The sequence below is a fragment of the Macrobrachium nipponense genome, chromosome 45 (assembly GCF_015104395.2).
Source record: "Macrobrachium nipponense isolate FS-2020 chromosome 45, ASM1510439v2, whole genome shotgun sequence".
In the NCBI taxonomy this organism is placed as follows: Eukaryota; Metazoa; Arthropoda; class Malacostraca; order Decapoda; family Palaemonidae; genus Macrobrachium; species Macrobrachium nipponense.
The window spans coordinates 36,685,949-36,830,127 of NC_061105.1; the positions used below are offsets into that span (position 1 = coordinate 36,685,949).

At 42.1% G+C, this 144,179-nt stretch overlaps 2 protein-coding genes and 1 long non-coding RNA gene across 27 annotated transcripts in view; 1 reads left to right on the forward strand and 2 right to left on the reverse strand.

The window, feature by feature from the left end:
• Positions 1-2,193: 2,193 nt before the first annotated feature.
• Positions 2,194-84,237, forward strand: LOC135214481 (G patch domain-containing protein 4-like). The gene is made up of 4 exons (XM_064248831.1): positions 2,194-2,427; positions 2,633-2,725; positions 55,648-55,745; positions 83,007-84,237. Exons 1-4 carry the CDS (start codon positions 2,209-2,211, stop codon positions 84,130-84,132), a joined length of 1,536 nt encoding a protein of 511 aa, XP_064104901.1. The 5' UTR covers positions 2,194-2,208; the 3' UTR covers positions 84,133-84,237.
• A 27,564-nt stretch (positions 84,238-111,801) lies between these two features.
• On the reverse strand, positions 111,802-135,446 carry LOC135214480 (uncharacterized). Of its 24 annotated transcripts, none has more exons than XR_010314360.1 (28): positions 135,313-135,446; positions 130,114-130,183; positions 129,859-129,904; positions 129,462-129,508; positions 129,152-129,267; positions 128,820-128,962; positions 127,962-128,003; positions 127,723-127,795; positions 124,564-124,620; positions 124,312-124,355; positions 123,210-123,254; positions 122,868-122,922; positions 122,220-122,274; positions 121,697-121,741; positions 121,445-121,520; positions 121,230-121,284; positions 119,487-119,580; positions 119,086-119,229; positions 118,812-118,860; positions 117,290-117,361; positions 117,032-117,090; positions 115,613-115,678; positions 115,298-115,390; positions 114,706-114,790; positions 114,323-114,431; positions 113,943-114,056; positions 113,560-113,673; positions 111,802-111,950 (listed from the first exon to the last, which is right to left on the reverse strand). It is a non-coding gene; the product is annotated as an uncharacterized LOC135214480 (long non-coding RNA). The 24 variants fall into 24 exon arrangements; XR_010314370.1 differs by lacking the exons at positions 119,086-119,229; positions 119,487-119,580 and adding exons at positions 123,906-123,935; positions 125,622-125,669; XR_010314374.1 differs by lacking the exons at positions 119,086-119,229; positions 119,487-119,580 and adding an exon at positions 123,906-123,935 and having other exon boundaries at positions 127,754-127,795.
• A 7,606-nt stretch (positions 135,447-143,052) lies between these two features.
• Positions 143,053-144,179, reverse strand: part of LOC135214482 (U-scoloptoxin(01)-Er1a-like) — a 43,484-nt gene continuing 42,357 nt past the window's right edge. For both annotated transcript variants that reach the window (XM_064248833.1, XM_064248832.1), the window contains exon 5: positions 143,053-144,179. This exon is cut by the window's right edge and continues 1,236 nt beyond it. The gene's annotated coding sequence lies outside the window, so the exon portion shown is untranslated.

Consider the following 144,179-nt stretch of genomic DNA (forward strand, 5'->3'; position numbering starts at 1 on the left):
TTTATTCTACATGAAATTGCGCACATTTTCATATATAAAACTATGAAATGCCTAATATGAAACAGAGCAAATATTCCAAGAATGGGACGTACACATTTCGGAGATTTGTGGCGGAGAATCCGCGCGCGGAGGGAAGGAAAGATTTTTTTTTTAATTCACCATAAATCTAAATATTTTGCTAGACTTCGAATTTGTTTCAAGATGAAGATAAATGACTGAATATTACTAGACTGTAAGAGTTTTAGCTTACAATTGCGTTTTTCGACCATTTCGGTAGAGTCAAAGTTGACCGAACGTGGTTTTTTCTATTTATCGTGATTTATATGCAAATATTTCAAAAATGAGAAAAGCTACAACTTCAATTTTTTTTTTATTTTTTTGTTGTATTCTACATGAAATTGGGCACATTTTCATATATAAAACTTTATGTAACGGCTAATTTAAAAGGGTGCAAACATTACCACAATCGCACGTATGATTTTTTCGGAAGAGTTACCGCGCGGATGTAAAGAAAATGTTTTTTTTTTTCATAAATTCACCATAAATCGAAATATTGTGCTAGAGACTTCCAATTTGTTGCAAAAGTAAGGTAAATGCTTGAATATTACTAGAATATAAGCGTTTTAGCTTACAATTGCGTTTTTCGACCATTTCGGTAGAGTCAAAGTTGACCGAAGGTTGAAATTTTGGCAATTATCGTTATTTATATGAAAATATCTCAAAACTGATAAAAGCTACAACCGTGGGTTGTTTTTAGTTGTATTGTGCATGAAATTGCGCACATTTCCATGTATAAAACTTTATATAACGGCTAATTTTAAAATGGTGCAAACATTACCACAATCGCATGTATGATTTTTTTCGGAAGAGTTACCGCGCGGACATAAGGAAAAAGTTTTTTCATAAATTCACCATAAATCGAAATATTGTGCTAGAGACTTCCAATTAGTTGCAAAATTAAGGTAAATGATTGAATATTACTAAAATATAAGAGTTTTAGCTTAGAATTGCGTTTTTCGACCATTTCGGTAGAGTCAAAGTTGACCGAAGGTTGATAGTTTGGCAATTATCGTTATTTATATGAAAATATCTCAAAACTGATAAAAGCTACAATCATGAGTATTTTATTGTTGTATTCTACATAAAAAATGTGCACATTTTCATATATAATACTTCATGTAACGGCTAATTTACAATGGTACAAAAATGATGTCAAAGTGACGAAATAATTTCAGAGATGTGTCAGATACTTTTTAGTGCGGCAAGAAAGAAATTCGCGCTTGCGCGCCTGCGTAACGATTGTAAACAAAACAACACCTTGATCCGTGAACTCCCAGCATCCCCCAAGGCGCGAGATTCAAAAGTTTTAGGCTGGTAGGCCTATAAGTATTTTTCCGCGAATTTTAAAAAAATCTTTTGTAAGTCGACGTAAAATACGTCCAGTCGGCACACGGGAGACAAAAAATGTCGACGTAAAATACGTCCAGTCGGCGTAAGAGGGTTAAGACCTGCCATGTATGTCCAGCAGTGACCAGAGTTGACCCACAGATGACCCATGCTCGGAGAGCACCGAGACTCTTGAGTGTGTTTGACCTAAAAGCAACAGAAAGGTAAAATATGTAAAATAAACAGTACAAACTTCATCATGAAAATAACAAAAATAACACCAACAAATAACTCTTGAGTGGTTAATAGGCACAGGCACAGTTGACTGATGCAAACATCGGCAACACAGCCATTCACAAATTGATTATACGATTCCAGTGACTTGCAGGCTTTGAACTGTTCACTTGTATAAAAGCTTCTAGCTGGCACAAGGTAGTGGTATACATCATAATACTGCACTGCTGGCAAGGATGACACTTCATTTTGAGCTGGTCCTTTGGTAAAGTGTATGGATCCATGCCTATCACCTCAATTTTTTCATTGTATCTCTTTCTGTCCACTGTACTTTTGAATGTACATAGGCTTTGTCCTTTTACCTTTTCATGATTTTGGTGAAACTGAATAAAGTAGCAGAACAATTTTAAATTTGCCAACAAAGTTGAAAACAGATCCCTATTACAGCTTGACAACAAACATGGTGTGGCTGAGGAGGTCATGTGACACAAATTGGCCTGTGGAAACTATGTAGTAGTATAAAGAAATGCACCTTGTCTTAAAATGGTTTTATGTATTGCCATGGTTAGGCTTGTGCAGTTTTATTAAATGGCAGCAGCATATCTTGACAACCTGAACCATGTTTACTATTTCATTTCAGGAAAAGGGCTTGGTCGAGAGGAGGATGGAGTGGCCAACCCCATTAAAGTGAATGGGAATTTTAGTGGTTATGGTCTAGGTCATGATGTTGGCAAAGAATTCAAAAACCAATGGTGGGATCATGTTTACAACAAAACTGCAAGTAACATGATGGTTGCAAAATCTGAGGTAATAGTTTTATTTAATGAAATAGCTAACAATTATTTATTTAGTGTTTTTTTACTGTGAAGTATGTATAGAATTAAACAGTTCTTTTATTGAAGCTGCTTGTCATAGGGAATTTTTATTTTTGTGTTATACTAAATTGTGGACATGACTATTTTCTATAGGTCTGGGTATACAACCTGTATTAATCACTGAAAAATTTCTGCAGGATGGGTCTGTGAAAGTTGAGAGAAAAGGAGTGCAAGACAGTAAGAAAGTGGTACCATATGCAAAATCAAGCCAGTATTCAAGTTTTGTCAAGGTAAGTTTTGTTTCATATTCAGGTTTGTTCCTACACGATATACAAACCCTCGGTCCTTTACATAAGGAATTACTTTCGGCGTAGCTGGAATTACGGCCATTAAATTCTTAAACAAGGTGGGTAGGCAGTAACTACTGTGTGGCAGGCGGGTAGGCCAGCCTGCCCTGTTGTAAACTCCACTTTTCTTTCGGCCGTCATCCGATGAAGACGTGTTGTTGTGAGCTCTTGCTGATTGGCCGTTGATAATTTTCCAAGTGGAATCTTTCAGTTTTTTTTTTTTAATGTGTATATACTGTTTGATATTAATAATTGAGTAAATTTATTATTAATATGCAAACTCACTTTTTGTAATAGCCTTGATAGCTGCCTTTCTACTTAGTGTTAAGGGTCAGTTGCAAAGGTATGCCAACATCTTTATTATTACATACTTTCGTCCTTTAATGGAGGACGAGACATGTATTTAACTCGATGAGAACAAGACATGTATTCATCCAAAATCTACACTTTAGCTTTGGGAATTACTGAGGGGAACTTCAGAGGTTTGTCCTTTGTTTTGTTTTTCTGATAATTCCTCTTCTCCTTCATCCTTTCACTAGTTATCGGACAAAGGTAGAGGAGGGAGCGTGTGGTGTTGGTGTTTGGGGGATCTCTCATTTCGGAGGGCGGTGACCTTGGATGCAAGAGGATTATCCTTATTACTTTAAATATTTTCTTTATTTTACAGACTAACAGTGGTGATTGTGATTACAGCAGTAACTCTTTGTGTTGGTTATCCTAACCTTGGAAACATGCTGTGATACTGATCCTTGAGTGTATGTACTGATCCCCTGCTGGAAATCATATTAATTTACCACTACTATCCTGGAGTTGCGTCACTGGACAAAGCCTTCGCTGCTGCCCCTGTGACAATTAACTAATTCCGGATGGTAGAAGTCTCGCAGAATGTGGAGGAATCGAAGAGCAAGAGAGTTTGTCAAGTGTCGTCATCCTCCTCTTCAAGATCAACATATTTTCATGTCTCCACCTCTTCGACTCCTAGGCTCCTTGCTGTAGAAGGAGAAGGTAGTCTCCCCCCTAAGAAGTCTTATCACGGGACTTCTAAGGGTCTGCCTCCACAACTGAGGAGGTGGTTGGGTCTTCCGCTGGCTCTCCCGTTCCTTCAGGAATGGGAACAGTCACGCTGTCCCCAAGGCCTAGCGTGTTGGGAGCCGTGGAAGCACAAACTTCGGTTCACACTTCTGCTACTAGTCGTAGAGGTTCTGCCCCTAAGACTTCGTGTCGGGCGCTCGTTCGCGAGTCCCAGAGTGCACGTAAATCTTCGGATTCGCGTGCATCCAGAGTCGGTGACGCTGAGTCTGCTCACCATCATGACTCAGGCATGTGGTGGAAGAAAGGAGCGAGTCGCTCTGGTGATTCACACCTAGCCGGTGATCGCTCTCGCGGTGATTGCTCGGTTCCCAGGGTTGACATGACGGTCCCACGGGACCGTCCATGCAGAGATTGGTGGAGGCTCCCCAACCTGCCCTTGATTGGTTTCGGCCTGGACGAGGATTTGGAAGAGTCGGAGGACGGTATCGGCTCTCTCCAATCAGGTGCACACTCGGCCCCACCACCGACAGACGCTTCACCTGCCATACAAGAGTTTCGTAACCCTCCTCGGGGAAGCGTTCTCTCCACTGCTGTTCCGCCAGGTCCTCCTTCCCAGGTCGCACTGGGGCCTGCTGCGTCAGCAACCGCAGCCCTGTCCTGGATGGGAGAACTTTCTGCCATCCTGAGGAAGTTGGCAGAGAAAAAGAGGAAGGTGTCGTCGTCGTCTTCTGCCGCCTTCTCCACTTTTCCGTCCAAGGCTCCCCAACCGAGGAAGAAGGTGGTCTCGCCCCCACTAAGAAGTCTCGCAGAGACTTCTTAGTGAGACAGGTGGGCCTTCCACTGGTCCTCCCATTCCTCCGGGAACGGGCCCGAGTGTACGGTCACCTGCTGGTGACCATGCAGCCAGGGTCCAGGCCGCTGAGTACTCTCACCACCAGGACCCAGGCACGGGGCAGAAGGATGGTAAGAGTCGCCCAGGTGACTCTCACCAGACCAGCGATCGCTAGCATATCGATCACCCGGTACCCAGGGTAGAAGTGACGGTCCCATGTGACTGTTCACAAGGCGAGACTGGGAGGAGGTCCCACAGGTCCCCGGGAACAGCTTTGGCTGCTTCTGGGGCCATGACGTGTTGTGAGGACGGTGCTCGGTCTCACCGCGTTGGTGGATGCTACCAGTCACCCGATCCGTTGATCACACCAGCATGATCAGACGGTCTGCGCCACTGGTAGCAGCTCCCCTGAGACGAGACAGACGCTACCATCCTCGGTCCAGCGCTTTCTGCAGGGATATCGCTGGTCCAGACCTGCAGACCAGTCATCACCGCGGGTTGGTGATTACCTGCAGCCCTCTTCGTCCACCGGTTCTGCTGGTAGAAAAAGCGGAAGCGTCGGATCTGCTTCACTGGGAGGAGCAAGGCAACCAGGGGGTATCATGAGGAGTGCGCTTCTCTCTGTCCAGCCACGAGAGCCTTGTGCCCAGTTCGGTCTTAGGACTGGACAGGTCGTATGCTCAAGTGATTAGAAGAGGTCTTGGGGGGGGCTGGCGAGGACGATGACGCTTTCCTGGACTCTCACAAGGTTTGGTTTGTGGTATCGGTGATGTCAAAACATACAGCTTCTTGAAGTTCAATATCACTTGCTGGTCCATGGGCTGGAGGAGAGGGGTGGTGTTAGGCAGAAGATAAAGAACCTTGATAAACTAATACTCAGCTAGGATATCTTCCTCGAGGCCAGGAGGGTGAGCAGGGGCATTGTCCAACAGCAGCAGACATTTCAGAGGGAGGCGCTTCTCTTCCAAGAATTTCTTCACTGTCGGGCCGAAACACAGATTTACCCACTCGGTGAACAAAAGTCTCGTTACCCAGGCTTTCGCATTAGCCCTCCACATCACTGGAAGCTTCTCCTTTAGCACTTTGTGGACCTTGAAGGCTCGAGGAGTCTCGGAATGATACACAAGTAGGGGCTTCACCTTGCAATCTCCACTGACGTTCGAACAAAGGTCGAGCGTAAGCCTGTCTTTCATAGGCATATGCCCGGGTAGCTTCTTCTCTTCCTCTGTGATGTACGTCCAATGAGGATTTTTCTCCAAGAAAGGCCAGTCTCATCATAGTTGAAGACTTGCTGAGAACTGTAGCCTTCGTTGATAGTCATCTCGTCGAACGTCTTAATAAAGGCTTCGGCCGCTTTCGTGTCCGAGCTGGCAGCCTCCCCATGCCGCACCACCGAATGGATGCCAGTCCGTTTCCGGAATTTTTCAAACCACCCACGAGAAGCCTTGAAGTCTGGGGTTGGTGTGGATGTCCCTTCTCCTCCGTCGTCTTCGGCCTGGGCAATCAAATGGCCGAAAATAGCACTGGCCTTGTGACAGATTGCCGTTTCGGTTATTGTATTGCCAGCGATTTCTTTCTTTTATCCATACAAGAAGCAGCCTCTCCATCTCATCCTGCACGTGGCTCCTCTTGTTGGACAAAATAGTCACGCTCTTGGAAGGTGTAGCTGCTTTGATGGCTTCCTTCTGCTTAAGTATGGTGCCTATCGTCGACGGATTTCGGCCTTATTCCATAGTGATCACACTCAACCGCATGCCAGCCTCATACTTCTTGATAATCTCCATCTCTGTCTCCGTAGAAAGCATCCACTTCTTTCCGTGAACTTCAGCAACTTTCTTGGGGCCCATGACTATACGTACGTAATTAAGTTACTAAAGTTCTCACACAACACGATTAAGTACAAAGCGAAATCACTAACATGAATTTACGTTAACAAACTAAATTGTATATGAACGAACTAATTCCGTGTGCTTACGATAACTATGCTGCTACCGAGTGGCCGAAGAACGCCTTTACGTAGAGCATGATGGGCTAGATGCTGACCAATAGGATAGCAGGATCTTACGGCAGTGACTAGCATCAGGAACCAATGGGAGAGTGGGAGGATGGTGGCGAGTCTACTCAGTTGGCAGCACGCGAGTTTTAATATTGTGCTCAGTGGTCCAGGCGAATCTGGTGACTTTACAGCAACAACCTTTCGTAACCTGAATTATTTTTGTATGCAGAGGCAAAAAAATCTTCGTATTTGCTTTCGTGACTTGAATTTTTCATAATTTGGGACTTTCGTATGTCGAGGTTCCACTGTACTGTATTCTAATCGTTCTTTTTCAGCCCCCGGCCTGTTCCAGAACCAGCCCTAATGGGTGCCAGGGGTCATGGAGAACCACAAGCCTCCAAGTGGGTAGGTTCTGCCGGCCCCCCCGGAGCGGAGCAGGCGATGTTGGCAGCAGACTTCCCCTTCCCTCAATGTGCAAGTTCTGAGGATGATGAAAATTTAGGTCAGATACAGATGAGTAGGGATAATAGACTACATAGTGTTCAGGAAGAGAAGTGCAGGCTTCTTCGGGTTGGTTTCTATTATAGTAGTTTATAGAGGGACAGTTTCTTTAGAGCCTCTGGGTTTTCCTGCTTCGAGTTCCTTGCATCAGAGCTTTCTAGGTCCATGGTTGATCATTCAGGTCTGGTTTCGGGTCTGTCGGGTTCTTAAGTGTTGAATAATGCTCCTATGTCTTACAGGTTCTTTTCCTTCTGAGGATAAATTTCGTTCATCTTGCGATGGTGGTAAACTTGATCAGGTTTTCAATTTGACTATATATATGGTATGGTAATTGTTAATATCAACTAATTCTCGGTTCACTGCCTATTAACTTAGGATAATTCAGTATGTAGACAAATTGAATAACTATTAACTACGGCTAGCCTAGTGTTCACGATATATGCATTTACAGTAGCCTAGCCTAAAGTATTCGCCGTACTACATATCGGTATAGTAATTTTTTATAGTGGCTAATGCTGTAGGTTCAAGGCATTCTGACTTCGGATAATTCAGTACAGGTGTAAATTGAACACAAAACGAGAATCCAATCTTAGGATAATTCGGTATGAAATGTAATCAGACAGGAATGAAGATCGGATTCTGTCTGACTTCAGCATTATAAGTGTATTATATGTATCATCATATTAGCATAGTATAGATACTAGCTCAGCAGTCAGTTTCTCGCTCTGGAATCAGCTGATGGCGAATAAGAGTTTGTGTCGCCATATTTAACTCATTCTTGTCCTGATTGGCTAGCATGACTAACGTAACAACTCTTCCTCACTTATGCCATGTTTTTCGTCTTGAGGGAAGACGTGTTTTGAACCATGTTGGCATTTAACATAGCCAATAGTAATGGTATCTTGTGCCATATATATAATCAGATATCATAAGGAATATGTACATTTCATTGCTTTCCAAGAAATTCCCTCCGGCGATGGAATTAGTTTGTATGACTTCTTCTTCCGTTTAACAGACAAATTGCCGTCAGTAATTACATTATGCTTGTCAATTACAGTTACAAATATAATTACGAGTCATATTATCAAATTACAGTGACAACTGAAATTAATATTAGTGTAAAGAGTTACCTTTAAATATGTAATTGATTACTTTTCAATTAAATTACAATTGCACAAGCTTGTCGTCAACACACAACACTGTTGTAAGGCTTAGACAGACAATGATGCTGATTAGTCGATTTCCTTCGCTCCAGATTCAACCATATCACTTGGTCTCGGCTAATGTTTTTGTTCCTAGTTAGCATAAATGAATATCTGGATACTTAACTTATATGGAACAGTCATATTGTTCGTCTTCCAACGTAATTTAATTCCAAAATTTGACTAATAAGTCTCATTGGAAGCTAGTTTTTCCCTCCATTTAGATTGCATAAAATTTAGTGATTCCGTTAGTTTTCACTCGTTTCATAGGTATTACGAGCCTTACGTTATTAATCCTTTGTCGGTGTGAAAACAACAGTAAATAAGCTCTTTCATGCTATTAGTTTTCTTTTACCACGGCTGCGTTTGAATTCATACAAAAGCTTGGGAGTTATCCATGTTGCTGATGCACGTAGTATTGCATTATCAGCTTCAGCTACATTTATAACATGAATACAGTAATTACTGTCGCACGCAGATGAATTCAATAAATGGATGTTGCTATCGGATTCAATCGTATTAGCAACAAAGTAGTTCTCTTTCTGTTGTTCATAGCTGTACGCAGTTATACGAGTATATATCATTAAGATATGTAATACTTTTTAACTTAATGTGCAAAGTTATGGAGGTGGAGATGTTAGACAATTGTAATTCTGCCTCTCTCTCTGTCTCCAGTCTTTTACTTTCCTGATTTCATATTCTCTCTATTCATCTTACTTTCCACCCTCTCCTTGATTCATTGTGCAACAGAGAGGCTTTTTATTGTAGTGTCTTACCGAACAATTATAGAGCCGTGATTTCCACGAGCGGCAGGATACTAAATTCAAATTTAGCGCGTCGGCGTCGCCAACACTGGTGGTGATGACGTCATCTCCCTCCACTCGCGGGAGAACCAGGTACAACTGCCCAGGTGAATCCAATTCTTTTCCTGCCGGCGTCCGGTGAACATCGGTGGTCGGTGCGGTTGGATGACTTTGCTTCGCTTTTTTTCTGGTGGAATTGATCTTCGGAATTGGTGAGTACTCTTTTTTGGCGTTGTTGTTATTTTGCTTTTTATTTAGGCGTTGCCATGTCGGATTCTAGTCCGTCGGAGTTAGGTTTTGCATCTCAGGATGTAAAACTAGATATCCAAGTTAGAATATGATTCTCACACTAAATGTGTTAAGTGTAGGGGACAGGTTTGTTCAGCAGATCGAACATGTAACGAGTGTAGTGATTGGACTGATTCTCAATGGAAGTTTTTTAGTTCATACTCGGAGAAATTAGCTAAAGACAGAATTAGAAAAGCAGCGCTTAGGGAAAGTAGACTTAGCTCTGCTTCGTCTTGCGATGCATCTGTTCCTTCTGTTTCTCCTCAAATTGTTATGTCTCCTTTAACTACACCTCCTATTCCTCCTACTAATCCCACTTCTCCGGCTTCCCGTGTAGTTTCTTCCGACACCATTGCCAGTCTGGAATCGAGGTTAGATCAGAAATTTTCGGTACTAGCGAATACGGTTTTGCAACTTGGTAATTCAGTTAAGACGTTTTTGGAGAAAGCGACCTCAGGTAAGAGTGTAGTGAGTGCGTCTGTCTGTCCTGACACGTCTCCTAGACAAAGGTCACTGTCCAGCTCCCCCGCACCGGGGAGAAGACATACCGGAAGTCCAAGGGAGTCGAGCGGGATTTGCCCACAGACAGGCGCCTCTCTTGTTGAGCCTGTTGCGCCTCAACAGGGCTCGGTTAAGCGTTGGAAAGGTGTTGGCGGTCAGACGCCTTTCGAATGATTCAAGCGATTCGTCTCCGGTCGCGCGGCGCTCTTGGCGAGATTCGCCCGTTTCGCGTCCCTTAAAGAGGCGTTCAGGCGCCGATTCTTCGCCTCCTCCAGTCAAGCGGTATAAGGAGCCTGAGAGTAGGGTTGCGCCGCGGCCGTTAGCGGCTCGTTCGCGCCTCAATCTGTGCCTTTTTCGGCTCCATCTACTAGTAGAGATTGTGTTTTAGCGCTGTAGCTAGCAGTTCTAAGGGTGTTTCTTTAGGCGCTTTTTTCGTCTGTTACGCCTGATGCGCCTGTTTCGCCTCGAATTTCGGCGGCTCCGAGCGAGGCGCAGTAGTTTTTCCGCCTCCTGCTGAACATTTAGGCTCTTCCAAGCCTACGTTAACTGTTTTTGATTCGTCTCTGGCGCCTTTGCGCAAGCAGTTAGAGATGTTAACCAACTGGATGAATGAGTCCCAAGGGTGGTTCGAAACCTTCAGATCGGTTGTAGTTCCGTCTACTTCTTCGGCGGTATCGGAGAATGAAGAAGAAGTAGAGGAGGAGGATTCACATCACCTCTCGTGTTATTCACGTCTCCTTAGATTTCTTCTGGTATCTATCCAGATTATTTTGAGAAAGCGGCTCCGCGCTCCCCACTTCGACTTTTTTGATGAGGAGGAAAAACTTCAGACCCTCTCCTCCCAAAACTGGTCTATCTAAAGCGGTTAGCCATTCGTTGAAAGAGACGGAGAAATGGATGTCTATGAAAAGAGACTTAGGGAAGCTCTTTTTGCTTACCTCCCTCTAAGTTGCTTCGTAGAGGTATAGGTTTTATGTAACTGGGGAAGCTCCTTCTCTGGGAGTTTCTGCCTCCTCCCAGGGAGACTTCTCCAGTTTAATCGACTCCTCTAGAAGATCTGCTTTCGCCGCAGCGAAAGTTTTTCTTTGACAACGACTGAGTTGGACCACGTTGTAAAGAATCAATTTAAACTTTTGGAAGTCTTTAGCTCCTTGATTGGACTATTGGCGCTTTAGCGGCCAAGATCGAAGACTGTCCTTCTCTTTCCCAGGAGTTAGCGGAGGATTGGATTGGTGTTCTGTCCTGTGCGGACAAATCCATTAGGGATGGATGTGATGAGTTAGCTTCGCTCATCGCCTTTTGGTACCCTTAAAGAAAAAGGCACTTTGTGCTCCTTTGCTTCTAAAAGGGTTACGTCCCAACAGAAGTCTGCTCTTCTTTGCTCCTTTTGTGAAAGATAACCTCTTTCCAGACGATGTAGTGTTGTCAAATTGCGTCTGCGCTAGATAAGAAATCTACTTCGGATTACAGGCACAGTCTACTAAGAGACCTAAAGCTCCTGTGGAGACTGTTCCTCGGTTTCTCCTCTGGCCCAAGCGCCTTTTCGAGGGAGAAAACCCAAGCGCTTCTTTCGGCCGAAATCTAATTTGCGACCTCAGTCTAAGGCCTCGGCCAAGGTTAACAAACCTTCCAAATGAAAGCTCGGTTCTTCATGCACCAGTGGGAGCCAGGCTGGCTCTGTTTTGGGAGGAATGGGAAAAACAGAGGAGCAGAAGCCTGGGTATGGCAAGTACTCAAGTTCGGCTATCGTATTCCTCTCGTTTCACCTCCTCGCTCTCACCTGTGCCAATTCCCATTCAGGGCATACTCTCCGGGCTCAGACAAATTTCTTGCGCTAGCCGCAGAAGTGGAAGCGCTTGTTCTCAAAGAAGCGATAGAACAGATAGAAGGGGATTTTCCTCCAGGCTTTACAATTGCCTTTTTGTAGTTCCCAAGTCATCAGGGGGCTGGAGGCCGGTTTTGGATGTGAGCGCCCTTGAACTTGCATGTCCAGAAAACAAAATTTCATATGGAGACCACTCGGTCGGTTCTGGAGTCCATCAGACAGGGGGATTGGATGGTCTCTCTGGACATGCAAGACGCTTATTTTCACATTCCGATACATCGCGAATCTCGGAAGTACCTGAGGTTCATGTTCGAAGGCAAGGTGTTTCAGTTTCGGGCGCTTGCTTCGGACTAGCGACCGCTCCTCAAGTTTTCACCAGGGTTCTATCCCGATAGGAAGCTGGATCACATATTAGGGAGTAGATCTCCCTCTATCTGGACGATTGGCTTCTCCGGTCGGAATCAGAGAGTCGGTGCATGAAGGACCTTGGAACAACTCTGGATCTTGCCAGAAAGTTAGAATTCTGGTCAACAAACAGAAGTCCCAGTTGGTTCCATCTCAGAGCATCCTTTATTTGGGGATGATTCTGAATGCTCAAGTTTTTCGGGCTTTTCTGTCCCGAAAGAGGGTTTCAAGGCTGTCTGGGAAGACAGTTCAGGAGTTCTTGGACAAAAAGGTAAGTTCTGCCAATCAGTGGATGAGGCTCCTGGGCAAATTGACGTCAGTGGAGAAATTTGTGACGTTGGGAAGACTGCACATGAGACCTCTGCAGTTTTTCCTGAGAGCCTCTGGTGCAGGAAGACACAACCAGACTCGATTACCTTTCCTGTCACAGATCAAATAAAATAAAAGAGGACCTAAGGTGGTGGCTCTCTCGAGCAAGGTTGGAAGAAGGGTTAGATCTACGACCATCCTCCCGAACCTACAGTTCTTTTCCGACGCATCGGACACAGGTTGGGGAGCCCTACTGGGAAATCAACGGACTTCAGGAGCTTGGTCGGAGAAGGAGAAGAAGTTCCACATAAATGTAAAGGAACTGTTAGCAATTTTCTTAGGGCTCAGGACAGTTTGCGGAGCTTAGTAGAAGGCCGAGTAGTGGCAGTGGCATTCCGACAACTCCACGGCTCTCTCGTACGTGCGGAAACAGGGGGGGACTCAGTCTTTCTCTCTGTACGAAGTAGCCAAGGATCTCCTCCTGTGGTCAAACGAAGCGAAGGTTCAGCTAGTCCCGAGATTTGTTACGGGAAAGATGAACGTACCTGGCGGACGAGTTAAGTCGTCAACAGCAAGGGTTACCTCTGGAGTGGACTTTGGACAACAAGATTTGTCAGAAACTTTGGCGCCTTTGGGGACGACCGTCAATAGACCTGTTCGCGACATCGAGGAACAACCGTTCTTCCTCTCTTTGGTTCTCCAGTCCCAGATCCTCTAGCTTGGTCGTGTGGACGCAATGCTGTGGATTGGCGGGTCTGGAAGCTTATGCATTCCCTCCGTTCGGTCTAATAAGAGAGGTGCTGAACAAGTTCATGTGCACAGCAATGTAACGCTAACGTTAATCGCTCCCTTTTGGCCCAGGAAAGAGTGGTTCCCGGACCTTCTCCAGTTGTTAGTAGACTTCCCAGACTTCTTCCTCCAGAGAGTGGCTTCTCAAACAACCTCACTTCAAGAGGTTCCACCAAAAACTTGTCCGCTCTAGCTCTGACAGGGTTTCAGACTGTCCGGAATCTTGTCAGAGCGAAAGGATTTTCAAGAAGAGCTGCAGAAGCTATCGCTCGTTGTAGGAGAGAGTCTTCTAACAAACTCTATCAAGGGAAGTGGAGAATCTTCAGAGAGTGGTGTAGAAGTGCAAAGTCTCTACTTCTGCGACCTCTTTAACAGAAATAGCAGATTTTCTTCTATTTCTTAGGAACTCTAAGAAACTGGCTCCTTCGACGATCAGAGGATATAGAGCCATGCTCTCTTCGGTTTTTCGACATCGAGGTTTGGATATTTCCTCCAATTCAGATCTGTCGGACCTCATTAGGTCTTTCGAAACCACTAAGCTCCGCAAGATACAGTGGATTGGAACTTAGATGTGGTGCTTAAGTTCCTCATGGGGCCACCGTTTGAGCCTTGGAAGTCGGCTTCACTCAGGAACTTGACTAAGAAGGCACTCTTTCTTATTGCACTAGCTTCTGCTAAGCGTGTCAGCGAACTGCACGCTATAGACAAAAGAGTCGGTTTCTCTCAAGGCAATGCTGTATTTTCGGTATCTTTGACCTTTCTAGCCAAAAATGAGAATCCTTCTAATCCTGGCCGAGGAGTTTTGTGGTAAGGAAACTTATCTGATTTGGTTGGACATGAGGAGGAAGAAAGGCTCTTATGTCCAGTCAGGGGCTATTAAGCAGTATCTGTTTGACCACTAAGGGTATCAGAGGACAATCTTCTAAGCTCTGGACCTCGGTTCAAAATAACCCTCTCGTCCTCTTTCTAAGAATGCTATATCGTTCTTTATTAGAGAGCTTATCAGGGAAGCTCACTCGCAGTCCGAGAACGACAATCTTTCCGTTCTGAGAGTTAAAGCTCACGAGGTTAGAGCAGTGGCAACTTCTTTAGCATTCAGAAAGATTTATCTTTAGCTTCGATTCTTCAGAGGACGTTCTGGAGATCGAATTCGGTTTTTGCGACATTCATCTCCAAAGAGAGAGAAACGGTTTTCGAGAATTGTAAAACGTTAGGTCCGGTGGCGGTTTCTGCATGGTGTTGGGAGAAAGCGGCACAGGGGTCGTCACCTCTATGCAATAACTTTTCACCTGAATAGGTTGTCGAGTTCAAGGGAAGCTGGGGGTACTGAAGTACCTGGGATACTCACCAGTCTGTTAGGTCAGATTTTACAATGGTTGGGTATATAATGTTTTAAATCTGGTGGTTGGTGACAAATGTTTTGATGATTGAATTTCTGTCTTAGCCCAGGGCAAGGGCAATCTTTGTTGTTACTATCCTCCGTCAAGTCAGCCTTGGACTGCGCTTGAACTACGGAAGGATTCCACTCCTGTAGAGGCTAACTTTGGGCAAATTCCAATTCCTCTACAATAGTAAGAAGAGCAACCGACCAGAGGCAGTAACAGTCTGCTGTAGCTCTCTTACAAGGTAAGGTACAACAGACACCTTGATGGTTTTACTGGTATTGCAATAATGTAACATTTAAAAATACTAGTGGTCCACTGAATCCCACCTTCCCATAAATGTGTAATCAGCTCTATAATTGTTCGGTAAGGACACTACAATAAAAATGAAATTTTCATTATTAAAATGAAGTTTTATGTATACTTACCGAACAATTATGATTTATACCCACCCATCCTCCCCTTAGGTGGACGGACGGGCAGAAAGAATTGGATTCACCTGGGCAGTTGTTACCTGGTTCTCCGCGAGTGGAGGGAGATGACGTCATCACCACCAGTGTTGGCGACGCCGACGCGCTAAATTTTGAATTTAGTATCCTGCCGCTCGTGGAAATCACGGCTCTATAATTGTTCGGTAAGTATACAATAAAACTTCATTTTAATAATGAAAATTTCATTTTTCCTCATGTTACCTTTCAAACCCTTTTCTGTCAATTTCCTTTTCAGCGTTGAATGACCTCATAGGTCATTAATATAGAATTTAGGCCTTTGGCCTAAATTCTATATTAAACCCAACTATCTCCCTGTCTGACTGCACGCTGGTGCCTTCGCCAGCTGCGCAAGAGATATAGAAAGACTTATTTTAAAAATGTAGTGCCGATTTTAATTACTAACCCCATTATAAAATCGAATTAACGTAGCTTGAATACGGACTGTATTGAGGATCACGTCTTCAATAATTTTCCTGATTTTCTAATGTTTGTCAAGATTATCGTTGGTAACAGAGTCAGTCTAGTTTTTCTCTCTCCCATTTTTTCTGTTAAAACTTAGTGTCTTTACACAATCTTCTTTATCTGGTCATTCTTCGGAGGTCGCTTTGGAGTCTTCTCTCACTCATCCTTTTTCTTTGCCAATAACACAGCAGAGCAAGAGTTTTCATCGTTTCATCCTGAAATTTGGGGATTTCAACCTCTCTCTCTCTCTCTCTCTCTCTCTCTCTCTCTCTCTCTCTCTCTCTCTCTCTCTCTCTCTCTCTCTCTCTCTCTCTCTTTGGGGTTAAAGGAAGTAATTTTGGAGGGGCTTCCTTCTTAGCACCTTCCGCGGGTTCTGTAGTTCTCAGGCTGCCGGTGTTGATGCTTCAAAGGCGGTATCCGCAACACCACATTTTCATCCTTTGTTTGTTTTGGGACGTAATGTGTCCTCCGTAGTTCTTGCGGGGGGCTATGGCAGTTGGAGATTCATCTGCGCCATCATTGACTGTATCGGTACCAGTTGCGTCATCAGCCACTCCTTTCATAGGGTAGTTAGTAATCTTCCTTCTTCGGTTCCCATTTATATACCTTAGGTGTGTGAGATGTAACGTGCTTACCGCGGTAATTGCTGGGGGTGCTACGGCCGTTGGCAGTTCGTCTGCGCCATAGTTTAAACTTTTTGTGCCCTCGGCCCCCCTTCATAGGGTAGCTGGTAATTTCCTTCTGCGGCTCCCATTGGTTCCACAGTTTGTAACCTGTCATTAAAGCACTATATGTTCCACACTGTTGGTTTTCCACTTGCACAATGTCGGCGCTAGGTGCTCCGGTGGTTACTCGTAGTGACCTCTCTCTCTCTCTCTCTCTCTCTCTCTCTCTCTCTCTCTCTCTCTCTCCTTCTGCTTATTTCTCAACTTTTTCCCGCTGCTTTTTATGTTCCACCTACAAGGGGTTTCAATGTGTGTTCGGCCTTGATTCCGGGGCTTCCGGGAGTACTTCCTTCCCTCACTTGCTCCGAACTCCAGTCCAGGTGTAGTTTTGGTAATGGGCATTAGTTGGATTGCGTTTTGCGACCTCTTCACTGTTAGGGGTTGTAGCTCGCCCATTGTAGTAAGCCAGGTGTCGTGTCATAGTTACTGGCGAGTGCGGAGTTTCGCAGTTGAGTGAGAGAGAGACTGGTTCAAGGTTATGTCATTGTCTTGGTTGGTACATGTTTGGCGCAACAGTGTGGGGTTGACTTGCAGAGGTGGGTGGTCATCGCCAAAATATATTCGCCTCAGGTGTAACGTTATTGTCACTGGGTAGTGAGGGTATGTGCAGTCGAGCGAGACTAGCTCTTACAGGTTTTGCGGAACTGGTGACGTTTGGCTCATGTGAGGGGGTGGACAGTGGTCGGACAGGGGTTATGTCATCATGTCTGGGGGGAGTGCGCGATTGCGCAGTCAAGTACAACTTGCTCAGGAGTTTATCTATCATCTTGTTGGTATATGGTTGTGCAATCGGATCGGTTGGCTCAGATATGATGGGATCTTGTTTGTCATATGGTATCGAGCAGCCAGGCGTAGTAAGTTCCAGGTTCTTGGGTCCTGCTCTTGTGGGGGTTCGGCCTTTCTTCTTTTCCTGCTCCGGTCTGGCTGGACAGGTCTGATAGAGGGTAGATACCTTTGAAGAGAGAATTGGTTGCTAGTTGTGGGTTTTTGTTTCTCTGGCGAAGGAAGAGAGTATAAACAGTTGGTGGACTTAGTCCATTCTCTCTTTCTGCATTCCAGGCTCCGGGGGGGAATCACAGTTAATTCAAGTAATGTTTGATACGTTTTATTAAACTAAACCAGTACAGTGGACCCGTTCTCTGGATTCGTGGACTCACACATTCGCGGATTTCTCTCAGGAACGCTTCCCCCGCATTATTAGCGGAAAATTCACACATTCGCAGTATTTCTCTATGAGAAAAATCCACAAATTCCTGAGTTTTTTTATCAATTTCATCGTAAAATGCACTTTTTGTGATAAAACTATTATAAAAAACCAAGTATGAAAATTTTTAGTGGGTTTTTCTTGAGTTTTAACTAACAAAATAGGCTGTTATTAGCGTTTTTATAGGGTTTCCAAACATTTGCGGGTTCTAACTATTCAAGGGGTTATGGTACACATTCCCCACAAATACGGGGGGACCACTGTAGTCTTTCAAACATCAAGTAGGCTAATCTGGTTTCGGCAAGTCAGGCAGGTAGTGGGTAACTCTTCTGCTGGAGTCAGAGTTCCAGTTTACGAGTCAGTTGAGGTTTTTCTCTATTGGGTTCCTTCATTGATTCGTGTGGTAGGGGTTACGGATCATGAGGCTTGTATTTGGAAGACTCCTTTCACAACCAGTTGGAGACCTTGTCCCACTGTGTGTGGATGTGGTGAGAGTTGATGGGTGTTTCTCAGATCCTGGACTATTTGACAACCTCTTCACTTTGGTTTCAAGGGGGTTTGCACACCAGACTAACATTTCGGATGTTGTACTATGTTCTTGTCAAGGAAAGGAGGGACTTCTTGTTAAATCATCTGCCTCAGCGCTATCCGGACATTCATAACAAGGGGTTCTTAGTCAATCCAAGGGCGTAAAGTATTGCGGATGGCTACCCTTCGGCTTCCAGAGGAATGTTTTGATGTTGGCGATTGTGTAGGTGGTTATTTGAGTCGGTGTGGTTTTTCACAACACTTTACCTTAAGGAATTTCAGTTTCTTCAGTGAGGTTACTCGCGGGTTCCTGTCGTTGTGGTAACTTAGTTTTATAGTTGGCTTGGTAGAGTTAAGGTGTTAGAAGTTTAGGGAGGGAGTGATAGTCTAAATGAACTCGAGGGTGTTAGAAGTTTAGGGAGGCAGTGATAGTCGAAATGAACTCTTGTGTTTCTGTTGGTCAAGCTTAGACAGAGTGTATTGTTCCTTTAGGCTCTAGAGGTTAGGCAGATCCCAATGGTCATGTTGGAATAACTACAACTTCTTCAGCACAAGTCATCTACATCAGTGAGCAGTAGAAAACAGAAGGTCTTGCACAGTCAACTTCTCTTCCATACATGAGAGGCTAGGTAGCCACATGGGAGGTTCACCTTTTCCCCTCCATACATGAGAGGTATAGAATACCACATGAGAGGTTCTTCAGACTCAGGCGATACCTTGAACTTGACACTGGACGGTATGGTACTTCTTCTGCAAGCATCCTCACCTACTACTGAACTGGATGACCAGGTGAGGAGATTTGTTTTTACCTCCATGAATAAGAAGTATAGCTTACCACATGGGAGGTACTTCTGACTCAGACGGTACCTTAGACTCAACACTGATATTGAAGTACTTTCTTTGAAAACATCCTCACCTCCGAGTTAGATAACTAGGATACACGCATTTATACATTGTAGGTTGTTTGAGTTACTTGCGTATGTTCCGTGGACAGGTCAGGCTGAATTAGATTGATCCCACCTCTGTGTAAATGTTGTTAATCGGGCTAATTCAGGTGTTCAGGGAGTGTATTTCAATATGAAACTTTCATAATAAAACTAATATTGTAGTACTTAACTGAACACCTGAATGATTCCTACCCTCCTCCCCACTTCAATTTGATAGTGAATGATTCAATTGAGGAAACAGGCCTCTGGAGGCCGGTACAGTAGTACCTCGAGATACGAAATTAATCCGTTCCGAGGCGGCCTTCGTATAATGAGTTTTTCGTATCTTGGAACACATTTTACATGTAAAATGGCTAATCCATTCCAAGCCCTCCAAAAACACCCCATTAAATTTCATAATAAAGCTAAATTGACCGATAAACAATGAAATACTACAACAATTTGGACCATTCAATACCTAAATTAAGAATAAAAATCCAAACCTGTAAATAAAGTGTATATTAGTGTACAAGAAATATTATTACTGTAACGTAAAATGTCGAAGCTTACCTTTCGAGTGAGGCTATCTCCTAAAGTGGCGGCAGAGGAGGAGGAGGAGGACAAACGGCAGATACGTACACTTAACTTTACGAAACACATAAAAAAATGTCAAAAAACAAACTAAACTTTACAAAACACATTAACAAAACTGTAACACTTAACTTTACTACTTAAAAAACTTAAATAAAATTTATTTTGTCTTTTTTTTATTTTTTACATTTCGTTTTACTTTTTTATAGTTTGTCATTTCAATTTTCTTCACCCCACCGAATGGATGCCAGTCCGTTTACCGGAATTTTTCGAACCACCCATGAGAAGCCTTGAACTCTGGGGTTGCCGTTGATGTCCCCTCTCCGCCGTCGTCTTTGGCTTGGGCAATCAAATCGCCGAAAATAGCGCTGGCCTTCTGGCAGATTGCCGTCTCAGTTATCGTATCGCCATCGATTTCTTTGTCCTCGATCCATACAAAAAGCAGCCTTTCCATTTCATTATGCACATGGCTCCTCTTGTTGGACGACGATGGAAGCGCTGAATGGCCTTTGCTGCCCCAGTGCTTGGTGTTACACCTAAAATTTATAAAACCAACCAATCCTCTTGTTGGACAAAATAGTGACGCCCTTGGAAGGTGTAGCTGCTTTGATGGCTTCCTTCTGCTTAAGGATGGTGCCTATCGTCGACGGATTTCGGCCGTATTCCTTAGCGATCACACTCAACCGCAAGCCAGCTTCATACTTTTTTATTATCTCCATTTTTGTCTCCATAGAAAGCATTCTCTTCTTTCTGTGAACTTCAGCAACTTTCTTGGGACCCATGACTCTATGTACTGTACGTAATTAAGTTACGTTCTCACAACACGATAAAGTAGCACAACACAATAATATGTACGTACTGCAACGAAATCACTAACGAATTTACGTTACTAAACGAAATCGTTGGAGCGAACGAATGCCGATTGCGTACGGTAAAATTTCGGGTGCGAAGTGGCCGAGGTAAAGCACGCCAACACGTAGTACGTATGTATAGAAGATGCATGATGGGAGGGATGCTGTCCAATTAGAGAGAAGGATTCATGGCTTGGCTAGCATCAGGAACCAATGGGAGAGCAGGAGGATGGTGGCAAGTCTACTATAACTAAGATGGCGGCGTGCAGCGCGAGTTTCAAAATTGTTATGGGGCGAATCTCGGACTTTCAGAAACCTTTCGTAACTTGAAAACTTTTCGTATGTAGAGCATTAAAATTTTTCGTCTTTGCTTTCGTAACTTGGATTTTTCGTAAGTTGAGCCTTTCGTATCTCGAGGTACTACTGTATTTGCAGCAGAGTTGCCAACGGTAACACAGGTAACTTATTTGACTAGATTTTTCTTGCATCGTTGGTAACACTTACAGTTAAAATTACCCACTTAGTGGGTAAATATGTGGGGATATAGTTCGGGCTGGTCAGTGACCAGGGCTAATTCAGGTGTTCAGGTAAGTATTACAATATTAGTTTTATGAAAACATCATTTTTCATAACTAACAAACGTGAGGTCTTAACATACAAAGGCCCACCTCTAACCACCCCTCTTAACAACTAACCTTGGTTGGAAGAATAACTAACAGGATCACGAGTTAGAGGGGTATGTGGGGGGCTCCACATGACTCGTGACCAAGTACAGATGCCTATACGTAGTCCCTTGCATACACAATTTTTTAAGTTTACCGGTTTCCAGCTGGCACTAAGTTATTTATCCTAATGTTAAGACCTCAGGTTTGTTAGTTATGAAAAATACAATTTCATACATTCAACTTACCTGTCAGATATATACATAGCTATCGACTCCGTCGTCCCCGACAGAAATTCGAATTTCGCGGCACACGCTACAGGTAGGTCAGGTGATCTACCGGCCTGCCGCTGGGTGGCAGGACTAGGAACCATTCCCGTTTTCTAATCAGATTCTCTCTGTCGCTGGGAATGTAAACATATGTTTACTTTCCCTCCTGATTTGATTTTCGTGTTTCATGGCATCGATCTTCTGGGCCGACTTTTACAGGGAAGTACTGGATCGGTGGTTCGGCATACGCTTTTAATAACTTTTTAATAACTTTTAATGAATTAACTTCGAAGTTTTCGGTAGACAATTACATAGTTTGCAAGAAAGGGAAATATAAATATTTATTCTTTGATAAAGTGTAATAAATGTTAGAATTTGATTGAGGAAAATAAGGTAACTTCCTATTTGAGGAAGTCAGAAAAACATAGAACTAGATATGCTTTCTTTAGAAGCTTTAATAGCTCTTGTTCTGACGAGCAGTTAGAATATTAACAGTACTAGTAGTGTAGTTTCCTCATCACCTTCTTACTTCACAGAAACTACAAATTCATTTGCAATTTGAAGATAAAGGAATGTAGCTCAAGATACGAGCTATTATAAGGTAAGAAGTGATTATAGTGTTCCCCATTGCAATAGAGGGTGCATCTGATCGGCTCTTGTCTCGCTCCCAGGTCTAGACCTCTTCCAAGCTCACAGGCCCAGAGGAGAAGGAATGTCGAAAGCCTTACGGAGGTTACGGAGAATCCCCACCGATCAGGCGTCCCCTCGGCAGGTTCTGTAGGACGTCCCAGACTGCCAGGGATAGCCATTGGAAAGGCATCCTAATTCAATGTGTTCCCCTTATTATTATCGTCTTGACGAATAAGGAGAAGAAACATTCAACGGCGTAGATTAAATGAAGATGCAAGATAATCTCGTCTGGCTATCGGAACCTCAGAAGAGACGGAGAAAGGAAGACATCATTCGATAACAGTTGCGGTAGAGGCATTGCCCCATCCGGGTTCGTCCCCCGTACAGCTGGATGGGGGGGGGGGGGGGGGGGGGTGGGGGGGGGGGGGGGGGGGGGGGGGGCTCTATTCCATGGGGGTTTGAAATAGTTATTTCAATAAATTCCTCATCGGTACGTGTATATGAAAATACATATTCTGAGAATAACGAATTAGATATTAAAGAATATTTGTTGATCGAATGAATTATATGGATCTCGTTTAGTGATTACATATATATATATAACTTTTAAGCTTTTAGCTCCTCGGGCATGAAGCTCCGGTAACAAGGCTCAATGTGCCTAAAGCATCTGAAACAAGGCGCAAAGCGCCTGAAACGAGGCGCAAAGCACCTGAAGAGCCTGAATAGGGGCGCAAAGCGCCTAAAGCACTATGAACCAGGATCTTTATCGGAAATGGAAGTCCTTCTCATTCAGAAGAAAGGGAGGGCTATGGACGAAAATGGAAGTATTGTCGAATTCTAAGCAAGAACAAGTGTACAAGAGATCGGAACCTTCCGCACACGGAACCTTCCGCACAAGCGGAACCTTCCAGAAGGCGGAAGATTCCAGATTCGAATCGCCTTCCAGGCTCTTGGAATTTTCCAAGAAGGAATATTTTCCAAATGTGCAGAATATTTCACAATAACTCGGAACCTTCCGCACAAGCGGAAGCTTCCAGACATAAAGAACTTTCCAGGCGAGGATCGCCTTTCAGACGTTTGGAACTTTACAAGCGGGAATCTTTTTCCGGATAAGCGGAACATTCCGAACGCGGAACTTTCCAGGCGCGCGGAACCTTCCGCACAAGAAAAACTTTCCAGGCGCAATATGTCTGCTAGGATCCATGAGTATTCTGATCACGATACTCCTCCCTAGGGCGCCCCAAGGAGTATTAGGAACTGCGCTACTCCTGCCAGGTGGGCCAGGATGGGTTCCGATCAACGATACTCCTACCCAGGCGGCCCAGGAGTATTTGTTCGGAACGCGATACTCCTGCCAGGCACCAGGAGTATTCCGAGCACGATACTCCTCCCAGGCGCCAGGAGTATTCGGAACGTGATACTCCTACCAGGCGCCAGGAGTATTCCGATCACGATACTCCTCCTAGGAAAGCGATACTTCTGCCAGGCGCCAGGAGTATTCCGAGCACGATACTCCTCCCAGGCGCCAGGAGTGTTCGGAACGCGATACTCCTGCCAGGCGCCAGGAGTACAGGCAGTCCCCGGGTTACGACGGGGGTTCCGTTCCTGAGGCGCGTCGTAAGCCGAAAATCGTCATAAGCCGGAACGACACTTGGAAATATGCCTTAAACTAAGAAAAAGTTAGAGAGACCTTACCTGTGTGACATGCAAGTATTGCATGATGTGTAGTGTGGTTATTTCAATGCCAAAGGATGGTTCTTGAAGGTATAATTCTTTATTAAACTCTTGTGACACTATAAAGCACAATGTACTACACTTAATCCTTAGGTTAGATTATACACTAAACACTATTACACTGTATATAGTAGTATACTAATCCTTTGGTAGATCCTGGAGTACACTAAAATCCCAGTCTGGTAGCTCTGGAAGGTAAAAGTATAACACAATTAGTACAAAATACTACACAAAGTCCTGAATGCAATATGTAAATTATAGATATCAAGAGTAAAAGAGTTAATGTATGTTAATTAATTCCTTACTTTTAGTTTATAATTCCTTACTTTGAGTTATATCAAGAGTAAAAAAGTTAATGTATGTGAATTAATTCCTTACTTTGTTTTAGTTTAAAGTTGTCGTGCTATGTAACCCTGGATGCAGCAAATGTTCGTTATGTGGCCGCATAGCCTACATCATTCAGGGGGTTCTGGAATGTACAAAAAATAATTAGTATGTCAGTAAGTACTCTATGCATAGTAAGTTACATACAGTAATATGACCATACCAGTGGTTTAACATCACATATATAACATGTATGAAACTTAGTTAATGTATGTTAATTAATTCCTTACTTTTAGTTTAAAGTTGTCGTGCTATGTAACCCTGGATGGACAAAGTCTTATGTGGCCCCATAGCCTACATCATTCAGGGGGTTCTGGAATGTACAAAAAATAATTTTGTCAGTAAGTACTCTATTTCATAGTAAGTTACATACAGTAATATTCACCATACAGTGGTTTAATATCAACTGGTACGTATGCATGTTGTAAATGATTGGTCTCACCACCCCCTGTTCAGCAGGGAGTGTACAGTATGTAATTTCATGAGGGACCTTGATCACTTATCCCATGTGAGAGATCTTGGTCACTTTTTTTTAGTATAAAAAACTTACTAATGTATGTTTACTACTATGTATAATTCCGTACCTTAAGTACAGTAGTAGTTTACAGTTGTCGTGCTATGTTATGTAGTAACCCTGGACAAAGTTTATGTGGCCCCATAGCCTGCATCATGGAGGGGTCCTGGTTTTCTGGAATGTACCAAAAAAGTATCAAAGTTAAGTCATGTATGTATGTTTAGTAGTTACATACAGAACCATACGTACAGTGGTTTATAACATGATGTACATAATCAAACTTGGTTGGAAATTCCTGTAAAAAAAAAGTTAAAAAAGATGTACGTATGTAATACTACTGTATGTAAAAACACCTTACTGTTCATACTTTGTTACACTACATGTTACATTTGATACATATACTTTCCTGAACGGTTTTTTTGACCATCAAAAAAATGGTTGCTTCTACTTGTAGTTATTCCCTTGATGACACTTGTAGTAATTTGTTAGTACAACCTGGAGTTGTGTTGAAAAATGTTGGTTCTGGAAGGAAAAAGTAACAAAATTAGTGAACAAAATATACACTACAGAAAGTTGTGAATGCAATATGTTAATTACTGTAGATATATCAAGAGTACTAAAAGAGTTAATGTATGTTAATTAATTCCTTACTTTTAGTAAAGTTGTCCGTTCAATGTAACCCTGGATGGACAAAGTCTTATGTGGCCCATAGCCTACATCATTCATGGGACTCTGGAATGTACAAAAAATAATTTTGTCAGTAAGTCCTCTATGCAGAGTAAGTACAATACAGTAATATGCACCATACAGTGGTTTGAATATCACATATAACATGTAGTATAAAACTTAATTTAGAAATTCCTTACATAACTTACCAACTTTTAGTGAGTCTCAAAGCTGTTACCTAGGTTGTGGGAGAGTGGAGGTGGAGGTGTAGAGCATTCATGATAAGGATGCATTCCAAACCTAACTTCAGTGTGCTTTATCACAGATAACAGGCTAGGATGATGGGCAGTCTGGAATGAAGAATTAATATTAAAGGACAGTATGTAACCACTTAGGTGTACAAAATTTATTGTACGTATGCAAACATTAAACACAACTGAGAATTCCTTACCTTCAGCAAAATGAAGACATGTAGGCTATTTAGAGGTCTGGTTTATGTAAGTCACAGGTGCATGCCAGTCTGGAATGATAATGTAATACATATGATTATAGTATGTATGTTACATACATAACATGGTTATTACATATGTAATAATAAAACATTAATAAAAAAAAATGTCCTTACCAAATTCTAGTGTTGGCTTTGCTTAGCTGGGATGGGCATATGGTAGATGAGTGGGTGGCTGGCTATGGAGTAGGATGGGCAGGTGCTTGGGAGTCTGAATGATAAAAAATAATAAAATAAAATGGAAGAGTTTACTACTGTAACCTACTGCACATGTTATTACTGTTTGACATATGTAGTGTGTAATACGTATGTACAATATAAAAAATGAAGAATTCTTTTACCTGAAGGAATGGGAGAGGTGATACTACTCGTATCAACTGATTTGGTCTCTGGAGAGGTGATACTACTCGTATCAACTGATGAGGGAACATCTAGATCTGGAAAGGATAATGATCAGGGTAGCATAAATATATAAGGTGGTATGTAATTGTAGCATATGTACACTTTTAATAAAATTTCTATTAGCAATTTATAAAACATTTTATACAAATTTGTTAAGGATTCCTTACCTGATGAATAGGGCGAGGCATCAAAACCATGGAAAGGCTCAGGGTCATCAAAGGGGTCTGAAATGAAAAAAAAAAATAATAAGGTTATGCAACATCAAACACATTGTACCACTATGTAAGTTAGTGTACGTATGTATGTAGGGTGTAAACAATTTCCAACATGAAAATGAGAAAAATGAAATTGCCTTAACTGATTGTACACGTACAGGTGGACGGGCTGCTACAGAGGTCCAGGTACAAGGGGATCTGGAACTGTCCACAGGTAGTACAGGGAGGGATCTGAACTGTCACAGGTAGTACAGGAGGGAATCTGGAACTGTCACAGGTAGTTAACAGGGGGATATGGAACTGTCAACTTCACTTCTGTCCATAAAATTACAAATTATGAAAATTAATGAAGTTACAATTTACTCTTACATTTAGTTGTTACATTAAAAAAATTAAACACATTTTAATATGTACACTATGTAAACACATAAAATTAGTAAAACAGTTCAGAATTCCTTACCAGGACTAGGAGTGGGAGGTGGTGGTACTGGAGACTTGTGAAAGAAAGTGTCAAGCCTGGACTGCACACTTCTCTTCGTCTGCATTCTCCTTCAGGGTCTCCTTGTAGAAAGTTACTAAGTCTAACATTCCACGTTTTATTTTGTCAAACCTGGCAACGTTAGGGTCTTCTGCCTCAAAAGAAGCCAAGGCTCTCTCCAGATGAGTAAAACCCTCTGACAAGCCTTTCACAGTTAATGACCTGGGTTTTGGCTCTGGTGCCGCTCTTTCTTCCTCAATCATTTGCTGTTCAAGTTCAAGTAAGTCCTCTGCAGACAATTCCTCTCCATGGGAAGCCAGCAGCTCTGTTACATCATCAGGTTCAAGATCTAGTTTCAGCCTCTTGCTTAGCCCTACGATCTTCCTCGTCACAGTCTCGACGTCTTCTGTCTGGTCAAAGCCTTCAAAACTGTGCACAAACTGTGGACACAGTTTCTTCCAGGCCCCATTTAAAGTGGTCGTCTTCGCCTCGTCCCAAGCACTTGCAATATTTTTCACGCATCAGCAATGTTGTAGCCCTTCCAGAATTGCTTCAGTGTCAACTCCTTGTTAGCTTCTATGGCCGTCAAAGCAAAAACGTATGGTCCTTCTAAGGTAGTAAGCCTTGAAATTAAGCTATTACTCCCTGGTCCATTGGCTGTATCAGCGATGTGGTATTGGGTGGGAGGTACACCACCTTCACATTAGGGTGCATGTCGCTCAAATTTGAAGGGTGACCAGGGGCATTGTCCAGGACAAGAGGGCCTTTAAAAGGCAGACCCTTCGAAGTCAAATACCGTTCCACTGCTGGCACGAAATGGTCATTGAACCAATCTTCGAAGACCATCAAGGTAACCCAAGCCTTCTTGTTTGATTTCCAAATCACAGGGAGTTGACTCTTGAAAATGCCCTTGAATGCCCTGGGATTCTCGGCCAAATACACCAGCAAGGGCTTCAGTTTCAAATCGCCACTTGCATTGGCCCCAAACAGCAAAGTCAGTCGCTCCTTTCCAGCTTTATGGCCAGGTGCTGACTTCTCCTCCTTGGAAAGGTACGTTCGATTTGGCATTCTTTTCCAAAATAATCCAGTCTCATCCACATTAAAGACTTGGTCAGCCGTGTAACCACCATCCTTAATTATCTCAGCTAAACCACCTGGAAAACTTTCTGCTGCTTCGCTATCAGCACTAGCAGCTTCACATTATGCAAATTTGCACGAGCCTTAAAACGGTTAAACCAACCTCTACGCGCGGAAAATTCACCACCAGCACTGCCTTCGCCAAACTTTTTCACTACTGCCTCATTTTGTCATGAGCGCTCTAGCCTTCTCCTGGATCACACTTAAGCTCACCGGGGAAACACGTCGCTGGTTCTGGTCCTCCAGCCAGATCATGAGCAATTTCTCCATTTCAACAATGCTCTGGCTACGTTGCTTCTCGTTTATCACCGTTGACTTCATCGGTGCAGCATCCTTAACTTGCTTCAGATACGTTCCTTGTCCTTCACAATGGTTACCACCGTGGGTCCTGCTCAAGCCTAAAGAACGGCCTATTTTGGTGTTAGTTTCTCCCTTCTCCGAACGCTTCACCACGTCATATTTTATCTCCATCGTGATGACCTTCCTCATCTTGGATGAACTATGATCGGAGGAAGTACTTTGGCGTTTAGGAGCCATTGTAAATTTGCGAAAATGGCAAGGAATTTCAGCAACGTCTTAGCACACAACCGACTGAACTTCAGGCAGACACGCGATTGAAGTGGCGTCCTTTCGTATTGTTACGCTTAGCGTCCTCGACCGTCCGAGGTCGTTGTTCGGTCAATTTACCATACAGTTTAATAGCGTTAATTAATTTATGCACCTCCGCTCAAAAACTAGTTCTGCATATGAGGTATCGTTAAAAAGCATAACAAAACGTCGTAACCTTGGAATTTGCGTTGTAATCTAACCAGAAACTTAGTTTTTTTAATTATGTACTGGAAACAAGCAATGATTTTTTCATTATTTGCGCTTTTGGACTGTTTTAAACTGCGCATCCCAAGCTAGTGTATTCATTCGCCCGCAAACTAGTTCCGCATATGTGGCGTCACTAAAAAAATTAAAAAAATACGAAAAAAAAAGTGTCGAAAATCATCATAACCTCAAAATTTTTGTTGTAATGTAACCATAAACATATTTTTATTATATACTGTGCTAAACTATAAAGGATTTTTATCATAGCATGCGTTTTTTAAAAGCGTCGTTAACTCGGAGCGTCGGAAGCGTCAGCGTCGTAACCTCGGAACAAGCGTCGTAACCCAGGACGGATTTTCCATTGAATATTTAAGAAAAAGCGTCGTAACCTCGGAACGTCGTAAGCCGGAGCCGTCGTAAGCCGGGGACCGCCTGTATTCCGATCGCGATACTCCTCCCAGGCGCCAGGAGTATTCTAGGCAAGATACTCCTGCTTAGCACCAGGCTCTTTCTCCTACAAGAAGAGCCTGACAACCGCCAAGAGTCCTCCAGGCGAAAGGTGAAAGACATTCGAGGCTTCTCCTGATAGGGACGGGAGTTGTCGCACAGGCGGCCGTCGCCCTTGTCAGGATAGTCTTAATGCAATAAAGGCAAGAGCAAGTTCGGCTTTTTCCTGGCAGGGACTCAAGATGTAGCACAGGCTGCCGTAGCCCTTGTCAGGTTGAGTCGGTACTGCTAAAAGCCCTTCACCTTTCGAAAGGAAGCGCTCTCCTCCGGTTGCTCAATCTTCTCCCAACTTGAGGAATGGAAGATAGAGCAGAATTGTGAGAATTATTAGTTCAATAGTAAGTGGATATTAAAATAATCCTCCTCCTAAAAAATAATGCAACCAACCATTACAGAAAGAGGGGCAATCGTTTGGAAGTTGAACAAGATTTGTACAAGCTCTCATTCATTGATTAGAGGCTCTTCCAGATAAGAAAGGCGTAAAATACGGACTTATCTCCAAGATAATAAAAGCTGGAGAGATTCTCTTCGATCCTCGGTTGTCATTTGCGATCTCTTTCGACTAATCATTCGGGTTTATTGACGAAAAGAACGAAGAGAGTAAGATTTCCATTCTTTCTCTGCATGTCGGAGAGGAAAGAATGTCGTAGAAGACTTAGTGTATACGACTACTGAATACAAGTCATATACGCATACCATAGTTGCCTTTCTGGTTCGCTACGGAATTATCTATATCCTTACAGGATTTTCCTAGTAAGGACTTCGCTTAAAAGGTTTGTTTCGATAATACCTACTCAGCTTCGGTATTTAACAAAGGTTGTTTGGCTTAAATTTGCATTATTGAGAGCTTTCTTAGGCTCGAGAATAATTTTATTATATCCCTTCATTGAAGGGAGTAACTGGCAACTCAGAATGAATGCAGCCAGGCAGTGAACGAGACGGCTGTAATTTGTAACGCCAATTCAGTACCATCCGGTTTTCGGTCGTGAGCGGTTGGTTACATCTCTCTCCTAAGGGATCGAATGGTTCACCGTATATTCCCCCTACAATCAGGGACTTAACCACGAATTGAGGGGATTTTTAGGCAAACTTGAATAACATAGTATTCGTTTTGCTTGGTTACATCTCTCTCCTAAGGGATCAAATGGTTCACCGTATATTCCCTCTACAATCAGGGACTTAACCACGAATTGAGGGGATTTTTAGGCAAACATGAATAACATAGTATTCGTTTTGCTAAGGATCTCTCTCTGCCTCGCAAGGAAAGAATGTAGTAGAAAATTCACCTTAAGATAACGGTTACGGTTAAGCCCTTATGCACAACACTCGTTGGTTAATTACAGAATTCCTACTATCCTTACAAGAGTTTCCTAGATGAATGCTGTTTACCACAATGTGACTGTATTATAAAGGATTTTAATTCGGCAGAGCACGAGTTAACCTATTTGGAAACAGGCACGTAACGTAACGATCCTTACCAGGTTCGATGCGGGATTTTGCATGTCCGTGAGAACCTTCTTGATCGACGATAATAACTGTTAACGTATGTTTAACATTTATTGGAAAGAGTTGTGAGAACCGGCGGAAAGTATTCACAGATCTCTTCGCAAGGTAGAAGACGAACGAGCTTCTTATAGTTTGCTTCCTTTTCCTCGAAACAAGAGAGGTAGCAAGATAAGCCATCTTTAATTTAAATAGGGGAATAAACTTTAGTCTTTTTTCCCCTAATTATATATATTCTTAACAGATATTAAGATAAATGGGCGTCAAAGGAAGAAGATGAATGCATCATTTTGGCAATAAAAAGGTTGGATTCACAGAGGTCACGTTCTTCTCTCAGCATGTGTTGGAAGGTTTTTCTAAGAGAGTTGAGATTTTATCGGAATCTATTATAAATATTGGACCTGAAAAATCTATTCACTCTGAGTCTGTCTGTGTGCAGACTGACCAGAAGTAAATATGAATGAGAGGATTTTTTCAAGGGAAGCTTGATAATTCCTTCAAATATGTTAAAGACATAGAGTTGCTGCAGATCGTGCTAGATGGAAAGGGGAAACTGTCCTCTTCCGATACCTCTGTGAACCACATAATGGTTTTCTTCCCTTTCAGGGGGAAGAATCACCTTGGTATTTTATGCTATCAATGAACACAGTAAAAAGATATACTGTCTCGACAAAGAATATTAGAGATAGAGAATTAAGATCTTCGGGATCTTATACAATACCTCTATACGATAAGAGTAGGAGATCTTATACTTAGAATGGGATCCTAATTTGGGCCTCAGATTCCGTGTTCCGTCAAGATGGAACTGCTCCTCATCAAATGTTTCTCTTGGTCCTAAACGATCAAAAGGACTAAGTGAAATTTTGGGCTTTAGAATCTGGAATCAAATTCTATGAAGACTCGGCAATGGGTTCTGGCCAGCATAGTATGTTTGGCAAAAGAACTAAAGCCTTTTATTCCTGGATCAACGCTTTCAGATAGAAGTTTCGTTGTCCGGGTAATGTATTGACGTTGTCATCTACAGAAGAAGACAAGGTTTAAACGTTTACTGACAGAGTCTTGGGAACGCGATGAGGGCTCAAACTACTTCCCAAAAGGTTCAGAGAGATACATTGAAGAGCTAGAAATCAGGAGTCCTACCAATTTCAGCTCAGAATCTCTTTAAACTTCCAGGCTCCTTCCCTTCCTTCGGGCAAGGATAGGGAAGCTTCTGCAACGAGAAAACTCATCAACATGTAGGAGGAGAACTCGTTAGCAACGGAAGTATTCAATAAGGATCCTCCTCGGAGGAAGACTTGTCTCTCGGACTTTTAGATTTCCTATCGTCTACTGGATGTAGCTGACTAAAATCACCTCCCCTTGCCGGAAAGGCCAAAAGCTCAAAGTGAAAGAATTTCTTCCACCCTTCTCCAGTCTCCTGATAAACGATGGTGGATCTTCAGGTCTTTCGGACAATGTAGCGCCAGTCAGGCGCCAAATGCCAAAACAGGCGTGAAGACGTCAGAGAAAGACAGTCAATATGAACACTGTCATTGTCTGATGAGGAGAAGAGCGGGCCTCCAACCTGGCGCAGTGCGCTAGAGGCGAACAAATCGGGAAAAATGTGTCCGATGTGGACATCGCCAGTTTTCCTCGAGACTCTTAACAAGCTCGAAGCTCCAGCAAGTGGGGAGAAGTCAGCCATGCGCCAGGCGCGAGGCTCCAAACAGGCGCAAGCACTGGCAAGGTGCGAGGCACCAGCCAGGCGCAAGGCGCCAGGCAAACAGGATGCGCCAGCCAGGCGCAAGGAGCCAGGCAGGCGAAAGGCGCCAGCCAGGGCGAGGCGCCAAGCAGGCGCAAGGCACCAGCCAGGCGCCAGCCAGGCGCAAGCCAGGCGCTAGGCTTCATCCAGATGAGATCCAGTTCAAAGAAAGTCCTAGTCTTCTTGGAAACAATGGTGATCTCTAAAGCACTTCATAAGTGACTTGATACCTTCAAACAGCTGAGAATTTAAAAGCTCATGAAGTGCGAGCTTTTGCAAATTCTTGTTCTTTTCGTAACAATATGTCAGGAAGACATATTAGCTTTAACATATGAGAGATGCAACTATGTGTTGACTGCTCTTTACACGAAGGACGTCAAGTTAACCTACGAGAGATCCTTCTCTCTTGGTTTATACGTGTCAGCGGATACGTTGCTGGGATAAGGAGCCGACACTGATCCTTTAATAATCAGTTGAATTTATTTTAACTTAGTGAATTTTTTTTGAGGTTTGAAAGGAGTTTGGGGGATAACTCTTTTTCAATTCTAGCGCGAACCCTCATGTTAGGAACAGGTGATCGGGATCGGTGTTGTGCTCCTTAGTTATGCCAATAGGCATAGGCATATTGTCATATAAGCGGATTAGCACCCATTGACAAATGCCAATTAGGCTCGACCGAGTAAGTGGATAAGACCCCATTGGTAGACCCACAAGAACTCTTGGCCACAGATCACTATCTTGCTAAGGCTCTTGAGACAAAGCAGACTCCTATGCAATAGCTAGGAAGTCAACCCTTCGTCTATGAAAACACAGAGGAACCAAGGGTCCCCCCCCCCCTTTTTAAAAAAAAAAAAACAAAAAAAAAAAATAAATACCTACAACATATGTTGGTTACCTGTCTAGTCAGTAGTTAGCTGTCTCTTGCCCTCCACCAAAGGGTGTCAATCAGCTATGTATATATCTGACAGGTAAGTTGAATGTATGAAAATGATATTGTTATAATACAATAAAGTTTCATACATACTTACCTGGCAGATATATACGATTGAAGACCCACCCAGCCTCCCCGCAGGAGACAGGTGGAAGAGAGAATCTGATTAGAAAACGGGAATGGTTCCTAGTCCTGCCACCCAGCGGCAGGCCGGTAGATCACCTGACCTACCTGTAGCGTGTGCTGCAAAATTCGAATTTCTGTCGGGGACGACGGAGTCGATAGCTATGTATATATCTGCCAGGTAAGTATGTATGAAACTTTATTGTATCATAACAATATCATATTGATTAAAAATTTGTCGTTTCACTGAAAAGCAGACACTTTTGGCAAACCGTTGAAGTCTAGGAGTGACTCAATGGTTTTGTTGAAGTGTATTATCATTTTTGTGTTTATTTAGTTGTAAGGGTGCATGTTGTAGACTTGAAACAGTTTTCATAGAAAATTCATCTTGGTATGGAAGTTTGTCTTAAGATATTTTCAATAGCTTGAACTGTGCTGCTGAAATTATTCAAAGTTACAACTGAATCGTCCTATTAATAGAAATTTTAATAGGTGCATTGAATCAGTTACATGATTAAAGGGGGCACTTAACTTGTACAATGGGCGCCAGTGGTGGTTTTTGATTGATTAGAATGTTTATCAAAATTTAATAGTTGTTCCGGTACGATATACAAACCATCTGTCCTTTTACAATAGGAAGGTAACTAGCAGCAGCTGGACGGTCGTAAGCTTCGAACAAGGGAGTTCGGTAGTTAACTGCTTGTCCGACAGTGCGCGCACCGCGCGACAGGGAGGTGAAGAATCACTTTTGCTTCATAGTCGTATGCTTTATTGGATTATTGTGATTTATTCTACTACTGGTTTGTTTGTGTATGAAAGTGAACCTAAATATTGCTTTTCATTTTCCATATAATTGTGATTGTGATATCATGGATCAAGGATTGGATCAATCTCCGCACCCCCCCCATCAACCGGGGACTGTGGCCCGGGGTGGGAGGCCACAAGTGTGGGAAATTCAGGACTTTTCCCGAAATAGATCCTCATGTCCTTTGCGCTAGGTGCCGAGGGCGAGAATGCTGTCGGGCCGAGCTTTGTGATATATGCTGTGATTGGTCGGAGGTGCAGTGGTGGTTGTACGAGGGCAGGAAGAAGCGAAGGCCTGCCAAGGAGTCATCGGAAAGCTCTCCCGCAACTCCTTTGGTAACCGATACTTCATCTTCTTTCTTGCCCCCCGCTCAGCTCCCACGTATGGCACCTTCCCCTTCGGGGGGGCTATCGAGGTCCTTCTCTTCGCCCGATCCGTTCATTCAGGGTGGGGGCTGGCCGCCCCCCCCCCCCCCCCCCCCCCCCCCCCCCCCACGCGCGCGAGGGGAACCCCTCCTGTGTACCCGACTCTTGCTTCCGCAGGTGCTTCTGCTGTGGGGGATGACCTTGGACAGGTGTGGGCGTCATTGGGACTGCAGGGCGTGCCAAGTATCCAGGGGCTGCTCCATCATTTGGCGGGGTCTGGAGTAGTGACCACAACCACCACCACTATCTCTACTCCAGGGTATGCTGCCCCTCCTCACCTGGTATATACCCCCCACATGATGTCAGTGACTCCTACAGCCTCCGAGGAGGGGTGTGACGCCGCCGCCCGGGTTTGTCGTGCTGCCTCCCCCGAACTTCCGCTGCCCAAAGAGCTTGCCCCTGGACCTGCCGCCAGTACCCAGGATGTCGCTGGCTGCTGCCCCGTCTCTTGGCCTACCTGTGCTACCTGCCGTACCTCCGCACCTGCCGCTGATGCTGTGCTGGCTGTTCCTGCTGTTCCGTACCTGCCGATGTCATCCCAGTCCACGGTGTTGCTGCCCCAGACGCTGGTCTGCAACAACAGCAGCCCCGGCTCCATCCTGGATGGCTGATCTCACGTCTGTCCTGAGGAAGCTGACGAAGAAGAGGAGGAAGGTGTCGTCGTCATCTTTGTTGTCTGCAGCCGCCTCTTCCCCTTCGACTTCCAAGGCTACCCAGGAGTGGGGACGGGGGTCCTTCCACTGGCCCTCCTGCTCCTTCAGGAGTAGGGCCCGTCTCTCCTTCCACAAGGAAGAAGAAGACTGGGACCAGAGGGGTACCGGCTAACACCGGTACTTCCTCGCCTGGTGCTAGAGGTTCTGCCGCTACAACGGGTTCCGTCTCAGCCTCTCGTTCGTGAGAGGTACCAAGTGTACAGTCACCCATGGGTGGCCGTGCAGCCAAGACCCAGACGCCAGAGTTCGCTCGGCGCCAGGATCACGGCACGGAGCGGAAGGCTGGCGAGAGCCGCTCAGGTGACTTGCCAGGCCAGCGGCCGTTCTCGTAGCAACCAGCCGGTCACCCGGGTTGACGTGACGGTCCCAGACCGGCCACGGGCTGAGGCTGGGAAGAGGTCCCCCCGATCGCTGGTGCCAGTGGTTCGGGGGGACCTCTTCCCAGCCACGGCCCGTGGCTGGTCTGGGACAGTCACGTCAACCCGGCGCTGTGAGGATACGCACCGGTCTCACCGCGACAGTGGTCTCTGCAGGCCTCCTGACCGCCTCTCCCACAGGGACCGGACGGGTAGGGGGACGAGCAGCAGTTCCTCTGACGCACAAGATCGGGGCCGCTGTTCTCGGTCCAGCCGCTCTCCCCAGGGGAGTGGCGCGACCAGGCCTGCAGCTCGATCCCCACCGTGGGTTGGTGATCGCCTGCAGCCCTCCTAGCACACCAGTTCTGCCGGTGAGCGTGGGGGGGAGCGTCAGGTCTTCCTCTCCCGTACCTTCAACCTCCTCGGGTTACACCGGGAAGGGCGAGGCACCGAGGAGTGATCGTGAGGGGCGCGCCCCGCACGATCCCGTCACGACGCCGTACGTACCAGGCATGGTCTTACGATCAACCAGGTCCTACGCGCAAGTGACAGGAGGAGACCGAGAGGGGTCTGTCGCTGTTCCCCCTCCTGAAGGGGGAGGGTCTCGGGAGTCCCTCTTGTTCGAGTGGCTTGACGGTCCAACTCCACAAGATGCCGTCACTCCGGAGATCCAGAGGAACTTTGCCGAGGTTATTGCGCTGATTCGTCAGCACAACGACCTTGGGGAAGGATCGCCGCTCCCACCTTCTGAGCCCACGTCCCGGCTCGAGTCGTTTTGGGGTCCAAAGAAGGAACCCAAACCGACAGTGGGTCTGTCGCGATCAGAGCTTGCCAACTCTGTTCTAGACCAGGTGGAGTCTCTCGTCTCCGGTCAGGAGAATTCGCTGAAGTCTGGCAGGTCATCCAAGCTACTTCCTCCTCCTCTACTGTGACAGCGGCGGTTCTACGTGCCATCAGAGGATCCAATACTGCCCAAACAGGTGAACTCGGAGTTAGCCAGGCTAACTCTGGGTGTGTCTCTGCAGCAGCTCCTGTCAAAGAACCTCTGGTTCTCGCAGCAAGAGGCGCTAGGCCTGGAATCCACTGCTATGGCGGCTTTTCAGGCCGTCTCCTGGTTAGACCTGTGGTCCCTCGCAGCCACCTCCGAGGGTATTTCTCCTGAAGATGACTCGGCTTTCAGGAGACTTTGCCAGTCTGGAGGAAGGGCCATTTCCTTCCTCGCCCATCAGACGGTAAACCTGTGGGCCAACCTGGTACTTCGCCGGAGGGACGCAGTCCTTACCTGAGTATCCAGGGCAGCCGGGCATGAGGCGGCACTTGGACTACGAACGGACCTGTACGGAGTTCCTCCTCTCTCTTCCGAGGAGAGATGGTGGATGCTGCGGTAGAAAGGCGGCGCACTGATGACAGTGACCGCTTAGTAGTACACCAGGCAGTCTCGAAGGCATCTGGGCAGCCTCAAGCTACTGCGACCAAGCCCAAGAGTTTGGCTAGTGCTTCCTCGGCTGCTAAGACGGTTGCCCCGTCGAAGCCCCGAGGAAAGACTCTGACTTCAACTTCTGCTAAGGGAGGTCGTCATCAGCCCCCCTCCCAGCCCTCCTTCTCACGAGGGGGGACAGGGAAGAAGTGCCGGACCCATGGGCAGCTGCAGAGGATGCTCTTCAACATCCATAGGACAACCTCTTCGTCTACGCCTTTCCCCCGTTCAGCCTGATTTGCAAGGTGATCAGCCGAGTGCTGGCCACCCCGAATCTCAGGATGATCCTGGTGGCTCCCGGCCCCAGGCCATTTGGTATCCGGACCTGCTGGCTCTGCTTGCAGAAACACCGAGAGAGATTCCCCCTTGGCACAACCTTCTCGCCCAGCCACACAGAACGGTACCACCAAGCAGTCCAGGCTTTTCTCATAGCGCAGCAACAGAGATGGCTGGAAACGTCACAGTCCTCTGCAGCTGTGTACCAGGGGAAGTGGGCCGTCTTCTGTGGTTGGTGTTGTAGACGGGTTCTATCTCCTCTCAGAGCCACTCTTCAGCAGGTAGCGGATTTCCTCGTATTTCTAAGCCGAGAAAAGCTCCTCTCGGTCCCCACAGTCAAAGGATATAGAGCCGCCCTGGCACTAGTCCTGAAACTGAGGGGATTGGACATCTCGAACTCGTTCGAGATCTCCTTGCTAATGAGGAGCTTTGAAAGGTCTTGCCCACCCAGGGAACTCAGACCCCCTGAGTGGGACGTGACTCTCGTCCTTAGGAGTTTGACTTGAAGACCCTTCGAGCCACTCCAAGAGTCGTCAGACAGAGATCTGACCCTCAAGACCCTCTTCTTGCTGGCCCTGGCATCGGCAAAGAGAATAGGGGAACTTTGTGGTCTGTCCTTCAACGTGAAACATTCCAGGGGATGGGGATCTGTGATGCTCGACTTCGTCGCGAACTTCGTAGCTAAGACTCAGAATCCGTTGATCCCTGACGACAGGTTCGAGTCTTTCACAATCCCTTCCCTAATGGACTTCACCAACAATGATTCGGATGAGATGCTGCCTTGTCCTGTGAGGGCGCTACGTCGCTATCTGAAGAGAACTCGACACCTCTGGCCTTAGTGTCGACGCCTCTTCGTTAGCACCAGGGTGACCAAGAAAGAAGTATCCAAGAACACACTTTCTTTCTGGCTGCGTGAGGTGATCAGGAGGGCGTACGAGGCTGATGGTAGTGACGACATCCGTACGCTCCGTCCAAGAGCCCTTGAAGTCAAGAGCATTGGTCCTTCCCTTGCGTTCCACAAGAACTTCTCCGTGGCGCAGGTCCTGAAGGCAGGGGTCTGGGCCAACCAGACCACCTTCACCTCCTTCTACCTTCGGGATATTGCCCACAGGTCCTTGGATACTTTTTCCTTGGGACCCGTGGTGGCTGCTCAACACGTTGTGTAGCTAACCCAGCCCCGAGCAGGCAGAACAGCATCGATTCCGGTGTGTGACGAGAATACCGTAGTGAATGGATGAGTGAATGAGAGTGTGACTGGCTCCTCTTTCCCATCTTTTTCTCCCCTCTACCTGTGGGCAGAGGGAAACGGTCGTCACCCTGCTGGAAAGGATGAGATGCAGGTAAGCTACTCGACCGAGCCCCATCCTATCCCTTTCATTAGGGATAGGAGTGAATATCCACCACTTCCCCCAACAAGGGGGGGGGGGGGGGGGGGGGGGGGGGGGAGTGGAAGCCAACAAGAGACAAACCCATAACTTTATGTTGCCTCTTGCAACAGGAACAAGTTCTTGCTTGCTAGTTTTAAGAGATACGCTTGCCTCTCTCTTATTACTTGGGTCCAGAGGTCTGACCATTGATCCTGCGGTACATACCCCGATCAATTGGACAGAGGGTAGGATACCTCCCTCGCTCTTACGACCAGGGAGGCAATCCAAGGTTGGGCGAACACCAGTCTGTTCACAAGACTCGGATTCCTCCCACCAAGAAGTGAGTCTTCCTATTGTAAAAGGAACGATGGTTTGTATATCGTACCGGAACAAATGACAATTTGTCCAAAATTGCATTTTGTTCATGAAACTTACCTGTCAGATATATATATAGCTGTATTTTCTGAAGTCCGACAGAATTTCAAAAACTTCCGACACACGCAGTGGTCGGCCAGGTGGTTAGTACCCATTCCCGCTGCTGGGAGGCGGGTATCAGGAACCATTCCCATTTTCTATTCATAATTTTTCTGTCGCCGGTGCTGAAAACACCTGTTTTCAGTACCTCCGTCTTAGGAATTTGGAAACTTCATTGCCGCTAAGTATCCTAATTGTCTTTTGATTTATTTACTTGGATTTGTGGCTAGGCATATGCTATCTTAAATTGATTTGAATTTGATTCAATTTTGCATAAGATATCGGAATCTAGTTAGGCTAGTTTCAGAGGGGGTTGTCTGCAAAGATAGGGTGTGGCTACCGAAAGCGGTAGATCCGCACTTGGTATGCACGAGGGGTATGGGTCTTGCTTCTTTGTTGAGATTTGTCATGTAAGGAGTGTGAGACTTTGTTTTTTCCGTAAGGAAGACGTATGATTCGTATGTACGCAATTAATCAGTAAACATGTCTAATTCCGTAAGGAAGACGTATGATTCGTATGTACGCAATTAATCAGTAACAAAAGTCAGGGTAGTGAACCTGCTAACCTTCCTGTAGACTTTATTTTGCCTAACCCTGTAGTATGGCCTACGGGCTAAGAATATGTCTGCGAGAGGTGCTCGCTCTCCTTCATTGCTGTGAAGAGTGCTACTTCTGTAATTGTTACTCCTAACCCTGTAGTGTTGCCTTTGGGCCCTAAAACAGTGTCCGTAGAGGAATTGCCCTTTCTCTGATACTCTTTCGATTCGTAACTTAAAATCGAGAGCAAAAGTGAAGTGGCTAAGTGCAGTGTCAGTGCCCCTTGTGTAGTGGAGGGTGCGTCAGATCGGCCTCATTTCGCCTCTAGGCCGGGACCTCTGCTTGACTCCCAGGACCCGGGGAGAGAGCATGTCGAAAGCCGAAGGAGGGTTACGAGGAACCCCCACCGATCTGGCGTGCCTTCGGCAGTATCTGATGAAACTCCCCAGACTGCCAAAGTACGTGCGCGTGCACGAATCCTGAAGGATTGCTTCTCGTCCTCCGAAGCGTCCTCCCCATGCAGGGGTTGGAGCTTTCGGAAGGACTCGCGCCCTCTAAATAGAAGCTATATAGAAGAGGACGCTTCACGTCCTCTCTCTCTCTCTCTCGTTATGCGTTTCAGTGAGAAGTAAGAAGGCGAACGTCGCCTGAACACGTGTCAGTCTTTCCACCGAGAAATACGAAAAAGAAGTCATAGTAGCAGGACGCTTTTGAGAGCGGACGTCCGAGCTTTATTACCGTGAGAATAAGAAGGCGTTCCCTCGCCACTCTTATTCTCACACGATCAACCCTTCTCCTGAGACTGCTTCGTGCAGTCGGATTTCTCTCCGAGATGTATCTCGCTCTTCCCTGAAGGCAGTTTCTCTCGCTTGTTTTGACGCCTGTCAGGAGCGTGACGCTTTTCTGCACGCTTCTTTGGACGCTCGGATGGACGCCAGGCGCGCGCGGGTGCACGCCAAGCGCGCGCCAGTGGACGCCGAGCGCGCGCCGGTGGACGTCGAGCGTGCGCCGGTGGACGCCGAGCGAGCGCCAGTGGACGCCGAGCGTGCACCAGCGCACGCCAGGTGTGTCGCCTGGCTGAACGTTTCTGTTGAACTCTTCAAGCTCTTGTTTCAGATTTGGGCCTAAAGAATTTTTACCTCTACCTTCGGTGATACCTCCTACTTCACCTGCAAAGAATGTGAAGTAGGCAGTGCTTCGGAGAAAGCTTAAAGTGAACAGACAACTTCTTCTTCGAAGCCCAGCAAGACATCGGTTTTCGTGAATTCAAGAGGTCTCTGTCAATTAATATTGCTTTTCGCATAGGTGGATGGAGTCAAGGAAAGCTCAAGGGAAGATCTCGTTTGCTCTACCGCAGTCAAGACTTTGTGATAAGGCAGTTACGGGTTATGTAAAAGCTCGACGTCCTACACGTCATGACGCTCTACTACTTTCGGTAGGATTCTTGCAAGAGCACTCATCAAGAGGACGCTCTTCAGGAAAGCGCAAGACAGGACTTCCTTTGCCATACTGCCAATAAATTTAAGTTGCAAGCTTTTTAGTCCATCTGAAAGGGCTTTTCAGATGATAGATTTTGTTAGTTCCTAAGTTCGGGACTACGCTGCCGAAGTTGAACATCGGGGTCCTACCTGCTGAAAGCCCAGTCTCTTATCAGGATTCTTGCCCCCTTCCTCGATTGATACGGGAATCGGAAAAATAATATGCTCGACTTCCTGGATTACGTTTTGTCAATTCAGTGACTTTCCCCCATTGACAATATACTATCGTTTTGTCAAGTAAGTGGGTATCCCCTCATTGACAAAATATCTCTTTGTCCCGTAAATGGGTTAGTTCTCATTGACAAACATCTCATTAACTATATATTGCGTAAGCGGATAAGCTCTTATTGACAAGATTCGGAAGAGCTCTCATTCATCATTCGCAGACTCGTACAAGGAATAGACTTGTAGACTACGTCAATGAACGCTTATGTCCAATAACATAAGAAGCTTGAGCTGTCTGCTTCGATCTAAGTTTTGTTCATGAAACGCTTGCCTGTCAGAATATGTATGTAGCTGTATTTCTGAATTCAGCTATATATATGTCTGCCAGGTAAGTATGAACAAACTTTGTAATATAATATCATATTTTGCCTTGCGTTATTTTACTACTGGTTGGTTCAAGTCATATACGCTTGCTGTAGTTACCTCTTTGGATGGAAACCGAGAGGTCTATTGTCTATTATTTTAAGGACATTTAATCGTTACCCCCTGCAGCCTTCCAGGAGTTTCCGATTTATCTTTTACCGTTGTATGGTAGTGTTATGACGACACAAACGCATCTATATATTTAGCGTTTTCTGTTTCGCTTAAATATACCAGCTTGAGAGTCTCTTTCTGCTCAAAAATAATGGACCTATTTCTTCGTAGAATAGGGTAGCTGGCAACCCAGACATAAAGTTAAGAGACGACGATCGTAAGCTGCTGCTGTGTCTGTCCTCCAGTCCAACCGAGCCAGTACCAGCTCGTGCGCTGTCATGCGCGGTAGGTTACGTCTCTCTCTCCTGCGGGATTGACTGACTAACTGTATCTCTGTGATGGCGGTTATGTCTCTCCTGCGGGATTGACTGACTAACTGTATCTCTGCCCTACATTCACGGACTTTAGCGTAAGATTGAGGGGATTTCTTACATGAATGAATAAACATTGCATTCGTTTTGCCTTACTATGTTCAACAGAGATATCTCTTACTCCTTTCGGTGCTCGTTACCGCACGGTATAGGACTACGAGTCTACCGCAACATTGCACTATTATATGCTCTCCTGCTTAGGCAAAGCGCAGCCTTATTAGGGAAGTAAACATACTGTGTGAGGGAATGGATGAGCTTGCTGGGGACCATTTCCTTCCTAAAGAAGTTTGTTTCCCTGAATAGACTGCAATTCAGACCTCTACATGTTTTTCCTACCGGGAAACTGAAATTTTATTAGAGATCTAGGAATGATTCTGAACATCTCTGTGCGTCAAATATCACCTGAGGTGATAGAAAGAAGGTACCGGACATCTGGAGAGGGTTTCAGATGTCCTGGATCATAATCTGAAAGAAGTGGAAGCAATTCGGTCGTCCCTCCAGTCCTCGAAACGAGTTTTTGGAACCAGTGGTCATATCAACTCTGATCTTCCAAGCGCTCTCATATCTTAGGAAGTATCTTCTCTCGGTCCCTGTTCGGGTTTACGAGAAAGAGCCTATTATAACAACAGGCGTAGAATGTAACGATCCTCTAGAGGTTCGTTACAGGATTGCAAAAGTCCGTACGAATCGTCTCGATCGACGGCAGCAACTACTGACTTCCGAGTGGAATCTTTCTTTAGAAGTATGTTGAGAGTTGTGGAGACCTTAGGGACGTCCTTTCATTCATCTCTCCTCGCTATGTTGAGGACGAAGAGGCTTCTTCTTCTCTGCTCCCTTATTCTCGATCCGGGAGCGGTACCATTAAACGCCATCCTATGATATTGAACAGGGATGGATGTTCAGTCTCTTTTTCCCCTTTTTCAAACGCTTAGGAAATGTAATAAGATGATTTATGACGTCACAGGGAGCGACAATGACGCTGATCGCCCCATGTTGGCCTTCAAGATCCTAGCTTCACAGAGGTCACGTCCTTCCTAGTTCACATTCCAAGGACCTTTTCCGAGAGAGTCGGTCTACTCTAACAATCTCAAAACTCGCTCTCCATCTACTTTTTGTCTTGCCTGTTTTCTCGGAGTCGGACACTCGTGCGAGATCAGGCGACATATAGTAGCCCTGAGTTTCTTGTTGACGAAGTCGGTTGCGTTTATACACCCCCGATGATCGTGTAACATGAGACCAGGTTGGACTGTCAGGCATTCGTCCTTCGGGACTGAATCGCCTTTTTGCTCCTTGCTCCTTTCTCCTGGCACCAGAAGCTCGAGTCAGGAGTTGCTCAGGAGTTGATTCGCTGAAGACGTTGGGTTGCGTTGATACACCCCCCAAGGTTTGTTTAGCTTGAATCGCCCAGGCAGTCCAGACACTCATCCTTCAGAGAAGAATAGTGCCTTATGGTCTTCAGGGTACAGCCTTGCTGTCCTTGATTCGTCTGACTGGTCAACTGGTCGGTCACCTGACTTTAGTACAGACGGACTGACCGTGCATGTCCAGATCGAAGCTTTCAATATGGAATTGTTCCGATACGTAATACAAACCATCGGTCCTTTAACAATAGGAAGTAGCTAGCGGCAGCTGGAACGGTCGTAAGCTTGGAACAAGGGGAGAACGGTAGTTAACTGCTTGTCGCGCGACTGGGAGGTAAACAAATCACTTTTGCTTTCGGCCGCGGATGTGAAGGACGTGTTCGTCATCACTCAATGCCCGCTTCATCGTCGTATGCTTTGTTTATATTGTGTTTTCTACTAATGGTTTGTTTGACTTGAAAATGAAACTGTAAGTACACTGTTTTCATTTTCATTACTTAATTATGAACCAACATGGAGCTATCGCCGTAGATGCAGCGATTTCCTCTCTTTTCATGAATTGAACCCTTGAATTATGTCTCGGTGCCGAGGGCGGGCGCGCTCGCGCCGAGTCATGTATTTTGGGCGAAAGTGTGTAATTGAAAAATGTAAGTACTCTTTTCATTATATTTTTGCCCTGTGCGTTCGTTGCCGAGAGCGTGATTGCGCTCGGCACGAGCCTTTTATTTTGTATGATAGAATGCAATGAAAGTGGATTCGCAATTGCAGTATTCTTTTCATTTTCATTTATTTATTTGCATAAATTTTAATTTGGATCAATTTTCGCTCTTGCCCGGGAATTGATCCTTACGATTATTTTCTGTGAAAGTGAAATCGCAAGTGCAGTATTCTGTTTCATTTTCATATATATTTTATGATAGCATCATATTATTATGGATCAAGTTTCCGCTCTTACCCGGGAATTGATCTTTTCCCCTATAAGTTCTATGAAGTGAATCGCAAGGGCAGTATTCTGTTTCATTTTCATATTACTTTTCACTGCTGTGCGGGGGTAGGGGAAGCGAAGGTCTGCCAGGAAGTCGTCGGAAAGCTCTCCCACGACTCCCTTGGTATCCGATTCTTCGTCTTCTTTCCTGCCCCCCGCTCAGCTTCCTCGTTGTATTTTGTATTTGGGGGTCTTCCTTTCGTTCGGGTTAGGGGTGGGGCCAATGACTTTCCCCCCAGCGTGAGGGCAACCCCTCTTACTAATCTATCTGTGCTACCGCAGGTGCTACATCCGATGGGGAGACAACCTTGGACAGGTATGGACCACCGCGGCGGCAGGGCGTGCCTAGCATCCACGGGCTGCTGCAGCGTCTAGCGAGGTCTGGGGCGGTCTCCACTACTACCTCCACGGCCGCTTATGCTGCTCCCCCCCGCCTGGTCTACACTCCCCATGCTGTGTCGGTGACGCCGTCTGCCGCTACTAGGGCCCGCCGCCGTACCGAGGGGGGTTTGCCGCCCGCCGCCAGCCTGTTTTCTCGTGTTGCCTGCCCCAGACGTTCCGCCTGTTCCAGCAGCGTCGCCCCTGGACCCCGGACCGCCAGTACCCCAGGTTGTTTTCCCGCTGGCTGCCGATGATTCTACGAGGCGATCGCTGGGCCTGCCGTACCTGCCGCTGATGTGGTTCCCGCTGCTGGCTTGGCTGTCCCTTCTGGGTCTACCGCTGCTGCTGTTCCTGCCGCTCCTGAGCTGGTTGCTGTTCCTGTCGCTCCTGGTTCCTGAGCCTGTCCATGCTGGTCCTGCCCACGGTGTGTCTTCCCCAGTCCCAGGTCCTTCCGGACAGGTGCAGTCGGGCCGTGTTGCTTCGGCAATAGCCCCGGCTCCGGCCTGGATGGAGGACCTGACGACTGTCCTGCGTGAGCTGACGAGGAAGAAGAGGAAGGTGTCATCTTCGTCGTCTGCTGCTGCTTCTTCCCCTTCGACTTCTAAGGCCCATAAGCCGAAGAAGAAGAAGGCTGCCTTCCCCCCTAAGAAGTCTCCTTCGGGAACTTCTTAGGGCCTGTCCCACCCTGGTGGGACGGGGGGTCCTTCTGCTGGTCTTCCTGCTCCTTCGGGAGCGGGGCCCGTCTCCCCTTCCGTAAGGAAGAGATAGACGGGGACCAGAGGAGTACCGGTTAGCACTGGTACTTCCTCGCCTGGTGCTAGTGGCGATGCCGCTACGCCAGGTTCTGGCTCGGTCTCTCGTTCGTGAGAGATCCAGAGTGTACATTCTCCCTCGGGAGACCGTGCAGCCAAGTTTCGGCGCCAGAGTTCGCTCGGTGCCAAGACGCGCCACGGAGCAGAAGGCTGGTGAGAGCCGCTCAGGTGACTCTCGCCAGGCCAGCAGCCGCTCTTGCAGCGACCAGCTGGTAACCCGGGTTTCCCCCCTAAGAAGGCTCCTTCGGGAACTTCTAAGGGCTCGTTCCACTCCCGTGGGACGGGGGGGTTCTTCTGCCGGTCCTCCTGCTCTTTCGGGAACAGGGCCCGTCTCCCCTTCTGCAAGGAAGAAGACTGGGACCAGAGGCGTACCGACTACCACCGGTACTTCCTCGCCTGGTGTTTGCGGCGCTGCCGCTACGCCAGGTTCCGGCTCGGTCTCTCGTTCGCGAGAACTTCCGAGTATACGATCTCCCGCGGGAGAGCGTATAGCCAAATTTTGGCACCAGAGTTCGCTCGGCGCCAAGTACGTGGCACGGAGCAGAAGCTGGTGAGAGCCGCTCATGTGACTCTCGCCAGACCAGCGGCCGCTCTCGCAGCGACCAGCTGGTAACCCTGGTAGACGTGACTGTCTGACCAGCCACGAGCTGGCTGGGAAGAGGTTCCCTCGTTGGTGCCAGCCTCGGCTGGTACCAGCGGTATGACGCGCCGCGAGGACACGCACCGGTCTCACCGCGACAGTGTTCTCTGCAGGTCTCCTGACCGCCGCTCCCACAGGGACCGGTGGGGCGGCATAGGGGTACCAGCAGCAGCTCCTCTTGCACCCGAGATCGGGGCCGCTGTTCTCGGTCCAGCCATTTTCCTGGGAAACGGCTCGACTAGGCCTGCAAAGTGGCGATCGCCTGCAGCCCTCCAAGCCCGCTGGTTCTGCCAGCGAGCGAAAGAGGAGCGTCATGTCTTCCTCTCCCGTGCCTGCAACTTCCTCGGTTTGCACCAGGAAGAGCGAGTCACAGCGGGGTGATCGTGAGGGGCATGCCCCGCACGATCCCATCACGACGCCGTAAGTACCAGGTACGATCTTCGGACCGACCAGGACGTACGCGCAAGTGGCAGGAGGAATCCGAGAGGGGTCTATCGCAGTTCCTCCTCCTTAAGGGAGGGGGAGGTTTCGCGGAACTGCTCTTGTTCGAGGGGCTTGACGGTCCTACTCTGCAAGATGCTATGACTTCCGAGATCCAGAGGAACTTTGTCGAGGTTATGGCACTGATTCGTCAGCGCAACGACCTCAGGGAAGGATTGCCGCTCCCACCAGCAGAGCCCACGTCTCTGCTCGAGTCGTTTCGGGGCCCGAGAGGGAACCCAAACCGATGGTGGATCTGCCGCGATCGGAGCTTGCCGATTCTGTCTTGAACCAGTCTCTCTCGTCTCCGGACAAGAAGGCTCTCTCAGTTCTGGCCGGTCGATCAAGCTACTTCCACCTCCTCTACTGCGACAGCGGCGTTTCTACGTGTCTTCGGACACCGTATTTAAATACTCCTTCGGTCCTCCTGAGAGGTTTCGACCTCGACGAGGACTGGAATGAGTCGGAGGACGGTATCGGCTCTCTCCTGTCAGGTGACGATCAGCCCCACCCAGACGACGTTCACAGTGGCGGCAGACCCTTACCTACAGTGAGAGTTCGTTACCCTCCTCGGGAAAAACGTTTTCTCCTGACGATACGTTTTCCCAGACTCTGAGAGGCCGGCGATGGCTGCTCCTACTCTTCTCCAACTGCTAGTTCCACTGGGAAGGCGAGCGAGTATCCAATTCCTTCCCCATTCCCTCTTTCCTTACGGCTACGAAGGAAATGGGAGGGATCCTGCAGAGATTTCTCTGTAGGATCCCACGTTGGGGACTGCGCTACCGGGGACCTTCGGGTCCTACCTGACGTAAGTCACCCGGTCGGTTGAGGAGGTGGGATCCTGCCCCATTCTCGATTTCTACGGGAATCGAGAGGACCACCAGCCGATATCGTTTGACGAATTCGGGGTGGGGGTTTCGCAGAGTGCTTAGAATTCTACGGAATTTCTAGCGCATTCAGAGTGTTCGAGTTTTTACGATCTCCAAACACTTAGGCGAGACCACGGTCCAAAGTGAGCGAGACGAGAATCCCCGATAATTGTTACACGATAATCGGGAACCTCGCCTATGCTCGAATTCCTGGAATTTCTAGCATTGGGAAGAAGACTGCTGCTGAAGAAGACTATCTCACAGTAGGCGACCAACCTGGAATAGAGAAGAACGGACGGGAACATCCAGTTTGGCTTGAACTATCATCTTAGTTATTCTGTTCACCATTGAAGCTTTCCTTCGAGGAAGACTTCTCCTTCACTCTCTTTGATAGAGATCGAAGGTGGTCGATCTCCAATCCTTATTTTTGTTTTCTTGAAGGAAGAATTTAGGATGGAGATCGTTGTTCAGAATCCTACAAATATACTACGTATATTAACCTCGTGACATGATTCTGCTAAGCAGTTGAATTGTCCGAGGGGTAGGCGCATATCCTAGTTACTCTACGGATTGCGACTTAGACGAGGAGTATTCTAATTGAACTGCAACTCGGGGTTGCCTGCAACCTCCCAGGAGTTTCCAGTTTCAATTTTATATACTTATGGTTTTGTCACGACAACACCATTTCAGCTTTTGTATTTACCGAAATTCGTTTCGCCTAAATATAATTGCTCGAGCATATCTTTTTATGCTCGGTGGTTCTAGCCGAACGCATTCCTTCGTGGAAAGGATTACTTGGCAACTCAGGATGACGAGTCAGCGACAGCTACTGCGTATTGAATTGCGCAGCCCGAGGCATTTCAGTACCAGTTGCCGCCTCGAGATGCACGGTTGGTTATGTCTTTCTCCCCTGCTTTGATTGAATACCAACCGTATCTCTGCCCAACAATCACGGACTTAGGTCTCTGATTAACGGGGATTCTCGCATACATGAATGACCATCTGCTGTGACGCTCGAATTCATCGCCTTCAGTATTGCGAGAATTTACAACAGAGATATCTCTTCGACTTTCATCTTTCTGTTTACCGCACGGTAACAGAATTCTGTGATAGTCTCTTGCTGCATCGCACTGCGATAATGCGAATGATTTTTGCGGAATCTGAGTTTGTCCTCAAAATATCTCTTATTCGTAGGTGTGCAATTATTCATTGTTCACCCCGGATTAGCAGATGTATTCAAAGACATCGCCTACTCCCACACCTGCCAGCTCTACTTCCAAACGTTCAGCCCATGAGAAGCAGTTCTTCAGGGCGCCTTTCCCTTGGTTTTCATTACTGAGGAACGCCCGCTTTCATTGCAACTACGATTCTCACCGGACAGCAATGAAATAGCGGTTAGCGTTTTCAGTCATTTGTAAGCACAGGTTATGAATCTTGAGAATCCTTCTCTCGATTCGTCTGTGAAGACGTAGGTTGCATTCAATGTCTACCTTCGTCTTCAACGGCACATAGTGTTGTTTCTCCTTAGCTGAGATTCAACAACTATGAGAATGTCTTGCCTTCAGGGACCTCGGTCTCTAGAAGGCAATTGACTTTCGCCAGTTGGGCACATGCCTTAAGAGAATAATCACCTCACCGTCCGGCATAGGTGACAAACAAATACACTATTTGTTTGGTCTCTCGGCATAACCCTTTTAAGGGCGAAAGTCACGTGACTTACTCGGATGCTTGGACAACTTGCCTCCTACCGAACGCAGTCAGTCGGCAGCTGTCAGAGCGCCCGAGTCAGTTACGAACTACGCTGTTGACTTAGTTCGGTTGTTACAGAGCAATCATTACTTCGTCCTCTTAATAGCTTGTCACAGTACCCATACCATCGACACCCACCATGGAGTGTCGGTGTCCTATCCACTACCGAGAACTTCGCTGCATGGGGATAGGAGGATGCGAGACTCTTCGTTGCAGATGGACAGACCAGTATGGGTACTGGACATCACCGAAGTCGAGAAGAGGGATAGGTCATGCGACTATTCCCTTCTTTTCCTCTGAAGAAACTGCATGACTTCTCCTGCGAAGTCAAGCATCCAGGGGATGGGGATCCGTGATGCTCGATTTCATACCGAACTTCGTAGCGAAGACTCAGAACCCTTCGGTCCCTGACGATCAGTTCGAGTCGTTCACAATCCCCTCCCTAATGGACTTCACCGCCTTCGATGCGAAGGAGATGCTGCTTTGTCCGCAAGAACTTCTCCGTGGGCGCAGGTACTGAAGGCAGGGGTCTGGTCCAACCAGACCACATGCACCTCCTTCCTAACCTTCGGGATATTGCCCACAGGTCCTTGGATCTTTTTCCTTGGGACCCGGGGTGGCTGCTCAACACGTTGTGTAGCGAACCCAGACCCTCGCAGGCTGAACAGCATCAAGTCCTGGTGTGACCGTAAGAAAGGATGAGTGAATGAGAGTGTGACTGGCTCCCTCTTCCCATCTTTTTCTTCTTCCCCTCTACTGTGGGTAGAGGGACAACGGTCGTCACCCATTGGCTGGATAAGGACAAGATGCTAGGTGAGCTACTCCAACAGAGACCCCATCCTATCCCTTTCACTAGGGATAGGAGCGTATACCACCACTTCCTCCCAAACTCCCCAAAGGGGAGGAAGTGGATGCCAGCTTGAGCACCAAACCTAATTTTATGATTGTCTCTTGCAAACAGGAACAAGTTCTTGCTTGCTGGTACGAAGAGATACGCTTGCCTCTCTCTTAGTACTTGGCCCAGAGGCCTGACCATTGATCCTGCGGTGCACACCCCGATCAATCGGACAGGGGCTTGGATCCCTCCCTCGCTCTTACGACCAGGGAGGCATTCCAGGGATGGACGAACACCAGTCTGTTCATCAAAAGACTCAGATTCCTCCCACCAAGAAGTGAGTCTTCCTATTGTTAAGGGGGCCGGCCGGAACCTCTATATATGGAGGTATAGGGCGAAAAATGCAAAGTCATGAAAAAATTCATGGAGCTTCATATGGCAATTGAGAATACGTATACGAAATATTTCGTCAAAATTCCTCTTACTTTCGTAGTTACAGGGTAATTAGTTAACGTAACTCAATAAGCCTAAAACATTGATCCGTACAAGAAAATGCAATATTTCTTCTATTATCGTAAATTTTGATAATTATTGTCAAAGAAATTGGGAGAAATGGCATCTGTAGACATTCTCCAGAGTCTAGAAGGAGACTTCAGGCTCAAGCTACCAAGTTTAGTGCGATCACAGACGTCAAGTAGTGTACACGTTCCATTTCACGTCTGGCATTCGCCTGCTTTCACGTATGTTTATGTATGTTTCGGCAAGAATTTCATCATGCCAATGAGGAAAAGACAAGGGAAACATCTCGCTAACATACAGACGAAGAAAAATCGCTCAAGTATTATTACAGAATATCATAATATATGCGTAGTTAGTGAAGAGAGAGAGAGTTGAGGGTTGCTTAGTAACGCCCCCGTCTTGCTTGACAGCACACGTCACACTGTGCCTAAGGCTACGATCTTTGAGCAAAGAGATCTTAATTTATGATAAATAACAAAGTTTTGGTTTTTTAAAACCCAAAATGGAATATGAAATTCATAATAATCATGATTTATTAAATTGTCTATGTAAAAAAAAGTGTACGCCTTCGAGTTTCACTTCTTGACATTCTCTTGCAATTACGTTTCTTTATCTTTGTTTCGGGCAAGAATTTCATCATGCCAAAGAGGAAAATACAAAGAAAACATCTCGCTAACATACAAAAGAAGAAAATTCGCTGTAGTAAGCCGAGTTAGTGAAGGGGAGAGAGAGAATTGCGTAGGAAGGAGTGCCCCATCTTGCCTCAAGCAGTGCCCCAGGCTGCGATATGAGCAAGGGGATCATCATTTATGATTAAATAATGATAAATAAAATAGTTTTGGTTTATTAATACACAAAAAACAAATATACATTCATAATAATCATTATTTATTAATTAATTGTCTTTATAGAAAATACGAAGCAAAACTTTGAACGCCCGTATCTCAAAACTATACTTATTGACCTTCAAAATCTATCTTCTCACTTAGTTTTAAAGCTATAACATTGGAATTTGGTATATAACTCAGAAAGACATTATAGAACAATCAAATAGAGCCCTTTTTTCCAATTTTTGTTACGTATTTTTTTTATAAATTTTTTTCTCCTGATTTATAGGGTTTATTTTTTGACCATATTGAAAAATTCATATCTAGCAAAAAAATGACTTTTAGAAAAAAAAACTCTCCATTTGATTGGAGGTCTACATCAGGTCTATATGTGGTAGTAATCCCAGGTCTTAATATTAAATATCAAGGGAGGAGATAGAATTTGAAAAATGGTTATTTTCGGGATAAATCGCCCTGGCGTCACAAAACCGAAGGTCAGAGGCGAAAATCATATGCGGTTTGGAGATGTCCCAAGTCACCTTATTAAGTGGTATGAATATCAAAGTCCTGTCCTTGAAAAAGGGCATTAGCCGGCCGGCCCCCTTAAAGGACCGATGGTTTGTATTACGTATCGGAACAAATGACAATTTGTCGAAAATTGCATTTTTCCTAACTATACAAACCCCTGAGGTCCCTTTACATATAGTCCCGCCTCATGCCACCCCTCACTCTGCGTATTTTGCATGGGCCAAAAGCAAAAGTGATTTGTTTACCTCCCAGTCGCGCGGCGCGCGACTGTCGGACAAGCAGTTAACTACCGTTCTCCCCTTGTTCGAAGCTTACGACCGTTCCAGCTGCCACTAGCTACTTCCTATTGTTAAAGGACCTCAGGTTTGTATAGTTAGGAAAAATGCAATTTTCGACAAATTGTCATTTTAACGTAGTCTGAAGTTCTTGATGTCAAAGCTTTCGAACCTCTCCTACCTGTTAACTTCTTGCACGTGATCAGAAAGGCCTTCTTCTAACCACCCTAGATACGACAAAGAGGGTTAGTGAGGTTTTAAGCCATCGTCAGAAGTTTTGGCTTTAGAGGACACAAGGCGGTGTGTTCTCTAAGCCTTCCGTTGTGGCCTAAGAATGGAAACCCGTCTTGTCCTTGGGCCAGGAACTTGGAATCGAGGATGGCACAAGTTAGTGGGCAGGAGCCAGAGAGAGTCCTGTGCCCTGTCAGGTCTCAAGTTTTATCTACATAAAACTCAAGAAAGTCGAAGTCCTTCGGGCAATCTGCAGTGTTCTGAAAAAGACCAGACTTGCCCATATCGAAGAACACCCTGGCTTTAGTGTGAAGGAGTTCTTTCAAAAAGGCTCCTTCATTGTGTTTGCACAAAGATTTGAAATCTTTTGATCGGAATGCTCACGAGGTGAGGGCGCGGCCTCGGAAGCATTTCAACAGAGCATGGCACTCAGCAACATCCTGAGTACCATGTATTAGCGAAGCAACTCTGTGTTCACTTCACACTCCCTGAGGGATGTGAATATGGCATATGAGATCTGCTGCTCGCTAGGGCCATACGTGTCTGCAGACACAATCTTGGGGGCAAGAAGTACCACTCATCCTATCCTGTAGAAAATGGTTAGGAAGAGCTCTTAATTTAGTTGTTGAGTCGCCGCCAATGGCGACTTCTTTACTCTTAAGCCTTAGTTAAAACACCTTAACTTTGGCAAGGTTGGTCAGGTGGTGATTATATATATATATATATATATAATATATATATATATATATATATCTATATATATATATATATATATATATATATATATATACTATATTTATTTTACTTCTTAACCCTCATGGTATGGTCAATATGGTCTAGTCACGTCGTGGTCTCGCCCCTGTTGACAGATCATCTGGAGTGCACCAGCTATATAGGTCTCTACCTTGCTGGCAACTCTAGTAGCACAAGCAGACTTACGTGGCAGTAACCACGAAGCCAGCTATGCTAACAGGTGGAACCAAGATGTAAATCATCTGCATGCATTTGTTTCCCAAAATCCTTCTATTCCGTCCCTTCCCACCTCCAACGGTGGGATTCAGCTATATATATATCTGACAGGTAAGTTTCATGAACAAAATGATATTGTTATGATACAATAAAGTTTGTTCATACTTACCTGGCAGATATATATAATCAAGTACCCACCCACCTCCCCTCAGGGGACAGTGGAAATAAAAATTATGAATAGAAAATGGGAATGGTTCCTGATACCCGCCTCCCACCTCATGCCACCCCTCACTCTGCGTTTTTTTGCCTGGGCCTAAAGCAAAAGTGATTCTTCACCTCCCAGTCGCGCGGTGCGCGCACTGTCGGACAAGCAGTTAACTACTGAACTCCCTTGTTTGAAGCTTACGGCCGTCCTGCTGCCGCTAGTTACCTTCCTATTGTAAAAGGACCTCAGGTTTGTATAGTTAGGAAAATTGCGATTTTGGACAAAGTGTCATTTTTAACAAATGAGGGCCAAAATTATGCTTTAAAATTATTTTTTAGCCTTGATTTAAAAAGTTATTCTGAATTAGAATTTCTGTAACTTCCCAGTGCATTTCACTGACAAATAAAACAGGTTTGAAATATTTCCTTATTCTGCCATATTGTACATTACAGACATATTTTGTGTAAACAATTACAAGATTATTTATTCTAACACTAATTTTTAAACTATTTTCTATCGTAAGGAAATGTAGTAAATTATTTTACACACACACACACACACTTCTCAAACCAGGGAATTGTCCCCCTAGTAGTATGTACTCATTAAATATTATATTGAAATCTTAGCTTTGAAAGTGTTTTATGATGTATAGTAAGATTAATGTTTTACTGTTGATGGTCCTTCATAATAGAAATTCCAGTAACTTAGGTAGGCACTAACTTGAATTTCTTGAATTTCGGGAGGGGGGGGTGCGTACAGATCCCCACCCCCACCCCCGCAAATAGTTGGAACCTCTATGAAAATGCTTAAAACCTATTTTGTTAGTTAAAACTTTAAAAACAACACTAAAAATTGTTATACCTAGTTATTTTAATAGTTGTATAACAAAGTGCATTTTATGATGAAATTGATATATAAACAAAAAGGAATTTGTGGATATTTCTCATAGAAAAATACAGCGAATAGGCAAATTTTCCAGGAAGAATGGGGAGAAATGTTCCAGAAAGAAAAACGTGAATGGATGAGTCCCTGAATCCGGAGAAAGCGAATACGGGGGTTCCACTGTAAACTGAAGTTGAATGTTTCAGGAGTGCATGGAATGATCTCTCAATCTGGTATATTGACATTTTAATTTTATTCTGAAATTGAAGTCAAGTATGGATCCACTTGAAATTTTCCAGTAGAACATTATGGCATTTCAGTTTAGTACAGAATACAATGGTGGCCATACATTGGTGTAGAACTTTATTTACTTTGTAGTAAATTTTAAGTTTTAGAAAGTTACAGTTAATTTTATTCAGGCAGGTGTACTGGAGGATGTAGCAGAAGAGGAGGATATGTCACTCAAGTTATCCTATGATGAATTATTCAAGATATGTGGGGGAAAGACTGCTCATAAGTAAGTACAAGCACCATAATGCACTCTTACAGCAACTCGGTGTTACATATATTTAGTTTGGAAGTCACATTATTTACTTTGTGGATGGAAAGTCTAATTCATGAATTAATTATTTGATAAACTTAAACCTACCTCTCCAGTTGAAAAGTAGAACTAGTAAAAGGTGTTTGTCATTTTGAGGTTACCCTGGCATCTTAGGATTTTTTAAATCCTCTGATTTGCATTTATCAGCCAGGTGTAAAGAAAGTGATGTCAGTGTTGGTTGTTGTGCACAGTGCAAAGAGTTTCAATGAGAGCTGTTTGCCCGTGTAAGGGGTGTCACTTGAAACATTAAAAGGAGTTTCTCTCTCTCTCTCTCTCTCTCTCTCTCTCTCTCTCTCTCTCTCTCTCTCTCTCTCTCTCTCTCTCTCTCAAACCTGAGTAAGTTGATTGCTTGTCGGTTGAACTAAGCCAGTTTCAGAAATAGGGTGCCTCTGTTCCACTATTCAAGTCGTCATCTAAACGTCAAGTTATGGATGCAACAAGCAGGCTGGAGCATGCACAGCAATACAGGTGACATAGCAACTAGTTAAAGAATACTGTTATATGTTCCTTTGTGCATAATTTCAGAGGTGAAAGTTCTGAAGAAGACTTAATTCACTTTTCATATTTCACTTGTGTAATTTTCTTAGTTATTTGGATTCTGTTACTTTAAGGTCGATTGGTGGTATAGTTATGCTTAAGAAAAATTTATATCGGTGACTAATGTAAGCAATGTGAGCTCATGACATGAGAGAGCAAGATCTGCCCAGATCAGCTGCAGCTTTAACTGTGACCCTAGATCATAGTAACCCCAAAACCTAGTGAGAGTTTTAAATGAACATCAGAATAACTTTGTTACATGTCTGCTAATGAATAATGAAAAATATGCACTGGATGGAATGAAATATGATCATGTGTGCATGCACTGGATGGAATGAAATATGATCATGTGTGCATGAAACTGGGCTGAATGATTGCATTGGGTGACTAGAGGGAGGTGTGATTGCTGACAAAATTGTGAAGCGTACTCTAAGAAAGAGACTCGCTGTCACGTGCTTTGGCAGCACTAGCCTCACCTAGGAGTTTCTCTCTCTCTCTCTCTCTCTCTCTCTCTCTCTCTCTCTCTCTCTCTCTCTCTCTCTCTCTCTCTCTCTCTGTATACAGTCAATCCTTGGTTTTCATACGCCTCGGTTTTCGTACATTTTAATTTTCGTAGACTTTTCTATGAAATTTTGTCTTGGTTATCATATGTTTCCTTGGTTTTTGTACACTCGGAAATGCTTCATCCAGGGCCCAACGTGTGACCAGCCCCATATCGAGCGCCCAAACAAAGCATCCCAATCTCTTTCATGACCCATTCTGCCTTTTGTGTTTGTTGTTTTTGTGCTTTTTTTATTTGAGTGCAACTGCTGAATACGCCATCATGGCGCCAAATAAAGGCAAGTCCCACCTGACCGGACTTAAACATTCCTCTTTGCTTTCAGCTGCTGTTGTGTGCAGATGTGCTCTCTGCTCATCTCTGTTGTTGAGAATCTGTGAGACCTTTCTTTGTTGTGTCTTCTGTGTATGATTGCGTTTTGTTGTTTGCCTTTTTTATCATGCAAACCCAAAACTTGGATAACCCTTATCACCCCCCATTTTTGCAACAAGTTTGCCCTGGAGGTGGGGGCAGAAAGTGCGTTAGTTTCCCCTCCAAAGTGGCAGTGGATCCTCACGTCCTCTGCATGAAGTGCTGAGGGCGAGAGTGTTCTTTGGATAATACTTGTGATACTTGTATCTCTTGGTCAGCGGAGCAGTGGGAGAGATACAAGGGGAGGAAGCGATCTCGGGGAAAGTCTTCCCAGGCTTCATCAGTGGGCTACACGCCCCCGTTGACTCCGTTGGTGGCTAATTCTTTGTCTTCCTTTCTACCTCCACGTAAGGTTCCCCATCTTGCTGTTTCCCCTTCAGGGGAAATGTCTGTCTGCTTCTTCACTTGATTCCTCGAGCGTAGAAGAGGGAGGGAGGCATACCGACCCGGGGCTGTATTCTGGAGCTTCTGTTTGCTGCAGAGGCAATCTTTCTCCTTCGAAGGGTACAGGAGTTCCCACAACTAACCTGACTTTTGCTCCCTCAGGTGTGTCTTAAGGGTCTGTCTCGCCATTCTGTTGAGAAAGGTGGGCTTCCGCTGGTCCTCCTGTTCCTTCGGGAATGGGAACCACCTCGCCATTCCCAGGGATGCGCAGGGCGGGGACCACAGAAGTTCACGTTACAGCTTTTACTTCTGCACCTAGTCCTAGAGGTTCTGCCTCTAGGACCGGGACCGTCTCGGGTTCTCGTCCGCAAGTTTCCCCAAGTGCACGCTCATCTACCTGTGAGCGTGCAGCCAGAGTTGGTGACGCTGAGTCCGCTCACCGTCACGACATGGACACTGTGTGGAGGGAAGGGGTGAGTCGCTCGGGTGACTTGCGCCTTGCCGATGATTGCTTGCTTAACAATCGCTCGGCTCCCAGAGGGGACGTGACGGTTCCGCTGGACTGTGCACGCGGCAAGACCGGTAAGAGGTCCCCCGTTCAGTCTTCTCGAGAGGTTTTGGCCTCCTTAGGGACTGTGACACGTGAGGATGGTACCCGCTCTCGTCACGCTGGTGAATCCTATTCTTTGCCCAATCGATGGTCACTCAAACATGACCATACGGTCCAGGCATCAAGTAGCACTTCCCCTGACATGAGAGAGCGTCACTACCATCCTCGGAGGAGTGCTTCTCTTCTGGGAGAACACTCCTCTAGACTTGTGAGCCGATCATTACCGTGGGTTGGTGATTGTTCACAGCCCGCTCCATCTGTTAGTTCTGCTAACAGACCAAGCGGGAGTGTCAGATCTTCCTCACCTGTCCCTTCAACTTCCTTGGGATACACTGGGAGGAGCTAGGCGACCAGGGGGAACCATGGGGAGTGTTCCCCTTACAGTTCGGCCTGAGAGGTCGTGTGCTCAAGTGGTTCGAGGAGATCATGGGGGTTCTGTTTAGGCTCTTGCCTCTGAAGGAAGAGGATCGAGGGAGGGACTCTTCCTGGAAGGACTTAACGGTCTTTCTCCCCAGGACGCAGTCACTCCCGAGATTCAGAGGTGTTTTGCGGAGGTTATTGCGCCGATTCGTCGGCACAGTGACCTAGGGGAAGGATCAGTGGTAGTTCCCTCTGACCGCCCTTAGTTAGTCATTTTAGGATTCTAAGAAGGAACACAGAGCTTCTGTGGAGTTGCCTTGGTCTTCCTTGTCCGAGGGTGTGTTGGGCCAGGTGAACAATCTTGTCTCGGGGCAAGAGAGTTCACTTAGGGCCAACAGATCGGATAAGCTGCTTCCCCCTCCTCTACCTCAACGGAGGCGATTCTACTTGCCCTCGGAGAACCCCTTGCCGACCAAACAGGTTAACCCAGAGCTAGTACAGCTAACTCCCGGCTTGCCTCTGCAGCACCTTCTGTTGGAGAACCTTTGGTTCAAGCAGCATGAGGCAATGGCCTTGAAGGGTACTGCTATGTCAGCTTTCCAGGCCGTCTCTTAGCTGGATCTGTGGTTCCTCGCAGTATCCAAAGTCGCTGCTTCTTTGGGACCAATAGTTCCCGGGGAAGACTCGGTTTTCGGGAGACATTGTCAGTCTGGCGGTAGGGCTATTTCCTACCTGGCCCACCAGACTGCAAACCTGTGGGCCATCCTGGTTCTTAGGAGGGCCCAGAGTTGGCATTGTCTTAAAAATGGACAGTTGCTGGGTTCCTCCTCGCTCTTTCCTAGAGACATGGTGGATTCTGCGGTAGACAAGCGTAGAGCTGAAGACAGCAATTGTCTTGTCCACCAGGCAGTTGCCAAGACATCCGGGCCGTCTCGAGCAACTGCGGCTAGGCCTCAGAGCCAAGGTAGCTCTTCCTCCACCCCCAAGAAGACTCCTTCAAAGGGGAAGTAAGAAAAGACCCAGCCTTCCTCCTTCTCTCCGAAAAGGGATCATCATCCCTTCTCTTGCGGGAAGTGAGGTAAGCAAAAGAGGAAGAAGGGGAAACTCTAGAGACTGCATTCCCCCCCAGTTGCTGCTATGGATGGGGGTTGGGTGCCTGGCGAGCCATTGGGCAAAATGGCAGCACTACAGAGCCAAGATCTGGGTTGTGGATGTCCTTCAGGGGGGATATCTTCTGCCCTTCGAGCCGCAGACACCCCTCACCAACCATCTGGTCCAACTTCAGACATACATCCCTGGTTCTGCCATGGATCTGGCATTCAAAGAAGTGCTATCAATACTGAGTAAGAGAGCTGTGGAAGTCATTCAAGATCCGTCACCGAGATTCCACAGCCGACTTTTCCTGGTGGAGAAGGCTACTGGGGGCTGGAGACCAGTGATAGATCTCTCTCCCATGGACCGATTCATTCGCTAGACTTGGTTCAAAATGAAGAGAGCACATTCCATGCTCACCTCTATCAGGGAGAACGACTTCATGCGTTCGGTGGACCTGAAGGATGCGTATTTTCAGATACCCATCCATCAGTCCTCCAGGAAGTACCTTCGCTTTATCCTTGAGGGGACGGTGTTCCAATTCTTGACGACTGGCTAGTCCTGGCAAGTGAGCTCTTGCAATTGCTACAGGACAGGGATCGACTTCTCAATTTTTGTCACGGAGGAAGTGAGGAAGGATTTAGCCTAGTGGCTAGACAACAGGAACCTCTTAATAGGAGTGGAGTTGCACACCCCCTCCGGACATGCTTCTGTTCTGGGATGCATCTAACGAGGGTTGGGGTGCACACCTGGAGGAGTTGCTGACTGCAGGAGTGTGGAATAGACACAAAAAGCACCTTCTGGAACTCGAGGCAGGAATGTAGTGGCAGACAAGCTCGGCCGCCAGTCAGGTGGTAGGGATGGAATGGTCTCTACACCCAGACGTGGCGGAAAGGCTGTTCGACCTATGGGGGCGTCCAGTGGTAGACCTGTTTGCCACTTGGCATCTCCGGCTGAGTGTCTATGCCTCTTTGTTTGTCGAACGTTTCTCTTGTCGAACTTTCCGTTTGTCCAACAAAATTTTCTAGAAAATTTTGTATCGTTTGTCGAACAAATGCTCGTACTTCGTACTGATTATCCAGTTTATACTTATATTTGAGGGCCTACTGGGTCTTACAAGTCAAACTATTAATTTATTTTTTTTAATTTACAATATACAGTTACCATCCGCGTTACGACCTAGATCCGTTCCGACCAACAGGTCGTATGTCAGAATGGTCGTTAGTCAAAAATACCAGCCAAAATGGCTGACACGTGGATTATAAGTACAGGCGGCCCGCGGTTAACGGCGCAATCACTCAACGGCGAATCGGTTTTACGGCGGTCGTCAAAAATATTCATTAAAAAATAAGGCATTTTAAAGGTATCTTTACGGCACAAATTTCAGTTGACAGCGCCGCTAGCACCGTTGTCTAACGAGTTCATACATATGTAGAAATGCCGTTCAGACCATAAAGGTTATACAAATTATATTAACAAATTTTATGGAGAGTTATTACGTAGGTGTTAGGGTAAAATATATGCCTCTGACGCTGTTCTATGCCGAAAATATCGAGTTACATAGGTGCAAATTTAGCTATGGATGTGTCGATTCATAATTGTTCATGCTTTTGTTTAAAATGTGTATGAAAATGTATTACGGGAAAGGCATTTTTATTTCTGTACAGAAATATGATACAAAGGCAGCTTTTGAAACTGCCCTTCACGTTATCAAATACGATGTTTTTTTCAAGTTCGTTCTTGTATGCCACCGTCTGCCGCTCTTCCAAAAATATCGAGTTAAAAAAGGGTGCAAATTTAGCGATCGATGTGTCGATTTTATAAATGTTTATGCTTTTATGTTTAAAATGTGTATGAAAATGTATTACGAATAGGGTATTTTTATTTCTGTGCAGAATTATGATAAAAAGGCAGCTTTTGAAACTCCCCTTCAAGTTATCGACTACGATGTTTTTTTCAAGTTCGTTCTTGTATGCCGCCGTCTGCCGCTCTTCCGAAAATATCGAGTTAAAAAATGGTGCAAATTTAGCAATCGATGTGTCGATTTTTCAAATGTTTATGCTTTTATGTGTAAAATGTGTATGAAAATATATTGCGTAAAGGTATTTTCATTTTTGTACAGAAATAAGATACAAATTAAGGCAGCCTTTGTAACTACGCTCCACGTTGTCAGGGGATGGTTTTTCATGTTCGTTCTTGTCCGCCAGTTCCGAAAAATGCATTGTGTTTATTTTATTAATTATGCATCTTTTCCATAAATCCTTTAAAAAGTTAAACATTATTTCACTGTATCCAAGAATATTGTATGTATTCTCATATTATTGTATTTTAAAATACTACGGCAAACTTAAGCCCGTATTCCGCGGAGCGGCCAATGTTGTGGTTTGAAATCAGCTGATGAATACGAGTCTGTTTCACCATAACACAATTCTGAGCGAATGCTCTTGCTTCTAGTTAGCATAAACGAATATCTATACTATACTTGACTTATATGCTTCTAGTTAGCATAAACGAATATCTATATACTTGACTTATATGAGACAAAGTTATTTTTCCTTATACAGCGTGTTTTTAGGTGGAAATATTTATTGAATATGTCTCGTTGTGAATGTGAACTACTATTTTTTTCGTTAACAGATTACGTTGGCGGCATGTTTATTACGTAAAAAATTACGTGATTCCGTTCGCAATACGTAATCCTTTATATCATCGTAATACGAACTTTACATTATTTATCTTATATCGGCGTGAAACCAACAGTAAAATGTGTTCTTTCAAGCACAGTAGTTTTGATTAAAATGATTTTATCCCAATTTTATCTACAGTTGTGTGTGATGGCAGACGTTTACTGCCGTTTTATCCTTGTTGCCGATGTACGATAATAGTCATTAGCAGCTTGAACAGTTTTCTCAGCTTCAGTTATAACTAGGTTTAAATTTAACGGTATATTTCCCGATTGATCTTTAATCTATATTGATCTCTGATCTATAGCGAATAAAGTTATTACATTAAGATATCTCAGTTCTATTCTATACATAACGCCATTTATAACAAATACGGTAATGTTGCACTGTAGTACGATGATCGAAATACAAGCCAAACAGATGTTATCCAGTTCGGTTATACTTAGAAAAAAAAAAAAAAAAAGTCTTTTCTCGTTCGGTTGTTCATGGCTGTACACGTTCACGCAACGAGTATAACGTTAAAACCATACTTTCATTATTCTCTTTTGCTGTTATTGAACTTATGTAACTAGAGGATGGATAAAGTTAGGCCATTGTAATTTGATCTCTCATAAAATCGAACTATCGTAAGACTAATGATCGTAACCTGAACACTACAGCTACCTGTACACTGTATAAACTTTATTATATCTTTACATATTCTAGACACCCACATGTACTGTACAGTAAATTCTATAGTACTATACTGCATAAATATAATTTTACTTATTGCGCCATTGTGGGATTACGGCGCCTTTGACTGGTCTAGAGTTTCGAAAGATGTGATCCAAAGTACCACCTCGTGTGTGCGTAGATCCACCAGTGTCCCAGTGGGTCAGTTGATTTCGACGAATGTACTCCAGAAGTTGATTTCCGTTGCGGTTCACAGTGCCAGCAAGATCTCCCAAACTTGAGTGATGGGCATTAAAATCTCCCATGTAAACCATACCACGGAGGGTGGGGGCTGGAAGCGTGGCTGTATTTATCCTGCCTGGTGCAGCATATATGTTGCATAGTCGTATGGTACCTCTGCCAACAGTAATCTCAAATAGTTGAAATGTATGTTCATCCACAGAGTTTGGGAGAAGTCTATGCTGGATAGAAGTACGTATATAGGTGATGAGGCCGTGTCTTACTAAATGGTCGTAGGACACAACCAGTGAGTGAGGGAGCTTCTTCCCTGGGCTGAATTACCAACAAAAGTTTCCTGAATTAGAATAACATCTGGGTGGTGACTATGTACAAATCCCTTGAGTGCAGAAAGTTTTGCCCAGTTTGTAATACCACAGGCATTCCAGGAGATGATACAAAGCTTAACTTGATTATTGAACCTATTCCTTGGAAGGTTGGCGACCAGAAGAGGAGGCAGTGGTGATGTGGGCATGAATGGGCAGCTTGTCACATGGTAAAGGTCCTACATGGGGGTTAGTAACACACTCAAGGTGGTTAGTAACACACTCAAGGTGTGTAGCAAGTGAGTCGAGTTTCTCAGTGAGTGAAGTGACTGATGTGATGACAGCCTGCCGAGCTTCAACACGAGACTGTATCGTGATGTTTTTAGTGCAAATTTAGAAGTCAGGTTGTGAAAGGCAGCTACAAGACTATCGATGCAAGTGTCCATTCTCTCTAAACAAGATTCAATGGCTTCAAAACTTGATGCAAGGGAGTCACACAGAGACTTAAGGACCTCAACATCATTAGGAAGTGTAGACACTTGCGAGGAGGCAGCAACAGTGGGTGGGATTGATGGCGGTGGCAGAGGTTGTGCAATGAGCTGGTTCGATGCAGTGCGTGATCGTCTGGCACAGCCATACCACACGTTGACTCCAGACTCTTCACATCTTGGCCATTTCCAATGTGAGGTGTCCGGTGCAGGCGAAGGTAGCGAACATGATGTTAAAGCCGAGGCATTGCCAACCACTGCGGGTGGTACAGGGTGGCGATGAGGGCAGGTCCGACTGTCACGCTCAGCAGCACAAAACGCACACTTTTCAGGGGTAGCATAGTATCATGAGAGTGACCAACACCCCAGCATTTGAAACATCACAGCTTTTCGTCCGGCATTCTGTGTAGTTCACATGATGGTAGACAAGGGAGGAAAGAGAAGTTAACATGAGGCGGCGGTGAATCTAGGTGGCTTCAAGTGATAACAAGCCGATTGATGGGCTTCCCATCCTGTAGGGAGCAACGTGTAGTGTATACTCCGCCAGTTCCTTAGCTAATGAAAGGTCTACATCCACAAGATATCGAGTGATGAGATATGTAGAGAATTTACGGGGCCTGTCTACAGCTTCCTAAACATCTAACGCCAGTGACAGAACCTCGCCATCTTTGACCCTATCTATGATATCCTGACAGTGTCTCGATAATGTATACAAACCGAGAAGTGACTGCAGACATTTTAACTTCAGCCAACTCCTGATCGAGGCTGAACATCTTGGTAACCTCCGAGAGCCAGCGAAGCTTCATATTAACCGCTGGATTCTCCCTAAATAGAAGCTTTACGTTTTCAGGAGATGATGGTTCATTACTGCCATCCAAATCATGCTCCATACATCGTTTGTTGGAGATAGGGGTGTGTTCCATCAGAATAGGGGCTGCACCAGCAGAGGCCAAATTCTGAGATTCAGTAGAGACAAGTGGTGGCCAGTGTTCCTGTGTCAGGTAATCTTCAATCATATCATCACTTAAAGTAAGGTCCTCTTCAACATAAGTAAGAGTACCGGGTCCTGAGAATTCCATAATTATGTTCAACTGGTGTATTAGCAATGCCCGTATCCGAGTTGGTCTCTCTGGTACAATGACGTAGTCATGACGAGGATACCGCTGCACTGCACATGCGCTGTTTAGAGAAAACTTGAACATAGTGGTATGCCCTGGCGAACAAGATTTTTAATCAGAAATAAAGTCCAAGTCCAAAAACTCGTAAACACACTGTCACAGCACTGATCACTGAGCCTCACTGCAGCTTTCAGCCAATTGTAGGTGGTGAAAGCTCTTGATATCTCAAATAATCAAGAAAGTTTGCAGAGGAATCAAAAGCGGGTGTTGACAAACAAAATGTCCGAGCCCACAGCCAGAGAGTGAGTGAGTGAGTGCTTTCTCTCAGAAAATTGTTTTAATGCTTCCAGCAAAACAGAGGGAGAGAGTTACACTATGACATACATATCTTGTGTAACGAGAGAGAGAGAGAGTGAGTTATCCTTATTTAAAAGAGTGAAATAAATAGATTATTGTATTTCTTGAAAATACTATCACATAATACGAATTATGTAATTACAGTTATATTAATATTATTATTTGAAAGTATTTAATAAACATATAGTACATGTACTATAAAAATTCTCGCTTCTCGGTATGAGAGAGAGAGAGAGAGATCATGTATTACATGAACACTAAGTGGCAACAACACAACAGCTCCTCCCCCTCCTGTCACATTACTTGATATATTTGACAGCTTTAGTACCTGGAGTTAGAGAGAGAAGACTGGGATTTCCTTCATTCTTATATAATTTTTTAAATTAATAAACTAAAATCTTACTAATTCACTATAGTATTTTCTTTAATGAACTGATGTTATTGTTGTTTACATTAATATTAACACTTAAACGCCGAAGCGGTAAAAAAAAAAAAATTGTCTCCCGTGTGCCGGAGGTGTTTCAGAGTGAGCGCGGAAGCGGAAAAAATATTTTTCTGTACATGAACTTTCCTGTCAGATATATACTTAGCTATACGTCTCTGATGTCACGACAGAATTCAAAACTCGCGGCACACGCGACAGGTAGGTCAGGTGATCTACCTTACCCGCCGCTGGGTGGCGGATGTATGAACCAATCTCCCTTTCCAGCCAGATTTTTTCTGTCGCTGGTGTCGACTACACCTGTGGTCGTTACCTCCTGATAGTTAAATTAGTTTCTCGTTGCCTTGGATATCTTTGGACTGATTTTCGGTGAAGTACCTGATCTTGTTGGCTTGGCATACGCGCTTGTGGATTGTTTTTTGGATATTGGTTTGGATTTTTCTTTGATTTCAAGATGTCTGATGTAGAGGTTAAGAAATCTGCTATGTTTAGGGTGTGTTCTATGGATGAATGCAAGGTGAGGCTACCGAAAGCAACGGTAGATCCTCACACAGTATGCTTGAAGTGTAGGGGTAATGAATGTTCCTTTATTAACCCTTGTAATGAATGTGAGAAGTTGGATGAGGGTGAATGGAAGTCTCTTTCTTTCTACTTAAGGAAGTTGGAGAAAGACAGGGTGAGGAAAGCTTCGTCTAGAAGTTCTAGTAAGTCTCGTATTAGCGAGGTAGAAGTAGATAATCCTGTCGTAGTACTAGATCCTCCCGTTTCAGCTCCTGCTCCCTGCATCGAACCCGCAGATGCGCCTTCGGAAGTGGCAACCATGAGAGCCACGATCCATAGCATGGAGAAGAAAATTCGTTCGTTGCAAGGTAAGAGTGATAGTGCAAGTAATTTGTGCAGTGCCCCCAGTGCAGTGGAGGGTGCGTCTGATCGGCTCCTTAATGCTTCCAGGCCTAGACCTCTTCCAGACTCCCAGTCCCAGTGGAGAAGGAAAGTCAACAGCCACAGGAAGGTTAGGGAGAACCCCCACCGATCAGGCGTCCCCTCGGTAGATCCTGATGTTCGTTCCCAGGCTGCCTTAATTCGCGTCAAGAAGGAGGTTTTACGACAATGCTTCTCTTCTTCTTCATCGCCTTCTCCTAGAAGAGGATGGAGCGCCTCGGATTCCTCTTGACCGTTGAAGAGAGCCTGGAAGGCTCCTTGCGCCCTTCTTCCAGCCTGGAGTGTTTTCTGGAGGATCCTGAAGTAGACATCAAGAAACCCAGGAGGGATCGGGAGTACTCGCCTCAGAGTAGGCTTCGAACCTCGTCCCCTGTGGAGGAGTTTGCAAGATCTCCGGCTCGGATTCTTGCGGGTCTGCAAGCTCAGATTTCGGCTCTTGCGGGCTCATTAGCGGGAGGCGCTCGTCGTAAGAAGGACGTCTCTCTCCCTGTCAAGAAGTCTAGGCTACCTTCTCCTGCGTTGCCTTCTCAGTCGGAGTCTGCTCTCTCTCCTGTACCAGCGGATAGAATGAGGCGCTCTTCCCTTGGCAGACGCCAGTCGTCCTCCAGGCGCCAATCGCCCAGGAAGCTATCTCCTGGCGACTTCATTTCTCCAGTGGAACGGGATCAAGCTCCTAGTAGGCGCTCTTCTAAGGATAAGCGCACAGCTTCTACTTCTCGCTCCTTTCCGAAGAACCTCCAATCTCCGGATAAGAGAGCCCCCCCCTGCATGGACACTTCTAGAGACAGGATCTCTCCTTATGTCAGACGATTAGAGCCTGGTAGGCGCTACTCCCCAAGTAGCCTCTCTCCTGCTGCCAAGCGCTGTGTTGAAGATAGGTGCTACTCTCCTGATAGGCGCTATTCGCCTATTAGCCGCTCTGTTCAGGTCAGGCGTAAAGAGCCTGAAAGAAGCTTCTCTGCTGGTAGAAAAGCTTTTGCAGAGACCCACGCTTCTCGATCTAGCTATTTGGATCATGGTAGACGCCTGTCTTCTAGTAGGCGCTCTTCTCCAGGGATTCACTCTCCTGTTGGTAGGCGCCAAGAGCCTAGCAGGCGCTCCTCTTATTTTAGGCGCAGTTCGCCAGGCAGCCGCTCTCCTCTTGACAGGCGCATGGAGTCTGGTAGGCGCCTTGAGCATAGTAGGCTCTCCTCTCCTAGCAGGCGCTCCCCTTTGGACCCCCGTATATCTCGGGACAGACTACAAGATTACAGAGGATTCCCTCATCGGAGTAGGAAGGACGCCTTCGATAGGAGCTCTCCCGAAGCTTTGGCTTCTCCTGATAGGCGCCAGACGGCTGCCAGACACTCCTCACAGGATAGGCGCACTTCTTTAGAGAAGTCCGCCTGCTCTCGTAAAGAAGCCGAAGGTTCTTCGGTAGATGAAATAGAACCTTCAGAAGAGGACTTGGTAAAGGATTCTTCGGTCTCATCCTACAAGATCCTGACAGACCTCCTTCTTCAGGAGTTTGGGGACGCGCTTACTCCGGTCGCTCCTCCTTCTCCTCTCTCTTTATTCTCGACATCTAAGAAGACGAAGGTTTCCTCCTGTGTGAGAATGAAACCAACCATCTCAATGAAGAAGGCTTTGAGAGGTTTTGGTGATTGGCTTCTTTCTAAGGAGGAGAAAGGGAAGACTGTTTTTTCTTTCCCTCCTTCTAAGCTTACGGGGAAACTTGGTTTCTGGTATGAGTCTGGAGAACCCCTAGGCCTGGGTCTTCCCTCATCTGCAGACGCGGACTTCTCTTCACTGGTGGATGCCTCCCGACTCTCGGCCCTCTTGTCTGCCAAGACTACATGGGCGATGAACGAGCTCGACCACCTGTTGAAGGGAATGTTCAGAGTCTTGGAAGTCTTCAACTTCCTCGACTGGTCGTTGGGGGTCTTAGCTAAAAGGACTCAGAACCCGGATTCCCTTTCGCCCGAGGATCTCAACAGTGTACTTACGTGCATGGACAAGGCAGTGAGAGATGGATCTAGTGAAGTAGCCTCCCTGTTTGGAGCAGGGGTTATTAAGAAAAGATCGGTCTTCTGCTCTTTTCTGACCAAGTCAGTCTCTCATGCTCAGAGAGCCTCGCTACTTTATTCACAACTTTCGCCTCTTCTCTTTCCAAAGAAGATAATACAGGACATCTCTGGAGCTATCTCCGCGAAGGCTACTCAAGATATGCTCGCTCAGTCGGCCCGGAAACCTAGAACGACCTTCCAGACTAAGACTAAGGAGACTCCAGCTAGACCGGAGCCCTTTCGAGGGGCCCCTCCTTCTAGAGCCTCTACCTCAAGAGGTAATAGATCCTTCAAGAGAGGAAGATCCTTCTCTCGCTCTACCAGAGCGAAAAAGTAGGAAAGAAGTCCTCCAGACATCAGTAGGTGCCAGGCTACTAAGATTCGCAGAAGTCTGGGCACAGAGAGGAGCGGACAACTGGTCCCTCTCGATTATCCGGAAAGAATATCTGATTCCCTTCTCAGCAAGACCACCTTTGACGACGACTCCGAGGGAGTTGGTGGCCAAGTACAGGGATCCCATCATGAGCCAAGCTCTTACTCTGGCAGTAGAACAAATGCTAGAGAAAGAGGCGATAGAGCCAGTGAGCGACCCATGCTCAGCGGGCTTTTACAACCGCCTTTTCCTAGTTCCAAAAGCCTCAGGAGGATGGAGACCGGTTCTGGATGTAAGCGCCCTGAATTTCTTTGTAGAAAAGAGGAAGTTCGCCATGGAGACGACAGCCTCAGTGTTGGCGGCTCTTCGTCCAGGGGATTGGATGGTGTCCCTAGATCTTCAGGACGCTTACTTCCATGTGCTGATCCACCCTTCTTCAAGGAAATACCTCAGGTTCATGATGGGAGGAAGGATATTCCAATTCAGGGCCTTGTGTTTCGGCCTTTCAACAGCCCCTCAGGTTTTCACAGGACTAATGAAAAATGTAGCAAGATGGCTACATTTGGAGGGAGTGAGGGTGTCCCTTTACTTGGACGACTGGCTTATCAGAGCCAAGTCACAGAAAAGATGTTTGGAGGACCTACAAAAGACCCTTTTCATGGCGAGTTCTCTGGGACTTTTGGTGAACTTTCAAAAGTCTCAGTTAATCCCCAGTCAAGATCGTATCTATCTGGGGATTCGGATGGTTTCTCTGGATTTTCGGGCTTTTCCATCTCCAGAAAGGATAGCCCGATGTTCAGAGAAAGTCACAGCCTTTCTAGAGAAAGACGTATGCACAGCAAGGGAGTGGATGAGTTTGCTGGGGACACTCTCCTCGTTGGAGCAATTCCTTTCTCTAGGAAGGTTGCACCTCAGACCTCTCCAGTTCTTTCTACCTCGGAACTGGCGTTGTCTTTCTCAAAACCTAGAGTTCTCCAAGATTTCAAGAGAAATCAAGAAGGACCTCTCTTGGTGGGCGAACCCTCTCAGGTTTGCAGAAGGGATGTCCCTTCACATTCCGAACCCCAACCAAGTGTTGTTTTCCGACGCGTCGGAAACAGGTTGGGGAGCGACGCTCGGCTCAAGAGAAGTGTCAGGCACCTGGAAGGAGGAACAGGTGACCTGGCACATCAACAAGAAAGAGCTGATGGCTGTTTGGCTAGCTTTGAAAGCATTCGAGCCCTACGTCCTAGCTTCGACAGTTCAGATAAACTCGGACAACACCACGGCCCTGGCATACATCAGGAAGCAGGGGGGAACTCACTCCTTCTCCCTGTACGAGACAGCAAAAGACCTTCTGCTGTGGGCAGAGGAAAGGAAGACTTGTCTCCTTACCAGGTTCGTACAGGGAGAGAAGAACGTCAGAGCAGACCTCCTGAGCAGGAAAGATCAAGTCCTGCCGGCGGAGTGGACTCTTCACGAGGATGTTTGCCGGGACCTGTGGAGACTATGGGGCAGGCCTCACATAGACCTCTTCGCCACAGCCAAGAATGCGAGGATAGACAACTACTGCTCTCCTATATCAGACCCGAGGGCAGTGTCAATAGATGCCTTTCTCCTAGATTGGAAGGGCCTAGACACGTATGCTTTTCCTCCCTTCAAGATACTGGGAGAAACTCTCAAGTTTGCAGAATCAGAGGCAGCAAGGATGACGTTGATAGCCCCTTTCTGGCCCGCACAAGTCTGGTTCACAGAGGTACTGGAATGGTTAGTAGACATTCCGAGATCCCTACCACAGAGGATCGATCTGCTCAGACAACCCCACTTCGACAGGTATCACAGAAACCTCCCCGCTCTCGGTCTGACTGGCTTCAGACTGTCAAAAGTTTGGTCAGAGAGAGAGGTTTTTCGGCAAGAGCTGCAACGGCTATCGCAGCAGTAAGAAGGCCCTCTACCCTTAGAGTCTACCAATCGAAGTGGGACGTCTTTCGGCGGTGGTGTAGGAACCATCACCTTTCCTCTTCCAGTACCTCTGTAACCCAATTAGCAGACTTCTTACTTTTCCTTAGGGAAAAAGGTGGACTGGCGGTATCAACCATTAAAGGATATCGTAGCATGCTGGCTGCAGTGTTTAGGCACAGAGACCTAAACATTTCAGAAAACAAAGACCTTCATGATCTAATAAGATCTTTTGAAACATCCAAAAAGGTTTCGTCAGAGATTCCGAGTTGGAATCTGGATGTAGTGCTGTGTTTCCTTAGGTCCCCTAAGTTTGAACCGCCTCAGTCTGCCTCTTTTAGAGACCTCACGAGAAAGACACTTTTTCTCATGGCATTGGCTTCCGCAAAAAGAATTAGTGAGCTCCATGCAATAGAAGGGAGAGTGTTGTTCAAAGGAGATGCAGCGATCTGTGCCTTCCTACCTTCGTTCTTGGCCAAGAACGAGAACCCTTCAAATCCTTGGCCTAGGAGTTTTGAAATTCAAGGTTTATCTGCCTTAGTAGGCGAGGAAGCAGAGAGTTCACTTTGCCCAGTACGAAGTCTAAAGTTTTATCTTCAGAGGAAGAAGAAACTTAAGGGCAATGATGTCAACCTTTGGTGCTCTGTAAGAGATCCAAGGAGGTCTCTATCTAAGAATGCGCTTTCTTCATAAGAAGCCTGGTGAAAGAAGCACATGTGACATGTGATGAAAGTCAATTCAAGCTTCTGAAGGTCAAAGCTCATGAGGTAAGAGCTATTGCCACTTCATTAACTTTCAATAAAAACATGTCCCTGAGTAATATTATGAAAGCAACATTTTGGCGTTGCAACTCAGTCTTCGCGAACCACTATCTGAGAGACGTCAAAATCACGTATGAAAAGTGCTTTGCGTTAGGCCCATACGTATCGGCGGATTCGGTGCTGGGGCAGGGAGCCGAGACATATCCTTTGTAGTGTATTTTTTCACCCTTGTTTAGTTTGTAAGTTTTTTGGTTGTTTGAAAGAGCATGCGGGTAGGCTTCTCTTTCATGTCGTATGTCTAACAATGATTAGATTGGTTAGGTGATCAGTTTATGTTTGAGCTCCTTGCAATGATAGTGGTTAGGTTCTGTCATATAAGAGGGCGAATCCCCTTTGACAAGATCCTGCTCGGATTCTATCAAGTAAGCGGATACCAAATCCCTTTGATAGACCCAAAGAGTGTCGGCTGTAGGTCACACCCTCGCTGAAGCTCTTCAAGCAACGCAGACTAATAGACAGTAACTATGAAGTCTTCTGCCTAAACAGGTAAGAACCAAGGTTGTATTTTACATCCTACAACAGGTGTTGTTTCCCCCTTTTTTCCATGTTAATATTGCTGTCTCTTTCCCTCCACCAAGGGTGTCAATCAGCTAAGTATATATCTGACAGGAAAGTTCATGTACAAAAATGTTATTGTTAGTATACAATAAGGTTTTGTACATACTTACCTGGCAGATATATACGATTGATGGCCCGCCCAGCCTCCCCTCAGGAGACAGGTGGAAGAGAAAAATCTGGCTGGAAAGGGTGATTAGTTCATACATCCGCCACCCAGCGGCGGGTAAGGTAGATCACCTGACCTACCTGTCGCGTGTGCCGCGAGTTTTGAATTCTGTCGTGACGTCAGAGACGTATAGCTAAGTATATATCTGCCAGGTAAGTATGTACAAAACCTTATTGTATACTAACAATAACATTTTTCAAAAAATCACAGCGCGCTTAGTTTTCAAGATTAAGAGTTCATTTTTGGCTCCTTTTTTTGTCATTGGCTGAAGTTAGGATGCAACCATCAGAAATGAAAAAATTATCATTATCATATATAAATAATGCGATATATGATAGCACAAAAACGAAATTTCATATATAATTGTATTCAAATCACGCTGTGCGCAAAACTGTTAAAGGTAACAAGTTACTTTTTTTTCGTTGTAATGTACACTAAATTGCGATCATTTTGGTATATAACACATTGTAAAACGATAAAAGCAACACAGAGAAAATATTATTACAAAATAATGCATGAATTCGTAACACGCGGACGTAAACAAATATTTTTTTCAAAAATTCACCATAAATCTACATATTGTTCTAGAGACTTCCAATTTCTTTCAAAATGAAGACAAATGATTGAATATTACTATACTGTAAGAGTATTAGCTTACTATTGCAGTTTTCGACCATATCTGACGAATTAAAGTTGACCGAGTTGAATTTTTTTATATATATTTTTTTATATGCAATTATTTTGGAAATATGAAAAGCTACAACCTTCAAATATTTTTCGTTTTATTCTACATGATATTGCGCACATTTTCATATATAAAACTCTATGAAATTCCTAATATGAAACGGAGCAAATATTCCGAGAATGGGACGTACGCATTTCGGAGATTTGTGGCGGAGAATCCGCGCACGGAGGGAAGGAAAGTTTTTTTTTTTTTTTAATTCACCATAAATCTATATATTGTGCTAGAGACTTCAAATTTGTTTCAAAATGAAGATAAATGACTGAATATTACTAGACTGTAAGAGTTTTAGCTAACAATTGCGTTTTTCGACCATTTCGGTAGAGTCAAATTTGACCGAACGTGGTTTTTTTTTCTATTTATCGTGATTTATATGCAAATATTTCAAAAATGAGAAAAGCTACAACCTTCAATTATTTTTAGTTGTATTCTACATAAAAGTGCGCACATTTTCATACATAAAACTTTATGTAACGGCTAATTTAAAATGGTGCAAACATTACCACAATCGCACGTATGATTTTTTTGGAAGAGTTTCCGCGCAGACGTAAAGAAAATGTTATTTTTTTCATAAATTCACCATAAATTGAAATATTGTGCTAGAGACTTCCAATTTGTTGCAAAATGAAGGTAAATGATTGAATATTACTAGAATATAATCGTTTTAGCTTAAAATTGCGTTTTTCGACCATTTCGGTAGAGTCAAAGTTGACCGAAGGTTGAAAATTTGTTACTTGTCATTTTTTATATGAAAATATTTCAAAATTGATAAAAGCTACAACCATGGGTTGGTTTTAGTTGTATTGTGCATGAAATTGCGCACATTTCCATATATAAAACTTTATGTAACGGCTAATTTTAAAATGGTGCAAGTATTACCACAATCGCATGTATGATTTTTTTCGGAAGAGTTACCGCGCGGACGTAAGGAAAAAGTTTTTTCATAAATTCACCATAAATCGAAATATTGTGCTAGAGACTTCCAATTAGTTGCAAAATTAAGGTAAATGATTGATTATTACTAAAATATAAGAGTTTTAGCTTACAATTGCATTTTTCGACCATTTCGGTAGAGTCAAAGTTGACCGAAGGTTGAAATTTTGGCACTTATCGTTATTTATATGAAAATATCTCAAAACTGATAAAAGCTACAATCATGAGTATTTTATTGTTGTATTCTACATAAAAATGCGCACATTTTCATATATAATACTCCATGTAACGGCTAATTTAAAATGGTACAAAAATTATGTCAAAGTGACGAAATAATTTCCGAGATGTGTCACAGATACTTTTTAGTGCGGCAAGAAAGAAATTCGCGCTTGCACGCCTGCGTAACGATTGTAAACAAAACAACACCTTGATCCGTGAACTCCCAGCATCCTCCAAGGCGCGTGATTCAAGAGTTTTTGGCTGGTAGGCCTAAAAGTATTTTTCCGCGAATTTTTAAAAAAACTTTTGTATGTCGACGTAAAATACGTCCAGTCGGCACCCGAGAGACAAAAAATGTCGACGTAAAATACGTCCAGTCGGCGTTAAAGGGTTAATATTTGAAAATAGTAAATCATTTATTTACCATACAAAAGGAACAAATCACAATTTTTAAAAGTAAGTTGTATTTTTCCTAACTATTCAAACCTGAGGTTCTTTACATTTATGCCGACCTCATGCCACCCCTCAATCTGTTCTTTGGACCTAAAGCAAAGTAGTAGAATGTTTACGTCCTGTCGGGTGTGACTCCCGAGTATCAGATAAGCAGTTACTGCCTAACTACCTGGTTATTTTCTTATGACCAATTTCAAGCCAATGCTGGAAGTAATTCCTTGTGTAAAGGATCTCAGGTTTGTATAGTTAGGAAAAATACAATTTTTAAAAATTGATTTTCCATAAAGGTAAGAGTGATGTTAAATGTTCATTTATTCATTTCATTAGTCATTTATATTTATTTCTTATTCTTTTCTGTGTGTAAAACTGTTTTCCATAGAAAATGTATTTGTTTTTTCCCTATATAATGTATTTTTTTAAATATTTGAGGGGGTCTGGAACGCATTAATTGTATTTACATTATTCGTTATGGGAATTATTGTTTCGGATTTTAAAGATAATTGTCTCTAGTTTTGGACTGGCATTGTGGGCTTTCAGTTTCAGCACAGGAGTCACTGGTAGTCAGTGAGATCCATTTTTCCTGGTAAGAATACTATGTTCAGAAGCTTATCCTCTTTAAATAAAGTTTGTTTTTATACATTCAACTTCCCTGTCAGATATATACTTAGCTATAGATTCCGTCGTCCCCGACAGAAATTCAAATTTCGCGGCACATGCTACAGGTAGGTCAGGTGATCTACCGCCCTGCCCTGGGTGGCAGGACTAGGAACCATTCCCGTTTTCTAATCAGATTTCCTCTGTCGGCCGGACCATCAACATTGTTGTTGGTTCCTCTTGACTGGATTTTCTTTTTTCATCGACAATTGATCTTCTTGACCGACTTTTGGTGACGTATCTGGATTGTTGGATTGGCATACGCTTTTGTGGATTGTTTTTGTGGACTTGCTTTGGATTTTTCTTATAATGTCTGACGCCGGAATGGTGATGAGATTTTGTGTGAATGTAGGCTGTAAGGTGAGGTTGACGAAAGCTTCGGTCAATCCTCACACCATGTGTAAGGATTGCAGAAAGTATGAATGTTCTTTTGCTAACACCTATAAGGAATGCGAGAGTTTTGAGTGAGAAAGAGTGGAAGATTCTAATTACTTATTTGAAGAAGTTAGAGAGAGAGAGAAAATGAGGAAAGCTTCCTCTAGAAGTATGAGTGGATCTAGATCTAATGAACTAGTTCCTAGTTTGGGAACTTCTTCCCCTCTTGTAAGAATTGCCACTTCTCCTTCCTTTTCAGCCTCTTCACCTATTGCAGATCCTGCAGATTCGGCAACGGAACTAGCGGATCTAAAAGCTGCCTTTAAAATCATGGAAAGTAAAATTGCTGCTTTCAAGGTAAGGGTAGTGATTATACAGTGGACAGTGATTTGAGTGTCCCCAGTGTAGTGGAGGGGGTGTCTGGTCGGCTCCGCAACGCTCCCAGGTCTAGACCTCTTCCAAGCTCACAAGCCCAGAGGAGAAGGAATGTCGAAAACCGTAAGGAGGTTGTGGAGATTCCCCACCGATCAGGCGTCCCTCTGTGACACCCCAGACTGCCAGGGATCGCTATTGTAAAAGCGTCCTGCGTCAGTGTTTCTCATCGTCTGAATCTTCGTCTCCTAGACGCGGTTGGAGGGATTCTGATTGCTTGCGACCATTGAAGAGGAGTTGGAAAGCACCGGCTCTTGACTCGAGCCCGGAACGCTTCCCAGAGGAGTCTCCTTCGGATATTAAGACGACAAAGAGAGCCCTATTGTCTCCCGTAGCTGGCGTGGGGCCACTAGATACTTCCACTCCTCCTTCTCCTCCTCCCGAGGAGGATAAGGAGGAGGCTACTAAGAGAATCCTCCTAGTCATGCAGGAGCAGATAACTTCGTTAGTGGGAGTGAGGAGCCAAGCAAGAGCAAGGAGCCATCCAGGAGAGAGGCTCCAGCTAGGAGTGAGGAGTCGTTCAGGCGCGTGGCGCCAGCCAGGAGTGAGAATTCAATCAGACGTGTGACTCCTCCCAGGAGTGAGGAGTCAGCCAGGCGTGTGACTTCTGCCAAGAGTGAGGAGTCAACCAGGCGCGCGGCGCCAACCAGGAGTGAGGCGCCAGCCAGGCATGTGGCGCCAGCCAGGAGTGAGGAGTCACCCAGGAGGCAGGAGCCAGGAGTCAGCAGTCAGCAGTCAGCCAAGGAGGCAGGAGTCAGGAGTCAACCAGGAGGCAGGAGTCGACTAGACTTGTAACCGGGGAAGTTTTTGATGGCTCTTCCCCAGACAGAAGCCCTTCCCCTTCAGATCGAAGGAGGTCTTGGAAAGACTCATCCTCCAAACGGGAACGTTCTCCCTCTTCCGATCTTGTACTAGAAGAGGTATCGGAAGACGAGTCTCCTGCAAACGATGGACTGTCTAACTACAAAACTTTAAACTCCTTATTGCTTCAGGAGTATGGAGAGACTCTGAGCCCGGCCGCTCCTCCTTCGCGTCGTTCGCTTTTCTCAAGTACTATGACCGTAAAGTCCTCTGCTTTTCTTAAGATGAAACCAGCTATTTCTATGAAGAAGGCCCTCCAGTCTCTCGATTCATGGATGGGCACGAAGAAAGAGTTGGGCAAAACAGTGTTCTGCATGCCTCCTTCCAAACTTCTAGGAAGGAGAGGCATTTGGTATGGGACAGGAGAAACCATGGGTCTTTCTCTCCCTGCATCAGCAGACACAGACTTCTCGAATCTGGTTGAAGCTTCCAGACGACACTCTTTAGGGTCGGCCAGATCGACATGGAGCATTTCGGAATTGAACCACCTCCTTAAAGGACTCTTCCTCGTCTTGGAGGTGTTCAATTTCCTGGACTGGTCTCTCGGAGTGCTTGCTAAAAAGACTCGGGACACGGACTTTCTCAACAACCCAGAGGTTCTACATAGCGTCCTGGCATGTATGAACAAAGCAGTCCAAGACGGCTCGGGGGAGGTTTCCTCCCTTTTTGGAGCGGGTTTGCTAGAGAAGAGATCAGTGTATGGATCCTTCTTGTCTAAAGCTGTTTCTCCGAGTCAGAGAACTGCATTATTGTTCGCTCCTTTGTCTGATCATCTGTTCCCTTCTCAGTTAGTGAAAGATATATCACGCTCACTGACTGAGAAGGCGACACAAGACCTCCTTGTGCAGACAACGAAAAAGAATCGCCCTATAGTGTCAACTATTGAGAAGGACTCTCGTCCTCCTCAGCTGCCCTTTCATGGAGGCGCAACAGCTCGTCCCCCCTCCAGAAAGAAGAGCTCAGACAAAAGAGGAAGGTCATCCTTCCGGCCGCCCTTCAAGAAGGGAAAATGACTCGCAGATCATCCGAACACCAGTAGGCGCCAGACTCCTGAACTACGCAGGAGCCTGGGTGCTGAGAGGAGCCGACTCCTGGTCGGTGTCGGTTCTAAGGAAGGGATATATCATCCCCTTCAAGGACAGTCCTCCCCTAACCTCTACTCCTCAGGAACTGTCCGCGAGGTACAGAGACCCTATAATGAAAGATACGCTCCTTCGAATGGTGGATCAAATGTGTGAAAAGGAGGCCATCGAACTGGTGCAGGATCCACACTCCCCGGGATTTTACAATCGCCTTTTTCTAGTCCGGAAGGCTTTCGGGGGGGTGGAGACCGGTACTGGATGTAAGCGCGCTGAACCGATTTGTGGAAAAGAAGAAGTTCCGAATGGAAACGTCCGCCTCGGTGATGTCAGCTCTACGTCCAGGAGATTGGATGGTCTCACTGGACTTACAAGACACGTATTTCCACGTCCCCATTCATCACTCGCCGAAGAAATTTCTTCGATTCATGATAGGGGGCAAGATTTTTCAATTCAGGGCTCTGTGTTTCGGCCTGTCTACAGCTCCTCAGGTCTTCACAAACCTGATGGCGAATGTAGCGAAATGGCTTCATCTAGAGGGAATCAGCATCTCCCTCTACTTGGACGACTGGCTAATCAGGGCCAAGTCAGAGAGATAGTGTTTGGAGGACATTACGTTAACACTAAATCTGATACAGTCTCTGGGATTACTCGTAAACCTCGAGAAGTCACAACTGATCCCCAGCCAGAACCTGGTTTATCTGGGGATTCAGATGGATTCTCGGGGTTTTCGGGTGTTTCCTTCGCAAGAGAGACTCACTCGAGGCTTGTCAAAGATCTCGAACTTCTTAGAGAAAGAACACAGTTCAGCTAGGGAATGGTTGAGCCTGTTAGGGACCCTTTTCTCGCTAGAGAAGTTCTTTCCTCTAGGGAGGCTTCACATTCGCCCTCTACAGTTTTTCCTGATAAAGGTCTGGAATTGGAAGACGGGGCAACTTTCAGACTCTTTCCCGATCTCCCTGGAGGTGAAGAATCACTTGAAGTGGTGGTTTATCCCTCTCAAAAAGAACGAAGGCGTGACCCTTGTCCTGCGGAACCCCAACCAAGTGTTATTTTCCGACGCTTCGGAGTCGGGATGGGGAGCAACGCTAGGAGCAAGGGAGGTGTCGGGCACCTGGACAAAGGAACAGGTATCATGGCATATCAATTGCAAAGAACTAGTAGCCATACACCAAGCCTTAAGGTTCTTCGAGGAGAAAGTCAGAGGCGGGGTTCAGGTAAACTCGGACAACACCACGGCTCTGGCTTACATCCGCAAGCATGGAGGGACGCATTCGTTCTCCCTCTTCGAGCTAACGAGGGATCTGTTGATCTGGACCGAGGAAAGAGGTATAACTCTCCTTACGAGATTTGTGCAATGAGAGAGAAACGTGAGAGCAAACAGACTAAGCAGGAGAAATCAGGTCCTTCCCACAGAGTTGACTCTCCACGCAGAAGTGTGTCAAAGTCTGTGGTCACTGTGGGGGAGACCTCACATAGACCTATTCGCCACGCTCCTCTCCAAGAGGATAGAGATCTTTTGCTCTTTAGTAGAGGATCCAAGAGCTTTTGCAATCGACGCCCTTCTCTTAGATTGGTCGGGCCTGGATGCCTACGCCTTTCCCCCATTCAAGATTCCGGGGGAAGTGCTCAGAAAGTTCGTGGCCTCAAAGGGGACGAGGTTGACCCTCATAGCCCCATTTTGGCCAGCCCAGGATTGGTTCACAGAGGTACTGGAGTGGATGGTGGACTTCCCCAGATCTCTGCCAAGCAGAATAGATCTACTCGGACAACCCCACTTCGAGAGGTTTCATCAAAACCTCCCCGGTCTCGCTCTGACTGCCTTTCGACTATCGAAAGACTCGTCAGAGCGAGGGGCTTTTCTCACAAGGCTGCAAGCACTATCGCTAGAGCCCGCAGATCATCAACTAGGCGAGTATATCAATTGAAGTGGGAAGTCTTTATGAGATGTTGCAGGTCGAAGAAGCTGTCCTCCTCCAGTACCTCTGTAACCACCATTGCCGATTTCCTCCTTTTTCTTAGGGAGGAATCGCACCTTTCTGTGTCAACTATCAAGGGATACAGGAGTATGCTGTCAGCAGTATTCCGGAATCGAGGTCTGGAGATTGCCGATAATAAGGATCTCCACGATCTGATTTGGTCTTTCGAGACTTCGAAATCGAGAACTCCTAGAACACCTAGCTGGAATCTGGACGTGGTCCTGAAATTCCTCTCCTCGGACAAATTCAAACCTCTACATCTTGCCTCCTTTCGGGACATCACTAGGAAGTGTTTATTCCTATTGTCCCTCGCTACAGCCAAAAGGACGAGCGAATTGCACGCTCTGGACTCTAAAGTTGGCTTTAAAGGAGATGCGGCTATCTGTTCGTTCCAGACATTGTTTCTGGCGAAAAATGAGAACCCTTCAAAGCCTTGGCCCAGGAGCTTTGAAGTAAAAGGCCTATCTAACCTGGTGGGTAGAGAGATAGAAAGGTCTCTTTGCCCGGTTAGGGCTCTTAAATTTTATCTCCATAAAAAGAAGCAGATGGGAGGTTGTCAACAAGGTCTTTGGTGTGCTGTGACGAACCCCAAAAGACCCATGTCTAAAAACGCCTTAGCCTTCTTTGTAAGAAGTGTGATTATGGAGGCGCACAAGAATTGCCCGGATGAATCCTTCAAACTTCTAAGAGTTAAAACTCGTGAAGTAAGGGCAGTGGCTACGTCACTAGCTTTCCAAAAGAATATGTCACTGAAGAATATCCTTGAAGTGACATATTGGAGATGCAATTCAGTGTTTGCATCTCATTACCTGAAGGATGTAAGGGTGACCTATGAGAAATGCTTCTCTCTCGGTCCGTTTGTGTCAGCCGATACGGTACTGGGACTTGGAGCAAAGACTGATCCTTAAAATTTTATATAGATGTACATAAACCCTCTTGTCAGATATGTTCTTGGTTTCCTACTAGCAGTGGTGCTTGACATCGCACAGGCGGCCGTTACCTTTGTTAGTAAGGAACTAAGTATGTATATGGTTAGTAGGGGGGTACAAATTTTTTTTTTTTTTTGTATTATAAAGTGTGCGTGCTTTTATGTTTCGAGTTATTGGTTGTTTGTGAGGAGTTTGGGTATAACTCCTTTCAATCTTTAGAACTAACATGGATGTTAGGATCAGGTGACCGGGATCGGTGTTGTGCTCCTTGAACAAGGTGTATTGTCACGTTAGTGGATTAGCACCCAATGACAAAGGCCTTTAGGCTCTGCTGAGTAAGTGGATAAGACCCCATTGGCAGACCCACAAGAACTCTTAGCCATAGATCAATATCTCGCTGAGGCTCTTGAGGCGAAGCAGACTCCTGGGCAGTAGCCACGAAGTCTTCCGCCTAATCAGGTAGGAACCAAGGTTTTATTAATACCTACAACATATGTTGTTTACCTGTGTATTCAGTAGTTAGCTGTCTCTTACCCACCACCAATGGGTGCCAATCAGCTAAGTATATATCTGACAGGGAAGTTGAATGTATAAAAATGATATTGTCATGATACAATAAAGTTTTATACATACTTACCTGGCAGATATATACGATTAATGGCCCACCCAGCCTCCCCATAGGAGACAGGTGGAAGAGAGGAAATCTGATTAGAAAACGGGAATGGTTCCTAGTCCTGCCACCCAGGGCAGGGCGGTAGATCACCTGACCTACCTGTAGCGTGTGCCGCGAAATTTGAATTTCTGTCGGGGACGACGGAGTCTATAGCTAAGTATATATCTGCCAGGTAAGTATGTATAAAACTTTATTGTATCATGACAATATCATTTTCCTTGGCTAAGCAGATGTTTTTTCTGGATGCATTAGCCTACCATTTTCTTTTAATGTGGTAGTGAGCTAACTTGAACAATAAGTAAGAGTCACCCTAAATAATGAGCATTTTTATTAGGAAATGAATTATTTGGCTACTTACATAATGTTATAGTGGAAAACCGCCCAGCCTCCTGACATCTTACTTGGTCAGGAAGAATTCTGACAAGAATGCAAACCCCACCTGGTGGGAAAACAGGTGATCATAGACAGCCCATCCAGGTCAGCCAATCTTTATTCTTTTCTTTTGAATGCCGATATCACCTAATGGACCAATGTTAAGTAACTTGAATAGTAGGTAAGTATCCAAATAGTAATGAATTTCATACAAATTCTCATTTTAAAGATTTTATGGTTTGTGACTTACTTTGACTGCACTTGTATTGGGGTTATTCTAACCCTATTATGTATTATGTTCAGGTGCATTGGTTTTCTTTTGATTAGCTAGAAAAAATTAATTTGAGGTACTCAGTTAAGTCACATTTCTTTTACAGAGGTGCTCGTCATGGACTAACCATGACTGCCAAGTTGGCAAGGGTCAAACAGCAAGAAGAGGATCTCATGGCAAAATTGCACAAATTAGGTGACCAGAATTCACTAGAAGCTGTCAAGGTAAGTGGTGAAACAGTTGAAAAATCAAAGAGAAAAGAAACTTCCAAAACTTGTAGTGATGAGCATTCTCTTCTTCCCAAAGCCATTAATGGTTGCACAGAAAGTACTGACCTTGAACAGTATTCTAGGAAGCACAAGAAAGAAAAGAAACAGAAAAGAAAAAACTCGGATTGTGATACTGGTACTTATGATAAACATTTTCCTAGCTCTGCTGTAAATCTTGATTGTGTAGTCGAAATGGTAAAATCTAAATTAAGTAAGAAGGAAAGAAAGTTGTTAGCTAAAGGAAATGGTGGTGAAGATCTGCTCAGAAATGAGTTTGAGGTTGAGAAAAAGATGAAGAAGAAAAAATGCACTGAGAGTGAAAATTACTCTGATCCTAATGGAAACCATTTTAGTGATGAACCTACTGTAAGTATTCTTTGTAATGGTAAAGCACACTGTGAATTTAATGAGGAAAGAATTGTGACAAAATTAATTGGTGAAATGGAAACTGAAAGGACTGATATAAGCAGAGAGGGGAATGTTATAAAGAAAAATTCAAAGAAGAAAAGAGACAGTTGTGAAAATTTCCATAATGTAACCAACACTACCTCAAATATTCAGTGTGATGAAGCCAGCGAATTGAGGCTCAGTAAGAAGGAAAGGAAAAGACTAAGAAAACTGAACAAGTTGGTGGAAACTGAAGGACTGGTTAATTCAAACACAGAGAATAAAGTGGAGTTAAAACCAAAAAAGAAGGTAAAGTCCAATCACAAAGAGAAAGAGGGTAACTTTGAGCATGTCAGTAAAGAGAATGATGAGGAAGGTGACATAGTTCTTGATGATCCTTTTCTGAAAAAAGAACATAAGAGTAGGAAAAGGGAGAGGACTGAAATTGTCATAGGAGTGGGCTCGTCAGAGTCAAATGAATTGAAAGATGGTTTTGTAGTGGTCAGTGACGAATTAGGGAATGAATCTGTTAGAAAGAAAAAAAAGAAATGCAAACGTAACAGGCAAGAAAAATAGGAATTTAAGACTTCAATCCATTTCTGTTGTAAAATATGTAAAAAAATGTGAAATTTTTCATCACACTACATACCATGAATGGTAATAAAGGGTTTCCTTAAAATATTTCTAAGATTTTTTAATATCATGAAAGGTAATAAAGGGTTTCCTTTATGAACTACAGTCAACCCCTGATATTTGCAGGGGGGGTTGTGGGGAATGCATACAACAATCCCCCACTAATAGCTAAAATCCATGAATATTTGACACCCATCTAAAAATGCTTATAACTACCTATTTTGATAGTTTTATCACAAGCAATGCATTTAGTCACAAAAATGATATGAACATACAGTAATTAGTGAATATTCCTCTATGAAAAATATTGCAAATAGGTAAAATTTTTCCTATGAAAAATACTGCAAATACGTGAAGCTGCAAATCCCGAACTGCAAATAGGCGGGTGTCCACTGTAGTGATTTCAATTTGAAACCTCAAGATTGTATATGGGTAATTTGTTTTGAATTTCACTGTAGGATCTGCTGAATGAAGTATCAGAGCCACTTAGATTTGTGCTTGGCACAGTAAAAGGTACTTCTCTTTGATTCAAAATTAACAAATGGTAAATTCATAAAGACCATTACATATCCAACTAATAAGCAAGTTATTTGCTAAAATTACAATCAACTAGAGAGTAAGGAGTGATATTTAAATTTGAAATTAATTTACCTATCAAAGAATGTGAAGAATGTCGGGAACAACAGAGTTGATGAAAAACAAATATCAAACTTGATTCTTAAGAAAATCACATGATTGCAACCATAACAGCAAGTAGGCATTAAAGACTGAAGGTGGCAGAGTCCCCAGTTAACAGGTTCAATGTTCATGTTTGTTTCCATTGTTCCAAATGAATAATGAGCTTTTGTCACTTGTTGATTCATTCCAGAAAGATTCTTTTTTTTTATTGTTACAATGCATATAGTGACAATTCAGTCTTATCTTTGGAAATCTTTATTATAAAAATAGCTGAACTGCAAACTGTGATGGTAGTCCTATCAGCCTGGTATCAGCATCTTAGCAGTAAAGCTCAGTGAGAAAGGAGGACAAGAATGTCTAACCTTTTTTATGCTTGATGATTGCTTGTGAAAAATGAAGATCACCAATTAATTTTTATGATGACATTCTTGAGATTCAGTTCTGGATAGGGCTTCTTGATGAGGCTCGTAAGGAGCTTTGAAGGGCTGGCATAGGACCTCAGCCAGGTGGTATTGGTTAACTTCAAAGGAACATTTGTCCCACAATATCAGTGTAAATTAGATAACTTTCAAAGCACTCAAAGTCCAGTCAGGTTATTCAAAAGGCCTGCTAGAGGACAGCCTAGTATCCCATGTATAACTTGTATGTAAATGGAGGAAGGTAGAGAACTTGGGATAAAGATAAGTGGCAATTACCAGATAAGTAGAGTTCCTCAGCGAGGGGGTTTCGCGCTCGGCTGCCAATCCAGTGGTCCGAAGTTCGATTCCCGGCTCGGCCAACACGGAATCGGAGGAATTTATTTCTGGTGATAGAAATTCATTTCTTGATATAGTGTGGTTCGGATCCCACAATAAGGTGTAGGTCCCGTTGCTAGGTGACCAATTGGTTCCTAGCCACATAAAAATATCTAATCCTTCGGGCCAGCCCTAGGAGAGCTGTTAATCAGCTCAGTGGTCTGGTAAAACTAAGATATACTTAACCAGATCAGTAGCCCACAATGGCTTCAGTTATAAATAGAAATAAAGTTGCTCAAGTCCCTTGCAGACGACAAGGTTCTTGAGACTGACCACCACAAGAAAAATTGGTTGTTAAACCACTCTGCTGAGGCCACAATTGGGCTGTTAGGATCATTCTAGTGTCTGTGAAGGTATGATGCTTCACTAAAACTGCCTGCCTGACAAAAGTACAAGGAAGGAAGGCATACACATCTAGGCTGTCAAGAATGGAATATCATAATTACCTTCCAGTAACTCAGTATGGTTGAGCTTAGCAGACACTGGAAGTTTGGTACTTATTCTAATTTTTTATAGTCTTGTCAGGTTTGCCTGCTACGATGGTTAGAATTAGAATGATTTTGTTAGTGTAAGATCTCCTAGTAGGCAGACTTAGCTATGTGCCTTCCCATTTTGAAAAGGTAAGGAGAGGATATTTGGGAGTTTGATGTTACTGATGGAATGCGCTTCATGGATGGCTATGCTTTAAAGATTTTCATATGGTTTAATTTTTCTTACATATCTATGACAACAGTTTATGGTTACCCCAACCCCATAATTTTTACCTAGTTAATGACTGCTGGTGTGGATAAGGGCAGTACGGCGATGGACGCTAAAGACAATTCCTAGGGGACCCCAGGGTAGAAATAATCTGTATCACACTAATGGGGATCAGTCTTGAAAATACTATGGTTATTAGCTAAATTATTTTGTAAAGTACATAGAATGGAACTGATTTTAGCAGATAATGACTCAATAATTTTAAAGTATGTAACTTTTCGTCTGAAACTAAGTGATGGGACTAAAATCTCACGATGAATGATATGAACAGTGTTGATGCTCAGGATGAGGAGTGTGATTTCATTACGGAAGTTGATGGAAAAGCCTCCTATATTGAGGAAAGTGTGTAACATAATCATATTAGCTGGCTACTGATTATAAAGTAGAAAGCATTCCTTAAATTATGAAAATTTTTAGAAGAACCAGTGTAGTAAAAGATGGTAATGGCACAAGTTCAATTACTACAGATAAGCTCTGCAGAACATCAATGTAATCAGTTGGTCTTTTGCATTAAAAATTTCATAACCACTAGGAGTGATTTCTTCAAATAATCCTTGTAGAATCTCTAGAGAGGTACCTTCCAGTAATGTAAAAAAAGTAGAAAACCCAAGGGATGTTAACAACACCATCTTGTTGACCTTCAGTGTACGGACAGAACACAAAACTACCCTAGTTGCAAGGTTCCCTGTTCCCTTACCATTTAATTCATAAGCATGTAAAATTGATTTGCTTGGTTGTTAGAATGTGGCAATGTTCTTAGAACCACAAAGACCAAGTATTTTGGTCACCATAAACTACTGTTATTGTCTCCGGGGTATGTCCAAGGGAAAGATTTGAAAGGAACACTGCAGTGATTCATATGCTTCCATAAAAGTAGGAAAAAGGTCCAGTCTACTAACATTCAATCCCTGTCACGCATGTAAATGGCAACAAATAATAATAATAATCTCCTTTATTTCAGCTCAGGGCCATATACATGGAATATACAAAATACAGAGAGTAACATACACAATCTAGATACACAAGATATGATAAAAAAAAAAATAATCGGCACTTATCCACAAAACAGCTGAGGTAGCATAAAAGATAGTAATCATAATACTGGTAATAAGAGTAATAATATTGGTAAGAAAAAAAAATGTATTGAGTTATAAAAGTTAGTGCACAGATTATATAACTTAAATTTCAACTAGAGACCTTAGGTGGTTACAGTAGTCAGGTCCAGAGGGCTAAATACAAAAGTTGAATGTAAAAAAAAATTAACTTGATAGTATTCACAGTAATAATGAAAAAGTAAAATATCAGCAATAATATAATAATGACATTATCTGCAGATGACATCTTGCCAATACAGAGATTAAGTCCTTTTTGAGACAAAGGACTCATTTTCCCATCTTTCCCACAATTTAGATCTTACTTCACTCCTTAGTGCGCTTTGTATGAGCGAGTTGCTGCTGTTTCTCACTCCGGTTACCAGACTGGACATTGTTTGCTTTACAATGATTTTTTAAATTGTCCAGGTGGTTTCCTATGAACATCTGTGTGGCAGAGTGGTAGCGGGGAGTGTTTGTGAAGAAGCATCTCAGAATGTCATTGTGCACAACAGTGATACGTCTCATGGTCTGTCGGGTATAGTTTGTCCCGAGGGATTACCCATAGATACTGTAGCAGTACGACCGGAAGAGCGGCAGTGTCACGTCTCGGTGACAGAAGACAAAACCCCTTGCAATCATGTTTCCAGTTGCACATAGTTTATGACATCTCTGTTCAATGTTGTATCTTTTAGGTTGTCGGTGATAATGTGACCCAAATACGAAAATTCGTGCACAAATTCCAGCCGATGGTTTCAGAGGAAAATTTGTGGTTCTGCAATATGCTTAAGCGATCTTGGGAGCAGCGACATGCACTGGGTTTTGGTTTCGTTGTAAATTATATCAGTCTTCTGCATAATGGCGGCAAGTGTCGATGAGTCATTGGAGACCCTGCACTGATGGGGAAATCAGAACCATATCGTCGGCATAACAGTGCATCCAATTGGGAGAGAGTTCAATTTGACACTCAAGGCATCTGTGTACATATTAAACAAGTATGGAGAAAGAATGCCCTCTTGCCGAAGCCCATTTAGGGAGCTGAAGGTGTACGATAATACGTTACCCCATTTGACACAGAATTCTTGTGTGGAGAACCAGCAATGTAAAATGCCAATTAGATATAGGGGTGTGCCTCTTTTATGCAGCTTCAGGAAGAGCTTCAGGTAGTTTACTCTTGTCAAATGCTTTTCTCACATCCACAGAACAAAGGAAAACATTAAGAGGCTTATGATAGGTAGTAGTTCAGCAGTTCTTTCAGTATGTAGATGCAGGTGCCGGTTGAGTGGTTTGCTTTAAACCCAAACTGGTTGTCAGTGGTGTGTAGAAAGGGTAGAAGTCTCACTAGAAGAACCGACTCTAGTATCTTCGATGCAATCGTTGTGATTGCAATCGGCTGGTAGTTGCCAGGGTCAGCTGCATCGTTTAGCTTGTTTTTGATTAATGGTATCAAGTGAACTAAGTGTAGGGAGTCTGGAAGAAACTGGTGAATTATGCATGCATTGAATAGGGCAGCTAGCAAAATGTGAATTATCGGATGGCAGAATTTGAAAGCCTCTGCGGGAAGATCATCACAGCCGGGCGATTTATTATTAGGTAGGCTGTTTATGGTATTGCTGATGTTACCTGGCATAGTACAGTCTCCAAAATGAAATTGAATGATGGCAGTAAGGAGATTAGCTACATCCCTTCGGGAATCTTCATTTATGCAATTCAGGATATTGTTGAAGTGATCGCCCCACATACTTGTGATACCCTCGTCTCTGACTGCTTCCCCTACTCTCTGTGATAACAGAGCTTTTTAGTTTTGGGATTTAAGGACTGGACATCTTTCCAAAGACGAGGATAATCACCAGATTCTAAGTTTCTAGACATTGCATCGGCTCTTAGTTGTTTTTCATTTAACCTGCAGTGCTTAAGCGCATCAGTAGCGTGGTTGGTATGGTATTAGCGTCCCAAATTGGTGGTTGCGGGTTGGATTCTCGGCCATTCCATTGAGGAGTGAGAGATGTGTATTTCTGGTGATAGAAGCACTCTCGACGTGATGCAGAAGTCACGTAAAGCCGTTGGTTCCGTTGCTGAATAACCACTGGTTCCATGCAACGTAAAAGCACCATACAAACAAACAAACAAACAAACGAGCAAGTTTGAACTGCGCTCTCACCTGTCTCATTAGTAATGCAGTGTGTCCTTCCCTCGGGCTACTTTTTTGCCTCCACAGTAAAAACTTTTCTTGTGAGTATGTATACAGATCTTTAACCAAGTCATTCCATCCAGGTATATTACAAGAATTACCTTGACAAAATCTAGAGCCAGCCCTGCCCAAAGCAAGCATAGCGGAGATTATGTTAGAATAGAATTCATTCAGATCTGGTTTTCTGTTGGTTTTTAAAATCCCAGTTTACCGCTGGTGGGCGGTCAGTTACGGGGTTCACGGTAGGGAGGAATGGGGGTACTGAATGACACCTGTAATGGGATGTGATCGTAGCGAATATTGCAGGTCATAATAGAATCATGAAGTTTTGGAGATGTGATGCAGTGGTCCAGCCAGGAGGTTGTAATTGCGTCCGCTCTATTATGTAAATATGAACGGGAGGAGCATTACATCGCTAATTTGGAGAGCATGATTTTGACAGAAGTAAGTTATTATAAAATTGTTTTGTGAGGTGAGAATTAAGGTCCCCGATTATACAAATAAGCTCAGCAGGAGCATCATGTATTAATGATCAAAATTATTTTCCCATGACATATAAACATTATTTATTAGGATTTTAGAATTCCCTACTTCACTTGAAGCCCCAGCAATCTGTCACTCTTGTAGGTCATCACTTTTATCATATTGTATAACAATTTGTGCCACAGGAAAGACCACTTTCAGGCGATCTGTAACTTGCATCGATGAAGTAGAGAAGGTTCTGAAGTCTTTATGTATTGAATCGCAGATGACAAGGTCATGTGGTCAGATAAGCGTTTCTTTTCAGTGCCATAAATTGCAAAAATGGAGAAATCAGTTGATGAGAATGAAAATTTATCCTTAAAAGGTATCTGGAGATGTGACAAATAAGACCAGACCCTTGTAAGACTAATAGAGATTCCTGGCCAGAGAAACTATTTAAATGGGATATGGATTTCATGTGTAGAGGAGGCTGCATTCTGGGAGTAAATTTTAATTGTATGTACATATGCATGGTCCTTCCTCCCAGTTTCCTTAAAATCCAATGGTTGAAAATCATGAGTACAGTACTTTATAAAGGCATTACCTTACTCCTCATGGGAAGCAGATTGTCAAACATATGAAGCTATAGTTTTATCAATTTTATGCAGATGCGAGATCTACTCATCTTCTACTTATGGTTTTATCATTTTAGACTTGGGTAAATGGATTCTGTAAGAGAAATATAATTTTATTGATATTTTGCTGTTTTTTTTTTTTACCATTAAAGGATATGTATACAGAGGTTGAACTGAGGTATACAGTATTTTTTTAAGTCTCTTCGCTTGGCGATAGACTTTTTTTTGTGTTCTCCTTACGACTGTCATTCATAAGTATTTCTGGTTCCTCCCATCTCCTTGGGATATCTTATTAGAGTGGTTCTTCTTAACTAAAGGAGATGATTCAAACAGATAAGTTGAACAAATATAACAACTTTATTCTGTAACTCCATACTAGGAGATGCAGCTCGGTCGGAAGACCGATATGTTTGATGGTTGGCACGGAACTGCCATTCTAAAGCATCGCGTCGATAGCGGAACATTAGCTATCTCAGCAATTCATATAAAAACATACGTAGTCCGCCGGCTCGGAAGTTACAAGTTCCGGCGTAGGTTAACAGGTCAACCGCTTCCCATGGAAGTTGTTGTGCAAAGTTATCATTAACATAAAATGTTGACAAAGCTCAGAGCTAGACCAGGCTACTGCAGACAGCGCATAGCGTAATCTAGATCTGCTTTGGTCACGTAGGACCCTCCTAATGCCATGACCTCAGGTCATGGGTTTATATTTACAGATCCTCTAAATTGAATAAATGTATTTATTACATTAGGCTCGGACTGCTACCTATTCAAGCCTTGAATAACAAAAAAAAAATTACTTTAAACATTGTTTCATAGGAGCGTGCTCGTAACATACGTCTAGGTATAACATAATAAGTGATTAAATGCATAAAAAGGTTCTGTTACCTACCCTTGTTGACATATTCATAAACAAAGATAAATGCATGGAAAATATAGATCCATGTTTGGTAATAATAATGATTAGGTACCCCAAAATAATAAAAAGGTAAAAATCAAAAGATTAACATGTATATATGATTAATATGATAATAGGTAACCTGATTAAGAATAATGGTTACTAAATAATGATTATAGCATGATCATGGATAATTGTTAAAGAGTACTTGACACTCTTTATAATAGATAAATATAATTGTACAATGGTATAATAGTATAACTATGTAATTCTGCACAAATGCAATATATAGGGCTGATATATTTTATTAGGTGCCCGAAAAATACCTTTAGGAATATATTAATGTATAATATTGGGCTATAATGTTTTATTAGGTGCCCGGGAGATACTTTAACTGTTCAAATGCAAAGGCGAGAGTCTTTCTTGTCCTACATTTTTGCCAGCATACGGACCGCTTTTCACACACAACACAATTCCAGACAATTCCCTAGGCATAAACTGAAGTGGCCAGGTTCAGGCGGCCCTAAACTCAAACGACTTGAGTTTAACGGGTACGTCATCTAGACGGGCCAATACGTTCCCTTGGAGATCCTTCTGTTTACGCCTCAGCCTACGCCAAGCAAAGATGTTGACGGCGATAACCAATATGGCCGTCACGCTGAACACGGCTAGCAGAATGTAGTAGCGAAGATTTTCTCCACCTGCATAAGTCGCTGACGCGTGGGTCATCTCAGCCAGTTGCGTCAAACGACGAGCCACCCGCGCGTTGTATGGGAGAGGTAGTGATGGGATGATTGTAGATGCCCAAGTGTAGTTCGCAAAATATGCCTTCTCACGTATTATCGTGTTGACCCCTCTGACGGTGTAGTTTGTAGATGTCCCCGTACAACCATCGGCTGCTACGAAGATAGGGGCATGGGCGGTGGTACCGTCCGGACACACTACGTCGAATCCGGCTTTATCATAACGGATCCAGGAACCATTATTCATCCTGTAATTGAATTTATTACCGTAAAAGGGATAAAGTTTCCCCAGACAACCTTCGCTTGTATGAGAGAGAGAGCCGTTTAGCACTATGCCTAACTCACATGAATCCGTTGATATAGGATAGAATTCAAAAGTCAGCTGTACAAATTTTATTATTCATGGCTTCTGAACAGTGAGTGAGTTTATCTAAGTCTTTAATGACTGTAAATGATTTCTTATCAGAAGAAATCAGTACATGCCCCGTCAAATTGGATATTACTGGATTTGAGTTATTCGTCATGAAAGTAGGAAACGGTGCTATTTTGTATGATTGCCAAGCATCGGAAGAATCAAAAGGAATTGTGATCATAATTCTATAATTTTCAACGCTGACTGATATTAGGCTATAATAGAACTCTACTTTATGGGCGTCTAATAAAGGAATATAACCTAGTTTCTCCCGTCTGTTTTCCAAAGTTAACGTCAGATCTTTAATAGGCATGAGGTGAGGAGATAACACACCCTTTGTTGCTAACGTAATCGCTTCTACGTAATCTTTTGACTTTTCAATAAAATGTGATATTTTCACACGGGTATGATCTATTTTCGAACTATAGTAAGCTAATGTAGCCAGCAAATGTTGAACTTCCATGACCTGATCGATATTATTTGAATGTTCATTAACGATACTCATTATTTGATTGATTGTAGATAACTGGCTGCGAAGTTCGGACAAAGCCAATTCGGTTTTGTGTTGCAAAAACTCAATTCTTTTATTTTGATTATTTATCTTAAGGCGATTTGAAATTCCTAAGCCTAGATTCGCAACTGATCCTAAGATGTTTATTCCAGCCAGAATAAGCGGGTTGCGGCGTTCGAGAGTATTGTGCCGCACAGACCACATCAGCAGGTCACGAGCAAGTTCTTCTGCCTCGGCGGTTTTATTTTGTATGTCATAAGACAACATTTCCGCGACGCTTAGTGTTTGAGCTAGCGAAATCTCTGAGTTAGCATGAAAATTACGTTCGTGCATTTCCTTAAGCGAAATAGCAAACCTCATCAGGTCATTCTTTAAGTTAAGGACATCATCTTCAGGCAAGAATATCGCATGCATATCTACTTCTATAACAATATTACTTGACACGATGAATAAATCATCTATTCTCTCGATAATCGAGCCATGATTAAATTCTATTTCTTTCGTCCTAGCGCTCTTTCCATACAACAAAGATGTCTGAATACACAATATCACTCCTAACAATAACAGATTCATTTTTGAAACCTGCAATGAGTAAAACATATGTAATAACTTGCGTAAAAGAATAGGTTTACATACAATATGATTAATAGATATATATATAAATTATTATACAAGTTTCATAAATACAACCATTTTTTCCCTCACTCCATCTACCTTTCTTTAGATTCTGATATGTGCCAATGGGACTATTCTCACATCAGTGGGTTTGGATACATTTTGAACCCTAAATCTATTGGCCGTTAAATTTTCTAAAATGTTAAACGGGCCTTCAAACTTAGGTGTCAGTTTATAATTTAAACCTTTACGTACGTATACTTGTATGTATACCTGATCGCCCACGGCATATGTTCTAGTTGGCTTAGCTATTCTATCATGATTTTTTTTCATTATTATTTGTGCTTCTTCTAGATTCTTACGAAGTATATTATATCGACTTATGCTTGCATCCATAACATCCTTTAGAGGATTTGATAAATTAGTTGTAGGCGTTAAGATGTGGAAAGGCGTTCTAGCCGGGATACCGTACAGTGCCTCGTGCGGTGTCATTTTAATAGACACATGATACGAGTGATTAAGTGTGCTTAGTACCGCAGGTATGGCAATGTCCCAGTTGGGGTCTGCCCCCCCTAAGGTGACCCTTAAAATGTTTAAAACCTTACGATTTGCCCTTTCCACTAGCCCATTAGACTCTGGGTGATAGATCATGGTATTGATTTTCTTTACACAAAGGAATTCGCACAAGGAGTTAAGGAAATGATTATTGAACTCCCCGCCCGAGTCTGAGATAATGATGTGTGGAAATCCATGTTTACAAATGTAGCACTCGTAAAACTTCCTAGCGCACTCGACCGCGGTTTTTGTTTTAAGCGCTATAAGTTCTGTATATCGAGTCAAAGCGTCTATATTACTAGGAGTGCTTATTTCCTCTGTCTGACTTGTAAAATCCTGTTAATAAATCTAAATGTACTCTTTCAAAGGGTTGATTTGGCACGGGGTAAGCCCCTAGGCTGACAGGTGTCTTCGTGTGCCCTTTGTATTCTTGACAAGTGCGACAATTTGCTATGTGCTTTTTTATATCTGTAAGCATCGTATGCCCATAAAATAAGGATTTGGCTTTCTGTGACATCAAGGAATAACCCGGGTGTCCATGCAGTGGATTCTCATGCAACCATTTTAAGACAGTGGGTATGAGTGAGATAGGCACCACCACCTGGTTGTTATTCAACTGCGGTGTGTTGCGGGTTTTCCTTGTCACGGATCTACACAGGATATTGTCCTGTATGATATAATTCTGCTGCTTATACTTTAGGTATTCCTTTTCCTTCGGATTTCCGTTTAACGCAATGATGATTTTTTCTATTTGCGGATCTTTTCTTTGTTCTGTCTGTAATAGTTCAGCACTCCAGTCCAGATCTTCCTGTTCAGATATAGTTTTAACAATGGGCGTGGAGGTTGAGATATCTATTAATTCAGCTAATGGTTCAGTACAAGATGAAGAGGGGTTGCGTGATAATGCGTCAGCAATGATATTTGCTTTCCCAGGTAAATACCCGATCCTCGCGCCAAAGTCCTGAATGATCATGTGCCACCGAGTTCGCTTGGGGCTGTGACTAAAGCCTTTAAAGAAGTCGGTTAGGGGCTTATGATCAGTGAGAACCTTGACGGGATAACCGTATATTATGAATTTAAAATGCACGAGTGAATTAACAATAGCGAACCCTTCCTTGTCTATTACTGCATATTTACTTTCGGAAGGTCTCAGTTTACGTGAATAAAAAGCTATAGGGAAAAACTGTCTATCATATTGTTGAAGCAATACCCCACCTACTCCTAGGTCTGAGGCGTCTGTTGCTATGAAAAATTCCTTACCGAAGTCAGGAAATTTCAAGATAGGAGAACTACACAGTTCATCTTTCAATTTATCGAACGCCTGTTGATGCATTTCAGACCATACGAAATCTACGCCCTTTTTTATAAGATCGGTTAGGGGAGCGGCTATGATTGAGTAGTTGCGTATAAAGCGGCGGTAGTAGCCGCTACAGCCTAAAAATTGCTGTATTCCCTTGACGTTAGTAGGTATCGGAAAGTTACGGATAGCCGACACCTTATCATGGACGACTTTAAGACCTTCACTAGAAACCGTGAAACCTAAATAGACTAGTTCTGTTTTAAAAAATTCACACTTACTTATCTTTACCCTTAAATTATGCTGCCTTAGTCTTTGTAGCACTAACTCTAATTTACGTAAATGTTCTTCTAATGTGTTGGAAAAGATTACTAGGTCGTCCATGTAGGCATGTAGGATATCTCCTAACAAGTCTCCAAACACGATGTTTATCATACGAGTAAAAGTTATAGGAGCACAACGTAAACCAAAAGGCATACGCAAAAATTCATAATGTCCCCTGGCTGTGCTGAAGGCAGTGTATGGGATACTCTCTTGTTCCAACGGAATCTGATGAAATCCTTTTAGTAAGTCTAAGCTTGTGAATATTTGTTCTGACCTAGTAGAGATAGGATATCATCGGTACATGGTACTGGGAATCTGTCAGGGATTGTTTCTTCATTTAAACGACGAAAATCTACGCATATCCGCCAAGTTCGATCTTTTTTCGGTACTACTATTAACGGAAAATTATAAGGGCTGTTTGATTTCCTAATGACTCCTTCTTTTAACATTTTACCCACTTCCTCTGTTATCTCATTCTGAAATTTCATAGGAAGTCGGTACGAAGGTACATAGATTACTTTCCGTTTGTCCTTGAGCCTTATTTGATGCTCGATGACATCCGTTTTTCCTAAGGTTCCATCCGTAGTGGAAAAAACATCATGATATTTATTTAAAAGATTCAAGAATTTCTGCTGAATTTCTTCTTCTTGAATGTCCTTATTGATTTTGTTCTTTATAGATTGCAAAAGGGATTCATCCGCAACTGATTGAGCGTGATTTATCTCAGCTACGGTAAGAATGCGATGTTTATAAACTTCGGCATCCAAGATATGTTGATTTTTGTGGATTACTAAAGTGGTATTCAAATGATTACAGACTTCGATGTTACATTGTTGTTGTGAGCCGACTGTATAAATGGCTTGTGTGACGGATAATCTGTGTGTTTTCAGAGTTTCGGAAAGGATTAATGTTTCAGATCCTGGCAAGGTTCTCTTTACACGCACTAATATGTTCGAAGTTACGTTAGGCTCGAGAGTTTGCGTGCAAGCTGATATTACGGGTGAGCGAGAGTTCTGTTGGGTTGCCTGTATTATTTCTTGGTTCATGAGACAGGTGATTGGTTCTGTAATGTAAGTGACAACTCTGTCTGTCTCTTTATTATCTAAAACTGATTTTAGGGTATTAGAAGACCTATAGAATTTCCCTTTGATATACACGCCGTGTTTTGCAGGTGCTAAGATAATATTTTGAGTGCCCATAGACGGGTATCCGATAATTACTGCGGGATACATATTAATGTTTTGTACAACGATAAAGGTATCAGCAAACGTGCGCTTACCGACTTTGTACTGTACATGAGTTACGCCTACAACATTTAATTCATTATTCCCTATGCCTGAGAGCCTTATTCCAGACTTTTCTATAGGGAAATTTGAAAAGAGTAAATGATGAGTCCTTAAATCCATGATATTACGTGGACTACCAGAATCAAAGAACAAAGTGAATGACTTATGGTCCAAATTTACTGCATGTAAGGTTGGTCGCAACTCGTTTTGACTAATAATTGCATGAATTTGTTGCAAATCTACGGGAACCTGCACAGATTTTTTGGATTCGGCCGTGTGTTTCATAGGAAAATCAATTGCCTCACAATGATCTGATAAATGATTAAACTGATTATTTGATACAAAAGATGTTGATATTGATGACCCAACATCGCCCTCTCCCCCCTTGGAGTGAACTACGTGGTATTTGTTTTGTTTATCACACCTTGAAAATTCGCTTGCCCTTGCGAGTTCTGGCTAGACGGCCCAGGAACAGAGGTACCTGAAGCACGATTTGTTTGTTTCTGCTGTTGTGCAGAATTTCCGTTTGGTTGTTTCTCTTATAGTACTGAGACCCTTCTTTTTTATTTGCACTGGCAACTGGTTGCGTGTTTGTAGCATTCTGCTGTTGATTCCTCGAGTAGCAACGGTTATATGAATGAGTTGAACTATTGTGTATTGAACAAAAACGCGTCCGACAGTCTGAAATCATGTGACCTGGTCGTTTACAGTTATAACAAACCATCCCTGCAACTTGATTATTATTATGTACCACATTTACTTGTTGTGGCTTGTTCTCATTTTTTGCAAAAACTTGAATGAGCGAAGGATCTAGGTCGGTACATTTAGACACGTGTTTTTTTATTTGTTTATACACATCTAATTCCGTACTGTCGGGCTGCAATTTTTTATCAAAACACCGTACTAACACTTCAGGCAACATTGCAGTGATAGACGTAAGGTAGATCAAACGGATAAAATCTTTCACTTTGATTTTGGCACTCGTAACCCACCCTGAGTTACTTAAACTATCCTGATATTCATTTAGCCGGTCGGCAATTAGCGCCGCCCGCTCGACAACATTAAGCTGAGTCATGGAGGCTTGGTTAAGGATATTTCTCAATGCCAATACTACATCTAAAGCCTCTTCACCCCCATACACGGCACGTAATCTGATTTTGAACTCGTCCCATGTAAGCGCCTCTTGGAAAGAAACCCCCCTTAGATACGCACTTGCGTCTCCTTTGGCAAAGTCTATGAAGCTTTTTGCCTCCTGTAATTGTACTGCTGGGTCTGTGGTGCTTTTTGCATTTAAATGAGCGTCTACAGATGAGATCCATGCCTCAACATTTTGAGGCAGGAACCCATTGACCCGACCTTGAAAAGGGACAATTGCTGACCTCGCGCTAACAAGAGTCACCACATTGGGGTTGCCAGCCGGAGTAGTTGCCATTTCCACTTTCACTTTTTTCTTATCACTTCTATTCCTTGCGATCCTATCAAAATATCTATAAGAGTACACTCGACCACTACGTAAACGCATATGCAATGTACTGTATAAATGTGTTATAATAATAGGAAAATCCCCCAAAAGATACAAAAATACAGATAATTTGATAAAATATTATACGGAGAATTCCTGCAAGAAACGATTAACAACAACGAGAAGAGAAAAAAAATTAATCTGCAGGCGAGAACTCGTAGTTGAAGATTGATTCTGTAATGAAGGAAGATTAATATGGCGAACAACTCACCCCCAGAATACTGGATGATCGACTCCTGATGAACAACACTTCACTGAGGAAAAGACCTGAATAGATAAAAATGGTACTTAGCTCCAGATTATATTGCGAATGATTGTTGACATTGGATGACGTCTCAGTTTCTGTCTAAGTCTCGCGTCGGAAGTCGTGATGACGTCACGGTCTTCTCTCGGTGCACAATGCGTGGAGAAGTCCAAGATTGATGACGTCACAGCCTCCGTCCTTGCACTACTGCCTCTAGCTCTACTCTCTGCGTCCTTATTAGTGATCGCGTGATGTTTCCTGTGTTTGTTTTCTTCTTTCCGTAGATGTTCGATGCTGCTCTCGTCCGGTGTAGATTCTCGAAGATAAGTGACAACAGTCGCTCAAACGTCTGTGTTAATGCTTGTATTCTTCTCGATGAAGGACATATCTGCGTCTTCATAAGCTGTTGCGTTGATTGAAGATCCCGTTTCCTCTGTTTAGTTTTGATGTTGAAGGTGGAAGTTGGTTCTTGTAGACCTTCGGTCGGCTGATATGGGTCTTGTTAATTTTATTCTTCGTCATACGCTGCCACCACATTTAAGTCTCTTCGCTTGGCGATAGACTTTTTTTTGTGTTCTCCTTACGACTGTCATTCGTAAGTATTTCTGGTTCCTCCCATCTCCTTGGGATATCTTAGTAGAGTGGTTCTTCTTAACTAAAGGAGATGATTCAAACAGATAAGTTGAACAAATATAACAACTTTATTCTGTAACTCCATACTAGGAGATGCAGCTTGGTCGGAAGACCAATATGTTTGATGGTTGGCACGGAACTGCCATTCTAAAGCATCGCGTCGATAGCGGAACATTAGCTATCTCAGCAATTCATATAAAAACATACGTAGTCCGCCGGCTCGGAAGTTACAAGTTCCGGCGTAGGTTAACAGGTCAACCGCTTCCCATGGAAGTTGTTGTGCAAAGTTATCATTAACATAAAATGTTGACAAAGCTCAGAGCTAGACCAGGCTACTGCAGACAGCGCATAGCGTAATCTAGATCTGCTTTGGTCACGTAGGACCCTCCTAATGCCATGACCTCAGGTTATGGGTTTATATTTACAGATCCTGTAAATTGAATAAATGTATTTATTACATTTTTACATTTTTAGCTGTGTTGTGATTTTGAGGGTTTACTCTATTTGATTGATATTTGCTGTTTACATAATATTACTTGAAAATTATGAAGTAATTTTTTTATCATAAAAATTTTATTTAATCACAAAAATAAATAAATTAAAATACATACAGTAATGAGTAAATATTGCTCTATGGAAAAAATCTGAAGTAGTAAATTTTCCACAACACTATTGATGATAAATTCCACTGAGTTAACTGAAGGCACAATGGCTGATCCACGATCTGGCAGAGATCCATTAGACCTGGTACTTGAAGCCAGTGAAGAAACATTATTGAAGTAGAAAGGAGGAGACTCCACTTTGATTTTTGCAAAGAGCTCCAGATCCAGTGTGGCATTGGATTTGGGTTTTATATTTTTGGTTTTAATAGTAAAGGCATTTTTCCTCTTGGAACATCAGATTTTGCTGATGAGCTGCACAACATATTGGCTCATATTCTCATGTTCGGAAATGGTTATGTACTCTATCCCCTCCAGGTTTCTAGCATTTGTAGATAATAGGAATTGACATTTAAAATATTTCTGTAGATAATAGGAATTGATATATAAATATTTCAGTATCTTGTTGCATTTTACACTGCAGTATGCCATTTCCTCCAGAGGTGTGTGCTATCACAGTGGATGTCACCATTTCTTACTTCAGTTTTTTCATTGAAAGTAGTCATGTCATTACACAGTATTTTCACCTTGTAAGTCTCATTGTCAGACTGGGCGCATGCACCCTATCAATGGCTGTGGAGCAATTGTAGTCCAAATTAATATGACTTGCGTTTTCCAGTTTCATAAATTAATGAGGCTTCTCCATCCTACTACTAACCCCCCACCCCCCCCCCCCCAACCCCTCTCTATCCTGTAGAAAAGGCATTTTGTTCATGAAACTTCCCTGTCAGATATATATATAGCTGTATTCTCCGAAGTCCGACAGAATTTCAAAACTCCCGGCACACGCAGTGGTTGGCCAGGTGGTTAGTACCCATTCCCGCCGCTGGGAGGCGGGTATCGGGAACCATTCCCATTTTCTATTCAGATTTTCTCTGTCGCCGGTACTGTCAACATCTGTTTTCAGTACCTTCCTCTTGGGATTTTGAAACTTCATTGCCGCTTAAGTATCCTAATTGTCTTTTGGTTTATTGACTTGGATTTGTGGCTAGGCATACGCTATCATAGATTGATTTGAATTTGATTATTCTTTGCATAAGATGTCTGAATCTAGTTTGGCTAGTTTCAGAGTTTGTTGTCTGCAAGGGGTAAGGTAAGGCTACCGAAACCTTCGGTAGATCCTCACTTTGTATACGAGGTGTACGAGACAACCTGAAGAAGTTTCCCAGACTGCCAAAGATCGTGCACGTGCACGAATCTTGAAGAATTGCTTCTCGTCCTCCGAGGCGTCCTCCCCGTGCAGGGGTTGGAGCTCTCGGAAGGACTCACGCCCTCTAAACAGAATCTTATAGAAGAGGACGCTTCACGTCCTCTCTCTCTCGTCATGCGATTGCAATCGTCGCCTTAACATTTTGACGACTTTCCACCGCAGAAGAGAAATAGGACGTCATCGGAGCAGGACGCTTTTGAGCGCCCAGATCGCTCTAACATGGTTACTGAACGTGAATTTTCTCTATCTAAGGAGATTCTTCTAGCCATGCAACAACGGTTGGCCTCGTTTTCGCCAAGAGAGGGGCAGAACCCAGTTGCCGCAGGAAGGATTCGAGGCTCTGTCAAGAGAATCGGGCAGTCTCCTCCTTCTCCTTCTCCTCGCTCGTCGCCTTCTAGATCCCGCTTACGCATCCAGGAACGCACAGGCGTCCTTTTGAGCGCATTTCTGGAAGTGTTGATGAGCGTGATAAAGACGCAAGATGTCGCACAGGCAGCCGTCGCCTTTGTCAGGAGTTGGGAACGTCCATGAGACTCGTCCTGACGGCGATCACCATACATCTGCTTATGACGCTCGCGCGCTTCATGAGCGGTGCGCCCCTCGCCAGGACGCCTCTCAAGTTGCTCGTGTTGACGCTTTTGTGTCAGCCGCATCACGTCAGGGAGCTCTCCATGACGCTTCTCTGGATGTTCGTCGCTCTCCTCTTTGGGACGCTCTTCAAGACGCTTGCAAGGACGTTATTCAGGACGCTCGGCGTTCTATACATCAAGACGCTCGGCAAGACCCTCGAGAGGACTCCTTTCAGGATGCTTGGCGTTCTATGCATCAGGACACTCGGCAAGACCCTCGCGAGGATGCCTTTCAGAACGTGTTCCTTTTTGAGCGAGTTTCTGGAAGTGTCCATGTGCTTTACAAAGTCGCAAGATGTCGCACAGGCGGCCGTCGCCTTTGTCAGGAGGCAAGAAAGGTCCTTAAGGCTCGTCTTGACGACGATCGCCGTGCGTCTTCTTATAATGCTCGCACGCTTCAGGAGCAGCGCGCGGCTCTCCATGACTCCTCTCAGGTTGCCTTTTTTGACACTTCAGTGTCTTCAGCGTCACGTCAGGAAGCTAACCAGGACGCTTTTCTTGACTCTCATCGCTCTCCTCTTCGAGACGCTCTTCAGGACGCTAGCGAGGATCCTTCCCAGGAGACTCAATACTTTCCACATCGGGACACTCTGCAAGACGCTTGCGAGGACGCAATTCAGGACGCTCAACGCCCTGCACACCGAAACATTCATCAGGAGCATGTCAAGACGTTCGGCAGGATGCCCGCAAGGACGCTCTTCAGGACGCTCCTTTATTGGACACTCTTCAGAACGCTCCGCAGCAGGTTCCTTTACCGGAACTTCGCAAAGCTTCGGAGTTGTTATTAAGCATTCCCGAATTTCGTCCTTGAACCCTACTTCAAGTAGGAGACCCCGTTTTACGAGAGGGGCCTCAGGGTTTGATTGCTTCGCGGTCTGTCCCGTAGAGGAGACAAAGTCCTCGAGCGACTCGCAACCTGCGTTATCATCTTCAGATGTCAAGGTGTCGACCCGCCTTCTGTTATACTCGGTTGCTGATGAGTTTCAGCCCTTGGTCCCTTGCTCTCCTCCCTTGCAGTTGATGTCGTCGAAGACGAGGAAGCCGCCTGGTTTCGTCAAAATAACTTCGCTTTCTACGAAGAGAGCGTTCAATAGAATCCATGACTAGATGGACTCCAGGAAAGCGCAAGACAAGACTTCCCTTTCTCTACTTCTAGCGAGATTAAGCTGGAGAGCGGGCATTTGATATGGACTCTAGTAAACTTAAAGCAGATTTTGGTGTCATAAAACGCCTCTTCTGCGTTCGAGACTGCGCTGCCGAAGGAGAACCTTAGGGTCCTACCTGCCGTAAGCCCAGTCTCTGAGCAGGAATCCTGTCTCTTCCTCAATTTCTACGGGAATCAGGAAGATTATATGCTCGAATTCCTGGATTACTTTCTGTCATATTAGTGGGTTTCCCCCATTGACAAAATATTAAACATTTTGTCAAGTAAGCGGGTAACCCCCCATTGACGAAATATAAAACTCTTTGTCACGTAAATGGGTTAGTTACCATTGACAAAGATCTCAATAACATTTCATCGCGTAAGCAGATAAGCTCTCATTGACAAGATTCAGAAGAGCTCTCATTTATTGGTCAGAGGCTCGTCGAGGAAAAAGACTTATAGACTACGTCCATGAAGTCGTCTGTCCAATAACATAAGAAGCTTGAGCTGTCCTCTTCGGTTCTCGGTTCTCACTTGAGGATCTCCTTCGACTAATACTAATTCGTTCTCTTGGCTAAGAGAACGAAGACAGTCGATTTCCATTCCCTCTCTTCCTCGTCGAGGAAAGAATGTAGTAGGGAGGTAGCTTTCCAAGTGACTACAATACTCTACGTATTTTACCTTTGCGTCATATTACGTACTATTAAGCGATTGTATGGTTCAAGTTATATACGCATACCATAGTCACTCTTACGGATGGCAACCGAGAGGACTACTATTCTAATTGCATTTAATCGGTACTCCCTGCAACCTTCCAGGAGTTTCCGGTTTCCCTTTTAGATATTTCAGGTATTGTTACGACAACACCAACTCGGCTTCTGTATTTAGCGAAATTTGTTTCGCTTAAAGATACCTGCGTGAGAGTTTCTTTCTGCTATATGATATTGACAAACCTATTCCTTCGTAGAATGGAATAGCTGGCAACTCGGGCAGAGTAGTGCGAGACGGCGAACGTAGACTGCTATCACTGTAGACTAGCAGCTCAGTACTAACTGGTTCTCTGCTGTGCGCGGTCGGTTGCGTCTCTCTCTCCTGCAGGATTGACTCACTAACCATATCTCTGCCCTACAATCACGGACTTTAGCCTCGGATTGAGGGGAATTCTTCATTATTGGGGAAGGAAACATGCTCGGTGAGGGAATGGATAAGTCTGCTGGGGACCATTTCCTCCCTGGAGAAGTTTGTTTCCCTGAATAGACTGCAATTCAGACCTCTCCAGTTTCGAAGATCTAGAAATGATTCTGAACATCTCTCATTAGGTCAAGGATCACCTAAGGTGATAGCGAGGGGGTGCCAGGCATCTGGAGAGGGGTACAGATGTCCTGGCACATAATCTAAAAGAATTGGAAGCAATTCGGCTGGCTCTCCAGTTCTTCGAAGAACGAGTTTTTGGCCGAGTGGTCCAGATCAACTCGGACAATTCCACAGCTCTCGCATATCTCAAGAAGTATCTAGGAACACACTCTTGGTCCCTGTTCGAGTTAACGAGAGAGCCTGTTATGAGCACAGGCACGGAACGTCACAATCCTCAAGAGGTTCGTTGCTCGATTGCAAAACGTCCGTATGTATCTTCTCGATCGAGGGCAGCAACTACTGACGTCCGAGTGGACTCTTCGCTTAGAAGTATGTCGAGAGTTGTAGAGACTTTGATACATCTCTTTGCAATGTTGAAGACGAAGAGGCTACCTCTAGACTGCTCCCTTGTTCTCTATCCGGGAGCGGTAGCATTAGTCGCCATCCTATGGGATTGAACGGGGATGGATGTTTAGTCTCTCTTCCCCTATTCAAACTCTTAGGAGAACTAATAAGATCATTTTCGGCGTCAGAGGGAGCGAGGATGACACTGTTGGCCTTCGAGAGACTGGATTCACAGAGGTCACGTCCTCCCTAGCGTACTTTCCAAGGACCCTTCCCGAGAGAGTTGGTCTACTCTAACAGCCCCACTTCGAGAGGTACCACAAAACCTCTTCGCTCGGAGTCTGACTAGTGGCAAGTGCGATTGCCAAGGCAAAGAAGAGCTTCCTATCTTGCAGTGTACCAAACGGATTGGGCTGTTTCTGGAAATGGTGCAGGAAGAATGGCTTTTCCTCCACCTCGACCTCTGTGAATTAGATTGCCGTCTTCCCTTTCCGTCTGAGGAATGTGGATAAGCTGGCAGTACCGACTATTAAAGAATACAGAAGTATGTTGTCGACGGTCTTTAGACTCAGAGATTTGGATATGTCGAACAACAAAGCTCTTCACGATTTTTGAGGTCTGTGGAAATCTCGAAGGTGGGATTCAGCTATATATATATCTTGTCAGGTAAGTTTCATGAACAAAATGTTATTGTTATAATACAATTAAGTTTGTTCATACTTACCTGGCAGATATATATAATTAAAGTGCCCACCCACCTCCCCTCAGGAGACAGTGGCACTGATAAAATATGAATAGAAAATGGGAATAGTTCCTGATATCCGCCTCCCACGGCGGGAATGGGTACTACCACCTGGCCGCCCACTGCGTGTGCCGCGAATTTTTAAATTCTGTCGGACTTCAGAAAATACAGCTATATATATATCTGCCAGGTAAGTATGAACAAACTTAATTGTATTATAACAATAACATTTTTGATGTAGGACAGGCTAATTGGAGCGGGTGCCGTGGTAGTGAGTTTCACTCACCCTAGATCTATACCGACACCTTTTGTATGAAGGTGAGAGAGCTGGAATATTCGGGCAGATCCAATTTAGCAGTTCTCTGGTATTTTAGCAATATCTTACCTTAGAAATAGTGCTGAAGGAACCTATTTCACTGGGCGACATGGCTGAGCCCAGAAATAGATTTTTCCTACGTCAAAATCCCTTTATTGGCTTTAGAGGACATAATGCGGTGTGTTTTCTAAGCCCTTCGTTCTTGTATAAGAATGAAAACCCGTCTGACCCTTGGCCCAGGAGCTTGGAGATCAAGGGGATGGCACAAATTATTGGGCTAGAGCCAAAGAGAGTCCTGTGCCCTGTCAGGGCTCTCAAGTTTTATCTAGATAAAACTAAAAAGAAAGTCGAGGTCCTTCGGACAATCTGCGGTGTTCCGTAAAAAGACCTGACTTGCCCATGTCAAAGAACGCCCTGGCGTCCTTTTAAGGAGCTCTTTCAAAGAGGCTCATTAATGTAAATGCTCACGAGGTGAGGGCGCGGCCTCGGAGGCATTTCAACAGAGCATGGTACTCGGTAACATCCTGAGTGCCGCGTTTTGGTGAAGCATACGTGTCCGCAGACACAATCTTGGGGGCAAGAAGTACCACTCATCCTATCCTGTAGAAAATGGTTAGGAAGAGATGTTAATTATAGTTGTTGGGTCGCCGCCAGTGGCAGACTTCTCAATTCTTAAGCTTTAGTTAAACATCCTAACTTGGCTAGGTTGGTCAGGTGGTGATATATATTATTTCTTAGCCCTCATAGTATGGTCAATATGGTCTAGTCACTTTGTGGTCACACTCCCGTTGACAGATTATCTAGAACTCACCAGCTATACAGGTCACTACCTCGCTGGAGAGACTAGTAAAGCAAAAGCCAACTTGGGTGACAGTAATCACGAAGTCAGCTATGCTAACAGGTGGAACCAAGATGTTAATCATCTGCATGCAATTTGTTTCCTAAAATCATTCTATTCTCTCCCTTCCCACCTCCAATGGTGGGATTCAGCTATATATATATCTGACAGGTAAGTTTCATGAACAAAATTATATTGTTATGATACAATAAAGTTTGTTCATACTTACCTGGCAGATATATATAATTAAGTACCCACCCACCTCCCCACAGGGGACAGTGGCATTAGAAAATCTGAATAGAAAATGGGAATGGTTCCTGATACCCGCCTCCCAGCGGCGGGAATGGGTACTAACCACCTGGCCGACCACTGCGTGTGCCGGGAGTTTTGAAATTCTGTCGGACTTCGGAGAATATATATATCTGCCAGGTTAGTATGAACAAACTTTATTGTATCATAACAATATCATATTTGCACTGGTTACAAGGGCCATCTAGATGGGGTTTGAAATTTACACAATGCGTTACATATTTGCTGTTATGGATGATATTGTCCCACATGAGTCATGCAGATTTGTGGGAAGGCTACATTCTGAGAAAATGGTCCTTTCCAGGCAGCTGCAGCCTAACAAGTCTTGGTTTGTTGTAGTTCAGCCGGTTTAAACTTGAAGCTTAAACCACTGTACATATTCTTGGTTTCTCCTGCTTCACTTATTTTCCAGTCATGTTTAGTGTCAAGGTGACCACCTGTTGGACCCACTAGCAGCATGATTCTAGATTGTACAGAGGATAACTTGCTGCTCTATCAGCAAACTGGACTTGCTGTGTTTCCCAGAACTTGAATGTTTTATCAACTGAGAGCTTAGGAGCTGATTATCTAAGCCCTGAGAAACTGTGGCATAGTGGGTCCTGCAGATTTTCTTTGAACATGGAAACAAATTCATAATTAGAAGTAACCATCAATTCAAATCTGTTCACAGTAGGGAGCTGAAGCAAGATAGGGTAATCCCTTTAGAGGCTGTAAGTTCTAGGTCTTATCTGGATGGAATTCAGGGTTTTTGTGGAGGAATCATTAAAAATTATGTAATAGCAGTTGGTTAAAAGCATTTAACTGCATTATCATTGACCTTTGAGGCCTAAGAAGATTTTAAAAAGAAGCTCCAAGCAGGAATACAAGGGTTCAAATTATATTTCTGACTTGACTAATAAGGTTTTGTACAAGTTTTTGTTTACATTTAATAATCTGAATCTTGCATCGCTTCCATAAGAGTATCACACTGATCAGCATGACAACTCGACAACTCACATGGGGGGGGGAGTCTATACACATCCCATCAAATACGGGGAACCACTGTACTCTTGCAATATTCGATATATAAAAACCCAATATTATGGCCTTAAAGTTATGAGGTCAAACATGACATGAGGTATAGTTTTGGAAAAGTTATATTTATCTGAGAAATTTTTATTACTATGTTGTTTCTATATTTATGGGTGTTCTAGGCCATAATAAGTGTAGCCCACATTTCCCAAATGTAAACACGCATTGGCTGTCATTCATGTTTCAACAGTTGATTTCACGTACGATTTTTTTTTTCTTCTTTTTTGGTAAATTCAAAGTGTTATGCAATACATTAATGAAAAAACAAACCTTGGTGAATTAAAGATCATAAAATAGAAAATTGCCTAAATTATCAACATTAAGTCTTCAGACTGCTCTCATTGGAGCTAGCAAATATTTGCTTTAATTATTCCTGTTATAATGTCAGTGTTTCATTATTGTTATCGGTATCTCCATTTGGTAAAGAAATGAATGTTGATTATAGTGTTTGCTAGTTACTGTGGTTGCTTGGTAAGCTTTCGGTAGTTATAACAAAATGAATGTAAACGAAGGGCGGAGATGTTAGAGTATTTACTGACTTTTTATACAATTTTTAGGCATATTCTAAGCATTTAAGAGACTGCTAACATAGCCTACTATAAGATTCAGGGCCTCTGTAACACGGTTTTTTCGCAATAACTTTTTATCTATGCATTTCATAAATATAATCCTTATTCGCATTTCATAAATATAATGCTTATTCAGAATACACATTATATCTACACAAATTTTTACTTTACGTAGGTTGAATAAATTTGGTACTTATAATGTGTTTTTTTTTTTTTTTTTTTTTTTTTCCCCCCCCCCCCCCCCCCCCCCCCCCTTTTTTTTTTTTTTTTTTTTTCCCCCCCCCCTTCCTAAGACGAGCCAACTCACTCTGATTAAAGTTTTCGAACGCACTCTTTACGTAACTTATGACAGCATTTCTTCCCTCTCTCTCGATGGATGATTGGCTATACGTAACGAAGGCTAGACCTCTGGCAACAATGACATAATGTAAATACAAGCAAAGCAGCACACCTTTATGAACTCTGAAACCTCTCCACTGATAATGGTCATAATGAACGAAACAACAAAATATGTTAATAAATACAAAAACACTTTGATTTTTAGTCTGTCTTCAAAATAAGTTTCCTAAGAAATTACAGTCTACTTTATAGGTCACAATCAGATTGACAAGATGTAGGGAATAGTTGGTAATTTTCATTAACATAGTAGACAAGCTTGATTTGATAACTGCTATATCCAATGTCAAGCAATTTTTATTTATTGGCTGTCTACTTATTAACTAAAACAAACAAACTATAAACAAAAAATAGCCGTTACCACATTTTGGCCGAGTTATAATTCAGGATAACACTTACGGCTATCATGGCCATTGTTGGATTAGAAAATTGAACTATTGGCTTTAAACTCATTTCTCGAGTAGTTGCAAGAAGTGCTAAATGATCCTCAAGGATCCCAGCAGTTGGCCTAAACATTAATTAATGTATATTACTGCTATTACTACAGAAGTATTACTACTCTAGCACAGATACCCCACCCACGTCTATGAATCGTTCCGCCATTCATAGTCATTGTCATGGCCATGCGGTTTCTCTTGACTAAAAAGTTGCAAGACAAAATTCCAAATCCTATTAGCCATTATTGACTGCTATGGGTTTCAGAGCTGATGGAATAAGGTGAATGAGTTTCTGTCTGGTGGATGGGTGGGGCAACATATCAAATGTTGTTTACCTTGCTTACGTAACTAATGTTTTTTGACTTGGCTCGTAATCATTGGCCATGGCATCGGCTGGATAATTTTTACTCTGAAAATTAAAACTGCTGCCAAAATTTGTGGTTGTAAAATATACATATGTCAACTTTCAAGCTACATCCGATGCTTTGATAAGCAGTGTAAAAATACAAGTGTTACAGAGACCCTGAATCTCATAGAAGGTTACCATCATGTTTTGATTACAGTATATATAGAAACGTGGCCTAGGCTTATTGCCAAAATCAAAATGGAACATTACATGGGGTATATGCTAAAATCCTAATATATGCAGTAAAAAAGCCCGGTTGACATTACTTGCTTCTGACGTCACATCGAACAAGTTCAAGGTGGCTTTAATGAACCATAATCTATTGCTGGAGTAGTTCCACAGGGTAGTGTTTTTGGTCCATTGTTTTTAGTGTACTATACAAGACTTTTCTAGTTCTTTCCCTGGCACCAGAAATACATCTCTCACTTCTTAATGGAATGGACATAGACTGGATCAGTCTGTTGATTATGAGCCTGAACTCAATGAAAAAACTTGATTGGCAGATTGAAGCTCTTAAACTATTCTTGGTGTAACCTTTTGACTCTTACCTAACTTTGAGATAAACGTCCAATAAAAGGTTTGGCCAATGCTGCACAGTTTAGGTAGTTTTTCCAAGACCTCGTATAATTATGATAAAATCAGCACAACCAATTAAATTTATATTCTCTTTACTAGAATGGTCTCTGGTGTGGAGGTCTATTTCTGCTAGGTTTCTTTTAGATATTGGCGGAAAGTTTATTTCCAACCATCGATGGATGGTCTTAGTTTGCCAATTCCATAAATTTTATTTCAAATCTTTCATCTCACAATCTCTCTCAAGTTTCCAGAGGTTCCTCTATTACTCACACCATTACACAGTGGAACACCCGTTAAGAGCGAGTCGAGCAATCGGAACTACACTGGCTAAATTGCAGTTCAGCAAACATGATTCAGTTATCTGATCCTCTTTCAGCTACAAATTATTTTCAATAAATCCTAAATTATAAAATATTAAATTTATCAAAATTTATTACTGTAATCTCACTTTCTCTAAAACTTAAGTTACCATAAATGTAGTCACAAAAATATATAACGGGCAGTTTTAAGAATGCCCTGTCCACTGCAACGGGAGTGTGCAAGCAACAGTAGCTGTACACCTTTGTTCTCAAAGTTATGGCGTAGTCTATGAAAAAACATTGGGGATCATTTATATTATTTCCAAAATGACCAGTCTTCTCTGGCTTAGGTTATGCAAATTCTAAAAAAATATGGTTTTTTTATGCTAAAGAAAATCAGATTTGTTATATCAACATGGAATTTCATTTTGGTGAATTTAAAAGTTAAATGAAGGGCCTGTTATCCTATAAAAACCACTTGCTCAGACAGCTGTACGATTTGAGAGCGAGCGCAGGCCACGGTTTCTCTTAAGAGGTCAAATGAAACTAATTTTAAACAAATGAAAAACTGCCAACCAGTGATGTAACCTCCTACTTCTGTTGAAGACCATCTCTGGAGTGGTCTGAAAGACTGTTTCAAACTAGGCTAATGTAAACTTCAAATTATATTAATTTATATAAACATTTAATGCCAATCCTTACAGTGATTATTACATTATGTCCGCAACTTTGCAACAAACTCCTTCCCCATTAAAGCTGCATTACTGCTGGAGTCCCAGGATTTTCTATCTGCAAGGGACCTTCTGGCAAGACTGGAAAAAAAAATGAAATATGCCATTACCCTCAAGAAAACAATTGCAGGTTACAGAAACTAGCTAAAAATTAAAATATGTCAGGGGGGGTCAGGTTATGCATTACTTAGTTACAATAATGCACAGTGCATCTCCTTAGATTACTTTTTGCACACAGACAACCAAATATGCAACTATGCAACTTGAAACTTCAAATGTGCACAAACTATACAAATTAGTCTACACCATGACTTGTATGAAGGGTTTGAAACGACATCCTTGGATATGCTGAAATTACAAACTATACTGTCCTACCAAGTGTAAAGTGTTTCCACATTTGAAACTAAGTATAACACGAAGTCAATAGCAAGGGATATTTACTGGTATTTTTTTACCATAGTGATTAGGTAAGTTCAGGAAAAGAATCCTGCCGCTTTCCCACATGGCACATTTGACTACATCTAGCCCACATTTCCACATGTTTCATATGAAAAATTTGTGAATTTTACAGAAAACCAGGGAACTTATGTAATCTATAGAAACTTACATTTAAATCACCAAGTAGTAACATTAAATATTCCAATTTTGTTCCATTCAGGGTGCTCAGCAATAAACAACAGTGACATTATAGGAAAAGAAGCCTGACCTCCAACCCTGCTGAACAAATATGCTTGACCTCCAACCTTACTGAACAAATATGCTATACTTAATTTTCTTGTAGTTTTTAAATATGCAATAAAATATGAAGGAAACTGCAGTGATCAATGAGGGTTCAAGCATAGGGTCACCAGTATTATAATGAAAGAGTTCAATACACAATAGAAAAGATCCACCGCCCAACCCAAAATTACCAAGATCATTCACTTTTGCTGCTAGACTTCCACCAGTTAAAATTTGCTACATTATAAAGTTAAGTGCTAAATAGCTTCTGCACCCCTGGACTATATATTAAAAGTATACCCCCAACCCTTCCTGGAGGGTAAGGCCCTAGACTAGTACAAATGCTAGTTGAGATCTGCAGTATGGATTGTTGCAACTGGAGGGAAAACTTACATTTGTGCATGATTCTACTTTCACGGAAGGGTGGAACAAAGTCCTACTTAACCTACAGTAGTATAACAGCAGAATTACCTTAACACAGACCTCTTACCATGCTAAAATTTACTAAACCACAGGATGCTTTCAATTATTCCGTTCACTTTTGTACTGGTGAGATTCTACACCATTTCCCCATATTTTATTTGCATACATGCATACTGTAGCATGGAAAATTATAATACAACCTACATTAATATTTAAAACAAATTAAATTTTAAATGTTCGATTAAATAACTTTGTATCCAGTTCATGAAACTGACCAAGATATTACCAAATCTGAAAGATTTCCAATCAATATAATATACCGAGGTATGGAAATAATACAATACAACCTTCATAACTTTTAAAACTTGAAATTTAACAGTTCAATTTGTATCCAATGCATGAAACTGACCAAGACATTGGTGGTCTAGAGCCAGGGATTAACACAATGGACATTTTCTGTAGCCATATGTGATTAGAAAGTTCAGGAAAAATGGTCCTGTCTCTTTGCCCAATGGCTTCAACCCAGTTAATAGTCTCCATAACATACCTCTCCTTGAATCTGTAAAACCTGCAGAAAAAATAGCAACCTTCGGCATCATTCATCCTCCAAGACTTCAGACAATAACTTCATATGGTGCCACTCTTCTGATTCTTACCAAATCTGAAAGATTTTACAATCAATATAATAAACAGAGGTATGGAAAATAATTAATAATAAAACCTTCATAACATTTAATACTTGAAATTTAACTGTTCAATTAAATCACTTTGTGTCCAATGCATGAAACTGACCAAGACATTGGTGGTCTAGAGCCAGGGATTAACACAATGGACATTTTCTTTAGCCATATGTGATTAGAAAGTTCAGGAAAAATTGTCCTGTCTCTTTGCCCAATGGCTTCAACCCAGTTAATAGTCTCCAGAACATACCTCTCCTTGGATCTGTAAAACCTGCAGAAAAAATAGCAACCTTTGGCATCATTCATCCTCCAAGACTTCAGACAATAACTTCATATGATGCCATTCCTCTGATTCTTACCAAATCTGAAAGATTTTACAATCAATATAATATACCGAGGTTTGGAAAATTAATAATAAAACCTTCATAACATTTAAAACTTGAAATTTAACTGCTCAATTAAATCACTTTGTGTCCAATGCATGAAACTGACCAAGACATTGGTGGTCTAGAGCCAGGGATTAACACAATGGACATTTTCTTTAGCCATATGTGATTAGAAAGTTCAGGAAAAATTGTCCTGTCTCTTTGCCCAATGGCTTCAACCCAGTTAATAGTCTCCATAACATACCTCTCCTTTATTCTGCAAAACCTGCACAAAAAAATAAGCAAGCTAGGCATCATTCATCCTCCAAGACTTGTGACAATTTCATATGGTGCCCTTCTGAATCTTACCAAATCTGTAAGAAATTTTGCAATCAATATAATGAACAAATAACTGAATATCTAACCCCTATATACACACTCAGTCCATGCATGTGTCAAGGGCAGGTTATAATCATTGACTCATTGAAATTGAAATCATCATTAGTCACATATGAGCACAAAAATAGTGAGCAATGCAACGTAACTCCAGGTATTTTTAATAGCTTCAACTCTTGATATGAAAAATTTACAATAATTTCTAAACAAGTGCTATTACTATGAAATCAAAATCCAAGAAAGATTACTAACATTGGGGGCAGAAGGAATCAATTCTTCCAGACACTTATTCCCGGCAAGGAGGCTATTCCCGGCAAGGCGGCTATCTTTGGTAAACCTGTAAATATTAAAATATCTTTAAACAAACATTTAATATTACAGTACAATTTATAACCTGCTATCAAAGGGTGTTATGAGGCTTTCATCTGCAATTTTCTATTAAAAGAAACTACACCTACTGGCAACATATATGCTCTTTGCACAATTTGAACGCCACTCTACAAATAATACATAGAATGGAGCTGGAGTGCAGTGTTACCTTAAAAGTTTCTCAGGTTCAGTTATTTCCAATCAATAAATTATTGCACATTTTCCCGTCATGAGGATTTAAACCGCTACTGCTATTGTCCATAAAGACAATGCATCCATTGGCAATAAATAGTACATAACCTTTTGTGTTCACATCAGGGAAGGAGGAAACCCTAAAAATCTTTTGAAAAAATAATTAAATATCCAACCACTAAAATTCTCAGTCCATGCATGTGTCAAGGGATATAGTTATTTTTAAATAGCCTTTCTTCTTTTGATATGGAAAATTTACAACAATGTGTTAGCAACATCTTACCTTTGAAACCATGACCACACTCCCATCATGTGCCAGCTTTTGTCAATTCCTGAATAAAACCGGCCAGACTGCCGACACCTGTTATGTACAACCCTGAAACAATATGAACGAACTTTTATTTGAAGCTCATTAAAAAAAAAATTACTTCAAGCTGCAAAAATTCAGTCAAGGGTAGTTTGTGTGTCAACAGAGGCACTCTGAGTGGTGCAAGGACTCATCATGTGAAATTTTTCAAACATAGGGTGGAAGGACTCATGTGAAATAATTTTCAACAAAACATTGCAATTATGAAATTAAAAGTCAAAGATTACTCACGCAGGGGCAGTAGGAACCAATTCTTCCAGACACTTATTCCCCGGTAAGGAGACTATCTTAATAGTCCTGAAAATATTAAATATTTTACTCAAATATTCAATATTAAAGTACCTATTATCACCTGATATCTAAAGGGATTGTTATGAGGCTGTCACCTGCAGTTTTCTATGCAAGAAACCACACCTACTAGCAACATATCTGCTGTTTGCACAATTTGAACGCCACTCTACAAATAATGTAGAATGGAGCTGGAGTGCAAGTTTATACTAAACAAAATTTAAAATATTACCAACTTCTTAGATTATGAACACTAATTCTGCAAGGAAGTTCTCAACTCTCAAATTTGAAGCTTTATCCTATCTTAAAGGTTTCTAGTTGCCATATACATGACATGAAGTTTAATTATCATCTTAGTTTTTTCCAATCAGTAAATAATTTAAGTTTATCATCACATGATTAGTTTTTTCCAATTGATTAGTCTTTTCCAATCTCTAAATAATTGCACAAAAGACCATGCATCTACTGGCAACACTGCTTGTTCATAGCTAGAATGCCATGCTACAACCTTGGAGTGTAATTACTCAAACTAAATTACCAGACCAACTTTTGTGCATTCAAATAAGGGGGAAAATTATAATTTAAACTGATAAAATAATGAATGTTGAAACAATACCTTTCTGAAAATGCTGGACTATAACAAACTTACAGGAACACTGTTGGGGAAAAATGCAATTAGCATCACCTCATGCAAGAACAATAACTTGTAGATTTTCATATTCGGTTTAAACGAAAAGCTTCATGTATCGGTCAGACGGCAATTCCTATCTAAAAAGGCTCATCACAGTAGTGGGCAGGTAAACATGAAAGAATCCAGACATACCAAGCTAATGTTAAGGGAAATAGGAAAATAAGCATATAGCATTTTAAAAAAATTAAAAAATTTCTGAACCTTCTGAACTAAAACTACAGCTTGTGAGTGCTAAAATCATAAAAGAAATTTAAGAGTATAGTTATGATAACATTTACTTATGGGGGTATACATTTTTCTATTTCTTTTACCTCTAGAATTTGCAAAACTAGCATTTATATAGCGGACATGGAGGGGGGGGGGGGTGACAACCAGTACACTTATTAGCAAAAATACATTAAAAGAAGTGCAGGGATAGGGAGGTATTTCAGTCACACAATCTCTGTACCAAGCTGACAGTCGTGCTATTAGCTATTCATTACCCATGTAAGTGCTAACGTTCATAAAAAATGTATGGTGCAAAATGCCAATTCTCACCAAAAGCAGTCTCTCCTCACTAATTATTGCTATGCCTCATATGATCACAGCCATCAGTAAGGGTTAAGCTGAACAATGAAGGTTCACAAAGTAAGGTACCTTTCAACAACTTAAAAAAATTTAGTTTCACCAACCTGGTTTTTACTGGCTGCAGGCATCATACTGCGCACCTAACAATATGTACTGTACCCTCCTGCAAGTATAAAAATAATGGTTACTTTGGCTGCATTTATTTAAAAGAATTTATAAAACGACAAGCTTTCAGAGCCATGCATGTGATTTGAATCACTTGGGATCATATGTCAGTATATCATCAGAATTTGAAGTCTTAAATTAATGCAATACTAGTAATTCTAGCAAGCGGAAAAGCATGTATATCTATCGATACGAACCTCGCATAACTTGAGCGACAAGTTTCTGGCCAGCTGAGGATTTGTTGTTGGGGCCTTCAATGGCACCACCACCTTTAACAAAAACCTATGAATTAGGTAAACTCCTCACACAGTAATTAGTGTCAATCTCATTTCTCTCAGATAAACAAATCATCTAATTTTTTTCAGAGACTCTAGTCTGAAATATGTACAATTTCATCATTTAAAACAAAATACTGCATAATAATGATAATGGCTTCAGTTATTTTCTACAACCTAAAACATGACCATGCCTGGGTCAAAGCAATTTATAATCAAATTCATTCTTAAGCAGGCAATCATGGTACACATTGCAATTCAGGAATTTTACAAATAAAACAACTAAACCAAACCACTCCTTGGAATTTCTAAATGTGCACAAGTACTCTGCTTAAAACTGGCAATGCTCACTTCAGGAAGAACCCCCCCCCCCCCCACCCCCCCCCCCCTTTAACGCCGACTGGACGCATTAAGTCGTCAAAAATTGTCGGATGCCGAACAGACGTACAAACGTCGACAAAAATTTATATATCAAATTAGCAATTTAGTTTAAATACAACTAAAAAATAATTAACTCATTAGCTTTTAAGTTTTGCTCAGCACAATTTGTGTACAATCATATACAAAATTGTTTTTTCCACGATGTCATACATTCCAATATTTATATATAATAATTATATTTCTTTCCATTTCTGATGGTTGCATACTAAAATTCAGGCAATGACAAAAAAGGAGCCAAAAATAAAATCCTTATCTTATAACCTAAGCGTGCTGTTAAAAAAAAAAAAAATTTTTTTTTGGCTTCGGCGCTTAATGGTAAGGTCGCTACAATGTACTTATAAGTCGCCCTCCATTCTTTAGAGGGGGAGGTTCATAAATACAGTACTTTAACATATTAGGCCGCTTAGCATAAAGTAGCCTAGCATCTTTTTGAATTTTAAATTTGGGTAGAAATTCACCAGGACACAGATTAAGGGGTGGAGCTTGGACACTGTCACTTGCTTGGAAGTTTAATAAGTGGCCAAGTATTTTATGGTCAGCAATCGCATGGCAAATTTTGCCTACTATGTGATACATAGCAGGCAAAAATTGCGTCAAGATTGCAAACCAAAAACATACAGGCGCTTAAAAAAGCAAGTGACCGAGCGCGCAACGCACTTCAAAATTTGACAAAATGTCAGGGCAGTTAACACTAAGCGACCTAACATCTTTATTACTGTACATTCTGAGCCCCAGCCATAAGTTAGGAATAGGTAAAACTAAAGGCAAAGTACAATGGATATACTCTATCCCAACCCTTTTTAAAGAAACAAACCAACAGCAATACCTAGATATAACAATTTGCAAATATATTGAAAGATGTGCTTGGATGGGGAGGTGTTAAGCCATTTATTGCCCACTAAGGCAGTTCGCTCCTCGCATGAGATAATGCCTCCCGTCCAGTAAGGGTTAAAACTGAACGAAAAGTAGCTTTCAACAAACTAAACTTTAAATATTCACCAACCTGGAAGTTTTCAGCTAAAATCTGACTGCAGGCCTCATACTGTATCCTCCTGGAAGTATGAAAATTAATGGTTACGAGGCTGTATTTATTTTTAAAGTTGATTTATACAGTCAGTCTTTCAGAGCCATGCATGTAATTTGAATCACTTTGTTCATATGTCAGTATATCATCACAATTTTGAGTCGTTAAAAATTAACCCTTAAACGCCAAATGGACGCATTAAACGTCTAGTCAAAATGTCTCCCGTATGCCGAAAAAATACTTATAGGCCTACCAGCCAAAAACTCTTGAAACATGCGCCTTGGGGGATGCTGGGAGTTCACGGATCAAGGTGTTTTTTTGCTTACAATCATTAGGCAGAGCAGAGGCACAAGCGCGAATTTCATTCTTGCCGCACTAAAAAGTATCTGACACATCTCTGAAATTATTTCGTCACTTTGACAATTTTTGTAGTTTTAAATTAGCCGTTACATGGAGTATTAGATATGAAAATGTGTGCATTTTTATGTAGAATACAACAAAAAAAACTCATTACTGTAGCTTTTATCAGTCGAGATATTTTCATAAAGATATTTGCCAAAATTTCAACCTTCGGTCAACTTTGACTACCGAAATGGTCGAGAACTGCAATTGTAAGCTAAAACGCTTATATTTTAGTAATAATCAATCATTTACCTTAATTTTGCAACTAATTGGAAGTCTCTAGCACAATATTTCGATTTATGGTGAATTTATGAAAAAAACTTTCCTTACGTCTGCGCGGTAACTTCTGGAAAAAAAATCATAAATGCGATTGTGGTAATGTTTGCACAATTTTAAAATTGGCAGTTAAATAAAGTTTTACGTATGGAAATGTGCGCAATTTCATGCACAATACAACTAAAAACAACCCATGATTGTAGCCTTTTTTCAATTTTGAAATATTTTCATATAAAAAATGATGACAAATTTTCAACCTTCGGTAGGTGAACTTTGACTTTACCGAAATGGTCGAAAAGCGCATTGTAAGTTAAAACGCTTATATTCTAGTAATATTAAAGCATTTACCTTCATCTTGCAACAAAATGGAAGTCTCTAGCACAATATTTTGATATATGGTGAATTTATGAAAAAATTAAACTTTCTTTACGTCAGCGCGGTAACTTCTGAAAAAATCAAAAGTGCAATTGTGGTAAGGTTTGCACCATTTTAAATTAGCCGTTACATAAAGTTTTATTTATGAAAATATGTGCAATTTCATGTAGAATACAACAAAAAATAATTGAAGGTTGTAGCTTTTCTCATTTTTGAAATATTTGCATATAAATCACGAAATAGAAAATAAACCACGTCCGGTCAACTGACTACTGAAATGGTCGAAAAACGCAATTGTAAGCTGAAACTCTTAGTCTAGCAATATTCAGTCATTTATCTTCATCTTGAAACAAATTCGAAGTCTCTAGCACAATATTTAGATTTATGGTGAATTTAAAAAAACTTTCCTAACCTCCGCGCGCGGATTCTCCGCCACAAATCTCCGAAATAAGTACGTCCCATTCTCAGAATATTTGCAGAGTTTCATATTAGGCATTTCATAGTTTTATATGAAAATGTGGGCAATTTCATGTAGAATAAAACGAAAAATATTTGAAGGTTGTAGCTTTTCTGATTTACAAAATCATCGCTATAAAAAATATATATAAAAAAATTCAACATTCGGTCAACTTCAACTCGTCAGATATGGTCGAAAACTGCAATTGTAAGCTAATACTCTTACAGTATAGTAATATTCAATCATTTGTCTTCATTTTGAAAGAAATTGGAAGTCTCTAAGACAATATTTAGATTTATGGTGAATTTTTGAAAAAAATAAGTTTACGTCCGCGCGTTACAAATTCATTACAACGAAAGAAAAAGTAACTTGTTACCTTTAACCGTTATGCGCACAGCGCGATTTGAATACAATTATATATGAAATTTCGTACATTAGTGTACATTACAACAAAAGAAAAAGTAACTTGTTACCTTTAACCGTTAAGCGCACAGCGCGATTTGAATAAAATTATATATGAAATTTCGTTTTTGCGACATCATATATCTCATTATTTATATAGGATAGCTAATTTCTTTCATTTCGGATGGTTGCATACTAAACTTCAACCAATGACAAAAAAGGGGCCAAAAATGAACTCCTAATATTGAAAACCAAGCGCGCTGTGATTTTTTAAAAATATTTTTTCCATTTCCGCGCTCACTCTGAAACACCTCCGGCACACGGGAGAGAATTTTTTTTAAACCGCTTCGGCGTGCAAGGGTTAATGTTAAATCACAATTTTGAGTCATTAAGTTAAGAATTAATGTTAAGTACCAAATCTTTACCTAAGACTGTATACAACACTAATAATGGACTAGTTTCTAATGTTTGGAAAAAAAACACACCTTATCTTCACCACCCTTCCATTTTTTTTCTGCAGTACATGCCCATTCCAGCCACCTGAAAAGAACTTATACTACAGCAAAACCACTTTACAATAAACAACAATCCAACCTTTAGGAATCAGAATAGAATTATAATCAGTATATCATATAATAAGCGGAAAAGCATCATGTACATTTTATCCATATTGACCATAGACAAGAGGATTCATATCTACCTTTGCCTCTCTTCAGTGATGACAAGTTTAGCAGGCTGGGGAATTGGTGTCAGGGGGTTTCAATGGCACCACCTTCCTTCAAGACGACATGAATTCATTAGAAAGTCTCCACACTATTTTTCTCAAGATGCTAGTCAAATACAATTACATGATTCAAACAAATAAACAAAACAATACTGCAATAACAATGGAATGAGAAATGGCTTCTCAGGTATTTTCTAATACAATCTAAAACATGATTGGAAGGCCTACCTGGTCTTTATTAAAAGGTGACATGCCTAAGAGTTCACCAAGAGCCTGAGGGAAAAAAATAATCACTTTACATTCAAGAGATAAACGCAGCACTGAAAACAATAGAAGATTTTCAGTCCATGCATGTGTCAAAGCAATATATAATCATAAATTCATAAGCAAGCAATCATCATAGTACATGATCATTAAAACATTTATTCAATATATCTGCCGACTCCTTAGAATTACTAAATTGGCGTAGATACTCTTGCTATAATACATTTTTCCTTCTACAGCAGATTTTCAACTGGTCCTTAAGCAACCTTCAAAAATTTTTGATCTTCAAACAAATTTAAAATGTCTAGTACCAAAATTTCTATATACTAGCAATGCTCACATCTAGCCCAAGCTGGGGCTCCAGCAAACTCCTCCTTATAATGTTCAACTGCCATCTTGTCATTAAGTAATTTAAATCTCCACCTGATATTCATACTGCCTAAACCCTCTCCCTCCCTGGAACAATAATGCAACCTATAATGCTCACCTGTACCCTTTACAGCTTGATCGTAATCCACCTCTCTCCTTGGCAAGGACAAGTACTGGGGAAAGAATTGACCAGTCAGCAAATGTTATAAGAAATAAGAATAATTCAACTACGCACATAATCAGATAATGTTACGCTTCATCTTTATCAGCAGTCCAACATGTGCGAAAATGAAAGTTTCATCATATACACCAAAGGTTGACCTGTTTATTAACACTGCAACCCTTTTAGGTGTCAATACTAGATCTGTGTGTCAAAGCAATATATAATCATAAATTCATAAGCAAGCAATCATCATAGTACATGATCATTAAAACATTTATTCAATATATCTGCCGACTCCTTAGAATTACTAAATTGGCATAGATACTCTTGCTATAATACATTTTACCTTCTACAGCAGATTTTCAACTGGTCCTTAAGCAACCTTCAAAAATTTTTGATCTTCAAACAAATTTAAAATGTCTAGTACCAAAATTTCTATATACTAGCAATGCTCACATCTAGCCCAAGCTGGGGCTCCAGCAAACTCCTCCTTATAATGTTCAACTGCCATCTTGTCATTAAGTAATTTAAATCTCCACCTGATATTCATACTGCCTAAACCCTCTCCCTCCCTGGAACAATAATGCAACCTATAATGCTCACCTGTACCCTTTACAGCTTGATCGTAATCCACCTCTCTCCTTGGCAAGGACAAGTACTGGGGAAAGAATTGACCAGTCAGCAAATGTTATAAGAAATAAGAATAATTCAACTACGCACATAGTCAGATAATGTTACGCTTCATCTTTATCAGCAGTCCAACATGTGCGAAAATGAAAGTTTCATCATATACACCAAAGGTTGACCTGTTTATTAACACTGCACCTTTTTTAGGTGTCAATACTAGATCTATAAAACTCTTAGGCATTAATTTCCAAGCAACGCTGAAAAAGCCCACCATTGCTACCACACTTAAAATCAATATTACAAATGCTTCCTACTAACCTTCTAGTACTTGAAACATCTGATAGCACATTCAAGATCCAGCATCTGTAAGATTAAGATAACCCCGTTAGCTAGCTATTAAATAAATGACAACCAATATTTGACAGCTTCAAGATCAGAAATTTTATACTTCATGATTTTCAGTGTCCAACATGTGCAAAAGTTAAGTTTCATCATGTACTTTCAAATGCTATAACCAAGAACCCTTATTGTACAAATACCTAACAAACTGACCATTAACTGTACTATTTCCTACCAAATTTCTAGTCAAAACTTGTAGATTGAAGCCTAAAGATTGTAAATGTCACACTAACTGTACAGTAAAACAAGAACAGATCTTGTTTTCAATAAAAATATAATTACAAGTATTATGGGGGAAAGTTGTGATAAGGAAAAGTAATCTATTCAAAAGTTTTTGCTAACTAGTAATCCCTTATCCCATAAGCAAGTTAAATTGTAGCTTTGCTTTTTGGGAGATGCTATTCTGAAGTAATGATACAGATTAATTGGATAAAATTGTAATTTATATTCTGCAATATCGGATCCAGTATGCCCTCGAGAGAAAACAATCTCCCGACAACCTTAATCCTTTTCATAAAACTTTCAACAGATTCTTCATAGTATCCAGTCTCCCCCCCCCCCCCCCCCCCCCCCCCCCCCCCCAAATGGAAATACGAATCGGCCTCCAATTCTCACCTGTATCCTTGCTTCATCATAATCCACCTCCTGGCTTGGCAAGAGCAAGAACGGGAAAAGATAAGACCATTTAGTGAATGAACTAGCTAAACTAGTAAACTCCTATCCAACAGATGGTCAGTTAAAAAATTTTACTTCATACTTATCAGCAGTCCAACATGTGCTAAAAGTAAGTTTCATCATAAGCTACTATGATAGAAGACAATGAAAATGTCAATTTCAAAGAAAAAAAAAATGGGTATTCTAAGGTTTACCTTCTCTTTCCCAATTTCAAAATAACAATGGCCCATAATTTTATAATTATTCTATGCCAATGCCACGTTGCATTTCAAAGTCAAGTTCTGGGCATCTTCAGGTTTTACTCACACCACAACCAGTACAGTTTAAGCATAAGCCTGATACTCACCTTGGCTACTAACTTTTTAAAGATACAGCAGATTATCCTTGGACCTGCATAATAAAAAAAAAAGTTATATAAGCATAAGCTGTGACACTTAACTCTCCAATAATGCACCTACACATCAGCATGCGTATTATCGTCAGAAACTTCTGTCTCCAAGCTGTAATAAACTATCATCATAACCAGACAAATTTCAAGATCAAAATATTGAAGATTTCATACCAGGAAAATTAAAATTATATAAAGCTTTAAACATACCTTGTCACCTATGGCACATGTCACAATTACTACAGCATAACTTCATACTTCAACCACCTGAAAGAAACAGACTGATAAATCCCCAAATTGCTAAGGCGGGGGAGACAGGTTTCTCCTATATTGTTTCCCATGAACATTTTATTACTTTACCCATAATGAAACTGCCCACTTCAAAACCTGAAACCTCAGCAGTAAGGTGGATTAAGAACTCAGGTGGATTAAGAACTCTGATGGAGTGTTTGCTTGGTTATTTACTCCAGATTTTCTCAGTTTTAACTTCTTGTAAATGTGACCACGAGTAAGCTTTGCTTGTGCGTGGACACATCTAGACTGAAAAGGAATACCTCAACATCTAGAACTATCGAGCCTATCAAAGGAAAGGAATGGTTGACCCTTTACAAGTGTAAAGATGTAAATTTATCAAGATCCAACCTTTTTAAGTTCATCAATTACCCTACTTATCCCAGACTAAGGCTGCCTCCAAACTTCTTATAAACAAAGGTCATCTTACTGAAAGATTCTATCAGGTAAACAAAGGTCATCTTACTGAAAGATTCTATCAGGTGTTAGGGTTGCATCTTTAAACTACTGAAATTTGTTTGTATGATTAGGGTTTGTCTAGTGTCATTATAAAGCTGTAAAATTAATTTACATTACATGTAAATTATAACTAAATTTGATAGTTAAATATACTAACCTTATATATAATTTTAATGTATAATATAAAGCATAAAAGAAAACTGGCCTACGTAGTGGGTAGGCATAAAACGTGTTGCTAACATAAAACATTGAAAGGCAAGTCTAATTATTACAATTTTTTAAAATTAAACCCAATTTATGAAATTAAAAACATGCGAAAAATTAGGCTGTGACATGAAAGGATGGTTTGGTTTTCATAAAGTTATAAAAATGTGCGTCTATAAGACAGCAACCATGTCAAATGTCAGGGCTGGTTTCAAGCTTATTGGACTTTGAAAATAATTATGGTACATGGTACATTTCTATGTATGTTTAAGTAAAAGAATGTTAATTTCTATAAATACTATACCATTACGTACCAGCATCTTTTGAGTTTAATATCAGGCTAACCTCTTCTTTACGAGGACCTACAAACCAAGCACACACATTGCATTATAATACGGTTTATGGTTTAGTTTTCATAAATATCGTTACGCTTGTATCAGTGGTTTCACTACCAAATATCACAAACATTGACGTATTACAGTGGACAATTTCTTAACTACTACACACATTCCCATAGTGGCTTCTCTGATTTAAGCTATGGCTAACATTTCTTAACAGCAAGCCTAGTTTGCATTTGCTACAGAACCGCACAACCTATGCACTAACAATGCCTTCACTCCAAACCTAACACTTTACATATTGCATTTGCTACCCTATGCACTAAACATTGCCTTCACTCCAAGGGTAACACTACATATTTGCATTTACTACAGAAACACGCGCCCCGTGAGCATTGATTTTAGACTAGGGTAAAAAAAACCGCATGGTACAGGGGTGGACCATGTACGATCAATGTGTACAACCCCAAAAAAAGTACATTATAACGCGTCCTGACATCGGAGATGGGCATCAGACGCAACTTCTTGTTGGTGAGAAATGGAGCTAAAGACCTCTACTCCGGTGTCAGGACGCGTTATAACGTACTTTTCTTGGGGTTGAACACATTAATCACACATGGTCCACCCCTGTACCATGCGGTTTTTTACCCTAGGTCTACGCCTAAAAAAAAAAACAAGGGTGTTGATTAAATCTTTTTTGCTCACCACTTTCAGAGGAAAGGATAGACGAAACTTAGTTTATTTTGGAGTTGGGAATGGTGGAAACATTTTGAAGAAAGAAAACGTGAGATGCCATGTGAACACTTTCCATTATTTCCGAGATTAACAATACCCAATTGTTTGAACAGATAGCCAGCAATACTTGAAAAATGCGTGAAAAGGAAAAACAAATCAGTCTACTCAAGAAGAAAAACATACGTAGTTATTACTGATCATTATCATGCCACTGAAACACCATTTTCTTCAACAGATCACAAACACAATGAATAAATACTTTAAAATAGTGTGAAAACCCCTTCAGACAATCAGATTTTTTATTACTGAAAAAAATCAGTCTTAAAGGAAAAAATCAGACTACTCATGAAGAAAATTCACACAACTGATCATTTGTCATGCCACTGTGGGTATTTATATTAACAAAATTTAACCTTCCTTAGTTGGGATCACACTTAGCAAACAACTGGTATGTTAGTGCTACTTTTGAGGCAATTTCACTAAGATACATATATTCCACTAAAGCTGTGTATGAATTTAGGAATTTTCTGCATTTAATTTAAAATTTTTGAAGATACATTCTAAAATTGTACTAGAACCCTTAAGCATGATAGAATTTATGCTAAGCTCAATTTCTTGGGCCAAATTATGCTAAAAAACATGAAATTATGCTACATTTGGTAACACTGATGACGCTAACTAGCGGCGGCTGGCGGAAACAGTTTTGTATACAAACATCATATGGTCTGGGGGTCTGAATCTGGATTTTTGGTTGAACAGATACAAAGTTTATTGGAAATTTAGTGGCGAAATCCAATTACGTCTTGTTCTAATAAGGTCGTGAGCCGGGGCTCTACTGTTTATAGCTTTATTTGACATTCACTCTACTCACCCTGTCAAGAAAGTTTTCCCTGCTTCAGCCAGATCAGTCGCGTATGATTTTCAAAATTACTTTGAAAGACAACAAACAACAATGGACCCTTGACTGATGAGACACTAGTTTACGTGTAATTGGGTATTCTGAAGAGACCTGTCATCAGACTTTTTAGTTTGACTACAACACCATTGAACAAACTAATCAATCTTCCCCTTAAGAAAAACTTGTTACCAAATATTTTCAATATAATGAAATTGTAGATCTTACAGCCATTTGAGTAACAACTGCTGCTCAAACATGCTGGCTGTAAAGTGCAAATCTCTCTTTTCCCATTGGGAAAAGGATCTTGGAACAACAATCCAACATCCTGGCAATCAGGGAAATCAAGCAAGCCCCCATCCTATTTTATGTCAATTCACTGTTAACAGAACTTACCAAAAAAAACCCACCGGCCCCCAAAATGAAAAAACAGCAAAGCACACATACCTCAGTTCATACAAGCAAGACTGATAATCACCTTTGTGACTACTTTTCAAGAGACTGCACATCTCTCATGGACCTGAAGAGAAAGAATTAACAGTAGTAACATTTTCAATTCAAACAAAATTCAATACTTCAAAGTAAACATCAGTATTTATGTTTACATCAAACCTCAGTACTCCAAGCTGTATATCAACACATCATATGCACAAACAGAGTATTCTAACAATGAAACTTGAACATACCTTTAATTTTCTCAACAGGACACACAAGCTCCTTAACTCCTCCTGAAATACAGAACAGTAAACAATACTTACTATAACTAGTAACAAAACTAACCAAACCAGCTTTAAATTAAATACTTCATTCATATACTCAAGAAAGATTAACTAGACTACCAAGTCGACAGACTGTATATTAACCTAACAACCATATTCTCAGAAGGCTACCTCAAAGGATTTGTAACTATTTCACAAAAGACATTTCCCCCTTTAGCAAATACTCCTCCACTTGCAGCATGACAATTTTAAATTTAAAGGCTGCGATGAAAGTTCTGTGGTGGAAATTTAATTGATATCTGACTGATTATTCCACTTTGCTGGCAACTTTAATCTCAAAATCTTTTGACTTATAAAAAAATCTTGTCATGAAGTTACGTGTGCAACACCTCAAAGATGTAGGTCTGCACATAGCGACTCCATAATCACTCTCTGCACTGTAAATATCTTCAATCTACCTACAAAAAAGTAGCTTGAAGCAGGGGTGCAGTTCATATCCCCTCAAAGGTTATAATCTCACGCAGGTAAAATATTTTAGCCACTGAAAATACATTAAATGAAACTTTATACCATATACAAAAAATTCTAAACTACAACATACATTCATACTGCTGTTTTAAATTCTTGAAAGGAAACTACCTCTATTCATTAATAGGATCCATTAATACTAACCAGAAACCCTGAATCCTACAACTTTCTTAGAAATTGATAAATTTTAGAGAAATTTTATACTATACAAAAAAAAAAAAAACTTCAACAGGTTCCATTAATACTAACCAAAAACCCTGAATCCTACAACCTTCACTTAAAACTAAAAATAAATACCTTTAATTACTATGCAAGTCAGCACACTTCCTGTAAGGTTGGCCATCATTTAGGCAGCAGGGTTGTCAGGTTTAATGCTTGATGTGAAGCTGGGCCCTGCCAGTCAGTATGGCTGACCTTTAAACAGCATTAGGGCTCTACACCTGGAAAAAAAGTTAACTACTTAGCACCAGGCCTCAAATTCAAAGCAGAAGTCAATCAATGCATGTTGTTCAGATTAAAAATTAGCTTCATATATCGGTCAGACGGCAATTCCTATCAAGAAAGGTTCATCATTATATATATAAATTTTCATATAATTTGAAATTTTTTCACTACAACCACCACCATACCTTTTATGCGATGTCAGAACCAGACCCACAATGACTGCAAGTAACTTGAACCAGATATTCAGTATATCAACATTTTGGTTAGATGCTCAGCACTGCAGCTTGTATATGCCGATTCACTGACGAAATGGAATAAAATTTTAAATCATAAGTCTATGAAGTGTTGAGAGACGGGGTCTAATCACCAGTGGTTAAGTTTTCAATTTTATTAAAAAATGGTTAAATTTTCAAATTCGAAATATGGAGTGTATACCCATCTTTAAGATTAAGGCAAATACTTGACAAAATCAAAAATTTTTATTTGGATACTTACCTCAGGGCATGTGGACTGCTTGCTCTTATCACCCACTACCAAAATACCTGTTGGGAAGCAAGCATACAATTAATCTAACTCAAACTCCAAATTAATATAATAAAATTATAAATCTCAGATTTTGTAATTCTAACAAACCAAGTGTTGAGCATATGACAAACAGGCCGAATGTCACCCACACACTTTTCAGACGCAAATTACCTCATCATGAAGTTACATTGCCTTTAAGTCTGACTACTACTCATAACTACAAAAAGTTTAAGCACAATATGCATGTAAAATCAATTTCAAGTTCTCTTCATATTTTACCATTAGGAGAAAATTTATTAAAGTATGGCTGACTGGAGTGTTTTATATATGAAACTAATTGCCATGGTCTGTTTTTGGAAAAACATACCTACATTTATTTAAGCAAACTGGAACCTCCATGCACCGTAACCTGCCTGTAATGAAGTAAGGAAATGCATTAACACCCGTTCCCCAAGACACCTAAAACGTTATAACAAATTTAATTTCAGAGTAACTATGAAAAGACATCACCAATACAAAACAGTTAAAACAACTGTTAGGACTGTATCTCAAATTATTATTATTTCATCTTCATGTGTATTGTTCAGTGTTAGTTACAGCTTACCAGAGGTTGCATACAAACCTTTAGTATGAATATTCTGCTTACACTGGGCACTGTCTACGAAAATGTTCTCTTCAACAAGGCACTCCATCTGTCAAGAAAAACCACATTAGCACCTTAATATTTCCTAACCTTTAATGACCGATACTAGTTTAAAGGAAAGGAAGGGCAGCCTATTCCATGAGAAAACCCAATTTACTCTGTCAGACAAAAAGAAAATTATTACTTTACAACAGTTCCAGCTTATTTCTATAATTAGTATTAAGACACATTATGCAAAGATAAAGATAGCATCCATCTTCTACATGTAAGGTGTCAAGTAAAATTTTGAAAGCATCATGGAGGCAAGTTTGCACTGCACATAGCTACTCTCTTAACTTGTTTAACCGGAAATTATGGCATTATTGACTAAAGAAAATACCCTTCAAGAGGAAAGTAGATGTCTGTCTGGTTTCAACACTGGTTGGGTTATGACTGGCATATAATTCAGGATACTGGAAGTGTATTATCTTTTGGCACAAGATATTGGTATGGCAGCTGCATACTGATCGCGAGATATTAGTACAGCTGTGAATACAACTAAGTGTGGTAGGGGTAAGTCAGATTCTGACAGTGGTTCCGTATGGCGCTATCGACTTGCTGTACATAAAGCAGTTAGCCATATCAGTTTGCTAATCATGCAGCAGTTGCTGTACACTATTGCTAAAAACAGCATCAAAAAAGAAAAAAAGGTAGATCTAGTGTACCTATCCACAGCGGCCAAGAGTAAGGCAGTTGCGGTTTTTCTATGAAATTTTACCTCCTGAACAAGAATTTTAAGTAATATTTATTCGGAAAACTGTAATTAACCCCCAGGGGCCAGTACTAAAGGTAATATTTCAGAAGCACTCTGCACTGGATATTGAAATAAATAATCACCTACATGGAAAGAGCATGTGAAAAGCAAGATAAAAAGTAGTGTTATATGAGATTGAACGGGGTGGAATTAAATGAGCTTGATAAGTTTTTACCTCTAATTTTTCCTAAGTCAGATGTTTCCTCTACGGTAATGTTTACTTTTAAAGAGCCCTCTAACTTACTTTCTTACGCAAACAAAAGCAGTTCCAGTTACTCGTTATTGGCAGAGATATGACATTATGACGCAATGGGTTTCATAACCAATTACGAACGACTTTAGTCAAAAACTAAGTTTCGCTAGCATTTCAGCGGAGTAACAAAGTTACCTGTCCAGTGTCCACTGGTATCCTTGTTTTGACTGAATACTAATAATGAAGCAAAAAATGGCATTTTGTCTTCCTGTACCAATGGCAGAGGCAGTGGCTGGCATAAATTTTGGACAGACCTTCGATTTCCTACAGATTGTTTGCAGTGCAATGTGGGTTACGGTGAATTTTATCATTATTTTTATCATTATTTGTCTAGTGGTGGTAAAGAAGTTGTGATTGAATATGCTCAAAGAATTTCATTCTAAAGCAAAAACCTGCGAGTGTTGTGGAGCTACCGTTTGTCGGATAGACTACAAAAGGAACACCTTTAGGTGTGATCCGCCACGAAAGTAGCCTTACTGTAACCCATGTGGCAAGCGCGCAGCGCAACATTACCCCTTGCCGTGCGTTCCGCTATGGCCTTACTGAAAGCACACAAATCGATCGTTGCTGATATGTAGTCGCTCCCTACTTAATTGTTTTGGTATCGCTGCCATATTGGTTTTGGTGTTCTTCCGCCGAATTTGGTCGGCGGTCGAGTTGCCGTGTTTAGTACTGGCCCTTGGGAGTTGATTACAGTCGTCCAAATAAATATTACTTTATTTTCTTGTTCAGTGGGTAAAATAACTTTGGAAAACGCCAATTGCCATAGTCTAGGCCACCGCGGATTGCTTATGTAGACAAAAAAAAAAAAATAAAAAAAAAATTAGAAAAATGGAGAACTCTGGCCACTTTTCATGAGAAACAAGCATTTTACTCTCATCACTACACAATTTCTCTAAATTTAGATGCATGACCGGATCGGCGAATTGAAGTTGTTAGGGATAAGACGCGGACACAGCCATGTTGGGAAGCCAGATGACTGAGGTCGCATGGCACCTTGGGTCGGGGCAAGAGGTCAGGTCATCAGCTGTTTTGAATCTCCTCTGAACTGTGTAATAATAGGAGGAAATACCAGAGGATGATCCATTGTCATCGTGTGGATCAGCCTTATTCACTTCGATATTTAACTGGTGAAACAAGAACACCATTACATCATTAAGCGAACCCATTCAAGATTGAAGTTTCGTCAACGTGATTTGATATATGAAAGCAACCATCTTTCCTAGCACTCATTTAAACAACAGTTTAAGTGTATATGTAATGATTATTGATCTTACTCAAAATTGCAGTTTTAATCAGCACAATAAAACATTGTCACCTGTATTAAGAATTATGAAACTTTATTCCCAGGTCAAACCAGGGCCATGGTTTGACCTGAATCCATTTTTACCTTGTAATCGGTAGTTCTATCCTCACTGCCATCACAACTTAACACTCCACAATGCTTATTTGAAGGTAATTATACACAATTTGGCCTAGCTTCACTCCAAATTACAGTCTACGTTGCGGTTTCCTGGTTCCTAAGCGCTAACTCCGCAAACACAGTTACGGGCAGCACAAGAGTACATGGTTCAAGAGGTGGAAAGCTATTCCCTTATTATTTACTTCAGATATTCAGTTTAACTTTACTGTTACTTCAAGTTGATTAATTCATGTCTAATATCCTTTTTTGCAAACAAAAATCTGGAAAATTATAGATATTTCTGAAGTACATACAAAAACTCATTAACCAATCTAGTGGAACTTCACTTACAAGGTTTCCATGAATTCTAGTTGTCATAGTAATGCAGTAATGATAAAACTGCTGTAATATGCAGATATACTACAAATAGATATGCTAATTTCAATTTTTTCCCCAATTTTGTGTAAGTCTTATGCCCAGTTTGGAGTGAACACATACCAATTGGCAACAGTGAATATATTTAAGTCAGGAATCTAGTTCCTTTTTAAACAATATTTTCAAATTAATAACCATGAACATGTAAAAAATATATTTTCAAATTAATAACCATGAACATGTAAAAAATATATATGCAATTCATGACCTTATGCCATTTATTTATTAACATTCATTACCTAGTGCACGCTGCTTCTACCAAATATCTTAGTTTCCTTGAAAAAGTGCCCCAGCGTCTACGGGTACAAGTGGTGTGCGGATTTAGCATAGGAAATGGTGAGTTTTGCTGTCGTCTGCTCCTATGTATTTCAGATATCTGTAATTTTTGGGGGGTTAATTTGGTTGCAAAAGAGGGATAATAAGACATGAATTGAATAATCCATTTAAAATGAGGTAAAAAAAACTAAATAAAGAGTAAAAGTACACAAGTGAATTAAGCTTTGCACCTCAAACCGTGTAATCGTGTGCTTCCCATAAGTTTATGGAGAGAGCACCTAGGAACCAGGAACCGCAACGTAGAGAAAATGCAATGTAGTGAATTACTAAGAGCAATTTAGAATGAATTAAGACCAAATTGTGTATAATTACAACCAAATAAGCACTGGAGTTTCCAGTTATGGTAGAGGATAAAATCACCAATTACAAGGTAAAAATATAAATTAATTTCATTCAGTTCAAACCATGACCCCTGGAATAGTTTCATACTCATTAATACGTATAGGCAACAAAATGTTTTGTGCCGATTACAACTGCTATCTTGAGTAAGATCAACAAGTTATATTGTTGAAATGAGTGCTGGGAAAGATGGTGGCTTGGCTGTGGTTACGAACGGCACGTCACACGGTTGGCCCCATATTGGATTTCAAAACTACCATGAAAACATTTTACAAAGACCTCACGTGCTTATTTTGGTTCGTATGGCGCTTTCACATTGTATTAACGAAACTTCAATCTTTTGAAAGGTAAGCTTAAAGATGTAACTATTCTTGCTTCACCAATTAAATTTGGTAAGAATAAGGTTGAGCCACGCGATGACGATGGCTCCACTGCGGGGGAGCCAGGTTTCCTCCCTCGGGCAACAAAATATCTTCTTGTGCGGATTACAAATGCAATCTTGAGTAAGATCCATAAACGTTACATATATACGCTAACATTGTTCAAAATGAGTGCTGGGAAGGATGGTGGCTTGGCTGTGGTTACGGACAGCTCACGCGGTTGCCGCCATATTGGATTCCAATACTGGCTTGAAAACACATTTTACGAAGAGCCCACATGCTTATTTTAGTTCGTATGGCGCTCATATATCATTATGTTGACGAATCTTCTATCTATTGAATGGTATGCTTGAAGATTTAATTGTATTCTTGTTTCACCGATTAATTATAAAAGTGAATAACATGATCCACGCGATGACAAGGCCACTGGTCTGCTGTCTGCCACGTGTTCGCCAGGAGTAAGAAATGTTTGGGTTACATTACCCTAAAACAACTATTTTCCAGACTGGTATTATTAAATTGGTAATCACATTACTCAATATCCGCAACTTTCCCTCAGTCCGATGGTCACAAATGTGCGCCCCTGCCCAACTTATCAGATTCTGCAAATTTCCCATATAGGTTAAGGGCCGAACCTATTTTGAAAAAGCTGGTTATTATCCAATTCACATTTACCGTAATTAACCTACCCTAGGCTGCACATGGTAGAAAGTGAATAAGAACAAATGCATATACCCAACCTGTAATTTAAGTAACCAGCGGACTTCAATCTAGCTACACCAACCACGTAATTATTCCAAGCCGTCTCGTTCAAGAGGACTGCCAGCTTGCCTTGGCCATTATCGGCAACAGTAGGTATCCTACACAAGATACCTCGTGGGCTTACTCTCGGCTAAAAATTCAAATTGGCGTAAAACTACCTTAATTCCCTCGGGTAAACGTACCCAAATTTGCTTAATGTGTATTAAATTCCACTGACACGAACAACCTTCCACTTTGATGAATAACACGTGACATTACAAGCATGGAAAATAAACCTGCCCTCTTCCAACATGGCGCACATGTGGCATTGGAAGAGCCTAAACCCCAAATAGGTTCCAACAATCCTATAAATTATTTTTCCGACTAAATAAACCTGGTGCTACAGTACAGGAGAACATCAGCAGACTTCGGTTCTATACATAACCGATTTCAAGCCAATAACCGGGTAAAAAACTATGACAGCAACACTTGCACTTACCATAAGGTGTGGTTCAGGGGCCGCTCACGTGAAGAAGACCAGATGAGGAGCTGATGCGACTTAACCGGCCACCGGAGAGCGAGTGAGGACGATGAACTTTCGACTTCAACCGGCTCGATTTGCTAGAGTTGTCAATTGGTTATATTTTGTTATAAATACTTAAGATATGTTGTGGTATTATATTAAATATAAAGGTATATTCTTTCCTAGAATGATTTTTTATATATTGAATTGTATTTCACTGTCATCTGAGAAATTGAATTTACTACAGTAAAGAACCGTCGAAACAGTTGATGGAACGTACGTACGCACGCACTTCCCACAAATTTTGAAAGATGCGGAGTACCAATAGATGTACTGACGTTGCCGTTTGGCATAAGATTATTTAAGAAAATGCGACGGTGCTAGTCTCAGTTTTTAAAATAACGCTTATTTTTTATAGAAATGTGTATTTAAAAAAAAAGTTTCTGGTGAATTAGCACCAATTAAAGTTATTTGAAACACTTTTACTATTCAAGTTTTCTACTTTTAAGAATTACTACACAAGAAATGAATGATAAGCCAGTTTTTTTTACTAACATTTGAAATAGACATTGTGTGAATACTTTTTACTTATTTTTCATCAAGCTCGTCGATTTATTTCATTGTATGTTTTGTTCAATTTATTTTTCCCTGTTATTTCTCTTATATAGTTTATTTCTACTTCAGGATTTGTTTGCCGTATTATGCTGCTTTCCCCTTTGGAGCCGTTCTTATAGAAACATTATGTATCATTATATGTAGGCACTTTCATCATATATTTGCCGTGACTGGGTCGAACTAAGGTGTCTAGAGCCCGGAAGTCCACACCAGGATTCTTTCTTAATGTTACCGACAGTTAAAGACAAGAATTATGCATCATACTTAGCTTGTGAAATCCGTGTGCAGTAAAATGATCACCTTGTATCGGCTGGTACACCGAAACAAAGATCCACACCAGGCACTTTAAACCCTTCTCAGTACCTTACTGCCAGCATTAATAAAGCCATTTTCGAATCATTGTGTTTGTATTTAATTATTAGTTATTAGACCACTTTTGATTTGAAATTTAAATATTTGTGTTCCATTTGCTAATTCTGTGCTCATTGTCATAATCTATTCACACGCCAGTCAGGTCTGAAATTCACCCGACAGCAATCTTCCCCGTTTGTTTTTTTGTTTGTATGGTGTTTTTACGTTGGATGGAACCAGTGGTTATTCAGCAACGGGACCAACGGCTTTACGTGACTTCCGAACCAAGTCAAGAGTGAACTTCTATCGCCAGAAATACACACCTCTCACTGGAATGCCCTAGACACAAACTCGCGGCCACATTGGTGGTATGCCAATACAGTACCGATCACGGCACTGAGGCGCTCAGGTATTATATGGTTGCCCTTTCCCAGGAGCATGGAATACTTACTTAGACAATACAATAAGTAACATTATACTACTCTTATTGATCGTTCAAGTAATTTCTCACTATCTCCCCCATAAGGAAATAGAACATTGGTTTCTTTTAATAAATCATTATTAGTAGCAAAATTTTCTTAGTTAATGATTATTTCAACAACAGCTACTCTACTACTACGGTAAATATATATATATATATATATATATATATAGATATATATATATTTATATAGTGTTGCATACATTATACAACAGCCTATGAAATAAGTAGCAAGTTTAGAGACAAGAGGAAGACGAAGACGGAGCAGAAGAGCAAGACGACGACGGCAGGCTTCTTTGGATAAGGAAGCTACAGAGACTTTTCCTGTTTTCAGTGATGTTAGACATACCCCTACGGCAACGTTGCCGAACTTGCTTCCAAGATACCCTCCTGTGTGTAATATGACAATATCAAGAGCTTTGGATGGAGAGCTCATTCATTAGAAATCCTCTCGGAATGTTGCCGAATATCGAAATTCAGACGCCCTTAAAAATGCACGTTTAGCTTATGCTCGCTATTGTTATGAAGGCATACACCGGCAGTTTGTGTGGACGAGACGGTCGAGCTCCACGTGGTCAGCGTGCCACAAGGATTGTGGGTGGCAAGGCTGGGAGTGCTTTCTATCTATCTCTTATCCAGCAGGTTTGTTTTATTATGAAATTCATACTCGGTCTCGGTCGGTGAACAAAGTCACGTTAAAAAACTTCGTGATATCCCGTATTAGGCTAGGATGGCACAGGACTTCGAGGAGCTAGAGATAAAGAAACTTCCCGCGTTTTCTCAATTCTTGAATCCTACCGAGAATGGTTTTTCGGTTCCCAACGCTAACATCAAAAGGCAGTTAAATGGAATTATCTATAAAGCAGATGTTGGTGCTACAAGAAAACATAATGACGCTGAGAGCGTCATATTACTCAAACAAGTGGTAATGGATGCAATCCCGATTATATATTATATATATATATATATATATATATATATATATATATATATATATATGTGTGTGTGTGTGTCATATCACATTACCGGTGATTCATTTACATATATCGAGCTACAAATGTCCTTTAGTATCTAATTCGCTCTACCTCGGAATTAATATATTTTCATATAAGTTTAACCGAAGGGGTTTTTTTTAGTCGATAAGAGATTTGTCGGCTCACGGGCGCGAACCATCGACACCTACAAATTCAGGAGCCCGTGAGCCGACAAATCTCTTATCGACTAAAAAATTCCCCTTCGGTTAAACATATATGAAAATAAATTAATTCTATATATTATATATATATATATATATATATATAGTATTATATATATATATATATATATATTATGTATGTATGTATATATATATATATATATATGTATATATATATATATATATATATATATATATATATATATTATATATATATATATATATATAAATGCTGATTTATGCTCGGCGAATTATCAGCATAGCCAGACATACTTGGGAAGATGTCTTGCTGAAGACATTTGTGATTCAGTGAATAAGATTTATATACCTCACCTTTTTCCAGGATGTATTTCAGAACTACTGTAAAATAATGCATAGTTATGCATTTCATCAATTTGCATAATTATAAAGTTATTTTCTTTTGGGTTGTAAATGATTTGCGATAATATATTTGTTTTTATATTTTTTGAATCTGTAAATAATCATCCATTTATAATGTATTCACTTAATTATGTAAACTGCCAACTAAATATGCAACAATGTTAAATCTTTTACCATTTCAGCAATTAATTAATATTTTCCTTTGACATGTCTAAATGACTTGGAACGTAATTTGATAAGGTATTGAATCTAGTACATGTACATAGGGTGGTATATATTTTTCACAAAAAATCACGTCAGGTAATTCACAATATTTAAATTTTATTTGTCAATGTGATTTTTAAAAGAATGGCGGCTCTTTCTTTGTCAGCGAGCGTCACTTGGTTCGTCAGACGATTCATTCACTGTAGTACGAACATAAAATGCCAATTGAATACTAATCAACTGAGTTAAAAGTTCATGCCACACACATGTAGGAATAACACGACAAAATGCAGAGAAAACTCGTATTAATACAAGTACTACCACAATACAGTATAGTAAACCTTAAGGTTTGTTTTTCAAGATTTGCAATTTATGTCTTTCTTAAGTAATTATTTCTATTCCAAGTAATTAAGGATACAATTATGGACACTACGTTTTTGTAGTTTTTACAATTGAACATGTAAAATTAATTATTTTTTTTTTAGTTTTCGTTAATTGTCAAATGAATATATGAAGTTGTCAATCACTATGTCTCATTGCCCCTTGTAAATTTGGTTTGTCAATTAGCAGTGAGACAAAACGGTTGTCAAACAGTTCCTGTACTATGTCAAATCCGTTTCACTCTTTCATTTCATATATGAAGTGTCAAAAAATATGATAAACTTTCGAAAACATCTGTGGATTGTCATCAACTTTAGCCATTGCGCCTGATCTCGTGTGAAAAGGTGTAGTCTGTCTGTGGCACACAGATTTTACCTATCCCTAATCTCTGCCACAGAGGGATGCAGAAATATCGGGCCACAATACCTTGCATTATAACTAATATCTCAACCCTCAACAACGATCACTCGGGCCAGCCCACACCCAGAACTGTCCTGCAGGAGTAAATGCAAGTTTACACCGTTCAACCTTCGACTTATCATCTTTACGAACAAAAGCTGTCATTACTCTTGTTTGAGACCTATTACAAATAACAAGCAATCATATTACACTTGGGATGGAACAGCAAATGTCTATAAATTAGTGTTTGTCATAGGTATACATACACGTTGTCTACACTACAAGAGGCGACAAAATACATTCCCAGCGGTTACTCGCATATGAAAATGAATTAAGTCTATAATAATGACAGACTTGGAAGGTTAAACCTAAATTGCGGTGCATGGTACCTAGATCGTGGAACTGCTTCTCATGCTCTTTGGGTCAAGTTTTCTCTCTATCTCTCTCCCCAATGAATGATATCTACTGAAACTATAACTTTCTCTTTCATATTCTTCTTCTTATAATAACATCTGGATTGCTGTCCTTTCTTCACTCTCCATTTTCACTTGGGCGAGGAGGCAACGACGGACTTCGGCTCGAGCTCGTGACTGTCGAAGTTTTGCCGTTGCTCTTACCCATTTGACTCTGCTCTTCCCCACGGTCCAAAGAAAAGGAGTTTCTCATACGTAAAAATGAAACCACAGACGTTTTCAAGACCAAAGATGCAGACAATAAAAATAAAGGGGTTTATTAATTGGGTTCATGTAAATGTCGTGTCTTAGTCCTACGCTGTTATTTTTTTCTTTCTCTAAATTCGTTTATTTCGTAATGATTTGCCTTTCAGTTAGTGTATTTGGGTGACCACAATATCATGAAGGCAGACACTGAACATGATAACGTTGAAAAAGTCATTAAGCAAAGTTTAAAGTAAAGTCTGGAAGACGATGCATGTAAGTAAAAAAAAAAGGGGGGGGGGGGGCGAGAAATATGTCATATTTGAAAAGTACAAGTTGAAGGTTAAAAATTGGATTAAATAAAAATCACGAGGGAAATATTTCTAAAGGTCAGTCGAGGCTCTGAGGGCATAAAACCACGGGCGGCAGAAGACACGAATTCTTGGGGAAATGAAAGAAGGATTATTGAGAAATTATAAAAAATAAGAACAGTGAAGAATGGCTGCAAGATGGCAATACACTTGACGTTCCCTGTGGTGATACTGAATAATGTAGATGGTGACGACGATGATAAAACTTATCCACGCCAAATGCTTGTTAGCCGGTTAAGAGATAATACCAAATTCTTATGCGGAAATCAACTTAATTCTCAAGTTTTTCCACGATAAGATCTCCTTCTCCCATACCCTGCAATCACTCATCCTTTCGTTCAGGCGACTCGTAAAGCCTCTCGTTCACAATATAAAGTTCCTCAGCCCTGCTACAGTTAACATTATACCACCAATCACACACGAGGAAAGCCTGGTTGAACACCGTCTGCTCTGGGCACATGAACGTGTAGTGGCGACCTCCCCGAAGGCACCAATGCCAGATTTGACACTCAGTGTCCTGATCAGCATAGTAGCCAGCCACTCGATCACCGCAAGAGAAATTTAAATCGAAAGGTATGCTTTGATAAGTGGGATATGGAACTAGGACCGAGTTGGCCGTTAGAGGAGTTACCTCAGCTGCGCTTGGAGACGGGATTAGGAAAGCAGGCGACAATGTGGCGTCCATATCCAAAGGCGACAGGGTTGTTGTTAAAGGGTCGAGGGGTACTTCTTCATCAGGTGACGATTCGGCTGAGGTTGTAGCAGGCGGTGAGAAGGACGAGGTTAATGGCTGGGAATTATCGTCAAGTATTTGTAACAACGATTTGGGGTTAGGTGATACCTTGGGTGCAGACATAGAACTAGTGTCAGTTGTTTCAACACTTGAGAAAGAAGAATTCTCGATGTTAACTGGTATTTCAAGTCTTGCTCTAAACATCGGTGAGGTTGTTAGTGGTGGTGTGGGTTTAGAAGCCAAGGGCCACTCGTAAGAACTGGCCGGAGTAGGCACATTAGAGGATGCAAACATGTGACTATTTGCTCCATAACCTCGCATTCCATAAGACGAATAGGAAGATGAATTTCCTGGCCAAAATGGGAAGCGTTCTGTTTTCACACCATTGGCGAAGAAGATAACGAAGGGCCAGTAATATAACCTGAGGAAAAAACAAAATGAAAAGTTAATATTTTGGCTTCATGACAAAATTTAGAATTCTGACTTTTCAATGTCAGATCCTGGATAACAGACTAATATTTAATTTCATATTTATCTTATCTATTTATGATATAACACTATTTCTTTCCATCTATTGAATAGCAGGAATGACACAATAATTACAATCAAATACGTACTCGACATACAAGTAATTGAGAGAAGCCAGTACCTGAGAACTGTTGTGATCGGGCAAAATGAAAAGTTGAAAGGATTTCTGATAAACCAATTCCGACATTTGAAATGAGACTATAAAATGCGTCGTAAAACAATCTAATACTGCCAGTGTAAATATAAGTGATGGTAAAGATATATAATTTTATTTCACCAGAAACACCATCTCGCTAAACTCACATGGCGGGAAGAAGCTGGCGTTCTCACAGGAAAAGGTGTTCGCTCGCTCTGTCGGTTGGCCGCGAATATCTCCCCCTTATATATCAGTTCATTTCTTCTTGTCCACGAGATGACACGAGAACGCGCCGGACACGGACACGACAAGATGATTAATATTGAAAACATCACAGGGCTGCAGAGGATGACATGATTGCCTGGAATGGCTGTCTTCTCCTATAATTTACTTGAGGCAAAAAACCCGACTTGGCATTTCGTCACTGGTACAAATACGTACTCTACATAATCACAAATTCAGCATGCTTCTAAGTAAAACATATAACATCATCTAGATTATAACATCGTTATTACATCGATTAGTACCATGGGACATCTGGGTTAGCCGCCATAGTATTACTTGATGTAATAATACAAGTGTTTTGAATTCGGCTGATTATGACGTCATACCTTCGGACCACCGTTGCGCAAAGTAAGAAATAAACCACTTTCTCGCCGTCAAAATATAAACATTTACTTCTTAAATGAATAAGACTTTAAATAAGAAACGAGGTTGCTACAGTAGATTCACATCAACTGTGCATTTGATGTCTAGGCCAGTCCCTTACGACGCTCCTGATTGGCTGTTGATAAGCCAATACAGGGCTGGAAACTCCCAGTCTCTCTCGAGAGTTCACATGGGTAGGATCTATGTTCCAGCTCTCCTGAGGGAAGCGTCTTTCAGAAGTATACCTCAGGAGAGGTGGAACATACATCCTGCCTATGTGAACTCTCTCGAGAGACTGAGAGTTTCCAGCCCTGTGATGGGCTTATGAACAGCCATTCATGAGCGTCGTAAGGGACTGGCCTAGACAACAAATCCACGGTTGATGTGAATCTATTATAGTATCATTATATATATATATATATATATATATATATATATATATATATATAAAAGAAGAGCATACTCTGATATTAAAACACAATATATAAGAAAAATCTTTATTTGGGTCATTATATACAGAACAATGAAATATTTTCTTCGGCCCTTCCATCACCTAAATATAAGCAGGTTCTCAATTTCCATTTCTCACACAGCCGATTCCTCAATATATATATATATATATATATATATAATATATACATATATGACAAAGGAAATATAGGTAAAATAAACATGAAATAATGCATTAACATTGCGTATTTTCCATACCGATTAAAGCTTTACAGTTTAAAGGCTTTCTTTTTGGCCTCTACAAATACGCAAACGCACGGGCGCTCGCACACACACACACACACACTAAAGGCCCTGTCACACTAGCGAAATTTCCGTTGACTTTTGAATTTGACGTCGACTTTTCATGTTTTGACGACGACTTTCCGGTGTCGTCGTCACGACTTTTGAAAACAGTACCGATCGAATTCAACCCACCGCTACCGTCGACTTTATTGTTTGTTTATATCACGGAGAGCGCGCATTTCAAGTAATCAGATGCAAGATGGAGTTCTTGGTACAGTGGACAAGATTGCCAGAACAGTTTTTGGTCGAAGATATGTGGGAGAGACGATGCTTATGGGACCATAAGCATGATAGTTTTATGAAAAGGGGTCTTAAATGAAAAAATTACAAAGAAATTACCATGCGACTTGGAAAACTTTCCTGAACTTGCTGATCTTTATACAGATAAGCATGCTAGGCTATATCGTGAATATCAGATTGTTATATAGCCTAGGTCTGCTCTCATTGTTGTTGTTTGCATTAGCAAATAATAAAAACAAAAATCTTTTAAAAAAATTTCAGTGTTCCTCTAGCTAAATTTATAATACAGTCTGACTGTGGTTGTGTAAGAGGTTACGAGTAGCCTATCTAGGCTAGCCCTAGCTTATTTTTTTAAATAAAACTTTTCACGTCTTTTTAACCAGGACCGAACCCAAAGACTTTTAATTTTAAATTCTATGCAGCATCATTAAACACATGCAAGCACGACCCACTAGTTGCTTTGTGTTATAAAGCATAGTTCTTTTATCATTCCGGGAAGTCACAGCTCAGACGGTTTGTTTACATTTTGACGACGACAACTACGGTAGGAAGAAGAACGTGTGTGACAACCAGAGTACGGATTGACGTCGACTTCTTTGGAAAGTCGATGACAAACTCAGAAAAAGTCGACGGAAATTTTGCTAGTGTGACAGCGCCTTAAGACGTTATGCAAGACTTTCCGTGGCCTAATGTGAGTTTGATTTAAAGAAAGAAAAGGAAAAATCAACT

Bases quoted from the DNA above. Each gene is read 5' to 3' on its own strand.
- LOC135214481 (XM_064248831.1), top strand. From the start codon at position 2,209: ATGGCAGCAGCATATCTTGACAACCTGAACCATGTTTACTATTTCATT. The intron at 2,726-55,647 runs GTAAGTTTTGTT...AATTTTATTCAG, and splicing joins AGTATTCAAGTTTTGTCAAG to GCAGGTGTACTGGAGGATGT. The intron at 55,746-83,006 runs GTAAGTACAAGC...TTTCTTTTACAG, and splicing joins GGGGGAAAGACTGCTCATAA to AGGTGCTCGTCATGGACTAA.